This window comes from Ptychodera flava, chromosome 10 (genome assembly GCF_041260155.1).
Source record: "Ptychodera flava strain L36383 chromosome 10, AS_Pfla_20210202, whole genome shotgun sequence".
In the NCBI taxonomy this organism is placed as follows: Eukaryota; Metazoa; Hemichordata; class Enteropneusta; family Ptychoderidae; genus Ptychodera; species Ptychodera flava.
In genome coordinates this window covers 10,989,574-11,133,752 of record NC_091937.1, presented here as the reverse complement: position 1 = coordinate 11,133,752, position 144,179 = coordinate 10,989,574, and the positions used below count along the sequence as shown (strand labels likewise).

The following is a 144,179-nucleotide window of genomic DNA, read 5'->3' as shown; positions in this document are numbered from 1 at the left end:
AAATCATCGCGTTCACCCCACTCAAACATTCACAAATCACAAGATTTTAGCCAAGTCTAGTACGAACCATTCGGCTGCCTTTACAAATACTGGTGGGGGTGGATGGGAGGTAATGGTAATTATAAGGGTAGTACAGGTAGGGGACTTGAAGGTTTAGCTTTCGGTAAAAGAGGGCCTGAAAAAAAGTTTAGTTCCTTAATTTTTGAAATGTTTTCTTTAGCAGGTAATTCAATTCAAAATTAATAGCTTTTTTACATCATCTAATGGCTCTAATATTAGTATTAATTAAACAAGTCTTGAACAATTAAATCACATTTCATGACTTTGATTTCGAGAAAAATATTAAATAATATGAGTGTCGTCGTATTTATAAGAATAGAACAATGAGACCTTGTAACGGGACAGAAGCTGCAATTGTTGATACTTTTTTCACGATTTTTATGCTGTGTATCAATGCAGTTTGTTGCTATCTTCATACAGCATGCTGAAACATACAGTGTTTAGCTAATAGTTTCTCAAGTTGAAAAAGCCTGCACATGTCAACACTATTGCTGGTAATTAAATTAGAGTTAAAAACTATGGACATCTTTCAATAATACAAATGCACAGTACACATACACATCCCCGAGGATAAAAAAAACTGACCAGGGCCTAAGTATACATAAAACATGTGCAGATTGTATGCTGAAGGGTTCATAGTCGAAAAAATTGAAACCATTGTCATAGTTTGAATTGGTAAATTTTTGAAATCCAATATATTAGAACACTAAAAAAAATCAAAACAAAGATGGGGTCACAATGCTTGATTATCTACGAACCCACTATGACAAGTCATTGATATTTACGTAAATAACTGAAAGTCAAATCATGAAACCATTCATTTCAAGTTAACGCACTGAATGAAATATTCACATTCTTATTCGACAATCACACAAAATTTAAATTCTGGACAGTAAAGATTCTCAATTTGAATGAAAATACTTTTGTTACCGCTGTGTTACCATTTATTATGTAACTATCACGTGACAAGTAATTTGCATAACATTTCAAAAATCGGTTTTGCCTATGTCTCGTTTCAACACTTTGAAATATGTGGCTGAAATTTGTGTGAGTGCAAGCTGTATTAAGGATCTTCCAAAATGTGTCTCAGAATTTTTTAAAACTTTCTTAAACAAGTGTTATTACTGAAAAACTACCGGAGCGGTGAATTTAACCATAGTTAATTTCTTTAAAATTGTTCTAAAAAACTAAGCAAGATGTAAAAAATCTGATAAACTCTTTGGAAGAGCGTTGTGGCAGCTTGCATTCCAGCAAGTTTGATTTAGATATTTTGAAGTATTGAGACAAAACATAGGGAAAACCGATTTTTGAAAGGTTGTGCAAATTACCTGTTACGTGATAGTTATGCAAACAATGGTGATACTGTGGTTACCAAATTGTTTCCTTATATCTAGGCGAAGAGGTCATTTTCAAATAGGCGGTACCGCCGGATACCTCCGCAGTATACCTCTACTTCGCTTACCGCCAGGATTACCGCCGCTCAGAGACCGTGAATATTCATGAAAACTCATTACCGCGGACTGGAGGTGAAACATTAACACCTCTATTACACTAACGATCGCGGTAATACCGCAGGCACAGCGGTAAATGGCCTTAACGGCTGTACTAAACCATAGACAGTAGAGGAGGGCCTCTACTGTCTATGACTAAACACAGGTTGCAGTATGAGAGAGAGAGAGAGAGAGAGAGAGAGAGAGAGAGAGAGAGAGAGAGAGAGAGCGTACATCTTGGTCATATAAACAGAGTGAGTTGTAACTGTTGCGTACGTTCACTTCCGAATTCCGCCTGTAAAATATTGCAATCTGAAGGCCAAAATACCTAACAAAGGTGCAATTCAGAACACCCAGTCACAAAATATTAGTTCACGACAGTGTAATATTATATGTAAAGTTCAAGCACGGTCCCTTATAGGGAAACCGTGGTTCAGGTTACGACACCCAAAATTTGCTCGATTTGTGCGAGATCGGGAAGTAAAACTCGGGTCGCACATCGGCAGAGTGGGACTATTCCGTGATATCAAATATCGACATTGCCATGGGGATAGTTTGTCGTCTAATTTTCATCCGCATTTGATAGCAGCATTATTGCCCTTGTAGTTGATAAAGAAGGCAGTGAAAATACCAGCAAACTACCATCGAACTATTTCCGTTTAGTTTTAAAAAACCTAACTTTCTGAATACGGGGTTGACAAACGGCGTTCGTCGTGATGCTACGCCTGGTGGAGCACAGGGGTAATAAACAAAGTGTACGCTATGCGATTTCCTCGACCAGTTACATCTCGATTATTAGATTGTGTTGTAATTGTCATTTGCGCCGACAAATTTTAGCAAATACGGATAGTTTTGAAATAATAATTCAACTCAAAAGATTCATCGACTGATAATTGGACACTTTCGAAATAAACTGAGCTCACCTGGTGTTTGACAAACTGTTAAACACCGTTAGTTAGAGTGAATGAATGAATGAATGAATGAGTGATTGAATGAAAGTTTGATTTCGGACATACACCGCGTTAATAAGAGCAGATTGTGTGAGACGGCGCGTCTCAATCCAAATCTGTGCAAAAGGTAAAGCGTTCTTCGCTACGAATGCAATCTTCTTTCGGCAATTTTACGTATCGGAGCGCCAAAGTAAAAGACACGTCATTTCAGTTTTTGATTATAGGTATCCCCCAAATTGCAGAGGGAATATGGTCAGATGTAAAAGATGGACAATTTCACAGAGGGAGTGTACACGTAACGGATAAATGATCTAGCATTGATATGAGAGTACTCATAAATTGTTGATCTTTTTCGAGTAAAGTTTCGGCGATTTCACGACATGCCCAGATACATGACATGACATGTAATTGAAAGGCGTGGAGAAATGAAGTAAAAAGCACGACATAGGCCTATATTGGTGATTTTACAGACTCAACATCAAGTCATATATCGTTATTTCTGACAGAAATATGTGGGACGTCAAAATTGGATGCTGTTATATAAAAAATGTGGTAAAATCACAACGTTTTTTCATGGGCAATGAAAAGTTGTTGACTTTCGGAGAGTGGGACCCAGACTTAAATTATGCAAATCAAATACGTCACAGGGCCGAACTCGGCGTCGTCATTGCTGAGAATCCCACGTTCAAAAGTCGATCATCACATAGTCTCACGTTCTACGGACTGTGGGTCAACAAACAATTTGCCGGACCGTAATGGTTGCACTCTTTTTAGAACAATGTTTTTATTCAGGCAACGTCTAAATTGACCTTTCAACCCCAAGGGTCTTTTGATAACAAGTCTGATTTATGTAGCATCATTATTGAACGTGCGTGCGGGAGTGGTACGTTAGCCAAGTATAGCCAAGCTGACGGGACTTTTGTGGAGGGACCGTGCTTTAAACAAATCAAGTTCACGTTGCTAACAAGACTTGCTCCAAGTCTATGGGCATATAAATACCAAAAATAATAAACTGAAGGAGTAAACTTAAGCAGACTGTCGCATTAGTGGTAGGTTGTTGCGTAGGATCGTGGGATGAACGCATTGGCTTGCTCGGCCAGCCAGTAACTGCTGTTGCTATGCCGAGAAAAGCCAAGCGACCGGAGGCAAGTGTAGTTGCTGACACACAGCTGTTCATAATCGTATATATAAATGTTTTCGTTTGGCGATTTAAGAATCATAAAAAAATTCACTAGCAATCACACACCTACATGTAATTCACCGTGTTTATTGTCGCGTGATCAATTTTTAGTGGTTATTAACTTTTCAAAACAACGCATCCAGCTTGGTGTCTAATTGCAACAACTAACTCGATTTTTGATTATGAGTAGATTACTAGTAAGTCGGTGTGTATTTTTATTGAATTAGGTATTGGCAATGGGAGAAAGCATTCAACAGAGTTTTCATTATCAACATTCTGTACTAGAAATAGACATTCAACTTAAAAAAAATAGAAAACATACTTACATTGCCACCAACATAAAAAATTGGTGTCCAACTTTTCAACATCACGTTTCTTTCTAATGTCATTTTTATTTTAGAACTATGGCCAACTCTCGATGTTATAGTTGGCAAGTATCTTTATTCCATTTACCATCTTAAAACAACTGCTCGCATCTTGCAGATGACGGTGACACATAGGCAAATTTTATCAATACAAGGAACTAAATATATGCCGCAAGCGCAAAGTCATCGTATGTGTACAGTACGTATTGTGCTACATAGTTGCAATCTTGTATTTCGAATACAGAAAAGAACGGAGTGACATAAATGTTTACGTTTCAATTTTCTCACTATTAGAACGAGCCTATAGTGCTGTATGTGTTGTTGGATACTGACTCAAAATGTCATTCTACGGCAACAGCACTCTTGGAATTGTGATACTGACATTACAAGTCAGACACTGCCAGGTTGCCATGCATGACGCCCACTCTCTTCGTTCACTCAGTTTCCAAATGTAATGGCTCTCCGCAAAATCAAAAGACTTGAAAACAATAGTTTACTAATGACGTACTACCGTAAGTAGCGCGGTTTTCCGCGGTCTCATTATGCATGCAAGCTCATTGGCTTTCAGAAAATGTATAATTTACGGGGGTTCTGAGCTTATTAACCACCAGAGAATTGTTAGATTAAAAAGGTCATTTTCTTGTCAAGGAACCTTAAGTATGCACATAGACAGGCTGTTTGATCAAATATTTAACATATGCCATTCATCGAATTTTATCGTTAAATTCTTTGCACACGATGACAAAAAAGCTACTCCGTAATCTATAGGTTGCAAATATGCGCTTATTTACTGATAAGAGTATCCACTGTGCTAAATGACTGCTATTTATCTTTCATGTTGCTGAGTCGGGCGTTGACTGTGTTTGAGGGTCTGACGGAAAGTTAGGAAGCATGTTTGACATCGGCGTCCTCTATAGCGTTTTTGCTCTTCAATATCACCACCAGTTCCGATCCCAGCCGTACGCTGAATAGGTTGCCGTAAACTTTGGCCCAGTTGTTGAAGGTCTTTTCAGGTCTTTTGCCGAGATGAAACACATATTCAAGAAAAGGCAGACCCCATGGTCTAGGAGGAAGTCGATTTCGTGGACGTAGAAATCTGACAGTGAACGCAACAGTCAGTCACAAGACAAGAAGGGCGATTTCTATGGACAAATATGTCTGAGTCGTCCTTGATCACATTGCAAATGATAGCTTGTGGTGCCCTCGGAGAGCACTGAGGTGAACTTCGTTAGGGGTCATGAAGTCTGTACTGCTCATGAATCAATACTTAGGCAAAGTGAACTGTGCCCTCATTCTCAGGTCTGGCAACATTTAGAAATGCGCCCTTTCTAGAATAATAATGTACTAACAACAACAACAAAACCGAATAAAAAAAAACTTTTAGTAGCTTGCACATGCTGGCCAAGGGAAAGAGATATTTTTTCTGGTCGTTAAGTTTCAGCAATATACTGTCGACGGCAGCTTGTTCTGTTTTAGCATTACAGTGTGGTTTCGAAGGGGCGTGACCATTTCAGTTTCTAGCATTCACCACTCGACTGTAAGTAACAACATTTAATTAGTTCCGATGGTGTGTGCTAAAATATGCACTTGCTAAAGACACTATGTATATTAGTACTTTGGACAGAGAAGGCACGTTTTAGTAGTGTTTAGTAGCGCTGTCATACTTGGTTTTTTCCCTTTTTTTCTTCTAATCACTTTGGTAAGACATTACTGCAACCGTGATAGTCTTTTTACTGACAGCAAGGTGCTCGCTACGCATTGTTAGCTGCGTTCACAACAAGGACATTTTAACAGGACTTGAAAATACTGTGAGACTGAAATGGGGAACCTGTATAATTGGATGTCTCTTTATGAACTCATAACACACAAAGAGAAATCATCCACAAGTAATAAAAGAAGTAGTTTGTCATACCCACAAAGGTTAGCGCAAATGTCATGGAAGCCCTCCAGCCACGTTGTTTTGTCAAGAGAATATTACTTGTTAAATAAGTGAACTAAACTCTGTCGTCTCGTAAAGAATGATTGAGATGTCATGCTGACAGGAAACATAGAATAAATTGCAGTATTTTCTAGCGAAGACATAGAACCGGGTTCTGGTTCTGTTTCTGATATCAAATCGTTAGGCTCTTTGTATAGAGCCACGATGGATGACCAAGTAACTTCACGTGAGACACTTGACTGAATATTGGGCATTTGTTAAACCTTGATACCCCTGTAAACATGATATTCCAGAGTGTTCATTGTTAGTCATCCGGCAACCATACCGATCTTCCATCACTTAAATTTTGCGGGATAGTCTTCAGAGCAGTTCGGTAAGCTTAGTTATGTAAATACTTAGCTTCAATGTTTTGTCTAGAATGCAGCTGGTGTTTGCAGGCTATACAAACCTCGATATTATTGTCAGACTAAGGAGACCATTGTCCAGTATGCAGAATGGTTCTGATCAATTAATCAAAGCGCGAAGACGCCGAGGAGAGTCAAGAAGTCACCACGAGTATGGTGCTTTGATGAATCAAATGATTTGAGAGAAACAAAGAGGAGGTGGGAATATATTTGGCATTGTAACAGACCGAAGAACATCACAAGACAAACTGCCTAGAATACTAAATCGTCAGAACAGGTCAAATTAACTGTAAACGAATATTTTAAACCAGCAAGGGCTCAAGCTGCTTGAGTTGAAGATATGAGGGACAAGAAGTAGAGCAGCAGCGACAGACATATGGTCGTGAACAATTGAAATGAAATTTGAATATGTACTGCTAGGCTATACAGAGAGTAAGGGGGCAATAAAGACGCCAGGCTTGTCCGGGTTGATGCAATCTAGATATTGCATCAGGAGTATAATTTTCATAACCTGGGACTTGTATCTCTTTAACGTTGAAATTGTAACGGACTTACTAGAACAAGTAAGTTTTCTATGGTTAATAAACTGAAGTATTTGTAGTTATTATGTTATGTCTATTATATTTGCTATTCCTTAAACCATTTTGGAAAGTCTTGGACTCAGTTTATCATCACAGCTTCTTTCCTTGTAGCCGTATTCGTCACCACTTGCGAACCGAGTTGTTTTTTTCCGGTTCCAAACTATAAGAATGTGTAAAAATGAGTAAAAATGAGTAAAAGTTTCAAAAGTTTACTCAATAAGGGGAGTATATGCCTCCCACGGCACAAACATCCAAAACAGCAAGCTGTCTTGTATTTCTTTCTTTCATTATACGGAATTGACTAAAAACTCAAGAATTTAAATATCTTGAAACAGTATCTTTTTCGATAAGTCAGGGGAAGTCACGTTGTGTCACTTTTCTCCATCGATAAGTTTTTTTGAAAAGTTGACATACGTTTTGCCAATGTCATGTAGAGAATCGCAAAGTGTGTTCGCCAATACCCTTAGAAGTGCAGATATAATTACACCAGGATTGTAAAATTATAATGAATTAAAAAGGGGGTACTCGGAATCATTTAGAGGCTGTTACGGGTACTTTAAATCTGGGAATATTTCCTGGATTCATACACCTTTTCCAGCGAAACTAGGTCTATGTGATCCGAAAAATATAAAAGTTACATTTTCTGCAGAAGCACACTTGCGTTTGTCTGTCTTTATTGACTCAAAACATCTGTAATTAAGGGTACATGCTGAGTAAGATAAGCTTAACTGACAATGAATAATGTCAAAATTGACACTCGCTGTAATTATTAATACGTATCAGTATGTGAGGTTCTCAATACCCTGCAGGACTCACGAAGAACTGACAATACCAAATAAGATAGCCATTCCTGTAAGTTTAAGCTTCAAACAAAAGACTTATATATGAAAAAGTAATGTTAAGAGAAACAATCTTACAACCATGGTTATGTGAATTCTAGTCATACGATAATATGTTTACTTTCATTATGGTAGAGCACACTCCGGATTTTGTTAATTTATGACTATAGCTACTAAACTGCTTGAAATAATCTTGTAAAAATTACAGATTAGTTTCATGAATTTGACTTTGTTTGTGTACCTCTATTTATTGTCTGTTCTGTGCTGTTTTGTGTCTATGTTTACAACTATTGTCTTACAAATTTTGACCTAGTGTAATTGGATTATGGATTGGTATGATAGCGATTACTATGCAACTGATAATTCTCAATTAGTAATTTAAGGAAACGTTTGATACGAGCTTTCTGTTAATAATGAATCAGTTTCCACCATTTACATCTATGTACTCATTTGAAATGGTAATAGATAGCATCCTAACCTAAGTCAATGATAAATGTAACAGATCGTACAAAAAGATTAGAGTATAACAGGTTCACGAGGAGAAAAATACAATGCCCTCAAGAAAAGTCAATTCCATGTGCGACTGATTCAAGGGACTATCGACAGCTCCAACGATGTACATTGTCACTTGTTTTTAGCACAAAAATATGAATATAATTGTAATGATAATGATCATAAGTGATTAACGTGGTGGATAAATAAGGGTGCAGCTACTTTGCTAAAGGAAAGATAAAACAAAATAAACAAAGAAACATTTCCCATTCCCCAAAAGGAGCCATATACAACCACGTACAGAGCTAAATTGCAAGTAATAACATAAAATCAGCGTCGATAAAAATAATTTCTCGAGACTTCTGAATTACACCGTGACGGTTTTGTATCCCAACACCTTGGATATAAAAAACACGTAAGCAAGGGTGACGAGGCTGCTTAATTCACCATTGTAAGCATGATGTTTTAATATATATATATATATATATATATATATATATATATATATATACCGTACTCGTCCGAGTATAAGCCCCTGCTCGTGTATAAGCCCCCTACTGATTTTAGAGGATTTTAGAAAATGCATTACATCCGTGTATAAGCCCCTACCCTAGTGTAACTCAAATACAGAAAGGTTAGGAGAGTATATTTGGTCATTTAACTTGGTAAAATTAATTTTAGATAATAAAGAAACCATTAAAAGATGTTAAAACAATGGGAAACTGGAGTTCCCTTGACAATATCGTAAGGAAAATGACACGTTTTTCCAGTACTATCTTGATTCTTTGACCCTACTCACCCCCGTCGCCTAAATAGAATAGTCTCACTCACGTCCGCCATTGTTTATTTTCATTCACGGCCACGATGTTTTCATGCTTGAAACATGCAGTTTCTTTTGTTTGAAGCAATTATCCTTTCATTTGTGAAGACTTTTCACGGTGACTATTACAATTTTCACTGCTATGTTGTTGTTTTCACAAGATGTAGACAGTTTGATATTGGAATTGAGTTGCCTTTCCGTGTGGGCAATGCATGCCTGTTCACATTACTGTTGATCAGCAGCATACATGACGTCTTTGTTTCAAGTTTGGGTTTTTTTTTCGACGCTGAAATTTCACCAAAATGTCACTTCTTTATTCAGAGATTGTACAATCAATTTCTTTGGATGTGTAAGTCGATTTTGAAAGCGATAGAAAGATCGAGTGGTGTTGTGAAAAAAATCGTGCATAAAATTAGCATAAATTAAGCGCCCATGCCAGATAACATGGGGGTTGCTCGAGTATAAGCCCCTCCCCTAGTTTTACAGCTGTTTAGTGTTGCCGAACCGGGGGCTTATACTCGGACGAGTACGGTATATATAATATATATATATATATATATGTCACTTTGAATTGTTTGTCTTCTGAATCAAGTGTTTCGGTAACCGCCACCAAACTTTTTATTAGCGTAGTGAGGCAATGATTCTAAAGTCATCTGGTGCATTATCATACCAGGATTTCCCTCCAATGATGGACGGACATCATCTGGTAATTGGAACTTGAAAACTTGAAGAAGCCGAGTAAGAAAGAGAAAGAATTCTACCTTTGCCAACTGTGAACCAACACAATCCCTTGGTCCTGAAAGAGTACAAAACACATTATTCAAAATTCTACCTTTTGACAAAACGGGATAACAAAACGCACAAAAAAGCCTTAAATTTGGTCTCTTTCTATTCCGAATCATTTGTCTTTTAGCAATGTCTTCAAATATGAAACGTATTATTTTGTTCTTCATTTACACCCTTTTTGATTCATTCCTCAATAAAAAAGCAATCTGCATCCATGAAAGGATTGTTCAGAAATACTTTGTGGTAGCCGTTGGAACTATTTTTGCCGTTAGGTTCATGTATTCTACAGCATTTTTGTTCTGTTTTTAATTATGGTCCAACCAAACAGATACGCATTCGTCAAATTTGAACAGGACACATGTACAGTATTTAAATTTTTGTAGTTGCTTCTATATCATATGCAAGAATAAAAACAACAATAAAAGAAATGCCTACTTACATATTGGAAAGGGCAGTATCCGTTCGCTCTTCACAATTTCACCATGGCCGTCAAGAAATCGAGATGGGTCAAACTCCTCAGGTCGTTCCCAGTTCTTCTCATTCATGTGTACAGCCCAGAAATTAGACATAACAATGGTTCGCTTAGGTATAATGTATCCTCTGTTGAGACAATTTCTTTTTTGACTCCATATATCTCTACGGGTACATACTGAGTAAACTAAGTTTAACTAACAATGAATAACGTCAAAAAGATGACACTCTCTGTAATGATATAATACGTATATTGAGTTGGTCGTGTTAACACAGTATGTGAGGTTCTCAATATCCTCCAGGGCTCATGCCGAACCGACAGTACAAAAATAGAGAACTATCCGTTCAACTTTAAGCTACAAACAAACGACAAATTGAAAAAGAAAGAAGTTAAGAGAAACAATCTGATCGACATGGTGATGTGAATTCTAATCATACGAAAAAAGGGATACATTCATAATAGTAAACAACACTCCGGCTTTTGAAAATTCAAGTCTAAATCTACCTAAACGACTGAAACTAATCTTGTAAGAATAATTTGCAACTGATAATTCTCAATGAACTAAAGAAATCTTTGATATGAGTGTTTGTTAATCAAACTATTTGATATGAACGTTTGTTAATCATGAAGTCAGTTTCCATCACCTAATTTTCTATGTATTCATATTGAAATGGTTAATATATAGCATCCCTGACAAAGTTAATGATAAATGCAACAAATCGTACAAAACGTTAAAAGTTAAAAGGGTTCAATAGGAGAAAAATTGATATGCCAAGAAAGGAAGAAGTCTCTTTTGGTTTGCAACTGATTCAAGGAACTATGAAAATTCCAATTATGTGCATTGTCACTTGTTTAATCACAGAGATATTAATAAAATGGTAATAATAATTGATTATGAGTGATTCACAAGGTAGATAAATAAGGGTACAGCTAATTTTTTAATGGATAGATAAAATCAAATAAACAAAAAACAATTGCTCATTCCCACAAGGGGTGATCACAAAGTCTATTAATATACAAGGCACGTTGTTTCAATCAAACAGAACTCGCATATAAAGAAAAAATAGTGCTTAACACTGTTAACATCAAGGATATACAATCAAATAGGTCATTTGCGAGCTCCGATTATTAACAATGTCACTTGTTTTAGTAAAAAAATATTTATGTAATTGTAATTAATGATTAATTATGAGTGATTAACATTGCGGATAAATAAGCGTACAGCTAATTTGCCAACGGATATATAAAATCAAATAATAAACAAAAACAATTTCTCATTCCCCAAAAAGGGGCCATCACAAAGTATAACTGTGTGCAAGATAAGTTGTTTCAATCAAAAGAACTCGGAAAAAAGATAAATTGCGCTTAACATCGTTGATGTGCAACCATATAGCTAATTAACAAGTGAATACATAAATCAGCGACGATAAAAATAATTTCTCGAGACTTCGGTTACATTGTTACTCTACCCCAAAACATGGTTTGTAGAGGTTAACGAGGCTGTTTGGCTTAACATTGACAGGAATGATTTTTTATATGCAAACATCGTTAGGGAGCGTTCAGTTATTACGGCTGGGGGGTGGGCCGGCAAAATCCAGGGGGGGTCACCTTAACTTTGAAAACTGCAAAGGTGGGGGGTCATGTATTTTTCAAACAGCTCAGAGGGGGTCACGTAATTTTCATAAGTATCCGTCCCGTCAAAAAGCAGTTTCAGTGTTCAGAAATATTCTTAGAGATGAAAATGATTCGCTGCATGATTTCATTCTCTGAAGTCATTTAACTGTAAATCCGAACAAATGTATAATTATCTGTCACATGAACATCTTAACTAAGCAATTCTGAGGCTTGTCTTATTGTAAATCGAGCTCACTGAGGGCAATGGATAATTCCTATTACTTACATATTAGAGATATAGCAAGTTTTGTCAGGGAAATTATTTACAATTACCTGTAGACTACTAGTCAATAAAAAGCAAAATTATACTTTTAGGTGAAATTCCATTATCATAGTTGTGGTCAACACCTGAACTTTCAAATACCCTTTTTGAATCAACTACATTTGTATCAATTATAAAACACCTATAAAAGCACAAATAAATTTAGTCTAGAATTGTAAAAAAATTATTCATAGTTTTTTCATAGACTCCAATGCATAGTGAATCAACATTTTGGTGGAATTTTCAAAATCCAATTTCTTGCACACATATCAACCTTTAACCATCCTAATCTAACTAAGTACTTTAAAATGAATTATCAAATGTCCATAAATACACAGATTTAGATTGTTTTGAATTGGAAAAAAATATTCATAGTTTCCTCATAGACTACTAATTGTATGGTGATTCAACATTTCGGTGAAATTCTAATATCCAATATCTTACACACATATCCATTTGTAACCACCCTAATCTAATTAAGTACATTAATATTAATAATCGCAATCATACCAATCCATAATCCAATAACACTAGGTCAAAATTTGTAAGACAATAGTTGTAAACATAGACACAAAACAGCACAGAACAGACATTAATATTAATAATCGAGAGTACATAGATTTACCTATTTTTGTATTGAAAAAATTATTCACAGTTTCCTCATAGACTCCTTTGTATAGTGGATTGACATCTTCAGTGAAATTCCAAACTCGGATATTTTGTACACATAATACGCACCTTTAACCATCATATTCTAATCAAGTACAATTGTGTTAATTATTCAACGTCTGAATATGCACAAATATTGCAAGTTTTTGATTGGGAAAAAAATATTCACAATTTTATCATAGACTCCCAAGAATAGTGGATGAACATTTTTGGTGAAATTATGAAGTCAAATTTTTTGTCTGACCCTATTCCAATAAAGTACTTTTATGTCAATTATCAGATATCTGTAAATGTATAGATATAGAGATATAGTTTTGTATTGAAAAAGTATTACATAGTTTTCTCATAGACTGCCATGTATAGTGAATCAACATTCAACTAAATCCAAATATCATTTTTTACACGCACACTTGCGCAAAAAAGTTTGCGATCCACCTGTAATTTCTGTCCAATTCCTTTGGGGGGTAATTTCAAAATTATAGCGAGTCAGAACGGGAAATTTGAACATTCACACCTTTGTGAGTTTGTAAGGAGGGTCATTTGAAAAAATCTGAGAATCTCTTTTTGGGATTCTATCGCCCCCCTCTGGAGGTGTATGTGTGTGCAGCTTTACTCAGGCAATTTTGATGGGTTTCATAAATTTTTGGTGCAATGGGTAGGGGGAGTTCATTTATTTTGATTGATGTGCAGGAAAAATTTGCCGGCCTATCCCCTACCATAATAACTGAACGCTCCCTTAATAGTGTGTCTTCTGACTCAAATGTTTCAGTAACCGCCATTAGCCTTTCTGTTTGCGTATTGAGGCAATGACTTTAAAGTCATCTGGTGTATTTACCAGGCCAGGATTTCCATCCAACGATGGACGGACATCATCTGGTAATTGGAACTTGAAAACTTGGAGAAGCCGAGTGAGAAAGAGAAAGAACTCTATCTTAGCCAACTGTGAACCAACACAATCTCTTGGCCCTGCAAGAGTACAAAACACATTATTCAGAGTTTTATCTTTTGACAACACAGGATAACACAAAAGCACAAAGAAAAGCCATAAATTTGGTTTCTTTCTATTCTGAATCATTTGTCCATGAGCAATGTCTCCTAATATCAAATTTACTTTTCTTCTTCAATTACGCTCTTTTACGCCAAACTGATGTAGTCCTTATACAAAGCAATCTGCAGCCAGAAAAAGACTTTTCAGAAAATACTTTGTGGCCGTCAATGGAGCTATATAAGAGTTTGGTTCATGTATTCTGAAGTATTTTGCTCTGTTTTTATAAGTATTGTGCAACTCGAAAGATACGCAGGCGTGAAATTTAAACATGACACAGGTACAGCATTAAAATTTTGTTAGTTGCCTATATATAATTTACAAGAATAGAAACAATCGTAGAAATAATGCCCACTTGCCTATTGAAAATGGCAGAATCCGTTCGCTGTTCACAATTTCATCATGGCCGTCCAGAAATCGAGATGGGTCAAACTCCTCAGGTCGTTCCCAGTTCTTCTCATCCTTGTGTACTGCCCAGAGATTAGACATAACCATGGTCCCCTTAGGTATAGTGTATCCGTAGACTTCGACATCATCGGAAACAGCGTGAAGTAGACCTAGGGGAACGATGCTTGCTCTACGGTGAACTTCCATGATCACAGCCTCGATGTAAGGCAGCTTCTGTTTGTCACTATACGACGGCGCGTTTTCCAATCCGATGTTGTCTTTGATTTCGTTGAAACATCTTTCTTGAATATCTTGGTTTAAGCACAGAAACAATATGGTCCACAACAGGCCGATTGCTGTTGTATGAGTGCCAGCAGCGAATAGGTTGACAACAGTCATATGGAGATGTTCTTGATCCCCTAGGAAATGTTGCTTGATGTATTTACTTTCAGGTTTACTGTTTCGATATTCTTCCTCTCGTGTCATGTACGCATTGACAAATGATTCAGACAAGGGTTTGTTTTTACTTGCATGACGAAACTTCTTGATTATCGTCTTCACATCGTCTACAAGCTTCTTATAATGATGATGTAATTCTTTCTTGAATGGCATTGGTGCATACCATAGGATGGGGATAAATGTCAGTAGTGCAGAACCTTGAAGTTTGGTCATTACCACATGGTTTGATAGAAGCAAATCCTTAAAATCCTGGTCATCGTAATCAAACCGTCTACCAAAAACTATACTGCACATTATATTGGAAACAGCGTTCATAAGAACATGACTCACGTCAGTTGGTACACCGTTCAGCTGTCGTAGGGCATTGAGGAGATATTCACTTTCCTCGTAAATTCGTTGCTCCGTAGAGGTTCTTGAAATTCCAAGATCTTGGAGGATTTTCGTTGACAAAGTACGGACGCTTTTCCAGTCAGGCCAGGGAGCATCGATTAGACCTGTAAATAAAAAAAACCCAAAAAACAAAATTATCTTTCTTTTCTCTGAAGCTTTCCCCTTAACTTTAATGTTCAGCACATGGAGTAGTTGGGCCAAATTGCTGCTCCTTGATTGAATTTTTATATTCTATACACACATTTATCTTTTGATTTACTGATGAGAGCATTCAGCGAGCCTAAGGACTGATAATTTACCTTTCCTGTTGCTGAGTCGGGCGTTGACAGTGTTTGAAGGTCTGGCAGAAAATGTGGAGGCGTTTTTGATGTAGGCGTCCTTGATAGCCTGTTGGCTGTTCAATATCACCACCAGTTCCGTTCCAAGCCGTACGCTGAATAGGTTTCCATAAACTTTGACCCAGTCGTTGAAAGTCTTTTCAGGTCTCTTGCCGAGATGAAATAAACACCCAACAAAAGGCAGGCCCCATGGTCCTGGGGGTAGTTGATATTGTCGGTGTAGAAACCTTACAGCAAACACAATTGTCGCGCAAAAGACAAGAAATGTGATTATATGGGCAAAAACGTCTGACATGAGCGAAGTGTCCATGATGACAGTTCAAATAATACCATGTACTGGCCTTGAAGAATCATGGAATAGTGTACGCGAGAGGTCAGAATGTTAGCCTGCTCATTGATCATGTGAGTTGCATTGTTCACTCTGCATTCATTTGCAGGTCTGGTAAAGAAATAGAAAGGCGCCCTCCATCATTAAGCAAGCCAATACAACGAGAAACAACCCAAATAACAAAACTATGCTCTGTGGACTGTGACTGCGTGTCAAGGACAAAGAAGTACTGGTCTTTGCGATTCAGCAACAGATGTATGTGCCGTTTCAGCCTTAGGCTGCGTTCACAAAAAACAAACAAACAAAAGAAACCACAACAAAAAACAACAACAACATAAAACAACGTTGGGGGTAGAAGACTGGAGGAATCGCGATTGGCCCTCGAATTTGTAGATGCATGCTTAAACACTAGGAAACATACAGTCTGACAAGCTTATCACACGTTGAAGGAACAATACAGTGGTCATTTAATCAATGATATAAGAAAACATTTTGGAGTTGCAATTCAGTGCCCATAAAAACATGTTTTGCCGGGACTACAAGAGGAAAACTCTTTGGAGGGCAAATCAGGTTGTACATTTCTGAAGGAAATTGTTAAACACAGATAGGTCTTTTTTTTATCCAGCATAAATGATCCATTTTACATCTCTTTTCCTGACTATTTTGACGATTACTTTGTCCCAAGTGTTGTTTTATCTGTGGTCTATATCAAACACTCTCATTATAAATGCTGCCAAGTTGTTTTTAACATTAAATACTAGTGTCAAGTTCTCAGAGGAAGAAATACTGTACTTATTATATACAAAGCACTAGACAAGTAATCTATTTTTTCAGAAGTACTCTGTCCCATATACGGAAATTAATTAGAAAAGTTGGCCAACCGTTTGGCTGTGGCATGTACAAACTTTAAAGGTTGGGGACTACCCAATACCCAGAATATTGTCATTTTCTAGAAATCACATATATTGTAGCTTGTAAACTGAGAGTTTGCAGTCTACATTTTGAGATAATTTGCATTTAATCATCCCTAACCCAATGATTTTGAGATCCACATAATGTCATGTAGGTCATTCCCCCCTCACTCATGAGCTGAGTTTAATAAGTCGATAACATTCTCAAGGTCACCGTCCTTTACGACCTCATGCCTTGAATTCAATTAGTCATATTTGGAATGTTCTGGAAATTTAATTAGTCGTGTAAGGGAGATAATGTTAGAGTAGTAATTAGCATGTTAATAGAAGTTATAGATTGATCTTATATTTGCTTATATAACCACTTGAGTATAAATATGGAACCGGCACAGATTGCAGTCAGACATTTTGGGATCGTGTCTCTTGCTTGTTACTTCAAGACTTTGGAAACTCCAGCAGTATTAATTTCAAGACTTTTCAAGACCTTCACAGCAACACTGGATTTATACTGTGGACTTTGTGCAACCTCAAGCCTGCAAGCAAGCCAAAGGACTACATTGGTCTGCCTCACTGTCTGACTTTGGAGCTTTGCCGTCCCAGCTGAGATAAGTAGCCTGTACACTTTTACAGTTTGTATTCTATCCCTTGACTTTGCGATTAGTTTTATTTATTTTTGTAATGAATTTCGTTTTATACGGAAACTGCTGGGTTCACCTTTTTGTTCGTTTTCTCTCACGTAACGATAACTTAATTGCAAATTTGACCTGTTTAAAGAAAACAACCAATCTCGATTCTTAAGTATCCCTTACATTTTTCTGGCCATTTTTTATCCTCATCATTCCAGCTGCAACAAATGTGATCTGAAAAAAATACTATTCTTGGTGTTGGGTAGTCCCCACCGTAAAGGGATATTTGCTGTAACTTTTGGCATTTGTTCAATGTTTTATTTTTTTGTGTATCAAGAATCGTTTCTTATTCTATCCGTGCATAAAACACCCAAAGCTGTATTTAGCAACATACTAGTACATACATGCGATAATGACCATTTTTATTGTTGACAAAATCCATTTTAGTGTGGATTTGATTCAAGGTCTCTTTTCAACAATACAATAACAATGCTGAAAGTTCACTTTTTGGTCTGTGTTGACATGCTAAATACTGGACATTTCATACAGTTTGAGGGAGAAAAACAAGATATTGCAGTAGGGGAAAAAACCGCTGTGAATATTACCAAATTTTGCAGCTAAAGGAGGTTTAATATACTTGTTGAGTTTATCTGTACACTTGTGAAGATTATCTGTCATCCAGATAGCTACTATGGTTCTCTTTTTCATAGATCAGGACTTCTGGACAAATATTGAATTGATGTGATTGTTCGTTAGTCCCTCTAAAAGATTGTTTTTTTGTCAGGTCCCCCTAATTTTTATTTGAGGAAATGGGTGGTCCCCATGAAATTCTACAGGCCCCCTTAGAAGTATGCTCTGAACACTCCCTACGAAAGGTTACAATGCACAGGAAAGACTGAAGACTATTTGCCTGATTTCAATTCTAAAAGCCACAATTTTCGAAGGTGAATTTTTAACCTCTATTTTATTTATGAATCACAGTCTGCGTTGGAGCCATACAAGTTGTGAACATCTCTCTGTTCATTAATTTTATGCAATCCCGGAATTTTTTCGATCATGCTTACAAGTGTATTCAATTTGATGGACGACAGCACAAAGCCTGTCTATACTTTGAAGTTGATGTATATATTGTGCCCTTTGCACACACAAGTCACATTATTTGCATCGTCTCTCACAATCCTTGGTTAGCTGCAATGTTACTGAGCTTCTTAATGCTGTCCCGAATTATTGGGGCAGTCTTTTGACGGACTCTGTCGCAGTAAAATTAGGCCTTACAGGCCATGCCAGCTGGCTGAGCCTGGTCACACGTAGTTCAAAATTAGACTATCAGAATACCACACTGCGCAGCCAACAAGGAACTATGAAAAACTCTCATGATGTGCATAATAACTTGTGTACTCACATCAAAATAAAATATAACGGGGGATAATCAATATTACTGTAAGGACTAAATGTGGTGGGCAAATATCCGTAAAGCCTAATTCTAATGGTTACTTGAAATCAATGACAATAAAAATAATAACTCGAGGCCTCTGTGTAATCTTGAACTGAGCTAAGATTACGCAGCTATGCAACTTGTAGCTTTAATAAGGTAGGGATTAGGAATTGTCGACGTCTATTACACACTTAGTGGTTCGTCTTCCTGAATTTTATACGTTTTGAGTAACTATGCCATCTGAATTTATTAGCATCATCACAAGACAAACTGCCTAGGATACTAAAGCCTCAGAACAGGGCAACTTAACTGGAAGCGAATATTTTAAACCAGTAAGAGCTCAAGCTGCTTGAGTTGAAGATATGAGGGACAAGACGTAGAGCAGCAGCAACAGACATATAGTACTGTTGTGAAAAGTTGAAATGAAATTTGAAAAAGGTACTGCCAGACTATACTGAGGGTAAAGGGGCCAATAAAGACGCCAGGCTTGTCCGGGTTGATGCATTCTAGATATTGGATCAGGAATATCATTATCTTTACCTGAGACCTGTATCTCTTTACCGTTGAAATTTTAACGGCCTAATGTTGCTCATTGAATGGCGTCAGACACTCGACTTAGTCTCGTGTCTGACGCATCACAAATGACAATCATGCTGATAAGACACAGGATCAGGCGATATAGGGTAATAACCTCTAATTATTGACCTATACGTCTATTTTATGCATATGTATGCATGATTGCTTTTTCACTCACAGCAAGGTGCTTACTATACATTGTCAGCTGCGTTCACAAGCATCACTGCTGGAGGGGACTTGAAAAATGAGGATACATTAAAAGGACTAAAAATACTGTGAGACTAGAAGGGGAACTTGCAAAACAATAATGCTAATAATTCAATGTCCCATAGTTAACTAGTAAGAAACAAAAAGAAATTGTTCACAAGTAATAAAAGAAGTAGTTTGTCATACCAACAAAGGTTAGCACAAATCACATGAAGGCCCTCAAGCCACGTTGTTTTGTCAAGAGAACACTTTACTTGTTAAATAAATGAACTGGACTCTATCGTCTCGTGCAGAATGATTGACAGGAAACATAGAATAAAGTGCAGTACTTTCCAGCGAAGCAATAGAACCAGGTTCTGGTTCTGGTCCTATATCAAACGGTTACGCTCTTTGTATAGAGCCACGCTGGATGACAAAGTAATTTCACTTGAGAAATTGACTGAATATGGGGCATGAGTTAAACCTGGAGACCACTGTATACATGATATTCCAGAGTGTTCATTGTTAGCCATCCGGCAACCACATCGATCTGTCATCAATTAAATTATGCGGGATAGTCTTCAGAGCAGTTCGGTAGTTACGAAAATACTTAGCTTCAATGTTGTCTAGAATGCAGGTGGTGTTTGCAGGCTATACAAACCTCGATATTATTGTCAGACTAAGGAGGCCCTAGTCCAGTCTGAATGGTTTTAACCAACTAACCAGAACACGAGGACACCAAGGAGAGTCAAGAAATCACCACGAGTATGGTGCTTGGATGAATCAAATAATTTGAGAGAGACAAAGAGGAGGTGGGAATATATTTGGCATTGTAACGTACCGAAGAGCATCTTCACAAGACAAACTGCCTGGGATACTAAATCCTCAGAACAGGGCAACTTAACTGGAAGCGAATATTTTAAACCGGTAAGAGCTCAAGCTGCTTGAGTTGAAGATATGAGGGACAAGAAGTAGAGCAGCAGCAACAGACATATAGTACTGTTGTGAAAAGTTGAAATGAAATTTGAAAAAGGTATTGCCAGACTATACTTAGGGTAAAGGGGCCAATAAAGACGCCAGGCTTGTCCGGGTTGATGCATTCCAGATATTGGATCAGGAATATCATTATCTTTACCTGAGACCTGTATATCTTAACCTTTGAAATTTTAACGGCCTAACTAGAAAAGAAAGTTTTCTATGGTGAATGAACTGAAGTATTTGTAATTATTATGTTATGTCTATTAAATTTGCTATTCCTCCAACAATTTTGGGAAGTCGGGTACTCAGTTAATCATCACAGCTTGTTTCTTTGTAGCCATGTTCGTCACCAGTTGCAAACCAAGTTGTTTTTTGCCGGTCTCAAGCTATAAGAATGCGTTAAAATGATTCATTATGATATTGATCAAAAGTTTTGAAAGGTTATTCACTAAAGGCAGTATATGCAGGTGCCGCCAACAAAGGTGTTCGTGCAAAGTTTTTCAGCGGGCGGGCAAATTTCAAAACTAATCAGCGGGCGTGGAGAAATATCGATATTTACTGTGGGCGGGGAAGAAATTTCATTACTCTCAGCGAGCGGGGACAAAATTTTTGATATTGGGCACCGGAAAGTACGTACAGGGAGGGGAAAGCGGCGTGCTTAATAGAACTTGAGGAGAAATTAAGCGCCTAACTTAGAGGGGAGCAATGTTCCAAGGTATATTGCTAACTGCTCGCACGGTTTTGTGTTGATCTGGGTTGCCTTTTGGGCATCTAGTTGGCATTGGGGAATTTCAGTAGTGGAGAGAGGGGAGCGGGGAGCTAGAATTGTTGTGGGGATTTGGGAGCGAGCAGACCGTAGATGCCGGAGGGCAGTGGGCATCAAAATTCAGTGAGAGGGCACATTTTCAGTGTATACTAGTGGGAGGGCAGTTATGAACAGCTCTCACTTTCCCCTCCAAATTGTAGGTCAGGGTCAAAAATAAGAAAAATCGGTATATCGGCCTTCAACACATGTTTTGTGATGATTTTGTGAAAATTCATGAAATTTACCAGTTGACGGCACCTGTATATGCCTCGCATGGCACACTCATCCAAAACAGCAAGCTAAATGTATTTTATTCCCGTCTTTCATTTTACGGAATGGACTAAAAAACTCAAGGATTTAAATATCTTGAAGCAGTATTGTTTTCGACAAGTTAGAGGAAGTCACGTTGTGTCTGTTTTCCCCATTGATAACTTTTTTGAAAAGGTGACATACATTTTGTCAATGGCATGTACAGAATTTCAAAGTGTGTTCGCCTATACCCCTAGGGATTGAAGATATATAATTACACTATGATTGTAAAATTATAATGAATTAGAAAAGGGGTACGCGGAATCATTCTGAGGTTGTAAGGGGTACTTAAAATCTAGGACAATTCCTGGATTATTACACCCTACCAAGTAAAACAAGGTCAATGTGATCCGAAAGACATTAATATAACATTATCTGCCGAAGCACAAATATGTTTTTATGTCTTTATTGACTCAAAACATCTGTAATTAAGAGTACATACTGAGTAAGATTAGCTTAAGTGACAATGAATAACGTCAAATTATTGACAGTCGCTCTAATGAGATAATACATATAATAAATTGGTCGAGTTAACACAGTGTGTGAGGTTCTCACTATTCTACGGGACTCACGAAGAGCCGACAATACAAAATAAGATAACTATTCCTGTAAGTTTAAGCTTGAAACAAACGACGAATTGAACGTCTAGAAAAGACTTATATCTGCAAAACCAAGAAGTTAAGAGAAACAATGATCACCAAGGCGATGTGAATTCCAGTCATTAGATAATAGGAATACATTCATTATAATGAAGCACACTCCAGATTTTGTAATTTCATGACTAAATCGTCCTAAACAGCTTCAACTAATCTTGTAATAACAATATGCGACCGACAATTCGTAATGAGCAAATTAAAGAAATATTTGATACGAACCTTCTGTTAATCACAAATCAGTTTTCACCATTTACTTTTATATGTACTCATACTGAAATGGTTAATAGATAGCATCCCTGACCTAGTCAATGATATTTGTTATATATCGTACAAAAAGACTGAAGTAAAAAAGGTTCACGAGGAGAAAAAATACAGTGGCAAGAAAAGAATGATGTCTAATTCGATGTGCAACTGATTCAAGGGACTATAGAAAGCTCTAAATATGTACATTGTCGCCTGTTTTAATTAAAGCAATATTAATATAATGGTTATAATAATTGATTATGGGTGATTAACGTGATGGATAAATAAGGACACGGCTATTTTGTTAATGAATGGATAAAATCAAATAAAGAAAAACAATTTCTCCTTCCGCAAATGAAGCCATTGGAAAGTCTTATTGTATCTAAGAGACATTTTCTCAATAAAAGAAATCTCGAATATAAAAATATATAGTGTTTTAACATTGCGGATATACAATCATATTATCGACGATAAAAATAATTTTTCGAGACTTCTGGATCACACGGTTAATCTACCCCATGACCTTGAGTATAACGTAAAGGTAAGCTAAGGTGACGAGGCTGTTTGGCCTCACCTTTGTAGGGATGCTTTGATATATATATATATATATATATATATATATATATATATATATATATATATATATATATATATATATATATATATATGTAACATTAAATGTTTGTCTTCTGACTCAGTGTTTCGGTAACCGCCATAAGACTTCTTATTGGCGTAAGTAGGCAATGATTTTGAAGTCATCTGGTGCATTTACCAGGCCAGGATTTCCCTCTACCGATGGACTGTCACCATCTGGTAATTGGAACTTGAAAGCTTGAAGAAGCCGAGTGAGAAAGAGAAAGAACTCTACTTTTTCCAAGTGTGAACCAACGCAATCCCTTGGTCCTATAAAAGTTGTTAAAAAACACATTATTCAGAGTTGTACCTTTTGACAACAAGGGATAACACAAAAAAACATAAATGTGGTCTCTTTTATCCTGACTCATTTGTCTGCAGACAGTATCTCGACATATGGAATATACTATCTTTGTCTGCATTTACGCTTTTTTTTCGCCCAACTGATTCATTTCTTAATAAAATGCAATCTGCATCCATAAAAAGACTTCAGAAAATACTTTGTGGTAGCCATTGGAACTATTTTTGCCGTTAGGTTCATGTATTCTCCAGTATTTTTGTTCGGTTTTTAAGTTAAGTCCAATTCAACAGATACGCGGGCGTCAAATTAAAACGGAACACAGGTACAGTATTTAAATTTTGCTCCTTGCTTCTATATCATTTACCATAATGGAAACAACTATGAAAGTAACCCCTACTTGCCTAATGATAAAGGGCAGTATCCGTTCACTGTTCACAATTCACCATTATCGTCCAGAAATCGAGATGGTTCAAACTCCTCAGGTCGTTCCAAGTTCTTCTCATTCATGTTCACAGCCCAGAATTAGCCATAACCATGGTTCCCTTAGGTATGGTGTATCCGTAGATTTCGACATCATCGGAAACAGCGTGAAGTAGACCTAGGGGAGCTATGCTTGCTCTACGGTGAACTTCCATGATCACAGCCTCGATGTAAGGCAGCTTCCGTTTGTCACTATACGATGGTGCATTGTCCAATCCGATGTTGACTTTGATTTCGTTGAAACATCTTTCTTGAATATCTTCGTTTAGGGACAAAAAGAGTATGATCCACAACAGGCCGATTGCTGTTGTATGAGTGCCAGCACCGAATAGGTTGACAACAGTCATGGGGAGATGTTCTGGATCCCCTAGGAAATGTTGTACGTTTTTACTGTCAGACTTACTGTTTCGATATTCTTCCTCTCGTGTCATGTATGCACTAACAAATGATTCAGATAAAGGGTTGTGTTTTCTTGCATTCTTGATTGTCGTCTCCAAATACTCTACAAGCTTCTTATAATGATGATGTAATTCTTTTTTGAACGGCATTGGTATATACCATAGGATGGGAATAAATGTCAGTAGTGCAGAACCTTGAAGTTTGGTCATTACCAAATGGAGTGACAGAAGCAAGTCCTTAAAATCTTAATCATGGTAATCACACCGTCTACCAAAAACGATACTGCACATTATATTGGAAACAGCGTTCATAAGAACATGACTCACGTCAGTTGGTACACCGTTCAGCTGTCGTAAGGCATTGATGAGATATTCACTTTCCTCGTAGATTCGTTGCTCCGTGGAGATTTTTGCCATTCCAAGATCGTGGAGGATTTTCATTGACAAAGTTCATACGCTTTTCCAGTCAGGCCAGGGTGCATCGGCCAGACCTGTAAATGAAAAAAAAATTCTTTCTTTGTTCTAAAGCTTTCCCCTTAAAGCGCAGTGGTCGTCGCGCTGCGCGTGCGCGATTTTTTTGTTGACAAACATAAATGTTTGTAAACATAAGTCTTCTAAACTTAAATCGGAGTGAGATGGGAGCGGTCCCCCACTTTGTTAATGCCTTTGTAAGACTCAACATCATGCAATGGTAAAACATTAAGATAGGAAACGAACTTCAGTGGTGTATTTCTATCTATAAACTCAATCATGTAAGGCTACGAACATTGAGACACTCTGCACACTATGTCGCTGAGTTTACTGCATGCAGTCACAGTGAACAAATGGGTTTGATCGCGCGCGGTCACGCTGGTTGTACACGATGCTATGTACAGCACAGTAAAAATACATCACTAAAGTGATCAACATTGTATATATATATATATATATATATATATATATATATATATATATATATATATATATATATATATATATATATATATATATATATATATATATATATATATATATATATATATATATATATATATATATATATATATATATATATATATATATATATATGTAGACCAGCAACAAGCACAATGCCTAACACAAAAATTACACTCAAGACCATGATCGGCAAGCCAGAGCAGGAAGGGAGAAGGTCACCACGTTGACGTACACGGATATAACTAATCCGGTCCCACAACAAGCTGCACAACGTACCGGCCCCGCGACGACTTGGCCCATGACCCACTGTTGATCACCATTTTTTACTTCTTCTAGTAATACGTGGCAAGATATAGTCAAATGACAGGACACAATCGACAAAACGAGCGGGTTTTCGAGGCATTTGGCAGGAAAATTGCACGGCTACACATAGGAACGTATTGAGAGATCCTGTGCACGGTCATGGCTGAGATCCAACGGCTAGCTAGTGTAGGCCTACCGGTGCTACGCAACTTCGTTGTTGTACCTCCTGATTGCCAGGTAAGTCTGAATCCTCTTTCAAATGAGTTAACCCCCTCATAACAAGAAGACCTATGAAAGGTCCTTCGCTTGACTTGATTCCTGTACTCGGAATTCTCGTTTGCACCACCCCCCTCCCAACGGGGTAAACTTCGAAGTGGAGTTGGATTCTCCACAGCCGAGTGTAGCGCGCCATATACCCGGTTCTCTTGACACCGACGTTCATGCAGACCACGGAACAGATGCTTCTTGCTGCAGCGGGCATTGCTCTGCGAGCTGTAGATTTCTGTAGCTTGCGTTTTTGTCAATTGTACTCCTGTTGGGCCTCTTGAAGTGAAAGTTCTCGTCCTTGCTAGCGATGTCGTAGACCAGAGCCCGGTCATTGATAGTCTGTTGGCACATACACGCGTACGTGTAAGTGTTTAGCTCCATGGCTCGAGCGAGCCCATTCAACTGATTCAAGAAAATCATGATCAAATGTGATCTCAATCCAGCGTGTCATTACTGTTCAATATTCAGCAGATATAGATTAATTGACCTTTTATTGCGTGTTAGATTTGGAAAGTTGGTATGCTTGTGACAAATCAGCCGCCATATCAGCGGCAATATCGCAAACGTAATAATCAACCCGTAACCTCATGCAGCATTCTCGGATATGTTGTCAACAAGGGGGGACCCCTTAGGAGCATGCGCAGCGCGACGACCACTGCGCTTTAATGTTCAGCATATTAATGTTAAACTGGTGTGCGGGTATAAAAGGCCCCTAACTTATTGAAAATTCATAATGGTGCTTGAGTGACAACTGGCAATAGCTAGGTAGACCGCTCCGTGAAAATCAGCCTAAACGATTCTCAAACATCTATTATTGGCATACCATGAACATAGACTGTTTCATAAACACCTAGGCCATACAGGTATCTGCAAAGTTTCACAAAGTTTTTTAAAACTACGACGATTAGGGGAAAAATCGCTTTCTGAACAAAGGGAATGGCCCTCAGGAGACGGTCGTTCCATGATTCAAACAATTGTCAATCATTCGGTGACACGCAGAGGCGTAAACTGGTCAAACATTTGCTGTGCATACGAGAACAATTACGATGTAAACAAACTATATGTAAACTTAGACTTATATCAGCGGGCGAAGGATGAAAACTTTGTGTTGCCATCAACTCTTTTTGCTAGCGTTTATGGTGCAATGACATCACGAAAGTGAACCATTTTCAGACGTGACTTAGCAAGAGGACTGGTCCGTAAGCTTACCCGTAGTACGATGTTTTCTAGCAAAAAGCGCGTAAGCAGAGTCCGTAGTTTGCACTGAGAATGGCATCGAAAATAATCATCAAAACATGGCGGTAGCCTCCATGATCAATTTAATTATTGTCAGTCGAAGAGATCCACGTTTTTAACAACTTCCCCCTTCCAAATCTACGGCCGAACGTGACGGTACTGAACAGTTGTTTTGGATATATATGCTGGCCCCGAAAACGGCCGTATGTACACGTGTTTTTACACGTGGAAATGACATGTCGTGTTCGGAGGGCTGGTACTAGTAAGGTTTTGACATACCGATTATCCCAGTTACATTTGGACTTCTGTGATTCTGTGATGAGAATTTAACAAAAATTGTAAGATATTTGAACAGTTGAAACATTCAATCTTTCAGTTCAAGATGAGCAAGTAAGCGCCATCACCAAATATTGTAAACGCTTTAGTATACGCGTGTCTGAGGACAGCTCATTGATTCCGCGCTACATCGTAATAATATTTCGGCAAAAGCTGGACTTTAATTCCTTCAATAACCATGGAGGTAGAAAGAAAGACGGAGAGGAACCCAGTCTGTCATTGATTCCAGTCAAAGGTTAACAAACGTTTCGAGCAAAACTTGCAATTGCTCCGAAAATAAACATAACTCGTGATAATTTTTCGATATCACCCCGCCGCCAAGCAACCGAGCAACTGACCGCGATCGCTATTACAGATATCGTGATACACGAGATTCAAGGAAGTCTCGACCCTTCCGTGAATTTCCTTTATTTTTTGCGATCGGTCATGACGTCGCCGTTTACCTATTTCCTACCATTTTCCTGACGTGTTCCTTTTCCTTCCTAGTTTTTCTTTCTTTCTTTTTTCTTTCGAGTATTGCCATGGCATAACTGAAACGAACCGGGAAACGAAGGCTACAGTGTACGTACCCAAGCCTGAGTGTGATTTGAGAGCAAACAGATTACGCAGATAATGCGAACGATCGCAACTGTTGCCAACAGACTCATTATGCAGAGCCATGCCCCAAAACGCCCACCCAAACTTGGCACTAATCCTGATCCCGGTCCATTTCGAGCCGGGCTTTAAGCACATTGAGTAGTAAGGCCAAAACAGCAGCTTAATTGAGAACACGATGGCATATACGAAATGGCTGCTCCTTGACTAAAGTTTTATGTTCTAAATGCATTTCTATCTGTTGGTTTACTGATGAGATCATTCAGTGAGTCTAAGGGCTGATAATTAACCTTTCCTGTTGCTGACTCGGGCGTTGACAGTGTTTGAGGGCCTGGCAGAAAATTTGGAGGCGTTTTTGACATAGGCGTCTTTGATAGCCTTTTGGCTGTTTAGTACGACCACTAGTTCCGTTCCAAGCCGTACGCTGAATAAGCCGCTGTAGACGTTGGCCCAGTTCTTGAAGGTCTTTTCAGGTCTCTTGCCAAGATGAAATAAACACCCAACAAGAGGCAGGTCCCATGGTCCCGGGGGTAGTTGATATTGTCGGTGAAGAAACCTTGCAGCAAACGCAATAGTCGCGCAAAAGACAAGAAATGTGATTATATGGGCAAAAAAGTCTGACATGTCCGAAGTGTCCATGACGACAGTTTAAATAATACCACCTACTGGCCTTCAAGAATCATTGAGTAATGTACGTGAAATGTCAGAAGGTTGACACTGTTCATTGATCACCGCTGTGTCGCATTGTTCACACTATAATTATGCGCAGGTCTAGTAAACAATAGAAATACGCGTTGGGTCATAAAGGTATTCAATACAACAAGAAACAACCCGAATAACCAAACTTTGCTCTGTAGACTGCGTCTTCAGGCCAAGGAAAAAGAAATACCTGGTCTTTGGGATTCAGCAACAAATGCTTGTGCCATTTAAGCCTTACGATGTCGCTTTGAAGCAGCAAAATGCTTTGAGCGAATGCATTTGCACTCGTTTAAATCTGCTGTAGCTTTAAAAAATGGATTCGTACAGATACAAAAACATAGGCGTTACCATCGGCCTAAATTTGATACATCAGCTACCTCCAATTGCCATGACAAATTTCATGAACTGCTTCTTTTATTGCAGAAGCCTTTAGGTCTCCATCACATTCGTACTTCATTATTTGCTCTTTCCATCAAGGACTTGAGAAGGTTGCATCTCTACGCATTGGGATTGTCTTTGACAGATCCGAACAAACAACCGTACAGACTGGTCAGTATTATTGCTGACATTGCACTATACAGACTGTACAAGCCTGTTCGTGCTGAACCTATGACTGATGATCATCGTCATTTCATACATCTTCCATTTACTAACAAAGGAATTGATGCCATTAATATCAGCAATATACTTCACAACAAAAAGGTTTCATCAACTATACCTGTATACTTTAAGAACCAGTCTGTACCTATTCTGTCATATCAATACACCAAGACAATCTCCAATAAAATATTCAATTACAATAAGGCATTGCGGAACTTAAAAATTGATGAATTCCTTCAAACACCAGCATCCTGTGACTGCTCTACATCTCCCTTCAAATATACTCCAGTTGGCAATGTCATCACTGGTGATCTGAACTTGGTTGAACATCACCACCTTCGTAAGACATTATCTTGTGGATCCAAGTTCAGAGAACCTCGCAGGATCAAGTGGAACCATAATTTTAAGATCATTATGGAGTCTGTTGAATAATATGCCAGGGAATGGGCTAAAAGGGAGGATGTAGAGCTGGACACACTGTCAGAATGGGTCAAATCTGTGAGGAAAATAGTGCGTGGCCGTATTGGTCGACTAAGAGCACATGTTTGCAGAAGACCCTATTCTGTATTTAATAATAATAATAATAATATCTATTTCTTAAAAAAACACATTCCATGTAAAAAACACATCTCAAGGCGCTGTACAGTACAGTTAGTTGATAAAATGTTGCTACAATCTAAAAAATCTAAAAATAAATGTGTTTTAAGTCCAGACTTAAAAACATTAAAACTTGTCGAACTACGAAGATTTAATGGAAGCCTATTCCACAGCCGTGGTGCACAGATGGCAAAAGCTCTATCACCGTAAAACTTTGTATTACATACTGGTTGATACAAACTGAATGAATCATTCGTGGTTGACCGAAGGGTTCGACCCGGAGCACGGACACTTAAAAGTTCTTTCAAGTATAATGGGGCCGTATCATGCAGAATCTTGTATGTTAAACATAAAAGCTTGTACTCTATGCGCTTGTGAACTGGAAGCCAATGCAGGTAATGCAATACTGGTTGTATATGAATTGATTTCTTAGCTTTTGAAACAAGACGTGCTGCTGAGTTTTGAATAAGTTGTAATTTCTTAATCTGATACTTTGGAAGACCAAAAAGTAGATTATTACAGTAGTCAAGTCTGGACGTAATAAAAGCATGTACCAATTTTTCCGTAGAACTCTGGTCAAGCAGGTTGCGAATCTTACCAATTTTCATAAGGCGAATGAAGCTGATTTACATAAACTTGCCACATGGGCTGACATAGTTGCAGATGAATCTAATATAACACCAAGATCCCGAACTTCGGTTGATGCATGAATGCTGACTCCCCCTACGTTTACATCACAAGCACGGGGTTGACACTCACCACCAAACTTGGAGGAAAATCTTATCACCTCCGTCTTACCATCATTAAGTGCCAACATGTTGTCGTGCATCCACAGCCGGATCTCATCAATACAGTCTCTATTTTAGAAATGGGAGCAGTATTGCGTGAACAAGTTATGTATAACTGGGAGTCGTCAGCGTAAAACAGAGACTGTAAACCATGCTTATCTATGATGTCTTCAAGTGGGGCGGTGTACAGACTGAAAAGTACAGGACCAAGTACAGAGCCCTGGGGTACCCCACAGTCAAGCGGTTGAGCTTTTGACACCATAGATCCGACACATACACTTGTTTTCCTACCCCTCAAATATGAACGAATCCATTCTAACACGGTACCATTGATTCTAAACCTACAGCGTAGCTTATGTATTAAAATGTCATGATCGATGGTGTCGAATGCTGCAGAAAGATCCAGGAGTATTAAAACTACTTCGCACCGCCGATCAAGGGCACACAAAACATCATTCAGTACTCTAATAAGCGCAGTTTCTGTACTGTGACCCTCTCGGTAGGCAGACTGGCATTTAGCATAGAGGTTGTTATTGCATAAATACGAATTAATTTGAAGTAATGCTGCTTTTCAACCAGCTTGGAAATACATGTTAAATTAGAAACTGGCCTGTAATTTTTTAGACATTTCTATCAAGACCTGGCTTCTTAAGTAGTGGTCGGATAATTGCAGACTTACACGACTCGGGAAATTCGCCTGTCTCAAATGAAGAATTAATTATTCTAGTAATAATGGGAGCAACTTGATTCACACACTATTTTATCAATACAGTGGATATGGGATCCTGCATAGAGGATTTGCGGGTATAGCCCTAATGGGTTATATGAACACAAGCAACTGACACCGAATCAAAAGAATCCATACTGAAACTTACATCTAATACAGAGTCTGACGGTTGGACAAAGGACAAATTCTCTCGAATCTTAACAACTTTAGTATGGAAAAAGTCTGCAAAGATATCAGGAAGTGTAGCTGAGTCCATATCTGGCTTAATCGAAGAAATTGCACCCTTCGTACCTGTCATATTATCGATGATACGAAAAAGTCCCTTGGTGTCAGCTCCTTCAATACGATGACGGTAGTAAGTCGCATGGAGGTCACGCAATTTGGTGGTATACACACTTCTAGCCGATTTAAAAATCTGCTGATGAAGAACAAGTCCTGATTTCCTCCATTGCCTCTCCAATCTGCGAAGATTTTGGCGAAGGTGAATCAATTCCACCGTAAACCACGGAGCACGAGCTTTATCAACAAACTCCTTATGAACGACTGGTGCAACTTCATTAATGATGGATGTTAAGGTACTATTGTAAGCATTCACGAGGACTGTTGGAGAATAGAAAGTCTCAGAAAATGCTGATTGCAATGATGAGGCGATTTTCTCTTGAAGTACAGTTATGTTGATATTTGCAAGTTTTCTTGAAGCCCGGGTGAATTTCAAGGTCGCGGTCTCGTAAATGCAGTGGAGAAATGGAGGGAAGCATGGTCAGATGGTAGGAGCCAGTCAGTTTCGATGTTGGTAACGCATGGGTCGGCTGTCCTGGTGATGATCAAATCCAAAGTATGACCCTTACTGTGCGTTGGCCCAATCACGCGCTGGGTTAGTCCCATAGAATCAAGGAAGTCTGTCAACCTTGCAGTATCGGTATTAGCCGGATTGTCAACATGAATATTGAAATCGCCGACAATAATCAGCCTTCCATGTGTGTGGATAACATTCTCCAAAAAACTAGCAAAGTCATCGATGAAGTCATTTATAGTCCCCTATGGTGGTCGATAGACAACGACAAGACGAATCACAGAAGGTAAAATTAGCATGTTGCCGTCAATGGCTTCAAACGATCTGTAGACCCGAGTCTTATTTGGGGTGAACTTCAAATTGGATCTTGTAATTACTGCTGTACCTCCACCTCTTTGCTTTGAACGTGGCACCTGATATATCACGTAACCGTGTAGTAATGACGAAAACGTGCCGCAATGGTGTCATCAATTTCTTTAAACCAAGTTTCGGTCAAAACAAATACATCAGATCTTCTCTGTATTATAGAATCAGTAACAGATTGCAGCTTTTTATCAACCGAGCAAGATGCTGTTAAGTGTTTGAATGATATCCATGACAAATATGTTGTCGTCCCTGCTGATAAGCTACCAATAACATTGTATTTGTCTGTAAGAAGTATTATTTTGAGTGTCTTATAGACGAACTTGGTGTAACTAAGACCTCCATCAACTCCACTTACAGACAATCAATGTTCAACAAATCTGAAATTTTGGCAAACCATAAGTCATTCATGGATAATTTTAATATTACAACAAAGGATGACCATAATAAGTTGCCTAGCTTATACTGGATACCAAAGCTCCACAAAACACCTTACAAAGCTAGGTTTATCGCAGGATCTTCAAAATGTTCAACAACAGAGTTATCGAAGATACTGACTTCTGTTCTTTGTACTGTTAAACGGGGACTTCAAGCATACTGTGATGTTGTCTTTTCTCGGAGTGGTATAAATCAAATGTGGATATTAAAATATTCGAAGGAACTCTTGAAATATTTGAAATCAAGATCTGTTTCAAAAATAACATCTATTAAAATTTTCGATTTTTCCACTTTGTATATCACAATACCACATGATAAATTGAAAGAACGCTTGGAAAACATCATCAACCAAGCATTTTTCTACAAAAACGGTTCACGCTGTTACAAATATGTGGTAATGGGGTATAATTCTACATATTTTGTTAAAAATATTACTAACGCTAAAGTGTTTTATCCCGAGAAAGACATTATCAGTATGCTTGATTTCCTCATTGACAACATATTTGTTGAATTTGGAGGACACATTTTCCAACAGTGTATAGGAATTCCCATGGGCACTAACTGTGCTCCCTTACTTGCCGACTTATTTCTGTTCTCATACGAGGCAGAATTTATTCAGAACCTTATCAAGCAGAAAAAGGTCTCTGTAGCTCGTACTTTCAACCTTACATTTAGATACATAGACGATGTTATTTCATTGAATAACTCTGAATTCAGTAAATATCTCGCTATGATTTATCCTCCAGAATTGGAGATTAAAGAAACTACAGAAACGGCCTCTTCTGCTTCATATCTGGACATTTTACTTGAATTTGACTCCAATGGTCACCTTTCTACTAGGCTATATGACAATAGAGATGATTTCAACTTTAGTATAATCAATTTTCCACACCTCATCAGTAATATTCCACTCTCACCTGCTTATGGGGTATACATTTCCCAGCTTATTCGATATGCAAGAGCATGCAGTTCATATGGTGATTTTGTAGAGAGACATGGCCATCTCTCTTACAAACTGTTAAATCAAGGTTACACCAGAGCAAGACTTGTCTCTACATTCAAACGCTTTTTGGCAGGTATCGCAAGCTGGTAGATAAATACAATATCTCTCTTCGACAAATGATCACTGATGGCATCGGTGACATGGGGCCTTAGTTAGTGACCACTACCTATCTGACTTACAGATTGATATATGGCGGGTGCCACATGTGGGGCAGGATGCGCTTACTATTTTCGAAACACCTGACATCACTTCTTGGTCTTTTGGCCAGAGGTCCATATATCTTTCTTTCATGAATTTGACTTTGTTTGTGTACCGTCTATTTACTGTCTGTTCTGTGCTGTTTTGTGTCTATCTTTACAACTATTGTCTCACAAATTCTGACCTAGTGTTATTGGATTATGGATTGGTATGATTGCGATTATTTTACCTATGCTACGGTACGTCCTAGGGTACAGACATGCTACGGCACTTGCCCATCTACGTACACTTGTAGTTTAGGTTGATAAGGGAGCGTCCAGTTATTATGACAGGGGTGGGCCTGCAAAATCCAGGGGGTCACCTTAAATTTGAAAACTGCAAAGGCAGGTCTTTTTTTTCAAACAGCACAGATTGGCGTAACTTGATATTCATAAGTATCCATCCTGTCAAAGGCAGTTTCAGTGTTAAAAATATTCTGGGAAATAAAAAATGATTCGCTGCATGATTTCATTCTCTGAAGTCGTTTAACTGTAAATCTGAATAAAATTTTTATCTGTCACATTAACATGTTGCCTTGGTAACTCTTAGGCTTGTCATCTTGTTAATCGAGCGATGTTAGAGATATAGCAAGTTTTGTCAAGGGAAATATTTAATAGTTTACCTATAGACTACCATAAGTGAAATACCACTTTTTAGTGAATATTGCAATATCACAGTTGTTGTCCACATCTTCACTTTCAAACACCCTATTTCAATCAAGTACATTTGTATCAATTGTCAAACAATTATAAAATCACATATTTAGTTAGCTTGTATTGTGAAAAAATATTCATAATTAACTCATAGACTCCAATCTATAGTGAATCAACATTTTCGGTGAAATTCCAAAATCACATTTCTTGAACACATTTGCACTTATAACCGCCTTATTCTAATCAAGTACAATAATGTCAATTATCAAACGTTTATACATGCACAGATATGCTAGTTTTATATTGGAAACAATGTATTCATAGTTTTTCTCAAAGATTACCGTGCATAGTGGATCGCCATTTTCAGTGCCATTTAGAAATCAAATTTCTTTAACACATATGCACATAACCATCGTACTCTAATCATGTACAATTATGTCAATTCATCCAACATATATATATATATATATATATATATATATATATATATATATATATATATATATATATATATATATATATATGCACAAGTATAGCAAGTTTTACATTGGAAACATATACATAGTTTTGTCATAGACTCTCAAGATAGTGTGTGAACATTGTCGGTGGAATTCCAAAATCAAATATGTTGTACACACACGAGTTGTAACCACCCTATTCCAATCAAGTACAATCAACAAACGTCTATAAATATATATATATTTCCAGTTTTATATTGAAAAAGTATTATTCATAGTTTTCACATAGACTACCATGTACAGTGAATCAACGTTATCAATGAAATCTAAGTATCAGTATTTTTGTATGCACACATGCACTTTTTACCTGCCACTTCAAGCACAGTACATTTACATTAATCATCAAACATATATATCAAAGTTATTTCAATGAAGACGTAACAATTTATTTCAGTAATAATGATAACTGTATTGTATTAGTATTACACTATCAGTTAATTTTCATTTCATCGAGCTATCCTTATTCTAAAGTTGCAATATTATAGTGACATATAAGCCCATTGGGCTGATTGACCACCACGTTGATGTTGTATCATTATTGAAATATAAATATTGAGTCATGTGACATGTCATTCTAATAAATAAATCATCTACTACTACTACTACTACTACTACTACTACTACTACTACTACTACTACTACTACTTCTACTATTTAACTGTACAGATAAAGCTAGTTTTGTGAAATTTCATGACCGTGCTTGCGCAAAAACTTGTGACCTACCTGAAATTTCTGTTCAATGCCTTTTAGGGCGATTTCAAAAGTACGGCAAGTCGGAGGAGAGATTTGAACGCAATTTGAGTTTGTTAGGGGGATCATTTAAAACAATCTGAGAACTTTTTTGATTCTATCGCCCCCTCCAAAGGTGTTTGTGAATGCAGCTTTACTCAAAGAAAGGGGAAGGGATCATCAAATTTTTGTCATCTCCATAGGGGGTTTATCAAATTTTTGGTGCGTTTGGTAGGGGTTCACTTATTTTGACCAAAGGAAATTTTGATACAAAGGAAGAATTGGCCTGCCAAATTTTGACCATTATAACTGAACGCTCCCTAATTATTGTTGCAATTCCCTCAGAAGTTGTAAATGTTTTGAGTGACACCCCTCACATTCATCCGACTCGCCGGCCGTAGATAATGACGGCTCCCTAAGGTTGAAAATTAAAAAATGATAAGATAGCTAACTGAACGTTTCATTATGCATCTATCTTGAACCAAACATAACTAAAATAACGTTTAACAAAAACGTTTGCAGTTCTGTACCCATGGTACACAAATATTAAGAACAGTCACTCTACCAGACTACGACTGTTATTAGAAATACCAGAAACTGCTCCTAGATCCTTCCAATTTGCTGTATCAAGATAAAATTACTTGTTTAAGACTTGTACAAATAGACTCATCGAGATCACAGCGACGCTCTGGTCTCTTGCAGACTGTTTTTGGATTTTATGCTTGCAGTCAATACAGTCACAGAATAATCTATGTTATTGTACACCTGCCTCTGTAACGTATGTATTACATCATGCAGTACGTTTCTGTATAGAGGACGCGGAGTCCAATAATATTGATGGGGATTGCATTAACCTTGCGTACTATTGGCCGCTATTTGTCCTTAGACCCTATTAGAGTTTTGTGGAATCACGGGGAAATCATGACGGTATTCCACTATATTATTTTCAATAAATTGACATCAGGTGATAACTAATTCAGGAATTGAATAATGGTTAGTTCAGAATTCCCAGTCTTAAGCTTTGTTACTGAAAATAGCTAGACGAAGTTTGTACACTCAAGATGGAGCCGCATGTTAAAAACACAGTTTTCCTTCAAAAAATATTTTTCATCAAAGATGACAAGGAAACCCCCTCAAACTATAGTTTTTCAAGTATTGTAGCAATGGTTTACTGGAAGGATGATAGGAAGTATATTTAGGGTAAAAAGCCTCAATTTGGATGTTAATGATAAAAAAAATATTCTTAGTCAAAAGCTTGATACTATTGTCTGTAATGTAATATTTCACTTGAAACAAGAGTATATGTAGAAAAAGCGGCTATTTTATTTTGTACTATGTATCCTCATTCTAAAATGTTATAGGTTGAAAGACTGACACCCAAAAAAGTGATTACAACATGATTAGCAAAATTAAAATGCCCTCTCATTCAAAATGTAAGAACGTTATTGCCAAACAAAATGGTGGTTTTGTTATAATTTGAATATGCAGAAAATTTGACCCAGCCAGACTGGACTTAAATTCTTTGGAGATCTTGAAAATGGGAGAAAAGAGAATCAGAAACTAATGTTTTCATCTTGGGCTAACAAATTAATTAAAATTGAATAAATATTTGCAAAAATGTTATTCTATGCAAAATGTTATTCTATGAAAAATACGTCGTATCGGATGCAGAGCCACCTTTACTGCTGCTCCTTAACTAAAGAGATGAATGAAAGTTACTATACTCACACATTTAGTCGGAAATTGTAATTTGTGTTGTAATATCAAAGCTGTTCTTTCGTTTCGTAGCTCAAATTTCACAGTTTTTTATTCTACGTACAGAAAATGTGTTTATGTCGCACAGTGAGTTGCCTCACTTTCCCGAAATATGTCATTTGTGTGTCAAGTTCACTGGTCATATGGTCAGGTATAACGTTCATCAATTCGGGTGCCCATTGTACGCCAACAGTTGATTTTAGTACAAAAAAAGACCCATGAAAGTTACGGATTTTATGGGAACGAGACGGAGGGACCTAGAAAAGATTGAAGACTTATTCGATGTACTATTGATTCACCTCTGCCGAGACAATGTCTTTATTGATATATCTAATTAAGGATACATACTGATTAAGATGAGCTTAATCTGACAACGAATAACATGAAAATAATGACTCTCCCTGTAATGATATAATACGTATATTGAGTTGTCGAGTCAACACAGAATGTGAGGTTCTCAATATCCTCTAGGGCTAGAGAACTATCGCTTTGTGATTAAGCTTCAAACAAAGACTTATACATGAAAAAGTAAGAAGTTAAGAGAAACAATCGGATCGCCATGTTGATGTGAATTCAAATCATACGAAAATAGGGATACATTCATTACGGTAGAGCACACTCCGGATTTTGTAACCTCATGTCTAAATCTGCTGAAACAGCTTAAACTTATAAACTTATCAGAAAGTATGTTTATAATATTTTATGCTTAAGGATGCATGGTGGGAGTAATTGAATCCATTGTCATACTTTAGAATTAGTGAGATTTTGAATTCCAATACATGAATATAATAAAACATTCAGAACAAAGACGGGGACTCAATGCTTGATTTTTACGTAAATAACTGAAAGACAATATACAGAGCCATTCATTTCAAGTTAATGTCATGAATGAAATATTAACATTCTTATTTTATAATAGCACAAAATTTAAACTTTGAACAGTAAAGAATCTCAATTTGAATGAAAAATGAAAAAAAATGTGTGAATAATAGAATCGTTTTGCTCACCAAATTTGCAATTATTATACCAACAATTTCAGAGATTAAAGTTGTATTTGATGGAATATTTCAATCTACAAGTATCGTCAATCTGAAAAACGTTAAACTTTATAAATGGCATCAGGAATTAGTTGCTATAGAAAGTGGTGATACAATGACAGCAGTAGTAGTTTATGCAATTATACTGAAACATGGAAGCATTTTCAGTTCATATCTGGTTTATGCTTGGAATCAAAAATCCCTTAATTCGAAATGTCTGTAATCAAAGCAGTTTGATGAAGTATGAGCAAGCAAGTGGCCAGCTAGCCCTACGTCTCCTTCGGAAGTGTTTGGCCATTTGCTATGCTGTGCCCTCTCTTGAAAGGCAAGGTGGACTAAAGCCCAACAGTCTCGACGTGCTGTGGTTGTTCATACAACATGCACTTAATGTTTTTATGTCCATGCTGAAAGCAACAACAATGAAAAGATTTCGCCAAACGTGTGTATTAAATATGTAGAGGTGAGCTGATGCAATGAAGAGTTTCTTACACAGGGCTGATTGCCATAGTGCAGATGAGGGCTTTTCTCTTTCTCACGGCAATTAACCTTGACACCCGACTTCTTTTACGCGTATGCTGGCGATGATCTTAAAATCATTTGGTGAGTTTACAAGGCCAGAACATTCCTCCAAAGATGGAACGACGTCATCATCCGGTAATTGGAACTTGAAAACTTGAATAAGGCGAGTTAGAAAGAGGAAAAACTCTACCTTTGCCAACTGTGAACCAACACAATCCCTTGGTCCTATAAAAGTAACAAAAACATTATTTGTAGTGATATTAATTAATAACTTTGGACGAAACTCAAGCACAAGGCAATACTATTGACAGCTGCTCTTTTTAAACTGAATCAGGAGTACGCATATTGTGTCTCTATATGTGAAATCAACATTTCCTGTATGTTTTAGGGACTGGTCAGCTACTTCAGCCGGGGGGAGTGGGCGGTGGATCCATGGGGTCAACCTATTTTGACTTTGGTGAAGGGGGGTTACAATGTTTTTGAAATGCTCAATAGGATTATCAGATGTAATTGGAACTAAGCAAAAATTGTTTCTTTGCTCTTGTCCATTGTTTTCGGGCATAACGTTAACATATCAGAGACATTTGGATGTTTACGAATTGAAAGTGTGTTTTGCAAAGCATCATACCAGTAAAGAGTTGCATGATTCAGTTAGATTGTAGAAATTGCAGAAATAATGCTACTTGCCTATTGAAAAGGGCATTATCCGCTCGCTGTTCACAATTTTACCATTATCGTCCAGAAATCGAGATGGGTCAAATTTTTCAGGTTGTTCCCAACTCTCCTCATCCATATGCACAGCCCAGAGATTAGACATAACCATGGTTCCCTTAGGTATGGTGTATCCGTAGATTGTGACATCATCTGAAACAGCGTGGACAAGCCCTAAGGGAAGAATGCTTGCTCTACGATGTACTTCCATAGTTACAGCCTCGATGTAGGGCAGCTTCTGTCTGTCGCTATATGATGGTGCAACATCCAATCCGATGCTGTCTTTAATTTCATTGAAACATCTTTCTTGGACGTCTTTGTCTAGGCATAGAAACAGTATGGCCCACTGCAGTCCAGTTGCTGTGGTATGTGTGCCAGCAGTGAAGATGTTTAGAACAGTCAATGGGAGATGTTCGGGTTCCTCTAGGAAATGTTGTGGGTTTTGTTTACCCTTAGACGTACTGTTTCGATACTCGTCTTCTCTTGTCATGTACGCATTGACGAACGATTCACGTAAAGGTTCGTTATTCTTTGCATGTCGATATTTTTGGACAACCCTCTTCGCATAGTCTACAAGCCTCTTATAATGATGGTGTAATTCTTTCTTGAATGGCATTGGTGCATACCATAGGATGGGGATAAAGGTCAGAAGTGCAGAAGCTTGAAGTTTGGTCATTACTATATGGTTTGATTGAAGTAAATCTTTGAAATCTTGATCATCGTAATCAAACCGTCGACCAAAAACCATACTGCACGTTATATTTGCAACAGCATTCATAAGAACGTGAGTAACGTCGGTGGGCACACCGTTCGACTGTCGCAAGGCATTGAGGAGATATTCACTTTCCTCGTAGATCCGTTGCTCTGTGGAGTGTTTTGCCATTCCAAGATCTTGGAGGATTTTGATTGACAAACTACGGATGTTTTTCCAGATAGGCCAGGGGACATCGACAAGACCTATGAATGGAAAGAACAATAAGCAGACACTATTAAATATGCTACGTCCTAGACATTGTCCAGTCTAGAACAAGCTGGCTTGAACTATAAGCGAAAACTGCACTACATTACATTACATACTATCATGATCTTCGACAATATAGCCGTTGAAAGTATATCATCACATTGGTTATTCAGTTTGTCTTTTGTTAAAAGTTTGTCCAGTTTTGTTTATTTCTCTGACTTAATGTAAGTATCCATCAAATGTGAAAGTTGCCATCTTCTAATATGTTGATATTTGTGAAACAGTGACGCAGTAGTAACACTACCAAGCCGTCAATGAGATCGCTAATGTATCTGATGATCTAATTTGCGAAACATATCTCACATACAGGATTTACATACAATCCCCAACAGCCGACTTAACCTCGGGATGGCTTTATGGTAGAACGCGCATCGAGGACACATATTCAGACTCTCAAACTTTTTACAATTTATTTGTGATCCACCGCTTGTGGGGCTTATTTTATTGCTCCCGGAGTAAGAAAAATTTGTACCCTCTTAATTTTTCGAATAATCTTTATCTTTCGATGATTGTAGTTTGCTCTTTAGAGTTGACACGGGGATGGCGGCCGGTTTGAATTTCAAATATCGGTAAATCTCGGCTATTTGTTTCTCTAGTACCAAAATTTGCACGTCGACACCTGATTTCATTTGTTATTTTGAAAGAGAATAGTTGAAATATTGTTGGAGGAAAGTTTGAGCAAAAGTTTAAGTCTTTCATTTTGGAGGCACATACTTCCTTAAGGTTAACATTGATTAGAACCAGTGCTTTCTACAAAAGAGGCAAAATGTTGACGGGGCTTTAGGTAAATGTTTGACTTTTAAGAATATGCAAATTGACATGCAATTTGGTAATATTTAAAATATGCTATTCATCGATTTGTATCCTTAATTTCTGTGCACATGACAAAAATGGCTGCGCCATAATCTATATGTTGCAACTACACGCTTATTTACTGATAAGAGTATTCACTGTGCTAAATGACTGCTATTTACCTTTCCTGTTGCTGAGTCGGGCGTTGACAGTATTGGAGGGCCTGGCAGAAAATTTGGAAGCATGTTTGACATAGGCGTCTTTGATAGCCTTTTGGCTGTTCAATATCACCACCAGTTCCGTTCCCAGCCGTACGCTGAATAGGTCGCCGTAAACTTTGGCCCAGTTCTCGAAGGTCTTTTCAGGTCTCTTGCCGAGATGAAATAAACACCCAACAAAAGGCAGACCCCATGGTCCAGGAGGAAGTCGATCTCGTCGACGTAGAAATCTGACGGTGAACGCAACAGTCAGACACAAGACAAGAAGGGTGATTATATGGACAAACATGTCTGAGTCGTCCTTGATCAGATTGCGAATGAAAGCATGTGCTATCCTCGGAGAGCCCTGCGTGAAGTACGTGAGGGTTCATAAAGTCTGCACTACTCATCAATCAATACTTTGGCAGGGTGAACTGTGCCTTCATTCTCAGATCTGGCAACAATTAGAAATGCGCCCCTTTCTCGAATAATAATGTATAACAACAACAACACACCCGAATGAAAAACCTTTTAGCAGGCTGCATCTGCAGGCCAGGGAAAGGGGAGTTTCAGCATAAGGCTGTCGACGGCAGCTTCTTATCTTTTAGCATAATGGTGTTGCTTCGAAGTGGCGTGACCTGATCAGATTGCGAACGAAAGCATGGGCTGCCCTCAGAGAGCCCTGAGGTGAAGTACGTGAGGGTTCATAAAGTCTGAAATGCTCATATACATATACTCATATACTGCTCATATACATATGAACCAATACTTTGATTAGCACTGTCGGTCGCATTGTTCACAGTGTATTCATGCTCAGGTCTGGTAAAGAAATAGAAATGCGCGTTAGGTCATAAAGCAATTCATTACAACCAGAGACAACTCTAATAACCAAACTTCGTTCTGTAGTCTGCGTCTTCAGGCCAAGGAAAAAGAGATATCTGGTCTTTGGGATTCAGCAATAGATGCTTGTGCCGTTTAAGCCTTACGATGTCGCTTCGAAAGCAAGACGCTTGGGGCGAGTGGATTTGCACTCGTCCTGAGGGGTGTTTTTAATTTACGTTTGACCTAAGTAAAACTTTTAGAACACCCGAAGATGGGAGATCACGATAAGAGGGAGTGTCCCCCCTCTCGCATCGAAAATTTTGATAAGTTGATGTGTGTAATGGTGCAATCTGAGATGTGTTTCAATTTTTTTTATGACATTAAACACTGATGTTTTATTGCATTTTGACATCATAAGCGTTTGAGTCAAAATATTCAAAATCAAACAATGACAGTACATTTTGTAAAAAAACAGTTCTCAGTTTGCCAGAGATTGACGACAAAAGAATATGCAGGAATTTTGAATGGAAAAGTGCATGATGAAGGATTAACTCACAGCAGTTCATTTTAGTCTTAGATCATGTGAACAAATTGTGAAAATGATGTGTGAAATGTTGCAGTGTGGTACAATATGAGAGGTTTTTTCAATTTGTTTTATACTAGTAAAGAACATCCCAAGGGGTAGAGCGCGAGAGTTCCCCCTCTCACATCGACAATTTTGAGAAAGTGATGTGTGCGATGGTGCAATCTGAGAGGTGTTTCAATTTATTTCGCACCAAAAATTGAGTAAACCTCACTTCCTCTCCACATTTCGAGCAACCCCTTTGAATTTTTCAATTTTTAATGACCCCCTCACATTCATCCGACCCCCGGCCGTAGATAATAACGGCTCCCTAACGTTGAAAATGGGAAAAAATGATAGGATAGCTAACTGAACGTTTCATTATGCATCTACCTCATAAATATTAAGAACAGTCACTCTACCAGACCACAAATGTTTGCCAGAAATACCAAGAAGCTGCCCCTAGATCCTTCCATTTTGCTGTTTCAAGAAAACAGTACTTGTTTAAGACTTGTACAAATAGACTCACTGAGATCACAGTAACGCTCTGGTCTCTTGCAGACTGTTTTTGGATTTTATGTTGGCAGTCAATATAGTCACAGAATAATCTATGTTATTGTACACCTACGTCTATAACGTATGGGGTTTCATCGTACAGTGAGTTTCGGTATAGAGGACGCGGAGTCCAATAATATTGATGGGGATTACGTTAACCTTGCGTACTTATGGCCGCTTTATGACCTTAGACCTTATAAGAGTTTTGTGGAACCACAGGGAAATCATGACGGTATTCCACTATATTTTTTTTCAGTGAATTTACATCAAATTATCACGACTTCAAAAAGTGAATAATGGTCAGTCCAGAATTGTCAGTCTTAAGCTTTTGTTACTGGACATAGCTAGACGAGGTTTGTACACTCTACTGACAAGCTTCCTAGCTTAACAGATGAAAAAAGGATACTATACTCATTTATTGAGTCGGAAATTGTAATTTGTGCTGTAATATCAAAGCAGGTCGTTCGTTTTGTAGCACAAATTTTACAACCTTTTATTCTACAGAAAATGAGGTTGTGTCACAAAGTGAGTTGTCTAGCTTACCAGAAATAGGTCATTTTTGTGTTATGTTTACATGTTCAAGTATATTTTTCATCATTTAAGGTTTAGTTTTATGTGTAAAGTAAACAAGGTGACCGTTGTACGCCAACGGTTGATTTTATTACTAAAGACCCGTGAAAGTCAAGTATTTTATGAAAACGGGACGGAAGGGCCGAGAAAAGGTAGAATTATTCGATGCGCTATTGATTGACCTCTGTTGAGATGTCTTTATTGACTCAAAACATCTCTAATTAAGGGTACATACTGACTAAAATAAGCTTAATCTGAAAACGAATAATGTCAACATATCGACAGTACCTATAATGTTATAATACGTATAACGAATTGGTCGAGTTAACACAGTATGTGAGGTTCTCAATATCCTCCGGGACTCAGGAAGAACCAACAATACAAAATAAGATTCCTTGTAAGTTTAAGTTTCAAACAAACGACGAAAGAAACGTTCGGAAAAGACTTTTACAAGAAAAACAAATAATCTTTACGGCCCTGATACGGCTTTTGCGGCCCGAGGTCGTACGGCAGAAGGGCCCGAGCGTGCGAGGGCCCGTTCGCCGTACGACCAAGGGCAGCAAAAGCCGTATCAGGGCCGTAAAGGTTTTATCATTATACCTTATGGAATGATAAATATGTAGTTTACATAATATTCAACATTGCTTGGGAGATGAAAATGCGTGCGATATCAAAAATTCATCACCATTTGTGTCAGTTTTTCAGAAATACGATGACCGCTTCCCGTCACGGATTGACATACATAATGACGTCATTTGTTTACCTGCAGAATTCTAGATCGCGCAAAGCAACATCCGTACTGTACATGACCAACAGAGATCAAGGCTGAAAATCGAGGTGTTAGAAGGACAAAAGCGTGTTGTCAGTTTGTGGTAATTTATACTGAACAGGCACGCACTTAGTATACACAGGATTTCACTAGAATTTAGAAATAAAAGCCGATGTCACCAGCACGGCTCCACTGTCGCGACGCACAACTACGATCTGAGCGAGCAGACGTTTTCCTAATCTCGCGCTGGCTTTGTGTACGAATGGAACGTTTGCAGATAGCAACGCGCGTAGTAGCCAGAATCGAAATAGTTCAGAAATGCACGCGATATCCCATATTTGGGCACCGGGCTGGGGCGTGATACGTAAAAAAAAATGCACGGATCTGAGGGCGCTTTCTCCCATAGCTTTACACAGGCACGTGAATGTAGGTATATGATAAAAAGTTAAGAGAAACAATCTGATCGCCATGATGATGTAAATTCCAGTCATAAGAAAATAGGTTATGTTCATTACGTAGGAGCACACTAGTACTCCGGATTTTCTAAATTCATGAATAAGTCTACCTAAACAGCTTCAACTAATCTTGTAATAATAATATGCGACCGACAATTCTCAATGAGTAACTTAAAGAAATATTTGATATAAACCTTCTGTTAATCACGAATCGGTTTCCACCATTTAATTTTCTATATTCCTTTATTGAAATGGTTAACAGATAGAATCCCTGACCTACGACTTTTATATGTAACAAATCGCACAAAAAGATTAAAGTAATAAAAGGTTGAATAGAAAAATTGCAATGCCTGGAAAAAGATGATTCAAATTCGATGTGCAACTGATTCAAGGGACTATCGAAACCTCCAACTATGTGCATTGTCATTTCAAGTTGTTTTAATCACAAACGTATCAATATTATGGTGATAATAATTGAATATGAATTATGAATGATCAACATTGTGGATAAAAAAGCCTAAAGCTAATTTGCCAACGGATAGATAAAATCAAATAAAAAAAACTTCTCATTCCCCAAAAGGAGTAATTAAAAAGTCCGATTATGTGTCAGATACATTGTTCAATAAAGTAAATATCGAATATAAAAATATATAGTGCTAAACATAGCAGATATACAATCACATAACAATTTGCAACTGATAACATAAAATCACCGACGATGAAAATAATGTCGCGAGACATCTGTATTACAAGGCTACTCTACCCCACAACCTTGGGTATAACGTAGAGGTGAGCTAGGGTGACAAGGCTGTTTTGCCTCAACTTGGTGGAGATGATGTTTTGATATATATGCACTCTTAATCGTTTTTTTCTGATTCCAGTGTTTAAGGTATTGTGACAAGCTTGTGGTATATTGTAGGTCTATTTTTCCAAATTCTCTGAGAGACCTTATTGAATAGTGCTAAATCTATGTACCTAAATCCCATGGTCCTCACGAATTTTTACGAAAATTGATCTTTACGGAATCTAAACAAATGCACGTGGCGAGCACACGGCAGACGTGCACAGTTATAGACACTGAACACATCATTAACATGACTATGTGCATATTAATTATTCGTGAGTGACAGAGAGAAAGACAACACAGGCCAATTTACATAATGATTTGTTGACTGATCTAATAGTAATGGCTTGAGTAATTCCTTCCGCGTACAATGCTTTGTTATATGAAGTTCTCTAATAAACCATGTTTAGCTCCATGAATAAACTACCGTCATACCCTTCAGTAACTCACAGTCCCTCCATCCACAAAGACTGTGAGTAACTCATATCTCATCGCTAGCGCTGCACACCAACAACATAAGAACGGCCTGCTCTTAAAACCAATGTTCCATGATCAGATCATGCCAAGGAAGCGCAAAGCAAGAATTCCTTTCGATGACGAGAAAAAGTGATATAAGGAAAGTGATAAGTTAGGGCTCGTACTACAACCTACCTCCATGCAACTAACCACCCGATTGGATTGACGCACCTCCTTGCCACAGAACCGCTCATCCCATGTAGGCTTTTTAATTTGACACAAGTTTATCGATAGCAATAGCCGCCGGCACGGAAAACGTTTAAAAGCTGTGCCAAAACGGCACTAGTAAAGTCACATGTCAGTATTTTGGGTGACATACGTTGTGATGTGTTCGCTGTGTGTCACAACAGGGGACCGAAAAATACTCAAGTTTTTTATGATTACCACGAGTGCCCTTGTGTTTTTTGAAATCTCCACCTTCTCTGCTCGGTTAAATCGTTATGCAACGTAATTTATCCCCAATAAGGCTTATAGATTTAGTTTTTTCGACCGAAAAATACTGATTCAGAAGCGTTAGTGCCGGGAAATGTAAAAACCCGATTTTGAAGAGGCTATTCAAATTGACTGTCACGTGGTCCTTATGTAAACAATTGACTAATAATACAAAACGCATTATTTTCCAATATCTAGACTTTCAGAAATACACTTTAATGGGGTTACGAGCTCGGTTTTGGGCTGGGTTCATAATTGAAAATGTCCAATACTTGTCTTGGAACCTTAAGTAACCGCAAACAGACTTCTTATTGGCGTATTGAGGCAATGATTTTAAAGTCATCTGGTGCATTTACCAGGCCAGGATTTCCCTCCAACGATGGATGGACATCATCTGGTAATTGGAACTTGAAAACTTGAAGAAGCCGAGTGAGGAAGATAAAGAACTCTACCTTTGCCAACTGTGAACCAACGCAATCCCTTGGCCCTGCAGGTGTACAAAACAAATTATTCAGAGATCGACCTTTTGACAACACAGGATAGCACAAAGTCCCAAAGAAAAGCCATAAATTTTGTCACTTTCTGATCTGAATCATGTGCTTATGAGCAGCATCTCCAAATATGAAATGTACTTTCTTTTTCTTCCTTTACGCTTCTTTTACGCTGAACTGATTCATTCCTTAATAAAAAGCAATCTGCATCCATAAAAAGACTGTTAAGAAGATACTTTGTGGTAGCCATTGGAACTATTTTTTCAGGTAGGTTCGTGTATTCTCCGGTATTTTTTCGGTCTTTAAGTATGGTGCAGCCCCAACAGATTTTTACAACTTGCCTCTATATCATTTACAAGAATGGAAACAACTATAGAAGTAATCCCACTTGCCTATTGAAAAGGGCATTATCCGCTCGCTGTTCACAATTTCACCATTATCGTCAAGAAATCGAGATGGGTTAAACTCCTCAGGTCGCTCCCAGTTCTTCTCATCCATGTGTACAGCCCAGAGATTTGACATAACCATGGTTCCCTTAGGTATAGTATAGCCGTAGATTTCGACATCATCGGAAACAGCGTGAAGTAGACCTAGGGGAACGATGCTTACTCTACGGTAAACTTCCATAATCACAGCTTCGATGTAAGGTAGCTTCTGTTTGTCACTATACGATGGTGCATTGTCCAATCCGATATTGTCTTTGATTTCGTTGAAACATCTTTCTTGAATATCTTGGTTTAGGCATAGAAACAGTATGGCCCACAACAGGCCGATTGCTGTGGTATGTGTGCCCGCAGCGAATAAGCCGACAACAGTCATCGGGAGATGTTCTGCATCCCCTAGGAAATGTTGTATGATGTCTTTATTCCCGGGCTCACTGTTTCTATATTCTTCCTCTCGTGTCATGTATGCGCCGACAAATGATTCTGATAAAGGTTTGTGTTTCCTTTCGTCACGAATCTTCTCGAGTATCGTCTTCACATAGTCTACAACATTCTGATAATGATGATGTAATTCTTTCTTGAACGTCATTGGTGCGTACCATAGGATAGGGATAAATGTCAGTAGTGCAGAACCTTGAAGTTTGGTCATTGCCATATGGATTGACAGTAGCAAATCCTTAAAGTCTTGATCATCGTAATCAAACCGTCGACCAAAAACCATACTGCACATTATATTGGAAACAGCGTTCATAAGAACATAACTCACGTCAGTTGGTACACCGTCGAGCTGTCGCATTGTGTTGAGGAGATATTCACTTTCCTCATAGATTCGTTGCTCTGTAGGGGTTCTTGCAAATCCAAGATCTTGAAGGATTTTCTTTGACAAAGTACGGATTCTTTTCCAGTCAGGCCAGGGAGCATTGATCAGACCTGTAAATGAAAAAAAAATATTGTTTCCTTTTTTAAAGTTTTACGGTATGATGTTCAGCACATGGAGTAGTAAGGTCAAAATCAAAAGCTTAATGGAGAAAATGATGACATATACAAAATGGCTGCTCATCGACTGGGGTTTCATATTTTAAACTCGTTTCACTGTTTTGATTTACTGATGAGAGTATTCAGTTAGTCCAAGGACCGGTAATTTACCTTTCCTGTTGCAAAGCCTGGCTCCAACATTGTTTGAGGGTCTGGCGGAAAATTTAGAGGCGTTTTTGACGTAGGCGTCCTTAATAGCCTGTTGGCTGTTTAGTATAACCACCAGTTCCGACCCCAGCCGTACGCTGAATAAGTCTCCATAAAGTTTGGCCCAGTCGTTGAAAGTCTTCTCAGGTCTCTTGCCGAGATGAAATAAACACCCAACAAAAGGCAGGCCCCATGGTCCTGGGGGAAGTCGATATTGTCGGTGTAGAAATCTGACAGCAAACGCAACAGTCGCGCAGAAGACAAGAAATGTGATTATATGGGCAAAAACGTCTGACATGTCCGACGTATCCATGATTACATTTCAAAAACTACCATGTACTGGCCTTGAAAAATCATTCAGTAATGTACGTGAGAGGTCAGAAAGTTAGCGCTGTTCATTAATCACCACTGAGTCGCATTATTCAGTGTTCATTCATGCGCAGGTCTGGTAAAGAAATAGCAATGCGCGTTATATCATAAAGTAATTCAATACTGTAACAACAAGAAACAACCCGAATAACCAAACTATGATCTGTAGACTGCGTCTGCAGGTCAAGGACAAAGAAGTATCTGGTCTTTGAGTTTCAGCAACAGATACATGTGCCGTTTTAGCCTTACAATGTCGCATCGTAGCAGCGTGATACTTTGGCCGAGTGGATTTGGTACTCGACCTCGATTCTGCTGTGATTGTAAACATTGAATTCGTACCTATACAACGGAATTTGCGCATGACACTACAAACATGAATAGTCTGGGCAGAAAGGTCATTTGGACTGTTGACGGTCTTATTTGGTAAAATGAAAGCGCTAATGTTATTCTTTTTTTCTTTGCTTTTCTTTCTTTTTCATCTAATTTAACGCTGTAATTTCGGAGTAATATCACTAATTACAAAGTTCATTAAATATGCAAATGAACCCATAATTAACTTAACAAAACTAAATGCTCTACACCACCATAAGATATCTGTCGGATCAGTATCTGCAGCAGATATCATCACGTTTGGTGCAGTTATTTTGGAGTTATATCACTAATTAAAAAACTTCATAAAATATGCAAATAACCTATTTTTTAACTTCACACAGCCAAATGGTTCTCAGTACAATTAGATATTTATCAAAACAGTATCTGTACCCAATTTCACTGACTTGGGTGCCGTAATTTCAGAGTTATATACCTAATTACAAAGTTCATTAAATATGCAAATGAACCCTTAATTAATTTCACACTACTAAATGCTTTACACTACAGTTAGATATCTGTCGGATCAGTATCTGCAGCAGGTTTCATCACATTTGGTGAAGTTATATCGGAGTGATATGACGAATTACAAAACTTCATAAAATATGCAAATGAGCTATTAATTAACTTTACACTACCCAATGCTTCTAAGTATAATAAGATATATATCACATCAATATTTGTTGCAAGTATCATCAAGTTTGGTGCAGGAATTTCAGAGTTATCTCACTAATAACAAAAGTTCATTAAATATGCAAATGAGAAGATCATTGACATGACACTCACAGTATCATCATAATGGTCTGAGATTGTCATCTGTGAAAAGTTTCATGAAATTTTGTGCAGTATTTCTTGATATATGTCTACACTGTCATTACCGTCTCCATAGGGAAACCATTGTATGGGAAAAAACGATATTGCACAACTTCATTAATATGCAAGCCACACTAATCAAAATCTAATCAGTTCTTGCAAGTAGCATATGGTACCTATGTACCAAATCTGACTTCAATCTGTTCAGGGTTTTTGAGTTATCGTGTAAACAGACAGACAGACAGACAGACACACACACACACGGACAGACAGACAGACATCGCTATGACATTAGCCCATGTGTTTACACACGTGAGCTAAAAATGATCCTCAGACGATTCGAACTTGTTGTCTGAAATAAAGAGCGACTCAAAAGAACCGACACGCCGCTTTTCTGCCATAGAAAGTCGTATGAATAATATCGAAGACACTTTGCATGCTATTCGTGAGACCACTATTTCGAATGCGCATCGAATTGACGAATTGACTAATAAAAAAGCATACAGAAAAACTGACAGAAATGAAGAAAGAAGTGAAAGTAATACGAAAGCAGGCTGATGACAACGATAACAGAAGTCGAAGATGCAACTAATTATTTCGAGGCATTGCACAAGAAATCCCTCATGAAGACTGGGATACGACTGAGAACATTGTGAAAGATGAAATTTGATCAATGAAAAGCTAGGTATCGCAAGGACATATTATTTGAACAAGTACATATAATCACTGGCACTTCAATCCGTGGATTTCCTCTGATTGTTTCAATGTTTTCATTCTTCAAAGACAAGGACCTTGTGCTAAGAAATGCTTACAAGTTGAAAGGCATATCAATCAGTATTGACGAAGATTTTTCACCAATAATGCGAGCAATCCGGAACAAGCTAGTGACCAAAGGACGAGAGATCCTTAATCTTAACAGCTCAGCGAAAGTGAGATTGAAATATGATGAACTTGTTGTCACGCCAGAACGTGGCATCTGAGACGACGACCGTCACTCGTGCAAGGAAGTATCTGATGAAAGCCGCCAGGCACCTAGCTAGGTACCTGGCCGGGCCCAGCAAGACAATGAACCACTAGCTATCCTTGCATGGAACGTTCAAGGTTTACGTAAACATCTGAAAATTTTGATTTCATAGACTTGATAAGAAAATACCATGTACAACTTAATGCAAAGTCCGAAGTTGAATTTGATAACGCTGCCAGTGGATATAAATGTTTCTCTTCATACAATGAAAAGCAAAGTCGTTTTGGGAGACATTCGGGAGGTGTTTCTATTTTTGTTATTAATCATTTAGCTCCATACGTGAAAAGAGTTCTTAAACACTCACAAAATGTTGTTCTGATCACCATTGATAAAACAATCCTCAGGTTGAATTAACATTTTCTGTTATCTTCTGTATATATACCGCCTGAGCGCTCACCAATGTATTTATATGATTCTTATGATGGTATTTAGAATTTAGGGCATATTATCCTCGATTCATATGGTCAGCTCAATGATTTTTATTTGATTATAGCTGGCGACTTTAATGCCCATACAGGTGGATTGCTTAATTACATAGTATCCATCCTGTCAAAAGTTGGTTTCAGTGTTAAAAATATTCTAGGAAACAAAAAATGATTCGCTGTGTGATTTCATTCTCTGAAGTCGTTTAACTGCAAATCTGAATAAGATATTTATCTGTCACATCAACAGGTTGCCTTAGTAACTCTTAGGCATGTTATATTGTAAATCGAGCGATATTAGCGATATGGCAAGTTTTTTCAGGGGAAATATTTAATGGTTTACCTGTAGACTACCATAAGTGAAATACCACTTTTTTAGTTAATATTGCAATATCACAGTTGTTGTCCACATCTTCACTTTCAAAAAACCTATTTCAATCATGTACATTTGTATCAATTGTCAAACGGTTTGTAACCGTCTATTTACTGTCCGTTCTGTGCTGTTTTATGTTTATGTTTACAACTATTGTCTTAAGAATTCTGACCTATTGTCATGGGATTATGGATTGGTATGATTGCGATTATTCATAGTTGACTGCCTGCCTCCAATCTATAGTGAATCTTACACTTGTAACCGCCTAATCAAGTACTATTATGTCAATTATCAAACGTCTATAAATGCATCGATATTGCTAGTTTTATATTGGAAACAATGTATTCATAGTTTTCTAAAAGATTATCGTGCATAATGAATCGCCATTTTCAGTGCGATTCCAAAATCAAATTTCTTTAACACATATGCACGTAACCGTCCTATTCTAATCAAGTACAAATACGTCACTTCATCTCCAACGTCTATATATGCACAAGTATCGCAAGTTTTACTTTGGAAAAAAATATTCACAGTTTTGTCATAGACTCTCATGTATAGTATGGAACAACTTCTGTGAAATTCCAAAATCAAATATTTTATACACACACAAGTTGTAACCACCCTGTTTCAGTCAAGTAAATTTATGTCAATCATCAAACGTCTATATATGCATAGATATTTCCAGTTTTATTTTGAAAAAGTATTATTCATAGTTTTCTCATAGACTACCATGTATACTGACTCAACGTTATCAATGAAATCGAAGTATCATGTTTTTTGGAATACACATGTGCACTTTAAAAACCTGCCAATTCAAGCAAAGTATATTTACATGAATTATCAAACATATTTAAATGTACAGATACAGCTTATTGTTAAGAGAAAAACGTTAACAGGTTATTTCTGATTCATGTGTAATACTGTAAACTTTCTTTTACTTAATTATGTACTTCTTGCACTTCGGCACTGTAGTATTTTTAAAAACTCGTGCGTCTTCAGCCCGATCGGCCATTGTTGTTTACGAAGCGACTTCCTGTTTCAACTGAAAATTTCCTACCCTGTCATATTTCTCTGCTGAAATGATAATGCATGTCCATGATAGTAAACGTTTCAACGTTAAGTATTTCGTCAACTGACTAGTATTTTGCGGGGCAAATCATGTTTACATTGTAAAACTTGTACCAAATTCACCAAATTTGTACCAAATTCACGTGCAGGCATCTCCAGCTCGATCGGCCATTGCTGTTGATGGACGATCTTTTTGTGCGTTTCAACTAAGTAATTTTTTGCCCTCTTAATAATGCATGACAGTGCTAATGTACGTTTCTACGTGTCTTATTTCGTGAATTGAACTAGTATTTTTATGAGGAAGTCATGCGTACATTTGTAAAAGTAGGACTAAATTCACGCGTCTCCGACTCAATCGGCCATTGTTAATTACAACACGACATTTTGTGAGTTTTCTCTGAGTAAATTTTCTTACCCTCTCATGTTTCTCTGCTGTAATAACAGTGCATGACAGTGCTAATGTACGTTTCTACGTGTCTTATACTGTGGATTGAACTAGTATTTTTGGGAGGAAGTCATACGTACATTTGTAAAACTAGGACTAAATTCACGCGTCTCCGACTCAATCGGCCATTGTTGTTTACAACACGACATTTTGTGCATTTCCTCTGAGTAATTTTTCTTACCCTCTCATGTTTCTCTGTTGTAATAATAATGCATGATTATGGGATTATGGATTGGTATGATTGCGATTATTCATAGTTGACTGCCTGCCTCCAATCTATAGTGAATCAACATTTTCGGTGAAATTCCAAATCAAATTTCTTGAACACATTTACACTTATAACCGCCTAATCAAGTACTATTATGTCAATTATCAAACGTCTATAAATGCATCGATATTGCTAGTTTTATATTGGAAACAATGTATTCATAGTTTTCTAAAAGATTATCGTGCATAATGAATCGCCATTTTCAGTCCTATACTAATCAAGTACAAATACGTCACTTCATCTCCAACGTCTATATATGCACAAGTATCGCAAGTTTTACTTTGGAAAAAAATATTCACAGTTTTGTCATAGACTCTCATGTATAGTATGTGAACAATTTCTGTGAAATTCCAAAATCAAATATTTTATACACACACAAGTTGTAACCACCCTGTTTCAGTCAAGTAAATTTATGTCAATCATCAAACGTCTATATATGCATAGATATTTCCAGTTTTATTTTGAAAAAGTATTATTCATAGTTTTCTCATAGACTACCATGTATACTGACTCAACGTTATCAATGAAATCGAAGTATCATGTTTTTTGGAATACACATGTGCACTTTAAAAACCTGCCAATTCAAGCAAAGTATATTTACATGAATTATCAAACATATTTAAATGTACAGATACAGCTTATTGTTAAGAGAAAAACGTTAACAGTTTGCCCAGTACACTCCAATGTTTTCTGATTTGATATTTTGGGATGAAGAACTATATCAGGAAGATTTTGCCTCCTGATAGTTGAGCAAAAAGTGATGATCCTCCCCAAAAGGCTTATCTGAAATTTGTACGACCCTGCATGAATTATCAATCATATCTAAATGTACAGCTATAGCTTGTTTTGTGGGGAAAATATTAACACTTTACCCAATAGACTCCCATGTATTATGATTTGATATTGTAGGATCAAGAACTATATCGGGCAAATTTTACCTCTTAATTGTTGCGCAAAGAATGTTTATCCTCCCGAAAAGACTTGTGTGAAATTTCATGGCCCTGCTTGTGCAAAAAAGCAACCCACCTGAAATATCTGTCAAATGCTTTTTGAGGGGGATTTAAATATTATAGAAAGTCAGATGGAATTGGACACATAGTGAGTTTGTAAGGGGGTCATTTGTAAAGATATGAGACCTTTTTCAGATTCTATCACTCCCCTCTAGAGGTGTTGGTGAATGCAGCTTTATTCAAGCCACGAGGGAAGGGGAAGGGAGGGGGGGTCATAAAATTTTTGTCACAATAGGGGGATTATCAAATTTTAAGTGCATTTGGTATGTTCACTTATTTTGACGTATGCAAAGGAAGAATTTTCGGGTCCAACCCCGGCCATAATATTAGGGTTTTGTAGAATAATGGGGAAAGGATGACGGTTTTCCAGTATATTGTTTTAAATAAATTTACATCAAATGATCACTAATTTAAAGAATTAATAATGGTCAGTCCAGAATTCTCAGTTTAAGCTTTTGTTACTGGAAATAGCAAGACGAAATTTGTACACTTTACTGACAAGCTTCCTAAATAAACTAATGGAAGAAGGATATCATACCAATTTATTGAGTCGAAAACTGTAATTTGTGGTGTAATATCAAAGCTGATTCTTCGTTTCGTAGCATAAATTTTATAATAATTAATTCTACTGAAAATGTGGTTTTGTCGCAAAGTGGGTTGTCTCCCTTGCCGGAAATGGGTTATTTTTGTGTTATGTTCACAGGTCACATGTTCAAGTATATCGTTCATCAGTTAAGGTTTAGTTTTAAGTGTAAAGTAAACGAGGTGACCATTATATGCCAACGGTTGATTTTATCACAAAAGATCCTTGAAAGTTAGGATTTTATACGAATGGAACGAGGGTCCCAGAAAAGGTTGAAGAATTATTCGAAGCAGCATTGACTCACCTCTGTTGAGATAATATCTTTATTGACTCAAAACATCTCCAATTCTAAGAATACATACTGACTATAACAATCTTCACTGACAATGAATAATGTCAAAATATCGACTCTCCCTATAATGATATAATACATATAATGAATTGGTCGAGTTAACAAAATATATGATGTTCTCAACATCCTCCAGGACTAACAAAGAACCGACATTACAAAATAAGATAACTATCCTTGTAAGTTTAATGCTTAAATCGAACGACGAATGGAACTTTCGGAAAAGACTTGTACAAGAAAAAGTAAGAAGTTAAGAGAACAATCTGACCGTCATGATGATGTGAATTCGAGTCAAAGGAAAATAGGTATACAGTTATTATATTAGAACACACTCAGATTTTGTTAATTCATGACTAAATCTACTTAAACAGCTTCTACTTATCCTCTAAGAATAATTTTCAACTGAGAATTCTCAATGAGTAACTTAAAGAAATATTTGATGTGAACGTTCTATCAATCATGAAATCAGTTTCCAGCTTTTACTTTTATATGTACTGATACTGAAATGGTTAATAGATAGCATACCTGACCTAAGTCAATGATACATGTAACAAATCGTACAAAAAATTAAAGTAATAAAAGGTTGATTAGAAAAAATTGCGATGCTATAAAAGGAGAATTCAAATTCGATATGCGACTGATTCAAGCGACTATCAGTCGATTCCTCCAAATACGTGCATTGTCACTTCAAGTGGTTTTATTCAAAATCGTATCAATATTATGGTAATAGCAATTGACTATGACTATGACTAAATGGTGGATAAATAAGCGTACAGCGAATTTGCCAGCGGATGGATGAAAAAAAAAAAAAAAACAATTTACCACTTGCCAGAAGGATCCATTAAAAACTCTTATTATCTGCAAGATACAGTGTTAAATAAAAAATCTCGAATATAAAGATATATAGTTCTTGACATCGCGGATATACAATCATATAGCAAATTTGCAAGTGATACCATAAAATCACCGACGATGAAAACAATTTTGCGAAACTTCTGTATTACAAGCTTACTCTACCCCACAACTTTGGGTATAACGTAGAGGTGATATAAGGTGACGAGACTCCTTGGCCCCACCCCAGTAGGGATGGTGTTTTGATACACATGCACCCTTAATTGTTTGTCTTCTGACTCGGTTGATTGAGGTATTGTGACAAGTTTGTGGCAAATTTTGGTGTATTTTTCAAAAATCTCTGAGAGGCCTTATTGAGTAGTGCTAAATCTATGTACGTAATCAGGAATACCACGGTCCTCCCGGTTTTGTACGAAAATTGAGCTTTACTGAATCAAACGAAATGCACGTGGTGATCATTATTCAGACCTGCGCATGAATATAACAGTGAACACATATTTACATGACTATTTGCATAGTAATTATTCTTGAATGACAGAAAGAAAGACAACACAGGCCAATTTACATAATCATTTGTTGACTGATCTGATAGTAATGGCTTGGGTAATTCCTTCCAAATACAATGCTTTGTTATGTGACGTCCTCTTAAAAACCATGATTAGCTTCATGAATAAACTACCGCCATACTCTTCAGTAACTCACAGTCCTCCGTCCGCAAGGACCGTAAGTTACCCAAATCATCGCTAGCGCTGCACACCCACAACATAAAGACGGCCTGATCCATAATCAGATATTGCCAAGGGAGCGCAAAGCAAAAGTTCCTTACGATGACGAGAAAAAAAAAGGTTGAAGGAAAGTAACAAAGGTTCGTACTACAACCTACCTCAATGTAACAAACAAACCGATTGGATTGACTCTCATCCTTGCCACAGAACCACTCATCCCATGTAGGCTTTTCTGACACAAATTTATCGATAGCAATAGCCGCCGACACGGAAAAAGTTTAAAAACTGTGTCGAAACGATACTAGCAAAGTCACATAAAATGCACATAAAAATACAGGTGAAAACGCAGACTGACTAGTAATGCAGCTACTAATTATTTGAAAAAAAATAAAGCAAATTAAACAGAGATGCCTTAGGGACTTGGGTCGCTGTGCACAAACGACTTGGGCTGCAAATTGAGAGGCTGAAACGACTTGGTGACGAAACGACCACTTAATTACCGATTTTTTTTATCTCAGCTTTCATTCCTTCGGCATGGTGGCAATCATTGTGATTTTGTTTGACGTTTTAACTTTCTTGATGATTAAATATTGTATTGCGACATTAACACATTCATTGAACTCGCTGAGAATAGGGGACTACTGCGTATCAGAGAACACTTCATCAATTAAATGACAAAAGCAGTATTGTTCGCTGTCATTTTGAAGGTATGGGTTTTGATCAAGTGTGAAACACCACGATGAGTTTATCGGATAAGGTCCAGGTCACAAGCCTGTCGCAACTCTAAATATGATGTATCCTCCTGCAACAAAAAGGAAACTTTTAACATTGCTCAATCAATCGAATAGAACGCAAACAGTTTTACTGTACGATAACAAACCGACGCGTAGACAATTGAGAGATTTCGTGGCGGACTTTGTCGACCATGCAAAATATCTACCAAGACCATCTTTGCAGCCTTGACTGATAGGCCTTGAGGTATATTTCATGACCATTTTGACTGGAAGAAAATTCAATTGTATGCTATCTTAACGCTTTCGAACTTCACTCGAATGGTACGTTTGAAGTAAATATTAATTTACTAGACTTCCCTCCCTTCTTTCAAAGTTTGTACAAAATGCGATGGCAGTGAATTAATTTCGAACATTTTGAGTAAACAAAAATTGTGTGAATTTTTCAGCTCAACTGACATCGTGCCACATACTCCATGTAGTACAGATGTCTACGTGATGTCTGCCTGCGTGTTTCAGATACGGAATGTACGGAAACGTACCCATCCAATGTGATCGAACAACAGAACTGTTAGCATATCGCAAACATCAGATTGGGATGACGAAATGAGTACTGTACTTAGTTTCTAGTCAATATAAGATACCAGTGCAATGTTGTTCAAACTGTTGACATTTACTTCAAATCACAGCAATTCAGCGGTCGGTACTCGATGTCTGCGCGCAGGGGCGAATTTTATTAACATAAGAACAGTATAAATGAACCAGCTAGTACCATGCAGCAAAAGCATTACGCCCTTTTGATACGGAGGTACAACTTTTTGTTTCATTGACGATCTGAAATAATCATAGTCCGAAATATTCTGACAAGGGTAGCACGATATCAATGAATACGGAAGTACGCCGACTCGATCCACAGACTCAAAATATACGAATGCTCGATCAGACGAGCGCCTCCTATGTTGACGACATCATGTCACAATACCCTGAAAATTCTCGCGAAATTTACTTTATGGAGGTCAATTCAAACAAGTTTCTGACCCTGACCGTCAGTAAAGATATTGTTCTTGTTAGCAGCAATGCACCACGAACATTATAGCAGTCTACCCCTGGCTTAATGTCGACGACATGATGGCCGCCATGCCACTGCACTCAGTAATCTGTAGCTATGTAGGCAAATTGCGCGTAGTCCGATCCAAAAACTCTTTTTGCAGCTCCATGACCAGTCATGGTGTGCATACGGTATGTTGTATATGTGAGATATTTCATTTCAATTTTATGCATTACTGTACGTATTACAAACAGGATCACCTGACATATAAGGCTACTTTAGCATGACGTCTCATGTAGTATGCAGGACATCGCGAGGACAGACAAAGTTGTGACGCCATGGTGCAGTTTTTGATTCTCTAGTTTGGCTAATTTATGCAACAATCTTTTCGCTAAACGCTACTTTTTCGCGCATCTGAAATTTGGCGAGCGGGCAGCGAAAACTGTGCCATAACGAGTGCCACAAGTCTTGCCGCTGCTCTCGGAAGGGTTTCTTTGCCCAAGTATTCTAATCGTTCGCGTTCTCTCCTTCTACTTGGTCACTTCTCCACACTTCTTTCCCGCTGACACATGAGTGTTCCGCTTAACCATCTTTTCAAATAACAGTCAGTTACTAGTAAGAGGAACGGTAGATTACTAGGCTTAGCTTGATAACAAAATGTCTGTAATGTTTGTTGGAGAGCGCTCCAGTCGGGATATTTACATAATAATGTAAGCCACGCTTGACACAAAGATCGTCCATGACGTCAGTGTATTTGGTAACATACGTTGTGCTCTGTTCGCTGTATGTCCAAACAGAGGGCCGAAGAATACTCCAGTTTTTTACGATTTACAACGATTGCCCTCGTGATTAAGGTAGAACGCAACTCGGGGACAGATATTCGGGCCTTCAACTTTTATCAATTTTCTTCTGACCAACCACTTGTGGTGCTCATTTTGAAGCTCTTGGCGAAAGAAAAGTTTTCACCGTCTTAGTTTTTCGAAAATCGAAAATTTTATTTTTTCCCATAGAGTTAACACAGGGACGGCGGCCATTTTTAATTTCAAATATCGAAAAATCGCAAGTTATTTGTCTCTCTAGTGCCAAAGTTTGCACGGTGACCCCTGATTTTTATTCTTGCTTCGGTAAGAGAATGGTTGAAAGTTTCACTGACGAGGAAAGTTTGAGCAAAAGCTTAAGTCTTTCACTTTCGAGGTGCATATTACCTTAATTGAAATTCCAACCTCCTCTGCTAGCTTATAGCGTTATGCAACGTAATCTATCCAAAAAGGGCTTATGGATTTCGTTTTCTTCTCATCAGCGCTAAAAGTGTCCCGAAAACTTTTTTTTTGCGTTTTTCTCAGTTTAAAAGTGTGAACAGGTTTCTTGTCTTGGAAACAGCGTGAATTGACGTGCGTTCACAGGAAGTCTTTCAAGTTTGCACGAGCGATTGACAACATAATAAACTTAAAATTATTGTTTGGGATTTTTTAAATATGTCCTACTTTTATGTTAAATACTTTGAAAGGTATTATACCAGGGATCATATACCGGCCAGAAAATCATCGCGTCATAAAAAAAACGATCTACAGCCTAAAACAAAAATCGCAGACACACTTTTGAAGATTGACACTACACCTTTTGATCATGCTAATTTCGACAGGAAATACTGCAGTGTTAGTGCAGGGAAACCTCGAAACCGATTTTATAGAGGTTATTCAACTTGACTGTCACGTGTTCCTTATGTAAACCATTGACAAATAATACAAAGTAGTATTTGCCAATATCTAGGCTTTCAGAAAATATACTTTAATGGGGTTACGATATCAATTTTCTGCTGAGTTCATTAATTGGAAATGTCCAATACTTGTTTTGGAACTTTAAGTAACCGCAAACAGACTTCTTATTGGCGTATTGAGGCAATGATTTTAAATTCATCTGGTGCATTTACCAGGCCAGGATTTCCTTCCAACGATGGACGGACATCATCTGGTAATTGGAACTTGAAAACTTGAAGAAGCCGAGTGAGAAAGAGAAAGAACTCTACCTTTGCCAAATGTGAACCAACACAATCCCTTGGTCCTGCAAGATACAAAACAAATTATTCAGGGTTCTATCATTTGAGAACACGGGATAGCACAAAGTCCCAAAGAAAAGTCACATATTTTGTCACTTTCTAATCTGAATCATTTGTTTATGAGCAGCATCTCCAAATATGAAATGTACTATCTTTTTCTTTATTTTACGCCCTTTTACGCTGAACCGATTCACTCCTTAATAAAAAGCAATCTGCATTCATAAAAATACATTGTTGAGAAAATACTTTGTGGTAGCCATTGGAACTATTTTTCCGGTAGGTTCATGTATTCTCCAGTATTTCATTTTTCGGTCTCTGAGTACAGAGCAACCCAAACAGATATTTGTTACTTGCCTGTATGTCATTTATAAAAATGGAAACAACTATAGAAGTAATGCCCACTTGCCTATTGAAAAGGGCATTATCCGTTAGCTGTTCACAATTTCACCATTGTCGTCCAGAAATCGAGATGGGTTAAACTCCTCAGGTCGTTCCCAGTTCTCCTTATCCATGTGTACAGCCCATAGATTAGACATAACCATGGTTCCCTTAGGTATAGTGTATCCGTAGAATATGATATCATCAGAAACAGCGTGAAGTAGACCTAGGGGAACGATGTTTGCTCTACGGTGTACTTCCATGATCACAGCCTCGATGTAAGGCAGCTTCTGTTTGTCATTATACGATGGTGCATTGTCCAATCCGATGTTGTCTTTGATTTCGTTGAAACATCTTTCTTGAACATCTTGGTTAAGGCACAGAAACAGTATGGTCCATAACAGGCCGGTTGCTGTTGTATGAGTGCCAGCAGCGAAAATGCCGGCAACAGTCATCAGGAGATGTTCTGGATCCCGTAGGAAATGTTGCATGGTGTGTTTATTCCCGGGCTCACTGTTTCTATATTCTTCCTCTCGTGTCATGTACGCACTGACAAATGATTCAAATGAAGGTATGTTTATCCTTTCGTGACCAATCTTCTTGATTGTCGTATCCACATAGTCTAAAAGCTTCTTATAATGATGATGTAATTCTTTCTTGACAGTCAAGGGTGCATACCATAGGATTGGGATAAATGTCAGTAGAGCAGAACCTTGAACTTTGGTCATTATCATATGGTTTGACAGAAGCAAATTCTTAAATTCTTGATCATCGTAATCGAACCGTCTACCGAAAAGCATACTGCACAATATATTGGAAACAGCGTTCATAAGAACATGACTCACGTCAGTTGGTACACCGTCCAGCTGTCGCATGGCATTGAGTAGATATTCACTTTCCTCATAGATTCGTTGCTCTGTAGAGGTTCTTGCAAATCCAAGATCTTGAAGGATTTTCATTGATAAAGTACGGATTCTTTTCCAGTCAGGCCAGGGAGCACTGATCAGACCTAGAAAAGAAAAAATACTAAAGTCTTTCCTTTTTTCATAGTTTTACCCTATAATTTTCAGCACATGAAGTAGTGAGGTCCAAAACAACAACTTAAGGTAGCGACTCAGGTTGATTGACACGTATTTTCAAGCCGCGTTTTCACATAGAAGAAGTGGTCACACACCCGACATGTGGTACGTTTTTATCTGCTCGGTCATCACCGAAGAGTTCAGAAAACGTAAATGTCGCGTGTTGTCGGGTGCGGTGTTGCTCAAGGTTTCCGTAATCGGCAGACACGAAAAGGCTGCACGAAAGAAAGATGAAACTTCGAGGTTAAAAATATAAAAGAACACGATATTAACACCAAGCATATACAGACAGAGAGATAAAATTATCGCAACTACGAGAAGTTTCATTTCGCTCAGGCTAATTACAGGACTCGGGTATGTAATCACCGTAGCTAATATCACAGACAAACATAGACAGACTCACAACGGTTATTGTTTAAGGCGTGAAGCGGTTATGTAGCCCATCCATGTTTGCCTCGCCTCAGGTTGCTCTCGCCTCTCTTTTCCGAAGAGTGCCGACCATGCATCCTTCGGTAATTTTCGGATTTTCGCCAATTGTTAAGCGAAAGTATGTTCGTTAAAAATCCTCTCATATTTTTATGAATATATAATGAGTGTGTTTGAACCAAATTTGAAAGTCTTTTATCGATACTATCTGGTTTTACTCAATGGTTTACGGTCAGTCATACTGTCTTTTACACGTGCGTCAAGGAAGGACATGTTTATGAAACTGCTGGCGTGTTATGTTTTGATTGGCGTGAAGCGGTGTTTCTGCCCTGAGAGCTCACAAAGTAACTCTGGTTGCTACGCGACTGGTAGTACGATGCCATCTCGTCGTATTTTTCGCATAATCTCGTGCAATTATCTACCACAAACAAAGCCTCTAAAAAGTTTAACACCTTTAAAGCTCATTTTAATATGAAAAGCCAATAGTCTACCGAGGCGACCATGGAACAAAAGGCATACCGCATTTCCAGTCTGTCCATATTAGTCTGTGCTGATATGTTCGAAAAATAGCGTGTCAAGTACTTTTGTTGTTGTTGAACTGAGCACGTCTCCGTTAACGACTGCGTCCTCGGCCAAATCTGATTCTTCAGTATCAGCCAAAGTCGGACTGTTTTATATTTAAATCGACCTTTCCGCACGTTGCCGTCTTTTTCAGGTTCGCTTTAGTGGCCCTCGCTTGCTTTTTCGACGGTACTGAGTGCAAGCGCCGGCTTTGGTCTGCTGGACGTGTTTGCGGTACCGATACCTGCAGAGTTGAGAACGCTGAGCATAGCGTTGAAGAGAGCGCATGCGCACTATACCGCCAAGCCCATACATAATCTCTGCATGTTTATCAAAGATATTGTGGTCGATAATCCGCGACCGTTAAGACAAAAGGGAAATAATGGCACGCAGTGTAGCTGATAGTTTACCAATTTAGTAATATTTTAGGAATTTCCCGGTACGATGTGACCAAACACTTTTCGCCGAAAGAAAGGCAACGTATCACGAGTTCGAAATTTGAAATAAAATTTAAAAAAAATTGCTAAAATTGACCTTTGAATATAAGTCGCAGTGTTAATGGAGAAAACAATGACATATACAAAATGGCTGCCACATTACAGAAGTTTATTCTAAACAGGTTTCAGTCTTTTGACTTACTGACGGGAGCATTCAGAGAGTCTAACGACTGATTATTTACCTTTCCTGTTGCTAACCCTGGCATTGACACTGTATGAGGGTCTGGCTGAAAATTTGGAGGCGTTTTTGACGTAGGCGTCTTTGATAGCCTGTTGGCTGTTTAGTATCACCACCAGTTCCGACCCCAGCCGTACGCTGAATAAGTCTCCATAAAGTTTGGCCCAGTCGTTGAAGGTCTTCTCAGGTCTCTTGCCGAGATGAAATAAACACCCAACAAAAGGCAGGCCCAATGGTCCCGGAGGTAGTCGATATTGTCGGTGTAGAAATCTGACAGCAAACGCAATAGTCGCGCAAAACACAAGAAATGTGATAGTATGGGCTAAAACGTCTGACATGTCTGAAGTGTCCATGATTACATTTCAAATACTTACATGTACTGGCCTTGAAGAATCATTCAGTTATTTACGTGAGAGGTCAGAAAGTTATCGCTGTTCATTGATCACCACTGAAAGCGCAGGTCTCGTAAAGAAATAGAAATGCGCTTTACATCATAAAGTAATTCAATACAACAAGAAACAACCCGAATAACCAAACTATGATCTGTAGACTGCATCTGCACGTCAAAGACAATCGCATCGTAGCAGCGTGATATTTTTTTGCGAGTGGATTTGGTATTCGTCCTCCAGTCTACTGTGGCTATAAACATTGAATCCGTACCTATGATACGGCATTTGCGCATGACACTACCTACATAAATAGTCTAGACAGAGAAGTCATGTTGGACTGTTGACAGGGTTATTCGGTAAAATGAAAGCGCATATGTTATTCCTTCTTTTCTTTACTTTCCTAACCACCTTGGTACCAAATTGTTACATGGTACCGTTACTATCCTTTCAGTGACAGCAAAGTGCTTGCTATGTCTTTTAGCATTTTTGGTTATATTCACAAACACCACTGGATAGGACATGAAAACATCGAGTGTGCATTTTAGGAGACTTTTGAAAATAATTTGAGACTAAAAGGGGAAAATCAAAAAAACTTATATGATAGCCGATTGGACGTTTCATTATGCATCAACCTTGAAGCAAACCTAAATTAAAGCAAACGTAACCCATCAATAACGTTTTACGAAAACGTTCGCAGTTGTATACTCACTGTACACAGGCATTAAAAAGGACACGTTATCAGAACACTAAAGTTGGACACAAATATCATGAAACTGCTCCATCCGATTTGCATCCAAAGTGTTTTACGAAACTAATTAATTGATGGATCAAAATTGGAGCAGAAAAAATGTATAATAATAAATATGATATTACACTGGTCCAATAATCATTTCCATTCAAGGTAATATATTACCAGGTCAATGGGACAATCGCTATTTACAAATTTAAGTAGGACCATCCTGAACCACTGATAATTAGTGGTGGTACCAGGTGTCCGGAATGGGTAAGCGTACCCTGCTAGCATGCTACACCCGTCAGGATTGGTCCCAAAATTGTCTAAATACTGTATGAAAAGATACAGGGTATGAATCACTGTAATAAGTCAAAGCCGGGAATGCTGTCGTTAATCATTTGAGTGACCGATGTGTCATATTTGGCCACAATGTCGTCATATCGACCGTAGAACTTTTTGAAAGTCGTAATGAGTCTTTTTGTTGTGTAGCCTTGTCTCAGTAATTTTGATGCCAATGAAAGTATTTTTATTAAAAAAATACCAGGGTTTTTGTTATCGTGCATCGTAAGATTTGGTACTTTCCAGACTGTATGCATCTCGAGTTATACGCCCTCTGCATGATGTACTCCGAAATAACTCCTACTATTTTTTGAATATTAAACCGCATAGTATTCTCCAGCAGAGAATTGATTAGCACTTGTTGGTTTTGAGAGACCATATGGGCCCTATTTCTGTACATCCAAACATGTTGACAGAGAAACTTCAAGTGAATTCAAGCTCAAGTTATATGTTGACTTGTTAGGGATATGAGGCAGTAGAGGAATATGAGGCATTAATTAAACCTGTAGCCGCGTTTGGCCTGAGTCATCAAATTAATGCTTTTGCAATGCCTCAAGAAATAGGTGATTTTTTTGTGAAACTTACAGTGACAGACCAATACGTTATAGCCATTATTGCATCGAGATGCAACTAGTAAAATTATGCAGTCATGGAATACCACAGTGTTCATTTGTAGCCCAGCAGCCAACTTGAGTGACTGTCAATCAAATGTTGCTGGCCACTTTCAGAGCTGTTCCGTAGTATTTTGATTAATTAGCTTTAATGTAGTCTAGAATGTAGCTGATGTTTTCGGGTTGTACAAACCCCTACACATCTGTCAGATCGAACATAGACTCTAGAAAAATGAAGTTCTATATGTTTATGACATGAAGGATATGTAATATGTATGTCACCTATATTTGCTATTATTTCAACCATTTTGTAAATACTGAAAATCGTCTGGTGAATTTACTGGGCATCCAACATAAAGCAACTTAACATCTGTGACAGCGTAGCGGCATGGTTCCAGAACAAGACATCAGGCCTTTATTACTGACAACTGCAATAAACTTTACAGAAACACATGAACGTTTTCAGTTTATATCTGGTCTTATACACAATGGACTACTTGAAATCCTTGTATTTAAATATTATGCTTTGCATACGTTTTTTGTGAGAGGAAGTCACTTTCGTCAATTTTCTCATTGACGATTTTTTTGCTATTTTGACGAGAAAAATGTTTTTTTTTTTATGTGCAACTCTGTCTAGTCAATATCATATTCATTAAACATATCTCTAATTAAAGGTACATTATGAGAAAAATAAGCACATTTGACAATGAATGTCGTTAAAATGATGACACTCCCTGTAATAATATAATATAATACATACAATGAGTTGGTCAAGTTGACATAATATGTGAAGTTCTCATTATCATTCAGGCGCATAAAGAACCGACAACACAAACTAAGATTACCATCGATTCCCTTAAGATTTCAGCTACAAAGCAAACGACAAATGGAAATGCCGGAAAAGCGTATATATGAAAACGAACTCGGGAACAGCAATCTGGTCGTCATGGTGATGTTAATTTCGATCTTACCAAAATAGGGATACATTCGAGTACATCCGGACTTTGTAACTTCATGACTAATTAGTGTAAAATCCCAAACTAATCTTGTGCGAATTATATATGACCGAAAGGTTTCAGTGATAACTTATAGAAATCTCTGTTATGAAAGTTTTGTTAATCATGACATCAATTTTTCTAGTCATTAAATTTATAACTACTGCAACTGAAATAGTAAGAAAAATAACCATAACCATAGGCATCCAGAATCAAACAATATTTCAAAATTTGTTAATACATAGCCAATTGTTAAAAGACAGACACAAAACAGCGCAAAACAGACAGCATAGTACCGGTACAAAAAGAGATAGTATCTCTAATTTGAGGTGACGTTTCGTATAATAAAACATTATGCAAAAGAGTAAATCAATTTCAATCACCTGTTATCCGAAGAAATTAAAGCCTCAAGCAGCGTTACCGGATCCAACATGATGGTGATTTTCAACAAAAGCAGTTTGTTAGCTTAGTATGTTTGATCCTCACTGTTCAATATGAAACAAAACTAATTGTCTTGACCTATTTGTCAGCCTAAAATTGGGAATCACATAATTAATGAGGTTTGCCTCTTGTGAAAGTGATTATTGTCCCTGTTATTCATGCAGTTGCCGAGATACGGATTGAGAAATTCGAAATGATATGATTTTTTTCTGAGATTAGGACCAACCAAAACTTACGGAACAATAATTAAAGAAGAAGAAGAAGAAGAAGAAGAAGAAGAAGAAGAAAAAGAAGAAGAAACATTCAAAGGGAACCAAAATGTCGTAGGTTTAGCAAACAATTGTAAATTTATGCAAATAATAAAATTTCTCGTTTTCCTTTACCCCCGTTTTCAGCATTGCAAAACCTCCAAGCGCTTGTCTGGTTGGGTCAAATTAAGTGAACTCTTCACATTTTGTTCTTTAAAGACAGTATAAGAAAAGACGGGTTAATTGTTTTGTAAAGACGTTCCTACATTTGGAATAAGACCATTCTAATGTTGTTTACCTTTATGTTGTTACCATGATGTTAATGACATTTTTAATGTATCAGTCTTTCAACCCCTGCCATTCAATATTGACAATAGATGATGCAAAATATTTTTTCCAATTATACTCTAGTGTTAAATAATATATTAACTTTTATTATCAAGTTATCGACCTTTTTATAATCAATACCAAAATTGAGATTTCTAACCAAAATATGTCCCTTACTCCTTAGAGTTAAGCTTTGCTGCCAAACTACATTTAAGAAACATTCTATATAGTATGGGCGGGGATTTCATGTCATCTTTTGATACGAAATATTGCTATAAAAGTGTTTGGTTAAGTGTGCTACTTAAGTCAGTACAACAGTGATATATAACTAACATATCGTAGAAATATACTAAAGGTTCAACGTACGAACGATTACAATGCACAGAAAAGACTGAAGACTATTTTAATGTCCAACCAAGTAAAATTTTTATCGATCGATGTTATGTAAATTCTCGCTTTTTAATTAAGTTTTGATAGAAGAGCATCTTGGTACATCCTGTAAACGGTCAGTATCTATAAGTCGTGACAATATATATAAATTGCAAAAACGTTCAACGTACGAACGATACAATGCACAGAAAGACTGAAGACTATTGTAATGTGCTAAGACCTAAAATTTCTATCGATCGATGTTAAGTAAATTCTCGCTTTTTAATTAAGTTTTGATAGGAGATCATCTTGGTACATCCTGTAAATGGTTAGTATCTATAAGTCGTGACAATTTATTAAATTGCAAAAAAAAATGTCATGCAGCTTCAGTCGTAAAAGATAGCATGTTCCACTGTCTGATTTCAATTCTACAGGACATACATTGGAAGGAGATTTTGGATATTGTAAAGGGCATTATCCGCTTGCTGTTCATCAGCATTATCGTCCAGAAATCGAGATGATTCAAATTTTCAGGTCGTTCCCAATTCAACTCATCCATGTGTACAACCCATGAGATTAGACAGAACCATGTGAGTGTGGCATCATCTGATTCAACGTGAACTAGACCTAGGGGCACAAAACTCGCTCAATGGTACGGTGAATTTCCATTGTCGCGGCCTCAATGTAAGGCAGCTTCTGTCCGTCGCTATGTGAGGGTGGATCATTTAACCTGATGTTGTTTTTTATTTCAATGCAACATCTCGCTTGGAAATCTTGGTTGAGACACAAACAAATAAGTGTGCACAACAAAATGCTTGCTGCGGTATGTGTGACAACATGTGAGACTGTTACAAGGCATAATTTCAAAAAGACACCATCCATTTGGGAAAACAATATGGACGAGAATAACATTATAACAAAATATCTACACCCGCAATCTCAAAAAAACAAGCAGATTCAAAGTAAACATAAGCACGATAAAACTTCAATATCGCTAATTCACCAAAAATAGTCACGTTCTCAGGCCATTCAGACATACAAGACCAATGTAGACAATCTGATTACCAACTCTGGCATAGTCATCTTGGGAGAGAAAAACGACCATAACTTATTTATTGGTACCACATTATTTAAAACTGACAAATATAGAAAATATAACAAGACAAAAGAAACACCCAAAACTGTCAATAAACAGTTCCTATAACACAGACATTCAAAATTTTTCGGTGTATTGAGTTTTCGAGCTGGCAAGGACGACAATCTTCATCGGAATAACAAAAAGAAAGAAAGACTGGATGGCGAAGTGATCAACTGATTTCAAATATTCAAAGGCTCCATTTCTATTTGAATACTCCGTATCACGTGAAGAACTCCAGTGACTTTGTGGATCAAACAGGAGATGTCAGTCTTAACAATGATGAGATGTTTGTATCGTATGATTTGCCTGCTTTATTTACAAGTGTGTCGGGTGATAAAGCATTAAAAGTAATTAAACGAAAACCGATACTGATAACATCTTGAGTGAAAAAACTGATAACACCTTGAGTGAAAAAACTGCTCTGAGTGTGGAGTTATCTGGACGTTAGTGGATGTTGTGTAAAACACCACATATTTCGTGCATGATGGTCAATTCTATAGACAAACACATGGTGAAGCAATTGGAAGATAATCGCAATCATACCATCCATAATCCAATAACACTAGGTCAAAATTTGTAAGACAATAGTTGTAAACATAGACACAAAACAGCACAGAACAGACAGTAAATAGACGGTACACAAACAAAGTCAAATTCATGAAAGAAAGATATATAGACCTCTGGCCAAAGACCAAGAAGTGATGTCAGGTGTTTCGAAAATAGTAAGCGCATCCTGCCCCACATGTGGCACCCGCCATATATCAATCTGTAAGTCAGATAGGTATCCAAGAAGTATTCAATGGAAGTCCATTTTCGCCTATCATGGTCAAATTGTGTATGGAGTTCTTTGAGGAACAACCATTTATGCAACAACAACGATTGAAAGCGGATTTAGAAACGATATTAGGATGACACTTTCATGAGAAGGGATAATGTTGCGGCCTTCGCAGATCATTGCAATGCACAAGACGAATGCATCAAGTTCGACAGCGAGATTGAAGATATTTACTTTGCAGTTGACCTGCCTATATGGGATGCGTTCATTCCATATAAAGTACATTCGTTTCACGTGACGTGCATCATGCATCTCCACTTCAATCAATCAATCAATCGAAGGCATGCATTGATATCGAAATCCATTTCGAGGCAGTATCCTAAAGCGATTAACAAGAACAAAAAGATCAAACACTCTTTTAGAGACTTCAAGGTTTTTGAAGATTTTCAAGATGGGCGACTAGCAAAGGTCCAAGGTAAGATTGTTCCAAAAATCAGCATCTTGTGAAGGAGCGTTTCCAATATATTTTCCTTGGTACTGGGGTGGCAACCCGCAGACTTGAATGAATCAGGAAGTTCTCTGTTTGTAAGAGAAAAGTTAATGATAACTTTCATTATTGGCAAAAGATGTTTGTGGCAGGGTTTAAGCAATGAAGTTTCAAAGGGATCAAGTGAACATGATTTTGATAGTGAATTGGTGATAATCCTGAATATGTCCTTCTCTCTCATCGACCTCAAATCCGAAAGTGATGAGGAAGTGACAGTTTCTAAGAAGCCGACGTTTGTTGATGTATAGGCAGTGTCTAGGCTTGAACGCATGTCCCTAATTTTTTTTACAGAGTAATGGCTGAATTGTTCCACAAGCTCACGGACTGAGGTGTAGTTTGGCATAAAGTTATGTTCTGAATTACAATTTACGGTAGCAAAAATTTGGAATAGACCCTTCTGATCATCGTAGTTTTAGTAGTACATGGTTATTGCTATAGGATCGTTTCGCTTTCCAAATAAGTCTGCTGAAATTTTCACATTCCTCACCGAAAGCCTGTCTGTTAGTTTCTAATTTTGTGTCTTGCCATTGGTTTTTCTGCTGCTTTACGTTTCTTTTTCGCATCATCGATATAATGTGTATACTACTTAGTAGCTGGTCTGACAGTAACTATGCGCTGTTTTAAAGGTGCATGTATATTAAAGTATTCAGAAAGATAGGAATTTGCTGGCATGGCACTGTAACTCAGATGCTGGATTACTTAGATCCACTGAGACTGTCGATGATATATATTATAAAGTCTTCAGTTGAAATAGCGGAGATGTGTATGCAGACGATATTTTTTATTAGTGATGGTTTCACTGGTGCGAGATTTACACGCACGGGACTATGATCTGATAGCGCCTTGAGTGGGACGGCTATTTAACGTATTGTTCGACGTTGAAGGAATCCAATATGTACTTGAATTTCTAAATCGCTGTAAGTCATCCATAAGTATGTTAAAATGACCGTCAATGCAGCAATGGTCAGTGTTAGTCACAAATTCTTCCATTATTGAACAAAATTCTTCAAGAAATCGGGATGCGTTTAATACGTTTTTGACTGTGGGAAGGGGACAGTGTTAATTATGATTTTTTTCGTTGACACCTTGATATGAGTGTAGCTTCAAACGATTTCAAAGATTTTAACCGAATTCATGCCTTGAGGTTCAATGAAGATGATCGTCCTTAAGGTAAAGGGCGACGAATTCGGACGCGCACACGCTTTAGAACGTTTCTGCGCAGATTTAACTCCAGCCTGCCGCAAATGGGTTATTTTGTAGCGCATATATTTAACATCACCTGTCATTGTTGAAATTGCGCTTTTACCTAATTTTTTGACCCAGTGTCTTAGAAATACATGTGACCTACAACCTTGTCATATTTTGACCCCCTAGGAAGCTGATTTTTATTCAATATGAGCGAAAAATTAACATTTCTCTCCCATTTATATGGCGCAAATTACCCATTCACCTGGAGATATTGTAAAAAGTAGCGTGGTGACACCCTTTTATTAAAAGTGTAAACTAAATGGTATTATTTCAGGAGTTTATTCGCCAAGTTTGGTCAAAATGACACCATTCAAAGCGACAGGAAGAAAATTCGAAAATTATGTAGTGATATAATTTCGATATCGTCATTTTGTAATCGATACTTATGTTAAAATTTCTTCACAAACATCATGAAAACTATAGATTCGATAGATATGGATCTTAAGTCTTGGTATTTATTAAAATTAACTCGTTTGCTAAGCGTTTTATAATTGCTTTCTTTAGTTTAAGTGAATTATATCATTTTTATTTATTTCTAACGACGCCATTTTAACGTCCGTTTCCATGGAAACGAGCGTGGTGACCCCCATTTTTTATTTCATTTTTGCACTTGCACAACTTCCAAGAATATTTGTGCAAAGTTTAAAGAAAATGGCACCACAACTTAATTTTGACGTAATTCGTAGTACTTCACCTTAAAATCAAGACCGATTCCTTCTCCAGTTGAAGAGAGACAAGAGATATGCTTAAATATGTATCCAGAAGGAGTAATTCACTGAAGATGTGTTCACGTCCGGTCTTTTAACCAGGTTTCGGAGAACAAGAATGTCAACATCCTTCTCTCGAATAAAGTCCTCAGCTTTGGAAGTTTTATTGTAGGTGAATCTGACATTCCATGTAGTGAACAATAATTTACATTTTCAGTTGATTGCACCAAATTGCTGAATATCAGAACATGTTGGAATTTGCACAAGCTTCTTGAAGTTTACACTATTTGACTGTAGATGTCTGTGACTTGTTGCAGATGTTCTCCTGAAGTAACGGTTTTGATGACCGTTCTCTTCTCGAAAACAAACCCTGGTACCTGTCTGTCGTGCATCTTGGGTTCAATCTCAATGATACTGAATTCGACTCTGTAGAGTTGCCTGAAGAATAAATGAAGTGAAGAAATGTGCTGCTGTAGTGCATAGTAGATAAGTCGTAAATTAGCATACATGGGTTGTACATAAACGTTTCCAATTTTTTGCAGAAGCGTTGGCAACCTTTCTCGATAGCGGTTTACGTGCATTGGAGAACTGCAACATGCTTGGGTGATGCCACTGTGGCCACAAACGCTTCACGATGAAGATGTCACTTTTTGTAAAGGTGAAATCGCAGGTTTAACGCGAGACTAAGCAAAGTAGGAGAGCAAAATCCGGAGGTTTCCAACACGAGGGCGCACTTTCTTAGCTGTGAAAGACGCTGAAAGATGCCGGGTAAAGGTCAGCTGGCTGAAATCCAAGGTGTAGCTCTCGCCTACCTTTACCAGCGTCCTCGTTAGATCACGGCAAAGAACAATTTTTCCCTGTGTAACATATCAATAGATAATTTGTACAATAATTTTCTTGATCAATTATATATATTTTTCAGTATTGTATAGATCTGAGTAATTTTACTCGATTGACCTTTAAGCCTGTTCATTGTGTTTGCTGTGACGTCATATGACTAAATACCTTCATCCAGTTCATCCATGACCACTCCATAAAAGTTGAGTAACAAGGGTTCATTTTACCTCATAGCAAGGTGAACTCGATTGGCTTCTAACTATGTTTGAGTTTCTCCGTGTTGTCTTCGTTCTCATCATCATATTAACCACAGCTCTGTGGTATCGTTACAATCGACGCAACCTACCACCCGGTCCCTCGGGTCTGCCTTTAATTGGATGCCTGTTACGCCTTGGCGAAAGACCTCAAAAAAAATTCAAGGAGTGGGCTAAAGTCTATGGAAACGTCTTCAGTGTGCGACTTGGCACGGAGCTTGTGGTGGTTCTGAACAGCAATCCAGCGATCAAAGAAGCTTTCATCAAAAAGTCTTCTATGTTCTCTTCGAGGATACAAGAAGGAATTTTACCTCAGCTGCACTACAACAAAGGTATGAGCATGAAGAACAGCAATTTCTTATGGAGGCATCAATTAGAAAAAAATCGTTTTTTTCGAAAGTCATTTGCGAACGGCTGAGGCGGCCATTCTCCTGAGGCTGTGTGAGAAGAGGCTTGTTATATATGCTCCTTGTTATCTTATTTCAATATGGCGCATGTGCTCGATGTTAAGTGCAGTGCCTATATCCTCGCCTGGAGCAGGTCACCTCGATCCCTGTCCGTTTCGACCCTAGTAGTTTACATCCTCATGTCTCTTACTCGTGGCAACCTCGTCACTTCGACCTCGTCACACCTTTCCTTTTATGAAAACATTTCGATGTCTCATGCCATTTGCCTTGGAGAATTGACTGTGTTTTTGTGATCTCAGAAAGTCTGCTTGTTTCAAAACAATAATTTAGCCACTTTGATATGCAAAAATACGTGACAATCGGCCGTGTACAACAATAGTAATGTATTGGCAATCAAACATCATATCGTCTACTGACAAATATCCGCCATTTTAACCGAATACGTTATCCTAGATGTTATCGACACTCTGGATCTTTGTAATCCAGTTTTTCATTTACACAGTCAGCAAATGCTTATCTCTCTAAATGTTTGTATAGGGGAAGTCGAGGTGACTTGGGTTGATGGGTCGAGGTGACGTGGGCTGATGGGGTCGAAACGATTGGAGGTCGTGGTGACCTGAATCCAATTTCGCCATCTTGGCGTCCTTCCCATCTTATTTATTGTCCCTTCTCCAATACAGGAAACTATGTTAAATCTCAGCCTCATCTTTACACACTTGTATGCATCAGCAATACCTTAGTGACCAAGGTGTCCCTTTAGTATATACCTTTCCAAACTCGCACATGCAGTCCAAGTCAGTCAATAACCCTTTCATACGTCCCTTCTGCAAGAATAATTTTATGAAAGAATTTTAGTTTGAAAGTAAAGTCATGAAACTAATGCACAAAAAATACCTTTTCGTAATTGTTTTCAGATAGCTGTTGTGAACGTAATCTCATAAATATGTGCTTTTAGTAGACTCTAGAAATTATGTCGACGCTCTTTTATCAGTTTTCCTTTTGGTGAGAGTTAAGATATGTCAATGAGAGTGAAAATGTGTTTATTGCCGATGACTCTTTCTGTATATTTCAAAAGGCAATTTTCTCCTCTTATGATAGGGAAAGAACAAAACTGTGTCGAAACCACTACTTTTCATTCATATATGTTTGGCCGATTGGCTCTTGGAAAACTGTAAAGTACCAAGGAAAAAAGTTAAACGATAAACGATAATTAGAATTCCAAATGGCCTTGATCCCTATGCTATCTCTGGGAAAAAATTAATTTTCGATTTTCACAAAATAAGTCGGAAAAATTTTTGTTATTCCAAAGGTTTCACAAAGAGCCCGCGCATTGTAAAGTGATGAATCAGAAAACTTTTTCAAAATCATTAGAATCCGAAGAAGGATACTACCTTTAAGTGTTTTCTAGAACCTTCTTTCTTTTCTCGTATCCAGGCATCCTTTTTGCGCCATGGCCTACTTGGAAAGATCTCCGTAAATGCTGCTCGAATATCTTCCATGAGCTAGGAATGGCAAAAAACTCGACCGAACTAAGAATTCAAGAGGAAAGCCTGCATCTCGCGAAGACACTGGGAGAATTGAACGGTGCGCCTACAGATTTGAGTCAGATTCTTATGAGTGCCGTTTCCAACATCACCTGCAACTTGCTGTTAGGGAAGCGATTCGATTATGACGACGAGGTGTTCAAGGGACTTCTGGAGATCAGTCGTCAGATAGCTGTGAATACCCAGCGGTCTTCAATCCTCACTTTTATTCCGTTGTTGTGCCGTTTGCCATTGCCATTAAAAACCATGCTTGAAGAACAGCACAACCGACTGGATATGTTCATGGAAAAGGCAGTAGCCGAACATTCAGAGATGATTTCACAGTGTGAACCTGTTCAAGAGTCGTTTATCGGAGGGTACATAAATCAGATGCAAAACTACAAAAGAAATCCATCAAACAAGTACAACTCAAGCACCTTCTCAGAAGATCCAGACCACCTCAAATATTCTTTATCTGTCCTTTTCAGCGCCGGAACTGATACCACTGCAACTACTTTGCTATGGGCCTTACTCTACCTTTGCCTAAACCAGGATATCCAAGAGAATTGTTCCAGCGAAATTAAAAATGCCATTGGTCTTGAAAATACTCCATCTTATGCCGACAAAGCCAAACTCCCTTACGTAGAAGCGGTGCTCCTTGAAGTTCAGCGAATAGCAAGCATTGTTCCCTTGGGTATTCCACGGTTGATGATGGATGATGCGGAGTTTTATGGTTACAACATTCCCAAGGGAGCCATAATAATGCCAAACTTCTGGGCTGTGCACATGAACGAGGAAATATGGGAGCATCCAGAGAAGTTTGATCCTACAAGGTTTCTGGATGACTCGGGGAGACTTGTGAACAGTGAACGGCTTATGCCATTTTCCGTCGGTAAGTAATGATGTTCAACACTGAACGGTGGTGTTTCAATCGAAGGAAACGCTCTAGAGTAAAGAACAAGTTTACTTCTGTCTAATAAGATATTCCCAAACTTTAAGAGACATTTCTTTGAAATGTAAAGATATTTGCGTTGTTTGATGCTCCTAACACAATAAACTAAAACGGTACAAACGATACTCATCACAAGTTTAAACATACAGTAAATCATTCTGGGGTGTTTAATAAAATCACATGCACTGTACAACTGTGACTATGCATGACCATATATACTTTGTTACATACAGTATTGACCTCATGTAAACTTTTGTTCGAAATCTTGCCAGATGGTGCACTTCATGCAGATAATGGTATACAGGAGCTTTCACCTATTACATTGTGGCAATGTTGTCATTAGAAACACGTATGGAATGGAAGTAGTTCAGTTTTTCACGGGGCCACAAACAAACTTATCTATTTGCATTTAACAACAAGCTACTTAATATTCATATACTTGTTAAGTTTTGCATGAATATTGTTTTGTACAGCATGTGACTTATGTAAATATTATTTACCAATGAACATTAAAAAAAACTAAAATATTTTAACTTTTGTTCGGCTACAGGTCCTCGTGACTGCCTCGGTTCTCAGCTTGCAAAGATGGAAATGTTTCTCTTTCTGACACGACTCATCCAGCAATTCCAATTTAAGTTACCAGACGATGACATCATTCCGTCTACTGAAGGTCATTTTGGCTTTGTCGTCGCTCCAGAAAATTTCAAAATAATTGCAGTCGGAAGAGCGGCAGACGACCAGTAAAGAACTTCGGAAAATAACAGAGTGCGTTTAATTTAGTATAGAATTAGTGAAAGCGTTGTAATGTCATGTAGAACATTTAGGAACCTTTAAGTCTGTCCTTTTCCAAACAAACCCTAGTTTTGCAACATTATAAGACACTTGACAGAAATTACAGGGGTACAGTCGATAATGTCTTGTTTTGCATATTATGGTACAGATATATCTTTGCAAGTCAAAAGCTGCCTGCTTGCCTGCCTGTCCGCCCGCCTGCAAACATGCATACTCAGTGATACAACCTTGCTTATCAGCCCAGTTTGACCAGTCTCTTGTTGAGGATTGAAGTAAAAACTTTGCTTAAACAGTTCACCTCTAAAGTTGTTAGGATCCTATAAACTGCATGCCCTTTTTATAGAGTGGTGAGATTATCCCTTTAATCAACACGCTCGGAAAAACATCAGAGTCAAAATTACACTAAACATGAAATCTAGTACTGTGATTAGACTTGGATTTGCGTTTCGATAAAATTCATTCGGGATACCATCCGGGCCCGGGATGTACCAGCTTTTAACTTATCTAATGCACAAACAATTTCTGTACTTGTATATCTCCCATTCAGTATCTCTTCAATATGGCTATCTAGTTGGTTGGGGGCCGATATGGCTATCTAGTTGGTTGGGGGCCGATGTTTTCTAAAAAGTCTTCCACAATAATACCAAACCTAGTTATGTGCCATTCTTGATAGTGGAGGGTCTTAAAATGCTTTATCCAGTCACTGGAAGAAAAGTTTGAGAAAAGCTTAACGTCCCCCTAAAATGCTTAACGTGTTGCAAATATTGGTCTGTCCCTGTAACCAAATTTTACTACTGATGGAATTTTTAAATCTTTCGTTATTCACTCTAGATCTGCACTTTGGTTGAAAATTTGATTGCCGATCTTTTTCCATTCTAAGACTATATCATTTGACGTTTTGAAATTTCTAAGTGTTTTATACATTTCTTCGTTTGCATTTTCAGTCTTTATTAAACCATTTTGGCTGCGTCCAACTGGCTTTATCACTTTTCAATTGTCATCTTCAGGTAATCGGTGGCAGCACCATATAATAACAATTCATAAACTCCCCTAATCAGTTACAATAGTTTTGAATATCTGCATCAGTTACCCTTCATTATTGCAATTTTTTCTATGACAAAACCTTCTCAAAGGAAAATCATCAGAATCACTCTTATCTTCAACATTGAACTCAGATATGTCATTAAAAAGTGTGCTTGAAGCAATGAAATAATCTACCACACTTTTTCCCTCTATTTTTCATACAAGTAAATTCACCTTCTAGGTCACTTCCCCATCTTCCATTTAGAAAGCGAAACCAGTGATTCCGAGACAATTCCAATAGCCTTCTACCAAAAGGATTATCATTGAATCTTTCGAGTTGCATTGTATGTCAAAAAATCCACCTCATAATTATCTGCACTAAGTGGTATATGTGTTATTGAATCATTCAAAACAAAGTCACTCTAATGCAATTCTGGCAGTAAAATCACCCATAAGTATAAAATTAAAAACTGGATATTTAGCTTTGAAATTTACAATTTGTTGGTCTGGCAACTCAATTGCACTTTTTCTCGGATACATATCGTTTTGAACCCTCTATCTCTATCGTTTTCCTCTGCTGTAATGTAAACATATCCTACAATCATATTAGCTGGAAAGCCAAATGTATGACAATCTAACATAAGAAATACAGAATCAGATAAATTGGAATACAATCGGTTATGCCAGCACAGCGCCAATTTTTGACAAAAACAGAGACTCCACTGCCAACTTTACCCTTTCTGCCTGTTTTTATGCTACACCGTTGCAGAATGTGTAACCAAGTCTCAAGTAAACAGAAAATATCAAAATTTGCAAGATAGTCGAAAAAAGATGTAGGAATTTTACAAAATTAGTGTGATGACTTTCAGGCTCACCAGAAAGGGGCTATATTTCCATGAAATACAGGAGTAAACTTTGCTCTAGATATATCCCTTTTCAGATGATTGATGATGATGTTTCAGATGATTGACTTTGACTGCAGCGGAACAAGGTCAAACTGGCGACGTGAATATTATTACACATGCGCAAGCAAACTTCCGATGAAATTGAGGAAATCAAGGATGTACACAATAATCGTCACATTATAAGTTGTCGGACAAAGGTCAACTCGCTGTAATAAAAATGTAGCCCTCATCTTTGCAGGATAAAGGTTAAATGTAACTTTTTCCTTCATACTTTATGATCAATGGATAATTTGTACAAATATTTTCTTGATAAATTATATATATTTTTCACTATTGTATAAATCTAAATGACGTGACGTAGATGACCTTTCAACCCATCATGGTGTTGACTGTGACGTCATTTGACAAAATACGTTCACATTCATTTATGACCACTCCATAAAGATTGAAGTGGCAGTGGTTCATCTTACCTCAATCAAACTGAACGCGATTGGCTTCTCACTATGTTCGAGTTTCTCCATGTTTTTCTTCGTTCTCATCATCATATTAACCACAGCTCTGTGGTATCGTTACAATCGACGCAACCTATCACCTGGTCTCTCGGGTCTGCCTCTAATTGGATGCCTGTTACGTCTTGGCGAAAGACCTCACAAAAAATTCAAGGAGTGGGCTAAAGTCTATGGAGACGTCTTCAGTGTGCGACTTGGTACGGAGCTAAGGGTGGTTCTGAACAGCAATCCAGCGATCAAAGAAGCTTTCATCAAAAAGTCTTCTATGTTCTCTTCGAGGATACAAGAAGGAATTTTCCTCAGCTGCATAATAACAAAGGTATGAGCAGCAATGACCTTTGTTTTGTTATTCGAAAGTCATTTGCGGATACCTTAGGCGAAAAGAAAAGAAACTTGTTATGTGCCCTCTTGTCATCTTTCTCAAATGGCGCATGTGCTCGGTGTTCAGTGTAGTGCCTATATACCCGCCCGAAGCAGGTCACCTCGACCACTGTCTGTTTCAACCCCATTTCGCATTCACATGTCGCTGATTGTGGTAGCCTTGTCCACGGTACCCTTGTCACTTCGACCTCAAGACACCTTTCCTGTTATTAAATCATTTCGATGTATCATGCGAATTGCCTGGAAGAACTGATGGTGCTTCAGTGTGAAATTTTGATTGCTCCCTACAATAATATAGCCGCTGTATACACAAAATGCGTGGCAATTTGCCGTGTACAATAATAATATTATATTATCAACGTGACATGGTTAATCAAACGCGATATTTTCTACCGACGACTCTCATTTCAATTTCTCATTCTAAAGGAATATTTTATCACAATATCATCGAAACTCCGGATTTTTGTATTCCAGCTTCTGATTTACACAGTGCCGTGTAAGGGGATCAGGGGTCGAGTAAATTCCTTTCTTCTTTAAAGAGGCACTCCCACTAGGTAACATTCTTAAAACACAATTTTTTAATGCCAACGGTCGATATTTGACATGGCGACTGCGCGAGGATAGCGAGATATCGATAAAACATGTCCTCAAAAAGTTAAAGTTTGAATTCCAGTGGCCCACCTGATTCAGCTTCCGAACATAGAATGTTCGGCACTGGGGCCATTGTCAACTAAGCTATGGAGTACGAGTCTACGCTGACGCTGCTGTACGCCACAGCAGTACCACTCGCGTCGGTGAGCGGTCATGTCCCATGGGAGAAAGCCGAGTCCTACTGACTCGGCAAAAAAAACGAAAACAAAGTTTGCTGATTCCACCAGAATTCGCATAGGTCACTAGCACAGATAGGTGCGGTTGATACATAGTATGCATAGTGGCCGCCGCGTGGTATACGCGCATACCACACGCGGCGGCCGCTATGTATCGAACCACGCGTAACTGTGTGGCAGACGACAAAATGTAGTCATCATAGGCAATTAATATTTACACGTAAAAACTGATATCTATGTGGTATTGTTTAAAAATTTAATACAACTGATTGAGAATAATGAACACGACAAAATCTAAGGATAAGTTTTAAAAAAGAATTACCAGAGGTAAAGGCATTGATAATGATGTATATAAAGTCATTGCAATTGGAGGTAAATTAATTGCGTCATTCGAACGTTTTTGGACCCCTTAGAATATCGTCAATTAGCACAACAGCACACTTTCGGGGATTTGGGGTCATAACCAGAAACGATCGTAAAACTTTGAGATGTGAAAAATACGCACGGGAAATGACATGTTTTTATCGATATTTCGCGATCCACGCGGAGTCGCACGTCAAATATCGACCGTGGCATTAAAAATTTGTGTTTTAAAAATGCTACCAAGTGGGAGTGCCTCTTTAATATTGGTACTCAGAAATCAATACAATAAGTACACAGCTACTGAATCAATAAATCTTATACTATGGAAGCTTGAGATTCAGAATGGCACACAGTCCAATTTGGGAAAGTAGACGGTGTGATGGCGTCGTCGTCGGGGCTGCACGCGAGAAAAGAGCTCTCCAGGACTTTTTGAGTATGCACCCATTCTAAGTGACTAAACATTTCTCTGAGTATGTATGATGAAATGCAACGACTGCGACAAGACCAGGGGTGTACGTCTGTGCCAAGGGGATCTCCTCCTTTGCAGATCTTGTGAAGCTGAAAGATTTCCACGCACCACCAACAGTAGAAAGACGAACAAAGGCAAGATGGCGGACAATGGAGCTCCAACCCAAATGTCAAGTATTGAAAGCAGGCTTGAGACATTATGCAAGAAAGTTGACAGCCTTTCGTCGATGTCCAGTACACTGCAAGAACTACAACAATCGGTAAATTTTATGAACTCTTTCTTTGACGACTACAAAACACAAATGCAAGAACTTATTACAGTGAACACGGCATTGCGTAAGAAGTTGGAAGTAACTGAAAGCAAAATTAAAGCAGCGGAGGAAGAAATCGATGATTTACAACAGTATACCAGGCGAAACAATCTAGAAATTCACGGTATACGGAAACGCAAGATGAGGACACCGACAAAATTGTAACGAAAAAGTGGCAAATGCAGTTGGTGTATCCGTGGCAGAGAGTGACATTGACATTAGTCACCGCTTGCCTAAAAGGCAAGGACAACATACCTCTACCATCATTGTTCGATTTACTAGAAGAAGCGTGCGAAATAATCTATACAAATCCAAGAAACATCTACGTAACAAGAATGCGTCAGACATTGGACTACGTTCTCCGGTACAACAGAACTCGCGTATCTACATTAATGAACAGCTCACCACCAAGAACAAGAAATTGTTTCACGAAGTCAACAATAAAAGGAAAACAGCGAGATGGAAGTACATTTGGACACAAAACGGACACATATATCTCAGGAAAGAAGACAGCTCCCCTGTTGTGAAGATGAAATCATATGAAGATCTTCATCACATCAAATAATGTGGACGTCAGTATGTTTGTTTTATTATTCAGCTTATGTCTGAAGACTTTATTGTAAAACGCAATTGTACATCACTAAGCGTAGACAATTTAACGCCAGTGGAGTTTTGTCCAAGACTTCATGTTCTTTTTTACACCTGAATATCCGATCCCTGGCTAAGCATTTTGATGACCTCGTTGCATTCTTGAATATTTTAGACCAGAAGTTTTTATTTGTGGCTCTCACAGAAACTTGGTTGCATCCCAATTCAAATCACAGTCTTTATAATTTACCCTCATATAATCTAGTTACTTGTAATCGTGAGGGATCTCATGGTGGTGGAGTGGCACTCTACATACACGAGTCTTTGTCTTTCAACCGCATAAAGTCATGTAAAATTCAGCATTGTGAGTCACTCTTTATTGAAACGATCATTGACAACAAAAAAGTTGTTGTAGGTGTAAATTACCGTAAGCCAAATACTCCGTGTAGTGAATTCATTGACAGTTTTGAAGAATGCCTCGACCAGATGTCAACCAAAGCGAGAGATTGTATTATTCTTGGCGATGTAAACATTGACACATCTGTTGAGTCTCCATCTGCTGCTCAATACGTCACACTTTTGAATATGTACAATTTTATGCAAGTAATTGACACCCCTACTAGAGTCACGAACACTTCAAGTACTGTCATTGATCATCTGATAACAAATATGACGGATTGTTTCATTGATTGTGGCGTTGTTCTCTCTGATATTTCTGATCACTACCCTATCTTTGGTATTTTTAAACACCTCAATCATGTATTTAGGCCGCATCATAGAACTAAGAAATATGATTTTAAGAACTACGATAAAAATCTTTTCTTGGCTGATTTGAGTGATGTATCCTGGCAATCTGTATACGAATGCGAGGATCCAACTGATGCATATGCAAATTTCCATAGCATCTTTTATGACGTTATGCAGAGACACCTCAAGGTGATTTCAGTTCGTAACAGGCAACAATGTATCAAAAAACCTTGGCTTTCTAGGGGTTTGCTTAAGTCCATCAACACGAAACATAAATTGTTTAGTAAAATGAAAAATAATCCTTACGATGAAAATGTTAAAAATAAGTACACATTGTACAGAAATCTACTGACGAAGCTACTTAAATCAGCAAAGAAAAAATATTATACTAATCTGGTAATTAATGCAAATGGGAACACCAATAAGACATGGAAAGTTTTACATGAAATTTTGAACAATTCCTGTACAAAATGTACCCCAGACAAATTGCATACAAATAGACCCGACCAGCCTTGTCTGTCGGATAGTGTTGATATTGCTGAAGAGTTTAATGAGTATTTTACCAGTGTAGGGCCTAATCTTGCTGAGAAAATTCGTATCAACGGGGATTTTCGTCAATATCTAAAAGGCGACCATCTTAATTCTTTTTTCTTTCGCCCGGTCTCTGAAAATGATGTGTTCAATGAAATTAGGAAGATTGACCCCAATAAATCCATCGGGCAAGATATGATTCACCCTAGGCTTGTAACCATGCAGCACACATTATTTCTTATCCATTGGCACATGTAATAAATTGTTCTTTAAGCCAAGGCATCTTTCCACACGACTTAAAAGTTGCCAAAGTCATACCAGTCTATAAAAAGGGCTCTGTTACGAATGTTGGAAATTATCGCCTATCTCTGTTTTACCAGTCTTCAGTAAAATAGTTGAATCTGTTGTTAAAAACCAACTCATCACTTACCTGGAGAAGTATGATATTCTCCTCAAGACTCAATTTGGTTTTCGCAAAAAACATAGTACAAAACTTGCCTTGGCCGATTTGATCTCTGATATAATGGAAAAACTTGACGATGGTTTCACAACTTTTGGGATTTTTATAGACCTTAGAAAGGCTTTTGATACAATTAATCATGACATTATGTTACAAAAATTAGACTATTATGGTATAAGGGGGTTGCCTTTACACTGGTTCAAAAGCTATCTTTCAGAACGTAAACAAACCGTCAATATAAGCAATGTATTTTCGTCATATAGGTCAATTGAATGTGGGGTTCCACAAGGGTCTATTCTTGGTCCTATTTTATTTTTGTTATATATAAATGATATTGTAAACTCTACTGATATTTTCGATTTTCGTCTATTTGCTGACGATACAAATATGTTCAAATTTATTAAAAACACAAGTGTCATCAACCTTGACCAGATAAATGTTGACTTTCAGAAGGCCTGTGACTGGTGCAGTGCAAACAAGCTCACTGTTAATGTAGAAAAAACAAATTTTATGTTAATTAAAACACCCCAGAGGCTGGTAAATACAGAGGGCAGCTTGAGTGTGGATGGAAATATGGTCGCGAATGTCTCGTCAACAAATTATCTGGGGGTAATTTTAGACCAGCACTTGACTTGGAAGGCTCACATTGATAAAGTTAGAAAATTAATCGCCCCGATGGTTGGAATTATTTCTAAAATTCGTCATATCGTCCCCAAAGAAATTTTGCTTTTGCTTTATAACTCCATGATTTTACCCCATATTTGTTACTGTATTGAGATCTGGGGGAATACATTCAGTTCTTTACTCCAACCTATCCTAATTTTACAGAAAAAGGTTGTCCGCCTTATCACATTCTCTGCTGCGCGAGCTCATACCGCCCCTCTATTTCAGCAACTGGGAATTCTCAATGTCCATAAGCAATGTGAATTTAATACTTGTACTTTTATCTTTGACCTTAAAAATAGTCATTTCTCACATTCGGTATATCGTTACCTCGATCCAGTGCCTCATAGTTATTCAACACGTCTTAAAACTGGTGAAAACTTCTATATTCCTAAGGTTAATCTTACTTTGAGCCAACATAATTTGAAATATGCTGCAACTATGCTATGGAACAAACTACCAGATTCTATAAAAAAGTTAAGTGTAAGAAACATTTCAAACGTCATTTAAAAGACTGGCTACTTGCCTGTTGATACTATTTTCCCCAAAAGATGTGGGGTTTTCTGGTCACGTTGTCTTGTTGTTTTATGATCTGTCTCATATCATTTGTTTCTCGTAATATATTTTTTGATCTGTACCTGATATGAAATATAGTTTGTAATCATTGCTATAGATTTTTCTGTCCATATCCGCAGATGTACACCTTATGTTATCTATATAGTATAAACATAAGGGGCCACAACTCGACTAGTTCAGAAGAACTATATTGTGGTCCCAGCTAGGAATACCTGCTAAATTATAGAACATAAATTTAGCATTTGTACCAATTTCTCTATCTTTATTTTTATTTTTTCTCAGCGCTGGAACTGATTCCATTCCAATCCAATTCCAATCTGCCTTAAACTGGATGTGGCCTCAAGTTCTAAATATATTACGAAAAAACGTTACAAATCCTTCATTGTAACGAATTCGAAAACCTTCCTAGAAGTTCATAACCCATGCAAAAGACCAAGCACGTCCTCTTGGTTACTAGGGAGAAGCCATCCTCACCAATCTTGGCGGCCTTGCCCTTTTATTTATAGTATCCCTTCTCCCACGTTAACCAATCATCGAACTTCAAAATGGCCTCGATCCCGATGCTATCTCTGAGAGAAAAAATAATTTTCGGTTTCAAGAAAAAGTCGGTGAAAGTCTTAGTCATTCCAAAGGTTCCACAATAAGCCGACACATTGTCAAGTGATAGATCAGAAAACTACTTTAGCATTTGAGAATCCGAAGGTGTATTCTACCTTACCTGTTCAAAAGAACTATCTGGTTACTCTTCTCGTGTGCAGACATCCTTTTTGCGCCATGGCCAATTCGAATGCTGCTCGAATATCTTCCATTAGCAAGGAATGGCATGCAAAACTCGACGGAGCTAGGAATTCAAGAAGAAAGCCAATATCTCTTAAAGACTCTGTGAGAATTAAACGGTGCGCCTACAGATTTGCTGGGGTTATTATAAGTGCTTTTTCAATATAACCTGTTCACAACGCGTTCAGAAAGCGATTCCATTATGACGACGAGGTGTGGGACTTCTGGAGATCAGTCGTCAGATAGCAGTGAATTCCAAACGGTCTTCTATCCTCACTTTTATTCCGTTGCTGTGTCGTTTGCCTTTGCCATTGAAAACCATGCTTGTAGCACAGCACAACCGGCTGGTTATGTTCATGGAAAAATCAATAGCTGAACATATTTAGATGATTTCACAGTGTGAACCTGTTCAAGAGTTCATCGGAGGTACATACGTCAAGTGCAAAACTACAAAAGAAATCCATCAAACAAGTACAACTCAAGCAACTTCTCAGAAGATCCAGACCACCTCAAATATTCTTAACTGTCCTTCTCAGCGCTGGAACTGATTCCATTGCAACTACTTTGCTATGGGCCTTACTCTACTTTTGCCTAAACCAAGATATCCAAGAGAATTGTTTTAGTGAAATAAAAACGCCATTGGTTTTGAAAATACTCCATCCTATGCTGACAAAGCCAAACTCTCTTACGTAGAAGCGGTGCTGTTGGACGTTCAGCGTTAGCAAGCATTGTTCCCTTAGGTATTCCACGGTCGATGATGGAGGATTCTGAGTTGTTTGGTTACAACATTCCAAAGGTATCCATAATAATACCAAACTTCTGGGCTAAGCTTATGAACAAGGAACTGTGGGAGCATCCAGAGAAGTTTGATCCTGCTAAGTTTCTGGATGACTCGGGGAGACTTGTGAACAGTGAACGGCTAATGCCATTTTCAGTGGGTAAGTAATGATGTTTAACACAGAACGGCAGTGTTTCAATCGAAGGAAATGCTCTAGAGCAAATAACAAATTGCGTTCGTCTTATAAGACATTCACAAACTTTAAGGGACAAAATAGATCATTTGTAGATTAAATCGACATTACTTCACCATCCAATCACCCCAAATTAGTTCCAATATTGTTTATTGCAGCTTTTTTCGGCTACAGGTCCTCTTTAGTGCCTCGGTTCTCAGCTAGCAAACATGAAAATGTTTCTCTTTCTGACACGACTCATACAGCAATTCCACTTTAAGTTACCAGACGATGAAATCATTCCGTCAACTGAAGGTCATTTTGGCTTTGTCGTCGCTCCAGAAAATTTCAAAATTATTGTAGTCGGAAGAGCAGCAGACGACCAGTAAAGAACTTTGAAATAACAGAGTGCGTTTAAACTACTTGAAATACAATTTTCTGTTCAAAATCATCAACAGGAACAAAAGCTGTAAAAGTTTACCTTTATTTATTGTTTGGCTTGTTATTATACTGAGAATAGTATCATTGGTCGCCACTAAACTTAATATAGCACAACCTAAAAGTAAATTTACAAATACTTACACAGATATAGCAAGTTTTGTCACACAAAATATATAATAGTTTACCTATAGACTACTATAGACTTTGAGTGGCCAATTAATATTTGCATTGAAATTTAATATCATATTTTGTCTTCACATCTTTACTTTCAAACACCCTATTCTTTTCTACTAAATTACTACATTTGGCCAAACGCTGATAAAAGCAGATTTAGCTTGTTCGGTATAATAAAAAACAATTCATAGTTTTCTCATAGATTACCATGTATAATGAATCTTTTTGGTGAAATTTCAAATTGACGTTCTTGTACACATATGCACTAACCATCATATTCTAAATTCAATTTGTATGAATTGTTAAACGCTGTCAGTGATGTAGAGCTTATCTAATAGATGGATGTGTGGCGTCGTCTATCGTCTGGCATTCGGCATCCGTCATCTGCCGTTCGTCGTCCGGTGCAAGTCAACTTTGTACATTTCAGCTTCTTCTCCGAACCAGCTAGTGTCATTCCTTTAATATTTAGAGTACAGATCTCCAGCGATACCCTTAATCAGCTATGTGATGAAATATGCAAATTCGTAATTTTGAGGCTAATTTTGCTATTTCGGCTGGTCCGACAGCTTTATAATAATTTGTATACCAGTCCCTATGGATGACCTTATTCAGATTTGTACAAATTGTGTTGAAACGTTTGCACATTACAAATATTTAGTTTTATGTAGGAAAAAGTGTTCATAGTTTTCTTGTAGACAACCATGTATAGCGGATGCACATTTTCGGTGAAATATAAATATCAAATTTCTTGTACATCCATGCACGTTTTACCTGGAATGTGAAGTAAAGTGTACATTAATATCAATATACAGGTATAGCTTGTTCAATAAAGGAAAATTGTTATTAATTTGCCCATTAGACTCCCATGTATTATGATTCGATATTTTTGGATGAGGCACAATATCGGTCACATCTTGCCTTCTAATAATTGCACAAAAAATTGTGACCCTCCCAAAAGTCAAGCATGAAATTTCATAATCCTTCTAAACTCCTTGCGTGAAAAATAACACTGGCCTCCAACTGTTACTTTTGTCCAGTCCCTACCTCCACGGACCATTCCGGATGTCCAGTGACTGATCTGATTACACTCCACCCGAAAATACAATTTTACGACTTTACAATTCGGCATTTTATTATGTGTGCATCAAAGGTAATATGCACCTAAATCGCAAAATACTCGAATTTCCTTAATGAACTTTAAACGATTTACTGAGCATTTAAAAATCACGAATAAAACATTAGGGATCACCGTGCAAAGTCTGGTTCTACAGACACAAATACCAACGTCTCTGATATTTGAAGTGCAAGATGCCCGCCATCTCTGTGTTAAGGGAAAGCACATGTTTCAATTTTAGAAAAAACTAAGAATGTCAAAATTTTTCTTACTCATGGGGCTTTAAAAATGAGCCCTCACAAACAGTAAACAAGATAATATATTAAAAAGTAAAAGTCTGAAGTTGTGTCCCCGGGCCGCATTCCACCTTAATCAATAAACTTACATCCAAAATTACCGGTCAAGCAACATATATTTCCTCAAACGGTGAACAGATTATTTTTAAACTAATAGAAATTCTGTACTTTCGTCATGCCTTTTATAAATGCTTGAAATACAAAACTCTGATCACATATCCTTGCCCAAAAGTATTATGAGAGACGCATAGAGAACTTGAAGTTGTTACGTGTCATCAGCTCATTGGGTCAATAAATAAAAACAAACATATATATATATATATATAATATATATATATATATATATATATATATATCATTGTCAAGGTCGCGTCTGAACTAAACGGTAATTCGGTACTAGCGCAATAAATTTTATTTTATATGACAAATACGTTTTATTGTATCCACGGTTGTCAAAGTGGCTGACTTTGAACATTATTTTTCAATGTCTTTATTTTACTGTTGTCAGTTGATAAGCAGGTGTATTTTACCCAAAAAACCATGGAAGAAACTTCTTAAGTCTCGGTCACAGACAAATAAAATTAAAGAAAGTAACTGCATAATTTCTGTCTACCTAAATTGTACACGCTTTGGTAACAACTTCAAGAAACTACAAAACTTTACGAGCAGGATTGATTACATCACAAACTATGCACATTTGACGACAAAATGACTCACACTCAAACATCTCCTCGTTTTCAAACAATGGTTTTCGACCTTTTGCAATGGTCCTTTTTTCTTAGAGACTCGTGTACATTTTCATTTTATCACCTATTTATTTCTACTTACTACATTCTACAATAAAACAGCCAAGTATTCCTGACTCAGCAGCATCAACGATGCAAAAGCTGAACGCAAGTTCACCAGCGAGACTGAAAACTAACCATGCCATTGCTTTTGTTTGTCTTAGAAATGCAAATGGTTAGCTGACAATTTAAAGCTGTGTACAAAAGCAACCCATACTATTCAGTATCTTAATTGCCCTTCTCACCATCCCCTTTACCAAAAACGTGGAGTGCTCCGAATACTAAAATACTGACGTGAAACCCCTGGTACAAGAGAAGAAGATAAGTTGTCGACCTGCTGAGTCACTGGCCGCTTGCAGTTATCCGGAATGGGCACAGAAACAACATAAGAATACGATCCCTTTGTCCTCCCATACCAGAGATAGTCATAAAATCAATAAACAAACGAAAAGGCATGGCCACATTGCCTCATACACAAGGCACAAGCCATCTCTGAGAAACTATGCAGAATTACGCGAAATACAGCATATCTGTTGTTTTCAAACCCAATCAAACTCTGCGGCACCTTCTTGTTTCTCCAAAGGCCAAAGCAACCAAGAACAATGGTGTGTGCAATATAACGGAGGGACAGGCTACGAGGAAATTCCTCAAATCATTACGAACGGAGACAAAGGAGTAACATATTGCACTCTAATTCAAGGAGATTTCACGAAATTTTAGTAACCCATAGAGAAAGAGTGATGTTATTTTTTATACATATCATGTGGTTGCCGGGCTTATTGATTAGTAAAAATTCTCCACGCCGTTTTGCGAGGGATTAGTCATTATATTTTGTGGTCGGCCAGACCATTGCTCGAAATCGTTTCGCAGGAGGTCTCTAGATATAAAAACGAATAAAGCCGGGAGGTTCGAAATTTGAATTTGGCAGTAGAAATAGAAGTGCCTGTGAACGGCAAGGGAAGAGAAATGGAGAAATTGTCGTCAGAGAAGCCGCAATTATAGTCGGTCATGAGTTCTTGTCAGATATTCAGGAATTAGATAGTTTTTAAATTCCCAAGTCAAATTATTATTCACTAAAATTGGCTGACGCACCGTCAGATACCCGTTAAGGGAGTTATTATTACACGTGTAACAATTACAGGTAAGAAAGCATTAATGTCAATTTATTCAGTTAAAAATCTTTGACGAAATTTGATAATTGGACTTGATTTTCTGACATGTCAAGGTATATGGCTCGCAAGAAATTAAAAATTCGGTCTTCTCTAGTTGTCAAGGCTGCCTAGGGGCTCACCATTCCATCATTCTGAAAGTAAAATTTCAGGTGAGCTTAATTGTAGTGTGTCCGATGGAATTCTCGGACATACAGAAACCACTAAAACTTTACACCGGCACAAGTTGTAGCTATAACGGAGGTGGGCGAAATTACAATAGACTGGTGAATTAGATTGACAGGGACATAAATATTATAAAAGGGACAAAATTTGGGGCTTTCTGTCCGCTTAAAGGGGGATCCATTGGCTCACGTGTGTAAACACGTGGGCTAATGTCATAGTGATGTCTGTCTGTCTGTCTGTCTGTCCGTGTGTGTGTGTTAGTGTGTGTGTGTGTGTGTCTGTCTGTCTTTCTGTTTACACGATAACTCAAAAACGCCTAAACGGATTCAAGTCAGATTTGTTACACAGGTACCATATGCTACTTGCAAGAACTGATTAGATTTTGGTTAGTGTGGCTTGCATATTAATGAAGTTATGCAATATCATTTTTTTCCGTACAATGGTTTCCCTATGGAGACGGTAATGACAGTGTAGACATATATCAAGAAATACTGCACAAAATTTCATGAAACTTTTCACAGATGACAATCTAAGAACATTATGATGATACTGTGAGTGTCATGTCAATTATCTGCTCATTTGCATATTTAATGAACTTTTGTTATTAGTGAGATAACTCTAAAATTCCTGCACCAAACTTGATGATACTTGCAACAAATATTGATCTGATATATATCTAATTATACTAAGAAGCATTGGGCAGTGTCAAGTTAATAAATAGCTCATTTGCATATTTTATGAAGTTTGTAATTAGTCATATAACTCCGATACAACTTCACCAAATGTGATGAAATCTGCTGCAGATACTGATCCGACTGATATCTAACTGTAGTGTAAAGCATTTAGTAGTGTGAAGTTAATTAAGGGTTCATTTGCATATTTAATGAACTTTGTAATTAGGTATATAACTCTGAAATTACGGCACCCAAGTCAGTGAAATCGGGTACAGATATTATTTTGATAAATATCTAATTGTACTGAGAAGCATTTGGCAGTGTCAAGTTAACAAATAGGTCATTTGCATATTTTATGAAGTTTTGTAATTAGTGATATAACTCCAAAATAACTGCACCAGATGTGATGAAATCTGCTGCAGATACTGATCCGACAGATATCTAATTGTGGTGTAGAGCATTTAGTTGTGTGAAGTTAATTAAGGGTTCATTTGCATATTTAATGAACTTTGTAATTGATATTACTCCAAAATTACAGCGTTAAATTTGATGAACCTTGCTACAGATGTTGATCTGATAAATATCCAATTGTACTGAGAAGCATTTAGCAATGTCAAGATAACAAGGAGGTCATTTGCATATTTTATGAAGTTTTGTAATTAGTGATATAACTCCAAAATAACTGCACCAGATGTGATGAAATCTGCTGCACATACTGTTACGACAGATATCTAACTGTGTTGTAAAGCATTTAGTAGTGTAGAGTTAATTAAGGGTTCATTTGCATATTTAATAAACTTTGTAATTAGGTATATAACTCTGAAATTTCAGCACCAAAATTTTGTGAAACGTGCTACAGATATTGATTTGATAAATATTTAACTGTGCTATGAATCATTGAACCATGTCAAGTTAATTTAAGGTTTATTTGCATATTTAATGAACTTTGTAATTAGTGACATTACTATAAAATTACAGCATAAAATTAAATAAAACGTGCTACAAATGTTGATCTGATGGATATCTAATTGTCCCATAAAGCATTGAGCAGTGCCAAATTAATTAACAGCTCATTTGCATATTAAATAAAGTTTTGTAATTAGTGATTAAACTCTGAGAGGACTGTGCGAAGTTGAAAAAACCTGCTACATATCGTGATAACATATATCTCATTGTTCTGTGAAGCGTACTACTATTAATGAATCTGTTGTAAAACACGTGAGCATATTCAGTTCATATCTGGTTTTGATATAGAACATTTGATGAACTCTGGTTTCGTTGTCTTAGTGCTGAAAGGCACCACGGGTAATCGTAAAACTCTCAGTGACTGAAGCAGGCACCAAGTTGTCACTTGTAATGTGCTCTTCAGATCTTTATTACAAATGACAAATGAAGAATAACTTTAGGTCTGTACCCAGACTACAATAACGGGTTGTACAGAATGCTGGAGAAACTCTCGTCTAGGTACAGTCCTAGCTCTCCTTTAGTCTCTGGATTTTTCTCGTTTATACATGTCTCAGCTATGTCATAGCATGCTCCAAAAATTAATATTGACCTAGCAGTTGATCTAGTAATGTGTGATGCGTCCATTCCATATGAACCATGTGACGTAACTTCATCCCACGTGAGGTGTATCACGCACTCTTCGCGTGCTAAACGCTATAAGATGTCGGTTTAAGGTCAACTAGCTATGTAACCCTCTCCGACCTTTGTGTTACCAGCGTCCTTGTTGGATCACTTCAAAGCCAAAAATATATTTCCTGCATAAATGTATTATCAATTAATAATTCCTACAATAATTTTCTTGATCAATTATGAGTATTTTTCACTTCTGTATAGATCTGAATAACATTACGCAGATGACCTTAGACCTGTTTTATTGTGTTAACTGTGACGTCATATGAAAAAGCCCGCTCATCCATGACCACCCTTTAAAATGTGGAATACCAGTAGCTCATCTCACCTCATATCAAGGTGAACTCGATTGGCTTCTAACTATGTTCGAGTTTCTCCGTGTTGTCCTCGTTCTCATCATCATATTAACCACAGCTCTGTGGCATCGTTACCCTCGACGCAACCTACCACCTGGTCCTTCGGGTCTGCCTTTAATTGGATGCCTGTTACGTCTTGGCGAAAGACCTCACAAAAAATTCAAGGAATGGGCTAAAGTCTATGGAGACGTCTTCAGTGTGCGACTTGGTACGGAGCTGGTGGTGGTTCTGAACAGCAGTCGAGCGATCAAAGAAGCTTTTATCAAAAAGTCTTCTATGTTCTCTTCGAGGATACAAGAAGGACTTTTCCGTCAGTTGTTTAATGGCAAAGGTATGAGCTCAAAGAAAAGCAATTTCTTATGGAGGCGTCAATTACAAGTGACCTTTGATTGGTTCAGTGTGACCAGGGCCTTTATCCTCGCAGCTCTTGGCGGCTGTGTCCTCTCATTTGTAGTCCTTTCTCCACTGCCCACCATATCTCCGATTCGCATGCAGTGTTTACTGATTATTTTAAACGTTTCAGCCAAGCGAGCGGGATCACTAATATGGGGCTTAGTTCGGGGCTGAAAAACTACCCTTGATTTTACGTAAACGCCGGCGATAATGAGTTACAACTATCAGCTATCAGAAAGTCTATCCCGTTCAAAGTAGCTCATTGGCTACGCCATAAGGAACGTCTGTGCATAGTGTTGAGCACAAACCATTGTTGTACCTTCAAGGTCAGACTTCAAACTACTGCACAAGCATCGATGCCTAAGATTACTTGACCTCAATTTTTTGGACTTTGAAACTTGACTGTTCCAAACAAAGACAGCTTTTTACCTTCAATGAAATCAAACAGCTTGTTTTTATCTTCTGCGCAGAAAAATACTTAAGAATAGTTTCTTACAGGAACTACAATTAAAAGGACAAGTCGCTGTCATTTTTGGCTCTCATTTGGCACACACACACACACACATTGCAGAGTATGTACGTATGTACGCATGCAAGCACACACGCACGCATGTACGTCCGCATGCATGCATGCATGCATGCATCGAAATGTATGTATGTATGTATGTATGTATGTATGTATGTATGTATGTATGTATGTATGTATGTATGTATGTATGTATGTATGTATGTATGTATGTATGTATGTATGTATGTATGTATGTATGTATGTATGTATGTATGTATGTATGTATGTATGTATGTATGTATGTATGCAATGTATTTATGTATGCATGCATGCATGCATGCATGCAACGCCATTTATGTATTAGTCCAGTCAAAATAGGGTTAGACCCACCACAAATTGCAACAGAATTTTTTTCTTCGGAATGCATTTCAGAGAGGTACCCAGAACAACATATTAAAAGTTTACTCGAATCCACCTTGGGGAAATATGTCTAATTTGCATAAATCAAATATGGCGGCCAACCATCCAACAAAATAACATAATTGGCTATATATCACATGTTAAACAAGCTATTTTAGTGATTTCAAAGTCTGACACTAGTAATTTGGCCCAGGGAATTATTTTGGAGGTATAATGTTCCTTATAAGTACTTTATTAATTTGCATAGTTCCAATATGGCGGCCAACATTCCTACAAAAGACATTTTCGGTCATATACCACGTATTAAACTAACTATTTCAGTGATTTTAAAGTTAAAAGTATATTTCTTTGGCATGGACAAACGATTTTCGAGATGCTATGATTTGCATAGGTAATTTGTTAATTTGCATAAATCCAATATGGTGGCCAACATTCCTACAAAGGACATTGTCTGTCATACATCACGCATTAAACAAGCTATTTCTTTGATTTTAAAGTTTTAATATTTTTCTTGGGTATGAAGAAACACTTTTAGTGGCTCAGTTTTTACAAAGGCCCTTTGATAATTTGCATAAATTAAATATGGCTGCCATATTAATGCCCCATGGCTTAATAGCTTCTAATATAAATAACGGTTTTGGTATAGTTTTTAGCACTAGGAAACTATCAAGAAGAAACTGTTTAGTCCTTGGACATTCAGTTTTAAAAATTTTTTATTTTTCTGTATATGACGACTGTTAATGTTAATGAATGTTAGTCTTCTGAATGATATAGTCTCTTTTTAAATATAACATTGAATTCATCTGTGTGTGGCATTTTCGTAATTTGTAAGGGTGTTTAGCACTCTACAGTGTCAAAGCATGTAATCTGTAATGTTTACCGTTACAAAATGGGGTGTTCAAAATCTTTAGTTTTTAATTTAGACTGAACCCCCTTCTTATGGATGGGTGCATCTTTATAAGATCCCTTAGATGATAGGCAAGAAGTCATCACACATACCAGCAAAATACAATAAACACAACAAAGCTAAAAAAAACAGAAAAAATGATATGGCCGAAATAAAAAGTGTCGTAATACACACAAATTGAAACTTAGCACTATTGCAAACAATTGCAGATTCATAAAAACTTTCTGGACACACAAACTCAAAAAATCTGAAAACTGCATGCTTTAGCAAAGACTTACAATTAATCCAAACACAGAATCCAACTATTACACAATACAAAGAAGTACATCTTGAGCCATTTTTTCAAGTGTCATTTTTCCAGATGTACATGTTTGTATGGTGTAACAGTTGGATTCTGTTGGGCTAATGAGTTGTTGGAATTAATTTTAAGTCTTTGCTAACCATGCAATTTTCAATTTTTGTGAGTTTGTGTGTTGATCAAGTTTTTAAGAGTCTGACATTGTTTGCATCAGCGCTAAGTTTTAATTTGTCTGTATTGTGGCATGTGTTATTTTTGGTCACATTATTTTATTTTTTTGCGTTGTTATTATCTTTGTTGTGTTTATTGTATTTTTGCTGTTATATGTGATGACTTCTTGCCTATCATCTAGGGGGATGTACCAAAGATGCACTCGTCCATAAGGAAGGGGTTCAGTCTAAATTAGAAACTAAAGATTTTGTCCACGACTTTTTTAAAACAGTAAACATTAAAGATTACATGTTTTAACACTGTAGAGTATAAAGCACCTATAAAAATCACAAATAATGCCGTACACAGATGAATCCAATGTTATATTCAGAAAGAGATTATTATTAGATGACTAACAATCATTAACGGTTGTCATATTTAGAAAAATCACAAATAATTAAAATTGCATGACTTTCTTACAACTCAATAGTAAACGCACATCAACATATACGTATTTTAATCCGTTCGGAAGTCATATATGTAAGTCTACCAAATTTGCTTTAACATTCTTTTCAAAATACAATATATTTATGGGGTATTTTAACGAATTCAGGTATCACAGACACCTATTAAAATAAACTTTTATTCGTAAATGGATCGTTATTGTATGTAAATTTATTGTATATTTTCTATATTTTTTAAAATAATTGTTCAAGGACTTAATGTGGAGCTGCACGTTGCCAACACAGTTTTTTTTCGAAGGAATATTTCTCATCTAAGATGACAAGGAAACCCTCACAAACTATTTTGTGAAATGTAATATTTCACTTGAAACAAAAGTATATCCTCATTCTAAAACGGCATGGGCTGAACGACTGACACTCAAAAAAAGTGCTTAAAATCATGGTTAGCAAAATAAAAATGCCTCTAATTCAAAATGTAAGAATTTTATTGCAAAACAAAATAGTTGCTTTGTTATATAGCATTTAAAAACATATTGTGAAAATTTCAGAAAATATGACCCAGCTAAAACAGTTATATTCTTTGGAAATCTTGAAATTCGGATAAAAGGGAAGCAGGAATTCGGCTGATTTGCATACATTTGCATACATTAACTCTTCTATATCATGCAGCTTACGACTGCTTGCCAAGCTAAAAGGTGAACCTAACCAATTTTGAATCTTGGGTTAACAAATTAATAAAAATTGGAAGAATATTTGCAAATACAGTGCGTTGGGTGCAGTGCCCTCTTGACAGTTTTTTCTTGATATTCCTATTCCTAAAAACTCTACCATAACCTTATTTATATTAGAAGCTATTTGGGCATTAATTTGGCAGCCATATTTAATTTCTGAAAATCATCAAAGTGTCTTTTAAAAACATTGAACCACAAAAGGTGTTTCTTCATGCTCAAGAAATATAATTAAACTTCAAAATGGCTGAAATAGATTGTTCAATACATTTTATTACAGAAAATTTCTTTTGTATTGGATTTATGCAAATTAACGAAGTGCCAACGCAAATCATTGCACCTCAAACATCATTTGACCATGCCAAAGAAATACACTTTTAACTTTGAAATCACAGAAATAGCTTGTTTAACCCTTTGACTGCTGTAATTTTTTACACCAAAATTTTAATGCGATATTTATCAGTTTCTGTGAACATTTCTGTGCGTTTTTTTCATAATTTTTGACCAAATGGATATCATTTTTCAGCAGCTACAGATTTTAATCAACATTTTGGCAAAAAGCAGAAAAATTGACTGTGGTACATTTTATAAAGTTGACAAAAATAGACTTTGGCACCAAAAAGGGTTAATACATGGTATATGACAGAAAATGTCTTTTGTAGGTATGTTGACAACCCTATTGGAGTTATGCAAATTAACGAAGTACCTAAGCAAATCGTTGCATCTCGAAAATTGTTTGTCCATGCCAAAGATATGCACTTTTAACTTCGAAATCACAGAAATGGCTTGTTTACCCATTGACTGCTGTAATTTTTACACCAAAATTTTAATGCAATATTTTACCAATTTCTGTGAACTTTTCTGTACGGTTTTTTCATAAAATGTGGACCAAATGGATATCATTTTTCAGCAGCTACATATTTTATCAAAATTTTGGCCAAAAGCAGAAAAATTGACTGTGGTACATTTTATAAAGTTGACAAAATAGACTTTGGCGCCAAAAGGGTTAATACGTGGTATATGACAGAAAATGTTTTTTGTAGGTATGTTGGCCACCATATTGGAATTATGCAAATTAAAAATTACCTCTGCAAATCATAGCATCTCGAAAATCGTTTGTCCATGCCTAAGAAATATACTTTTAACTTTAAAATCACTGAAATAGCTTGTTTAGTACGTGGCATATGACCGAAAATGTCTTTTGTAGGAATGTAGGCCGCCATATTGGAATTATGCAAATTAAAGAGGTGCCTATATGAAACATTATACCTCCAAAATGATTCCCTGAGCCAAATTACTAGTGTCAGACTGAGAAATATCTGAAATAGCTTGTTTAATATGTGATATATAGCCAATTATGTTATTTTGTTGGATGGTTGGCCGCCATATTTGATTTATGCAAATTAGACATATTTCCCCAAGGTGGATTCGAGTAAACTTTTAATATGTTGTTCTGGGTACCTCATTAAAATGCATTCTGAAGAAAAAAATTCTGTTGCAATTTGTGGTGGGTTAGGTGCCAAAATCTCGTAGATTGACTGGACTATATGCATGCAATGTGAGTAAAGTGTCACTGACAATTTTTAGCTCACGTGTTCACACACATGAGCTAATGTCATAGCGATGTCTGTCTTTCTGTCCGTGCGTGTGTGTGTGCGCGTTTGTGTGTGAGTGTGTGTCTGTCTGTCTGTTTACGCGATAACTCAAAAAACGCCTGAACAGACTCAAGTCAGATTTGGTAGACAGGTACCATATGCTACTTGCGAGAGCTGATTAGATTTTGGTTAGTATGGCTTGCATATTAATGAAGTTATCAAATATAATATTTTTCATATAATGGTTTCCCTATGGAGACTGTAATGACAGTGTAGACATAGATCAAGAAATACTGCACAAAATTTCATGAAACTTTTCACAGATGACAACCTCAGAACATTATGATGATACTGTGAGTGTCATGTCAATTACCTGCTCATTTGCATATTTAATGAACTTTTGTAATTAGTGACATAACTCTGAAATTCCTGCACCAAATTTGATGATAAATGCAACAAATATTGATCTGATATATATCTAATTGTACTGAGAAGCATCGGACAGTGTCAAGTTGATAAATAGCTCATTTGCATATTTTATGAAGTTTTGTAATTAGTCATATAACTCCGATATGGCTGCACCAAATTTGATGAAATCTACTGCAGATACTGATCCGACAGATATCTAAGTGTGATGAAAAGCATTTAATAGTGTGAAGTTAAATAAGGATTTATTTACATATTTAATGAACTTCGAATTTAGGTATATAACTCCGAAATTACAGCACCCGATTCAGTGAAACCTGCCACAGATATTGATCTGATAAATATCTAATTGTACTGAGAAGTTTTGGGCAGTGTCAAGTTAATATATAGCTCATTAGCATATTTTATGAAGTTTTGTAATTAGTCATACAACTCCGACATAACTGCACCAAATTTTGATGAAATCTGCTGCATATACTGGTCCGACAGATATCTGACTGTGTTATAAAGCATTCAGTATTGTGAAGTTAATTAAGGATTTATTTACATATTTAATGAACTTTGTATTTAGGTTCATGACTTTGAAATTACGGCACCAAATTCGGTGAAACCTGCTACAGATATCGGTCTGATAAATATCTAATTGTGCTATGAAACATGGAACAGTGTCAAGTTAATTAAGGGTTCATTTGCTTATTTACTGAACTTTATAATTAGTTTTATTACTCCAAAATTACAGCATTAAATTTGATGAAACGTGCTACATATGTTGATCTAGTAGATATCTAATTGTCCCATGAAGCATTGGGCAGTGTCAATTAATGAAAAGCTCATTTGCATATTAAATAAAATTTTCTATTAGTGATTTAACTCTGAGAGTACTGTGCGAAATTTGATGAAAGCTGCTACATATAATGATCTGACAGATATCTGATTGTTTTGTGAAGCGTACTACTATAAATGAACCTGTTGTAAAACACGTGAGCGCATTCAGTTCACATCTGGTTGTTAATGTAATGGTGTCGAGTTTGGCCGGTTGGCTTGAGGAAAAACTGCATAAATCGAAATAAAAAATCAGGGGTCACCGTACAATATATGGCGGTACCAGACAACTTAATTACAGTAGATCTGTTTCAACCAGTATTTGATCCTGATGTTCTCGATTTTCGATTTTCACAAAATAAGTGGGTGAAAAATTTATTTATTTCAGGAATTTCACGATGAGGCAACACATTGTTAAGTCATAGATAAGAAAAGTATTCAAAGAATTGAGAATCAGAAGGGATATTCTATCTTTAATGTATTCTAAAAACATCTTACTGTTCTCGTACTGCAGGCATCCTTTTTGCGCCATGGCCAACTTGGAAAGACCTTCGTAAATGCTGCTCGAATGTCTTCCATGAGCTAGGAATGGCAAAAAACTCGACCGAACTAAGAATTCAAGAGGAAAGCAAGCATCTCGTAAAGTCTCTGCGAGAATTAAACGGTGCGCCTACAGATTTGAGTCAAGTTCTTATGAGTGCCGTTTCCAACATAACCTGCAACTTGCTGTTCGGGAAGCGATTCGATTATGACGACGAGGTGTTCAAAGGACTTCTAGAGATCACTCGTCAGATAGCAGTGAATTCCCAGCGGTCTTCAATCCTCACTTTTATTCCATTGTTGTGTCGTTTGCCTTTGCCATTAAAAACCATGCTTGTGGCAGAGACCAACCGATTGGTTATGTTCATGGAAAAGGCAGTAGCCGAACATGCAGAGATGATTTCACAAAATAAACCTATTCAAGAGTCGTTTATCGGAGGGTACATAAGTCAAGTGCAAAACTACAAAAGAAATCCATTTAACATGCACAACTCAAGCACCTTCTCAGAAGACCCAGACCACCTCAAATATTCTTTAACTGCCCTTTTCGGTGCCGGAACTGATACCACTGCAACTACTTTGCTTTGGGCTTTACTCTACCTTTGCCTTAACCAGGATATCCAAGAGAATTGTTTTAGCGAAATTAAAAACGCCATTGGTCTTGAAAATGCTCCATGCTATGCTGACAAAGCCAAACTCCCTTACGTAGAAGCGGCGCTCTTTGAAGTTCAGCGAATAGCAAGCATTGTTCCGTTAGGTATTCCACGGTCGATGATAGAGGATTCTGAGTTGTTTGGTTACAACATTCCGAAGGAATCCCTTATAATGCCAAACTTCTGGGCTGTGCAGATGAACGAGGAACAGTGGGAGCATCCGGAGAAATTTGATCCTGCTAGGTTTCTGGATGATTCGGGGAGACTTGTGAACAGTGAACGGCTTATGCTATTTTCAGTCGGTAAGTAATGATGTTCAACACAGAACAGTAGTCTTTCAATCGAAGGAAACGCTCTACAGAAAAGAACAAGATAACGTCTGTCTAATAAAATATTCCCAAAGTTTAAGGGACAAAGTCGCTCTTTTTGCGCTTTTATTTTCTTTGAGATGAAAAGTTATTCACGCTGTTTGGCTACTCGAAACACACTAAACTACAACAGTACAAACAATACTCTACACAAGTTTAAACATACAGTGCATAATTCTAGGGTCTTTGCTAAAATCAGATGCAGTGTACAACTCTGACTGTGCATGACCATACATACTTTGTTACATATAGTTTGGACATCAAACTCGTTCGGCGGTGCACTTCATACAGATAAAGATATATAGGAGCTTCCACTTATTACATTGTGGCAGTGTTGTCATACGAAACACGCATAAGTAACCACGTTCGAATTAGAGTAGTTCGGTTGGCAGGGGTCTGCAAACAAGCTCATCTATTTGCATTTAGCAAAAGGTACTTATTGATATAATGGTTAGGTTTTGCATCAACATTGTTTTGTACAGAGTGTGACTTATGTAAATATTATTATCAATGCACATTTTAAAAAACTAAAATATTGTAACTTTTGTTCGGCTACAGGTCCACGTGACTGCCTCGGTTCTCAGCTGGCAAAGATGGAAATGTTTCTCTTTCTGACACGACTCATCCAGCAATTCCAATTTAAGTTACCAGATGATGACATCATTCCATCTACTGAAGGTCATTTTGGCTTTGTCGTCGCTCCAGAAAATTTCAAAATTATTGCAGTCGAAAGAGCAGCAGACGACAAGTAAAGAATTTCGGAAAATAACAGAGTGAGTTTAATTCAGTACAGAATTAGTGAAAGCGCTGTAACGTCATGTAGAACAATTAGGAATTTACTATCTTGCGACTCCTTCTCCAACCAAAAAACCCTAGTTTTGCAACATTATAAGGGACTTCACAGAAATTACAGGGGTACAGCTGGTTTTTGACAAAATGATGCTGCACAAGAAATAGTGACCTTTCAAAAGTGTTTTCAGAAAAACAAGTAACCCTCCCAAATTTCCATGTGCAAAGAACAGTGACCCTTCCCCTGCCTGTCATAGTCAATGTCAATGATATCTTCTTTGACATATACTTTTTCATTCGACAACCATCATTTCTGGACTTCAGAGACTTGAACAAATGAGGAAAGTTAAAGGAACTTAAAAAAACTGTGGAACTGAAAGGGAAAACTTGCAAAACAATAATGCTCCTGGTTGAAAGTGTCTTTATGAACTGGTTACAAACAAAGAATAAAGAGTATCCTGAAATTAAGATAACATATTCACAGCTGTGCACTAATTGTGCGCGAGCATTACCAGTAAAGGCAACACAATAACATGAAACTCCTCAGCCACTTTGCTTTGTCAAGAGAGCATCATTACTATAAGAAGAGCACAAGTAAAGTCATGTATATAGTAGTACCTCTCGCCTCATGCGAGGGATGTTACTCATGTTACTTACAGTCAATTGTGTTTTCAAGCAAAGTCATGAAACCAACTTCTGGTTCTGACATACCATATGGGACATTCCTTTTATACAGCCATATACTATGCCTAGTATTAGTATTAGTACTATGCCTATGTATGCCTAGTAATGTCAAGTGACAAAGTGACTGGCTACGGGCATTGACCTTTGGCCGGAGTCGGCAAACTAATTCTCTGATATGGTCTTAAGAAGTACACTAATTTTTGAAATTAACACTGCCATGTCAAAGGGTAATAAAACACTACATTGTTACATCCAGATATAATCTGTAAATATATTTCAACATGATATTCCAGAGTGTTCATTGTTAGCCATCCGGCAACAAGATCGATCTGCCATCAATTAAATTTTGTGCGCTAGTCTTCAGAGCAGTTTCATAGTTTCGTAAATTACTTAGTTTTAATTTCTTGTCAAGAATTTAGCTGGTGATTGCAGGTTCTATAAACCACCCATATTACTGTCATTCTAAACACAAACCCTTGAAAACGAAATTTTCTATTGTTTTTGAACAGACGTAGACGTAATGTTAATGTAATGTTTACTATATTGCTATTCCTTCACAGCTTGTAGCTTTTTAGCCATGTTTGTCACCACATGAAAACCAAGTTGTCTTTTTCCAGATTCAAGCTACAAGAAGGCATACAATTGCGTCAATACGCCACAGCACCACAACATATTCACAGTTAGCCGCATGTGTGCTGTTGCTGGCCAAGCCATGATTTGCCAAAATATTTGTTAAAATACAAAAAAAATGGGTGAAGGAGAATATCTTTCACTCAATCCAAAGTTCGGTACAGGTTCTGAAAATTATCAGTTATCACCAGTTACAGTATGACTGGTGTTTTTTTAAATTCAGAGCCACAAGAAGCCTAGCTGTTCGTCCGTAAAGCACCGGTTCGTGTTGCCATGGCCGAGCTGTCATGATAAATACCAGTAGTAGACCAACTTTGTTTGGATTTTTTTACTTTTATCGTCCAAAATCTTTCATACGTGGAGTTCTGACCGATCAGTAACGGTGTTTTTAAACCAGCACGACATTTTCTTTGCAAGTCGTGGTGCTAGCGAGACGGGAACGGACGGGTGAAATTTGTTCTTGTATTTTACGAATGGGCATTCAAAAATTACCCCTGGTTTATAGCTGGATTAATACCTAGTCGGGTCCCAAACCCCATTTCTACAACTGGTTCACGAAAACGGGGTTTGTTGTGGAATGTAGTATGGGCCGCCATTTTAGTCAGAATTTTGACTGCATATTACTAGCGAGCACGGTCACCTTACAAAATCACAAGATGGGCACATATGTATAGCGTGTACATATAGCCAGCACGTATAGCCAGCCTGGAAATAAGACGACGAAACATCGAACGTTATTCAGTATTTATGTAAATGATTTACCAGGTGTTTGTATAGAATCACAACGTCTCTTATATGCAGACGATGATAAAATCTTTAGACCTATTAAAACTATTTCAGATTGTTTAAACTTCAAGAAGATCTTGATAGAGTCGCCATCTGGTGTCGATCTTGGAAACTCGATTTAAATGTCAAAAAGTGTTCTGTGATCTCTTTTACCAACAAGAGGGTTTTAATTGATTTTGACTATTGTATTTTAGAAACCATTCTTAATAGATAGCAAAATGTTGAAGATTTGGGAGGTCTTTTAACCTCAAACTTAAGTTTTTGAGATCATATTTCTTTTCCTGTAAATAAATCTTTTAGAATGTTGGGTTTTATAAAAGGAAACTCTCAAAATTTTACTCAAGTTCAAACTTTTAAATCTCTTTATACTTCTCTTGTAAGGAGCTGTCACGAGTATGGTTCTGTTGTCTCGAACTCTTGGCAAAAATCAGATATGGAATTACTTGAAAACGTTCAACGTAAATTCATAAAATATTTGTGTTTCAAAACTCATATTTCTGGTCATGCTGACCAGTATGAAGCTCTCTGTACTATGCTTAACTTACCAACTTTGGAGCAACGTCGCTCGTATATTGAAATGATGTTTTTACATAAGTGTGCAACTGTGTTTCATAATTTACTGGATGTTTTATCAAAGCTATGTATTAATGCACCTGGCAAACTTTTGCGCGCCTGTCCTACGTTCAGACCACCTCGTAGCCGTATCGATGTTTTCAAATTTTCTCCACTCAACAGATGTATGAGCAATTTTAATGAATTGGTTCGTAATAATCATAATATTGATATTTTTAGTGTGCATTTAAGTCTGACATTAGACATGTTATATTTTAATGGCTGTTCTTGTTGATTTGTTTGCTTTGTTTTTATTGTCTTTGTGTATCCTACACCTGATTTTAGTTTTGTAAATACTTCTTGTTTTGTGCTGGCTTGTTCAGTGTTTTTATAACCGTTTTCTTTTGGGCTTTTGAGGAACCTGTAAATGGGACTTGATTCCGTAGGATTTCCGAATAAATAAATAAATAAATAAATAAATAAATAAATAAATAAATAAATAAACGTTGAAGTTATTTGGACGGCTTCACTTTTACGTCTTTGACATTGTTTTACTATGAGGACATTTTGTGTTGGAATGACTATCATCATTCGTGGTTCGGTGTCAGACGTGAGCGACGACTCTCTCTTCGCATGTACGGCAGTAATTAAAAAAATGAGTGATTTACCGTTTTCCGTTCACTGTCGACAAAGCATGCATGGTTGACACACCGTAGAGGCAAATAATTACCTCCATGGGCATACGAAATCTAAGTTCGAAGGTAGCTACATTTAAATTAAATGCATTCACAGCACTCCACTCGTTACTATTGACCGATGATAGCCATGTTGCAAGCTCACACGTGACCATATATTCGTGAGCAGCGCTGCCGCCGGCAGAAATTGGGCAGGGGCCAGCCTCTGTTCCCGGGCAGAGTTGATTGTAAAGGCCTGTAAAATAGAAAGGAATGGGGTTCAGACAATTGATGAAGATAGCCAAAACGTCTGTACGTTTCACAGGTTATATAAAGACTAATAGTAACTGATGACAAAGAAAGGAAACAGCTGTCAAATGTCATTGGGAACTGTCAATGAGTCATTGTGTCGACGGCGAGGGTCCAGCTCCGGCCATGCTAACGGCTTTTGTGCATTTGGTCGTGCCAGAATACGCTGTCATAGCATCAGGTGTGCCATGCGGCCATTAAACTAATGCAGAAACAATGTAAATCACACGATCGTCCACTTCAATTTTGTCAAAAATTAGAAACAATTTTACGAGCTATACGACAGAAACTTTACGATATTAGTGTGATAACTTTCACGCTCACCAAAAATTGGCTATTTTTCCATGAAATGGTAAAAATCGCCCGGAAATACCAAAGCTTACCCTGTATAGAAACTCGACGAACGTTCCAGAGGATTGACTTTGACTGCAGCGGAACTATGTCAAACACGTGCATATAATTACGCATGCGGAAGCAAACTCACACTTTCACAATTGTATAGATTTTAACAATGGCCTTAATTTCAACCTGTACAGGGTGTTGACAGTGACGCCATTTGACATAATACGTTCACATTCGTCCATGACCACGCCATCAAAAATTGAAGTGGCAGTGGTTCGTTTTACCTCATATCAAGGTGAACGCGGTTAACTTCTAACTATGTTCGAGTTTCTCCGTGTTGTCTTCGTTCTCATCGTCGTATTAGCCACAGCTGTGTGGTATCGTGACAAGCGACGCAACCTACCATCTGGGCCCATGGGTCTTCCTTTAATTGGATGTCTGTTACGTCTTGGCGAAAGACCTCACAAAAAATTCAAGGAGTGGTCTAAAGTCTATGGAGACGTCTTCAGTGTGCGACTTGGTACGGAGCTAGTGGTGGTTCTGAACAGCAGTCGAGCGATCAAAGAAGCTTTCATCAAAAAGTCTTCTATGTTCTCTTCGAGGATACAAGAAGGAATTTTTCCTCAGCTGCATAATAACAAAGGTATGAGCTCGATGAAGAACAATTTCTTATGAAGGCGTTAATTATAAATGACCTTTTTTTGTTCGAAAGTCATTTTCGGACAGGCTGCCATTCTTCTTGGGCTAAGCACAGACTAATAGATAGACAGACTAAGAGCTTACGTAAGCTTGCCCTCCATGTTCGCCTCGCCTTAGGTAGCTTTCGTCTCTCTTTTCCAAAGAGTTGCGACCATGCACCCTTCGGTAGTTTCCAGATTTTCGCCAATTTCTAAGCGAAAGTATGCACGGCAAAGTTTGCGTATTTGTTGTCGTGTGGCGCTGAGCGGCATATGCGTGTAATGAGTGTATAATATTATCAATGTGACATCGTTTATCCAACGCCATATTGTCTACCGACAAATCGCCGTCATTTTAACTGAATATTTTAAATCATAGATATCATCGTCACTCCAGCTCTTTGTAATCAAGCTTCTGATTTACATATTGCCGTGTCAGGGGACCAGGAGTCGAGTGAATTCCTTTCTTGTTTAACTATTGATATTTAAAAATCAAAACAATAAGTACTCAGCTACTGAATAAATCAATCTAAGGGACTGGTCAGTTTCTTCGGCCTGGGGGCCGGTGCATTCATGGTGGGGGTCACCCTGTTTTTGACTTTGGTGATGGGGGTGGTGTCACCATGTTTTTGAAATGCCCAATAGGGGAGAGTCAGTGTTTTTGAATTTCGACACAGGCTCATCATTGCCTAAAATGCATCGTGTCAGCCACAGATTTCATCCAGTTGCATTTTTCGGCGCGCTCTTCGGGCGCGTGACTTTAATAATCAGACATATTTTTCAGCACGCCCAACTTTAACATATCAGGCATACATATATCAGAGATATATGTATGTTCAATATTTTTCAGCGTGCTCTTCAAGCGCATTACTTTAATATATCAGACATTTTTCAGCACTCCCTTCCTGTGCATTACTTTAATATACAAGACATATATCAGAGATATCAGGATGTTTCATATTTTTCGGCGCGCCCTTCGGGCGCAAATACATCAGAGATATATGCCAGAGATAACTTGATGTTTGCTAAGTGAAAGTGTACTATTATGAAATCTGCATTTCATATGAAAAGCATGACAAATTCCTGATACCTTTCTGTTCTCTCTATGAGAATTCAGTATGAGAAAGCAACATGCACAAATATCAATGTTACAAGACAAGGTCATCTCAGACCCTGCACACATCAGATTTGGCTAAAATGCCTCTCTATGGTTCCTCAGGAGATTTAATTTGATGGCTGGCAAGTCTTAACACAATCAAAGTTTTTGATTTACTGCTTTTTCCTGTTTGATATTAATGATTGACATCCATTTCTGTACATCAGTTCAGGACATCTAGTTAAGCATAGAAAGTGTGAAATACATTCACAGCTCATTCAAAATGTACTGTATTCAAACTTTAAGATTGACACTTTGAAATTCCTATCTTACAACTGACATGCCTACAATTTCATCAAAACACAGAATGACTTAAAATATAAATGTATGTATATATATATATATATATATATATATATATATATATATATATATATATATATATATATATATATATGACAGTATTATATTATTACATATTACAGTTGTCGTGCGCGGGGGGGTCACCCTGTTTTCAAAATTTGGAATAGGGGGGTCACCCTGTTTTCAAAATTTGGAATAGGGGTCAGCCACTTTTTGATGTCGGCAAAAAATAATCCACCCCCCACCCCCCAGGCCGAAGAAACTGACCAGTCCCTAATATTATGGAAGCTTGAGGTTCACAGTCCAATTTGGGAAAGAACATGGTCATTTCAATCTGCCTCACAATGGATGTGGCCTCGATTTCAAAAATATATTATGAAAAAACTTACAAATCATTCATTGTAACAAGTGTGAAAACCTACCTAGAAGTTCATAACCCATACAAAAGACCAAGCACATCCTCTTGGTTACTGAAAAGAAGCCATCCTCGCCAATCTTGGCGGCCTTGTCCTCTTGACCCTTCTTCCACTTTGACCAATCATCGAACTTCAAAATAGCCTTGATCCCGATGCTATCTCTGAGAGAAAATTAATTTTCGGTTTTCAAGAAGTAAATCTGTGAAAATTTGAGTCATTCCAAAGGCTCGACAATGAACCCACACATTGTCAAGTGATAGATCAGAAAACTATTTTAAAAACATTAGAATCCGAAAGTGTATTCTACCTTAAGTTTTTAATAGAACTGCCTTACCTTTCTCGTGTGCAGGCCTCCTTTGTGCACCATGGCCAATTTGGAAAGACCTCCGTAAATGCTGCTCGAATATCTTCCATGAGCTAGGAATGGCAAAAAACTCGACCGAACTAAGAATTCAAGAGGAAAGCCAGCATCTCGTAAAGACTCTGCGAGAGTTAACCGGTGCGCCTACAGATTTGAGTCAGGTTCTCATGAGTGCCGTTTCCAACATAACCTGCAACTTGCTGTTCGGGAAGCGATTCGATTATGACGACGAGGTGTTCAAAGGACTTCTGGAGATCACTCGTCAGATAGCAGTGAATTCCCAGCGGTCTTCAATCCTCACTTTTATTCCATTGCTGTGTCGTTTGCCTTTGCCATTAAAAACCAAGCTTGTAGCACAGCACAACCGACTGGTTATGTTCATGGAAAAGGCAGTAGCCGAACATGCAGAGATGATTTCACAAAATAAACCTATTGAAGAGTCGTTCATCGGAGGGTACATAAGTCACGTACAAAACTACAAAAGAAATATTTCACACAAGTACAGCTCAAGTACCTTCTCGGAAGATCCAGACCACCTCAATATTTCTCTAACTGTCATTTTCGGCGCTGGAACTGATACCACTGCAACTACTTTGCTATGGGCCTTACTCTACCTTTGCCTAAACCAGGATATCCAAGAGAATTGTTTTAGCGAAATTCAAAATGCCATTGGTCTTGAAAATACTCCATCCTATGCTGACAAAGCCAAACTACCTTACGTAGAAGCGGTGCTCCTTGAAGTTCAGCGAATAGCAAGCATTGTTCCCTTGGGTATTCCACGGTCGATGATGGAAGATGCAGAGCTGTATGGTTACAACATTCCCAAGGGAGCCATAATAATGCCAAACTTCTGGGCTGTGCACATGAACGAGGAACAGTGGGAGCATCCGGAGAAGTTTGATCCTACTAGGTTTCTGGATGACTCGGGGAGACTTGTGAACAGTGAGCGGCTTATGCCGTTTTCACTCGGTAAGTAATGATGTTCAACACTGAACGGCAGCCTTTCAATCGAAGGAAACGCTCTAGAGAATAAAACAAAGTTACATCTGTCTAATAAAACGTTCCCAACATTAAGGGACAAAGTTGCTCTTTTCGCGCTTTTATTTTCTTTGAGATGAAAATTTATTTGCGCTATTTGTTAAACTGAAACACGCTAAAATACAACTGTACAAGACAACTACTCTGCTTGCAGCCTCACAAGTTTAACATACAGGGAACTATTCTAGGGTATTTATAGTAATATCACGTGCAGTGTATACACTGTTACATAAAGTTTAAACCTCATGCAAGCTTTCGTTATGAAATCTTGGTTTGCGTTGCGTTTCATACAGAAAAGGATGTACAGTAGCTTTCACTTATTACATTGTAACAATATTTATTGTCATAAGAAAAAAAACGCATAAGAAACCAAGTTGGAATGGGAGTAGTTCGGTTTGTTAGGTCACAAACAAACTCACCTATTTGCATATAGCAAAAAGGTAGTGGCTGACCTTTTGAAGTTATGCATTAACATCGTTTTGCAAAGTGGGTTACTCTATGTAATGTTATATAATGTTCACCAATTTATATTTTAATGAACCTAAATTTTGTAACTTTGTTCGGCTACAGGTCCACGTGACTGCCTCGGTTCTCAGCTTGCAAAGATGGAAATGTTTCTCTTTCTGACACGACTCATCCAGCAATTCCAATTTAAGTTACCAGACGATGACATCATTCCGTCTACTGAAGGTCATTTTGGCTTTGTCGTCGCTCCAGATAGTTTCAAAATTATTGCAGTTGGAAGAGCAACAGACGACCAGTAAAATAGTGTGGGGGACAAAGAGCGTGTAATTAAAGACAGGATTAGTTAAAACGTTGCAATGCAAGGTACGAATTGACTATCCGTAAGACTCTAGATAACTAACTCTTCACAACTTTGTAAGGGATTTGACAGAAATTACAGGGCGGGGGAGGCCAGGTGTTTTTTGAAATGAAGCTGTGGGAAAAATAGTCACCCTTCTTAAGTGTTTTCGGAAAACAAGTTACCCTCCCCAATTTCCATGTGAAGAAAGTGATTCTCCCTGCAAGATGTGGTCGACAAGTGCCTTGTCCATAATTATCAAATCACAAAACATGGGAGTCTATTTGGCCAACTACCTATAATTTTCATCGGAAAAACCCGCTACATCAGTTTATTTCTGTATGTCCGACAATTTATGTAAATGTACTTTGCTTAATGGGAGGTAAAAGTGCATGTGTTGGTCAAAAATGTAATTTTTGGAATTAATCAAAAAACGTTTATTCACTCTACGTGGCAGTCCATGAGATAACTATGAACAACATTGTTCAAATATAAAACTAGCAATATCTGTGTATCCAGATGTTTGTTATTTGATATAAATGTACTTGATTAGACAAGGATGGCTACCATGGCATATGTGGAGAAGAAATTGATTTTGGAATTTCACCAAAAATGTGGATCCACTATTTTTCTATGAGAAAACTATGAATAATATTTTTCCAACATAAAACTAGCAAGATCTGTGCTTTTATATATGTTTAATACGTGATATAAAAATTTTGATGTAATTATTAGAATAGAATTAGTACAAGAAATGTGATTTTTAGATTTCACCGAAGATGTTGATTCACTATACATAGCAGTCTATGAGAAAACTATGAATATTTTTTACGACAATGAAATTACTAAATCTGTGATATCATAAGTGTTACACAATAAATACAAATGGACTTGATTCAACTAGGCTATTTGAAAGTGAAGATGTGGTCAACAAATGTGGTATTGGAATTTCACCCAAAATATTATTCACTTCTTATTGAAGTCTATGGATAAACTTCTCATTTAACTTTGTGGATAAACTCTTAAATATTTTCCCTTACAAAACTTGCTACATCTGTGTATTTATATGTAAATGTAGTTAAATTTTGACTTTTAGGCTGGAGTTGTAAATTTCTTGATAAAAACGAAGTGCTCTCTGTACAATTATAAACCAAACTGTAAATGAAAGTAAACATTACAGTTAGGCCGGAAAGAAAAAAAATGTTCTTCGGGAATCGCCGCTTCTACTTTGCTCGATTTGGAATTTTTTTTGATTTCGACAAACCCGCTGCATTGTAAATACTTTAGTACCGCCGCTGGCGGCGCCCTACATTTCGTTGGGTTTTCGCGGGCATTTGGGATTCTGAATGAGACTTCCGAAGTGTCTGTACTGAGCTCTATGAAAACGTTGTTGCGAGGTCTCAATTTTGCAAATCACTACACAATTTGGGTCAGTTTTTGACTGAAATTTTAAAAGGTTAGTACACCATGACTATTAATTTGATTGCCAGTACTCTACGTGATGGCCAACAGTTCGTTCCAAAGATGCTGTTTAGTGTTTGTCCTGATAAAACGTTTGGCGATCTGTTTACCGAAATCGTGACAGCAGACGATGGGAGCGCATCCGATTGAATGTAAATTGCATAGAAAGTAATAATTTATGACAATCAAAAAACGCATGCTTGCGTTGATGTTAAGCTCGATCTCAGTTGTCAGTATGCAGCGACGTCTCAGATGCTAGGTTCTATAGCTACCCAGGTGGATATTGAAGGACAATACTGAATTGTTGGATTTCAGTGATTTACTGTGCACATCAGTTTTATTCTGAGAGCATGTTGAAATAATCAGAATATGTTGTGCACACATCGACTGTATATGTAATTCCCTATGTTATTGTTGAGAAATATAGTGTTGAATACCATCTTGTTGAGATATTTCTGGTTAGCCTAAAAGGGGAAACGATTATTTTGCCTTGTCTGCGTCACGGCTAAAAAATTGCGAGGGATTGCGGTTGACTTTGGCCCCCAAAAAGTAAAATATCGCTCGCCGCTCCTGAAATTGGTCCAAAAAATCCGATGAACAAGATTTTTTCTGGCCGTATTGTCCCTTTTGCGCTCACATAAAAAAGGTTTGTACAAATTGAGGATTACTTCCTCCGCCTGTCAGAAAAAATGAACGTAGCATAATTGTATAAAACACGATTGGAACTAATTTGGGATAATTTGATAGTGTTAGTGAAGTAATGTTTGTTTAATCTGCATATGTAAGCTCATTTGCTTTCTTTGTACCTTATCTTATACACTGGTTTTATGAGTAATTTAATTGCACAACATTCAGCTATAGGGCATCTAACACTTTTGAGAAATTTGAACAATATGAAGATCCAATTCTCCCAAATTAGTTCCGATCGCATTAAAAAGGAACATTAGCTGTACCTTTTGGCCAATCGTATGTTTTGTTCTGTGAATCAATTGCAGTTTCTTCTTCTGCCCCCACAGCTTGCTAGAATTAGGGACCGAGCACAATTAACGGCAGGGGGGGGCCGGAAGAGAAAATGGGGGGGCCACGAAAAAAAATGAGTGTTGTTGGGGTGGGCCATGAAAATTCCAAGGAAGGTAAGGGTGGGCCACCAAAATTTTTTACACCATGACAGACAGAGAATATTTTTCAGCATTTTTGTTCCTTGTTGAAGCTGGAGTTCCTTGTTAAACTTCTTGTAGCGTGATGAAATACCAAGTCTTGAACCTCACAATGCAGTTGTTCTGTGTAAAATCAGCAATATTATGATTAAAATAGCACAACACAATACTGACAAGTATATTCCCTTACAAAACTGAACTGCCTATTAGCCAGTCCACATAACTGTGTGGAACAGGTGGCATGGCTATTTGAGGGAAAATAGGCAGTCCATAGCAGCCCAACCTGCCACATGCCAGTATTGGAAATACGACATGTTAAAATTTGAACATTCATCACAAGCTATGCATGTGAAATCAGGCTCAGCCATGTGAAGTAACCATTCATTAGCAGTCCTATTGAATTCATGACAGAAGGGAAGATTGTCAATGGATTGAATGGTAGCTTACACATGTGGCAGTAAAAATTTAGACATGCATTAATAAACTCCAAGGACTGACTTGTTTGTCAATTCTCATGTTTTCATATCCCTATTGTCTATTTAATTTAAATAAATTAGGCAGCACTCATGTGTAGAGTTGTTTTTACTTGAGTTAAGTTTTTCAGGTGAAATTACTCATGTTTGCACAATAGAAATGTCACATGGGTCACATGCACTGGTTACCAGTTAAATTGTTCTCAGACTTAAATATTAGGGATACAGAAGCAACGGTTTGCCATTTTAAAGTGACATTGTAAAGCTGTAAGTTTTTGATTTTGTTAATATTTTTGTTATGTATTACTTTATTGGTTCACAAATTTAAGTTGAATTAGCTCGTTGATATTATCAATACAACCAACATACACTTTGTGTGCATGTATATTATAAAAGTCCACGTGTTATTGTGTTCAATTAAAGTTTAGTCCAGACCAAAATGTGTTTACCAACAATAACAATGCTGACTTTACATAATACAGGTTGTGAACACTGGACATTTGAACGTGTTTTAGAAAATAGAATAACATTTGCAATACTGGCTAACATGATTTTGAAAAGAGAGAAAAACCTGTAGTCGATGTACGAAGAACAAAATTTCTGCCAAAATTATGAAGTTACAGACTATCCCTTAAATATAGTTAGAATTAATTTAATTCATCTCCATTCAAAAAAAAGAGACCAGGATTTTCAGCATAAACCAATGAATATGACAAGAGGGGAGTAATGCAGATGGCTGCGAACGTCTGTGAGTAGTAAATTAAATCAGATAAATCAGCACAGATCAAATTTTAAACATCGTTTATTTTTATTTTCAAAATGTGAAATAATTAACACATGTTCACCGCTAAATATTCAATATGATCGGAACCTGCATTCTATTGAAAGGTACTCACATGGTTGGATCTGTCAATAAATTTTGTCAGATCATCACACAACGACGAACACACTTGCGACGGTTCTGCATCTGCCATTGTAAAACTTTCGCGATCACAACTTACATAAAACTTAATGGAAACGCAGTACAGGTACTGTTCATCCCCAAACCGTTCAAAATCGAGCCGGATCGACTAACGGTTCTGACGATGTATGATGTCGTGACTTTGGAAAGAGTTGCGTTTCCGAGAGTGGACGCCACGCAACAGGGTATGAACGTAAGGGTCCCGTAAATGAGTATGCTGGAATTTAACAAGGCTGATCAGTATTGCAACGGGGTTCACTTAGTGTGCTGGCTTAGTGTGCTGGACTTCCGTATTTTAACTGATCTCTTCATATAAAGTCATTTTTGCTTATTAGAAAAATCTAAAAGAACAGTTTACGCGTACTTGAAATGTCAAAATTTTGCGACGGTCACGACCCTTGACCTTTCGAATTTGACCAATGCTTTGTGTTCCCACGCGATCGTTATCGGACACATTATACGTTGCATCTCTCAAATGAGATAACGCATAGTTTTTTCAAGTATTAACGGCTGTTCAAATCTCCAGCTGAATCTTACGAATTATGGCTGATTTCTCAGTCATTTCTTCCCCCAGTGACGACACATTTTTAGTCAAAACAGCAAGTGAGTTAGGTCTATGTATGTTTCGGTGGACATTTCCCCGCGACATTGTTGGATGCAGTGACCGAGATAGCAAGTCGCCGTGGACGATAATTTTCCATTGATCCGGTAAGTATTTGAAATGCATATTTATAAAGGGAAATTACGAAATTAGTATGCCTTATAGAGAGGCTTTTCTCTGCACATTGATGTTTTCCTGGGAAGCTTGCTTTTGTATATGGCCCGACATTTTTAACCTGAGCTTGAGGGCCAGTGGCAACAACTAGTCAAGTCAATACAACTTACACAAGCCCAATACATTTCTAGATATGTTACACTTTTAATGTGTTAATTTTGCACTCGCAAAGATGCATGTAAAAATTCCTCTATGTGTATGTAACAAATCACACACATGTTCTGAAACTATATTGTAAATTTGTTGTCTTAATAAATGTTGCTAAGTTCATTCTCTTCTTTCTGTTTCATTTCAGTGTGCATATCAGCCAAGGCCCAAGAAAAATTCGGCAAGAATAATCATGACCTACCTAAAGAAGTCTTCAATATCAAATTTCAAAACAAAATAGGACATGAAAGACGAGACTTGGCCAGAGCTAAATGAACTCTTTTAAAAACTAATCTTGACTAAATCACTTTTCACTGTGTCTATGAAATTTGTTGAAGCCAAAAATTTATTAAATTGGTCATCAGACTTACAGATATATTTTGTGCTTTTTATTTTGAACGTTTGGAAAGGTGAGTCTGCTTGTGTTTGCTGTGATCAGGTGAGTCTGAGTTGCTTTTAACTCTGTTTGGCCTGTCTTAGTTTTAGGCCAAATATGGTTAAATTACATCTCTAACCAATTGTATCATATAATACATGTACACTAAAAGAGCCTGTGTAAAAGTACTTGATTTCACTGGAATTTGATTTCACTTATTTGATATTTGCTTACACCTTGCAAACATGCAAATGTAACAATGTTTACCAAATTCGTAACAGCAACATCAATAAAAGTAAAATCTGGTGTCAAATCAGTACTTTTCATGGTGCTCTTTTTCTGCCAGGATGACCCTGTCATTCATATGTGCATTCAAAATAACCGTTCGTTCACATACATGTGAACAGTTCAAAATAACCATTCGTTATTCAAAATAACCATTCGTTCACATTTATGTGAATGGCTAGCTGAAATGAATGTGTACTGCCTAACTGCCTATTCCCTATGCACATACAGTTAGCCATGCCAACTAGCCATGTGAATGCTAATTTCACATGGTACTGACAGGCATTCCTGTTCTATAAGCTAGCTGTAGGTGTTACAAGTAGTAAAGCTTGAACATATGTTATTTTGTTTATTATTTATATATTTATTTGTTTATTATTTATTTCAAGAATGCAAGAATGTTGTTTTCACTAAAGCATATATTAAAAGTTATAAGGATTATATATATGTGTACAACTTTGTACCCATGTAATCTTTCTTTTTTTTCGGGGGGGGGGGGCCACAAAAATTTTGTTGCCGGTGATGGGGGGGCCACTAAAATTTTTGCTGGTGTTAGGGGGGGGCCTGTAAAAAATTTTTGCACCACATATTTTCTCTTCCAGCCCCCCCCCCCCCCGCCGTTAATTGTGCTCGTTCCCTTACAATATTCTGTTTGGCAAATATTCTGTATATGTGTAAAGACCGAAATCACTGTAATTGATGATTCTAGTCAGGACTTGAAATCAACTCAAAACAATGCTGACTGTACACATAAGTTTAAGATAAGTTTAAAATAGTACTCGACTTGTCTTCACACCTCTGGGACTAGAACACGAAACTGCTGTAAATACACAGAACACAACCAGACAAAATTTAGCTGAAAGTTACAGCTATAAATTGACAATTCAACACATATTTTATATCAATCAGAGGCAGTTTTGTCCTCAGATCTTTTCAAATGACCCAGAACATACCCATGATATTTTTAAGTCCCCGTCAAATATATATTCCGCGTATGGAGATGTTTGTGAATGCAACCTCGGAACACAAATATCGGATCTCGTCATATAGTCGTAATTGCTTTCATTACTGAATGATTAAATTATTACAGACGCAGGCGTACAATCAGAGCTACGTACAGTATGCTTAAAAATAATTTATGAAACACTACGAAGAAATATCAAACATGCAGTGTCCTTCCGACAGAGTAGACCAAGGCAAAGCGATGAGCGCCACCATTTACTGTCGACGGGAAAGGTTCTCACATGCTTTGCTTTTGTTGACACATGAAATCCACTCTGGAGTCAACTTCATTGGTCAACAGGAACATCAGCCGTTAAAGACTGCGGCGACAAACTCACCACCGGACAGGTCAATATTCTTTTGAAATAGAAGAAAAAGTTTTATGTAGCTTTAGGGAGCCGTCATTATTTACGGCCTGGGCGTCGGAGGGAATTAATCGGAAACTCTGAAATTTCGAGTACCCCCCCCCCCCGCTAACCATAATGAATTAGTAACCCCCTCTTTAAATAGAAAAATTTGACTGACCCCCTCCCTTAGAAAAGTTAATACCGATAAATGTATTTGTAAAATTTACATAAATACAGCAATAGTGAAGACCTCTCAAATCTTGACGTACCCTGCTAGATTATCATCGGTTATCTCATGACGGTTGAAAAAGGGGAAACAAAAAAGATGAAATTCAAAGTGAAACAAAATACAGATATAAAAGCTCACGCTATAACCAGTATCCAACAATATACTACTGTTTAACTTGGATGGGTATCATTACAGGGTTTCACTAGGATATTTGACCGGGCAGAATTTGAAAGTACAGGGGAGAACACAGGAGGGGCTGAGGGGGAAGTGTCAGAGGGGACTGTCCCCTATGTTGCATGGATAATTTTGAGAAATTGATGTGTGCAATGGTATAGTCTCGTGCAATCTGAGAAATATTTTTTATTTTTTTTATTAAGTAAAACTGTAGGACATCCCAGGGGGGAAACACATGAGGGGTCGCCCTCTCGTATCGACAATTTCGAGAAATTGATGTGTGTAAAGTTGCAATCTGCTGAGAGGTGTTTCAATTTATTTTGCGCTCAGTAAATTGTTTGAAAATTACATTGAACACTGATATTTTTATTACATTTTTGCATAATCATGATCATATTGAATTTAAGTCAATGAAAATATGTTTTATGATAATAAAGGATGAATTTACAACAGTTCAGTTTTGTCCTAGATCGTGTGAAAACATTTGAGAAATCGATGTATGCAATGGTGCAGTCTGGTGCAATCTGAGATGTGTTTTCAATTTGTCTTTTACAAGTAAACTGGTAGAATACCCCAAAGGGGAGAGCACGAGAAGAGGTGCCCCCTCTGGCATCGAAAATTTTGAGAAAATGTGTGGAATGGTGCAATCTGAGAGGTGTTTCAATTAGTTTCGCACGAAAAAATTGAGTAATCCCCCTTCTTCCCCTCCACATTTTGAGCAACCCCCTTTAAGTTTTCAATTTTGTGAGGGATCCCCCGTACATTCCTCCGACCCCCCGGCTGTAAATAATGATGGCTCCCTCAAAACGAATACATAAAGAATACTGTAAAATACATCAGTGGGCAGTACTATGTACGACGGTACAATATCCTTTTATACGTAGCCTTCGAGCTCTGAGTGACCTAGAAACGCCAGTGTCATAGGTCAGTGGCCCATATTTGTTTTTTTTTCTATTCAATTTTAAGTTAACAACTGAAATTAACGTTAGGGAGCCGGCATTATTTATGGCCTGGGGGTCGGAGGAATCTGAGGGGGGTTCACTAAAAAAATCGAAAGCTACAAGGGGGGTTGCTCAAAAGTGGAGAACAAGAGGGGGATACTCAGTTTTGTTGATATGTACCGAAGCATTTAGTGAAGTTATGAATTAATACAACAATAATAGTAAAGAACAGCAATATGTATGCTTGAGATATGTATGTTCATACCCGGTATATGCACACACACACACACACACACACACACACACACACACACACACACAATATATATATATATATATATATATATATATATATATATATATATATATATATATATATATATATATATATCATAATACAGGTGGTTTCAAGTACAAACTAAAATTTCATTACACTATGTGTTTCACGTTATTGTGATCTTCAGACGAGAATGATCAGCTATTCGACGTGGCAAGCCTTATGTTAGAGGCTAGTACTGAGTACATTTTTCAGTATTTCCTGATTAAAGATTGATATACTTGCCTGATCATTCATGAGAAACGTCTGCTTTCTATATTCTACATTGTATAGGTTACCGATAGGGGAAAATGTATAAAGCAAGCTAATTCTGATTCTATAAAGTTTAAAACCTGTGGAATGCCTTGACAACAAACCCATCTTTTATTGCAGGAAAATAATAATAAATAATAAATTTTGTGAATAAATGTATGTCTGTCTCTATTTTTTCGTTTTCAAAAATTTTAATCTTCATTGAAACCAGTGAACTGGAATATAAGTTTTGGAATACTGTCTCAGATTTCTGTTCCTTTGAGTTTTTTATACGAAAAAAATCTGAAAAAAATACTCCCAAGTGCCACCAAATAACATCATTTTAATCTCTATTTTTCAAAAGCTTTAACGGCAGGACCTCCCCTCCCACGACCGCTTGCGCGGTCGCTTGTGGTGCTTTCGCGCCACATCTTCGCCCTCTTGTAAAAAACCTACGGAGAACACTGCATGTCATCAGAGCACTGGATACAGACCTGTACATCAGCCCCTGTCACAGCAATGGAACCTCTTTCCAACACAGACCTGTACCACAGGGTTTAATCAGGGTCTGTACAGGGCCTGTCGCAGCAGCAATCCATTTTACTGTATAGATATTTAACTTTCCAAATTTCTTTGGGGGGGTCACTCAAAATTTCTGTAGCAGAGAGGGGGAATACTCAAACACGTCATGGTTGGCAGGGGGGTTACTCGAAATTTAGGAGTTTTTAAAGCAATTCCTCCGACCCCCCAGGCCGTAAATAATGACGGCTCCCTTACCAACAACCTGTTCTGACTCGAGTTTACCAGATGCAAATTGGTTACATGCAGTCCCTGTACCTCGTTTGGGAACTTCGACCATACCGTGTTAATATCTGATTTGGTCGCTGGGTGATCTTGTACATGTGTGATGACCTTCCCGGTCATGCAGCCTAGATTGAAGTTTATCGGCCTACGCTTTTGATAGCGCTATTTTAAGATCTATTCTTATTGACACAAACGGTGAGTCACATTTAAAAGGAAACTCATGGTTTCTTTAACGTCCAACATGTGGACGGATTGTCAATGTGACGTCATTTCCGGTGACCATCTCTTCAGACGTAGTATGGAGTGCATTGTGAACGCCCAGCGCTCGTCGATTTTCATACAGCAGTTTATTAACGTGTTCGTTTAACTCCTCTGAAGGTATAATAGCACGTAGCACGTATAGTGTGCAGTCTCCAGTGTGTAGACAATCACATATGTGCGTCATCAAGAGACGTGTAGGCCTATATCATGAAAATGACTTAGGGTGGCAGGACGGGGAAGTCCCTCCAGAGAAGTTGACGGGATACACGAGGTTAGAGTACGTTGTTGATAAACTTCCAACGACCAGCGTAGTGTAAACACAGAAGTCTACGTCGCTCTCAGCCTTAGTAGTAAGTTGCTCACGGTCCAGCTGAAAGAGTATATCGGAACAGCGTGTCTGTACGTACGGCGACCGATGTATTGATGTAGGAAAACATATGTGGCTGACGTCCAAACTTATGTAAGTAAAGTGAATATTGTATCTCCAGAGATTTCTTGACAGGGTCATCGAATTATTGTTATGCTCGACAAGAAGGCGAGCGATCGGCATTCGATTAGGGGATCGAGTTCGGGGCATGGCATAGCTTCATTGGAGAGGGTCGGAACGTGACGTTATGACATAAATATAGTATTATTGTATCATATTGTTGGCCATTCAAAGCCAAAGTTGCCAAAAGAGGCTTGCGAAGAACAGGTAATCACTGCTAATATCTTTCGTGTCTGCACAACAAACACTTCCCAAAAGCAATTTGAAATTTTGATACGGATGTCGGTTCATGGTCACCCAGCTAAAGAACTGATATCCTCGATTGAAAATTGAGCGCAAATGACGACAAAATGACCCACTCAAACACCACCTCGTATTCCAGCAATGGTTTTCGATCTTTTGCAAATGTCCTTTTTCAGAGAGGCTCGTGAACGTTTTCATTTTACACCGAGTTCTTTCATTATTCCAAATAAAACAGACAATATTTTTGTAAAAAAGTTATCATCAAGTATTCCTGATTTGGCAACATTGGCAATGCGAAAACTGTAACCGATGGTTCATTGTTTGTTTTAAAAAGCCGTGTTTCAATTTGGTACCATAACTCATTGTGTGAGACAGATACATTGTAAAATATAAACGATTAGCTTGGGGTAAACACCTCTAATGTCAAAGTCACCGACTCATTCATTAGTTACAGTAACCTAGAATGGGAAAAGTCTGTCTGGACCGATAGCTGAAAAGTTTATTGTCCTTGATACAAGTTAGCTGTTTTAATAATTAGAAGTTGTTTCCTCATCTAAAACTGTATTGGCACTGAATTGAAACCCACTGTACGTCGTGGACAATGAAGTAGATAGTCACTTAATATCAACTTACACGTGCTGTGAGTAAGACCTTCCTGCTTCGTTCACAATCATTTCCTGTCTTTCAACTTTTTTGAATTTTTGCCACTTCCTTTAAATAGTCATGATCATGATTTCGCGGACCTACTTAGTTCTCGCAGCTATTCGAAATACTTTACCAAACGCCGAGGGTAGCTGGCAAATCCAGCCTATACTACGAGAGAGAGAGAGAGAGAGAGAGAGAGAGAGAGAGAGAGAGAGAATTTTGTCCATACAGTTAGAATTCAGAAGTTTACTTACAAATGACGTCAAAAAGACTGAAAATAAATATGATAAGATTAATGCCTTCAATCACTTACTTCCTGTTGCTTCTTCAAAATATTTGTTATTCCGCTTATGTCATTGATGATAATGCTACTGACGGTCGAATGCTAATGATGGACACATTTTTAATTTACCTCATAGTTTGTTTTTTATCGTTTGTTAGCCCAATAGTGTATATTTGAGTCAGATTGCGATGATCTTTTGGATATTGACTTTTATCCTTCGAAAATAGATCGCTAAATCTAAATAGCTCCGAGGTTGACATTGTTTATAATTTAAACCTTTTACCTTAGCACTCGAGATAATCGTTGCGTAACTAGATGTAACTGGCAATTCACTTCATATGCGACGGGTGATTATGACATATGACTGTATCTATGGTATATGCGCGAGCACAATATTGGTGTCAATGTCCTCTTGCATATTTCACCGTATTTTTTCGCTGAGATCCAATCAAACAAATCTTAGTGCATTCATGCATGGCCAGGCTTTTTACAGCATACCATGCAGTGCATCCTGTATTCTGATTTATCTGTCTTGAATGGAGATAGCATGAGTCTATCTATCTTGTAGTTACGCAACGATTATCTCGAGTGCAAAGGGAAAAGGTATTTGTGTGCGTTAAAGAATATCTCTCCATTCAACCTCAAGGTTTTTTTACTGTGTGTCTAAGAACATATACTTTTTCATCAACGTGTGCTGATCATATACTGGTTGACAATCTACGCGGTCATTTTGCCTCCTCTAGGGTTTCAATATAGAGCGACAAATTGAGCTGGTAGTTTAGAGTGATTTGCAAAATAAACCAGCAAGTAAAAGTGCACCGTTATGACGGATGATTTGCAGTCGATTCAACGTAAAGCAATCCACAGACCCGGAAGATATCGTCTCACGCTGGGTTCTTTAGAAAGGGTCGGTCTCCGGGGGTTGGTCTGGCGTTATTTGTGGCAACTTTGGTTTTTCCCCAGTCACGAGGCCTCTATGTGTAAGCACGACACCTCAGCTCCCATAATAGGGCAAAAACGTAAACGTATTCAAGCATAACAATCAGTACCACTTTTCAGTATATTGTAATCCATTCAGTCTGAGACTATTTAAGTAATGCGGGACCATTATACGTATATATCCTTCTTTGCAAGAACTGCCCCTTCATATATATTTTAAGGTAGTATGCGCCTCTAAAGTGAAAGATTTAAACTTTTGCTCAAACTTTCCTCAGTGAAACCTTCAACCTTCCTTTTACCTAATCGAGAATATAAATCAGGCGTCACCGTGCAAAGTTTGGAACTAGGGAAACAAATTATCCAACATTTTCTGATATTTAAAATTCAAAATCGCCGCCATTCCTGTGTTAACTCTGTGGGAAAAATTTAATTTGGGATTTTCGAAAAGCTAAGACGGTGAAAAGTTTTTCTCCAAGAGCTGTAAAATGAGCCCCGATAAGTGATAGATTAGCAACTAATTGTAGAAATTTGAGAGTCCGAATATCTGTCCTGAGCTTTTAGTTTGGTGGTACGAAAATTTTCATCCTTGTTCCTACTGAGCGTTAATACACTACATGGACAAATTTTTATATCAAAATATAAGAACATAAAAGTACAACATACACTCAGCTCATCTGTCTGCCGGATTGTTGAAAACGAGCCTGTTTCTTGTAATGATCAGCATCACTAATCTGGATACAACTTCTATTCTGTGAACTCAAAACAAGATGAATCCTTTGCAATATGTTTTCATATTTACATTTCAAATTTCAGATAAATATGTTCCGAATCCGCATATGGACTGTCAAACAATCAGTTGTGCTGTTATAGCCTTTTGACATCGTTAATTTACTTATGAGGTGGCGCGGCATTGGGAACGAGTGCTGGCACATCTATTTTCAGCGCCCCGAGCTCATGCCTTCGGCTTTCAACTGTACGAATATCCACTGCAATAGACGATGTTCACACAAAATGAAATCTAAGGCGCGGCGATGACGGGGCGAATTCCATAGGCAGGAGTGTGCGCAGTTGTTGAATGCGGTCAGCGTTGATTCAAAGGCTTTCTAGACAACTACGTTACGCTTTCTCTATGAACACACGAATTAGATAATGAATAACTGAAACTGTAAATTGTAAAGAAAATCCATAACACTCAGTCAATATTCAACTTTAGCGTCACACCCCTGTAGGAAAATATTGGTAGTAAATAGGGAGCTGCTCGGGATGATCGCCGCATCTGACTTTGAATTTTTGTAAACATCATGTTCATGACTTTTTCTTCTGTTTCCACTTTTTGGTCTCGTTTGGGAGGACAGTAAACTTGAGTTTGAAAGCTTTATCGACAGAATGCGTTTAAACTGTCGTTCGTGTTGTGGATTAACTGCACGCTATACCTGCAGCTGCTGGTGCGCATGGCAAAAGCCATTAACGGCCTCATTTTGGCATGTCAAGGTCGATGGCATATTTTGATAGATTCGGGAAGGTGATTATATCCAGGTGGTAGGTGCATTACAACGCATCTCAAACGACTACAACAGTTGTTTTGTGCCCTCTTATTTCTCTGCATTGGAACTCAAAGCAATATTGATTTCCTCAAAAGGGCACAACAAAATCTGTTCACTGACGTGATTTGTTTGAGAAGGTTCTTCAATTTCCGATTCTTCCCAAAGTAGACAACAATATAATTCTGATCATTTTGTTTGAGCACACGGCCGTTTGAATAAAATCGCGGGGGGTCATGTGTGGATATTGCAATGCTATTTCATACACCTTTGGGGTATTCAATGTGGCAGAGCATCGAGTACGAGATCGATCTGGCAGTCAACCCCGCCAACGAGGGCCTATACTGCAGACACTTGATAAACAGCCGTTTGCGCAACCACCTGGAAAAAATCACAACAGTGCATTAAGGAGAGCCCGAGTTTTCTGTGCACAGGTCGTCTGCCCGGGTATTCTGTAGCTGGCAATGGAAACTCATGGAAGGTGTTAGGTCTAATGTATGTAGTTTCAATCTATCTGAAAATGAAATAGACGCTAACTTCCTGTGACAAGAGGATTATTTGCCGTCACTGCGTACCTGTGCCCGCTCAAACATCTCTAGTCATTCATCAATATTGTTCACCTTGCTAGGTGATTCTGTGTTAGCACACATTATTAAAAGCCTTTAACTCACAACGGCTACAGGAAACGAGGCCCCGTCGTGTGACAGATGTGTGAAAGGTAAACAGTCATTGGCCTCGCTTCAACAAACGCCCCGTCGAGTAAAACCATTGTCCAGAATCTCTCCATGAATTTTTGCTATAGTATTCCAAATATTTGAGTGAATTCCAGGCCAGCGCCAAACCGTGACTGCGGAGAGATTTATGACAACTTAAAATACTGGCATGTAAAGGGTAAGTTTTACACTGCTAATACAAGGTATAAATATTTTAGCCAATCACACTCGCGAAATACATGTATACGATCGAGAAAAAGTGACCCAACACATACCATTATACGGTGGGTCCTTTTTGTCGCCCCAAATATTTCATATTTCCTCAAGTTGTGACTAGTTTTCTCATGTACATACTACATACTTGTATATATATATATATATATATATATATATATATATATATATATATATATATATATATATATATATATATATATCGCGTTATAGATGTGTGTACAATACAACGTTACACATACAATGTAAAGCTTGCAAGAAGACCGATGGAAAGACAGATAAACACAGATATTACAACGCGCAACAGTGTGCAGCTGGAAAACATGAAACAAGTGACCTTTGTTTTGACGGTCAGTTAATATTAGACTGGCCCCCAGTCGCTTTGCTTTTCTGGGCAGCAGTTACTGGCTGTGGGCCACTGTGTTCGGCCGGCTGTTCACCCCACGATCTGTGCAACAACCTATCACATAGCACGACAGTCTGCTGAAGTTTATTCCTTCAATTTATTCTGTTATATGCTCACAAGATTTGGGGCAAGTCTATTAAAGTTAATATAAACTCGACCCCCTTGTGTGGTATAACAGACTATGATGTATAATCATACACCATGCCATTGCATATTGAGTGTGCGATTTTTCATGTTTGCCTTGTAACGCGATACGCCCTCGCACTGTACTGGCCTGTAGTATTAAACGGACACCTGTTTACCAAAGACTGTCAACCAGTACGTTTCACTAAGTCCACGAAGCGTCAGATAGGTACACAGGTACCATGGACGATAGCGACAAGTCTCCGTTCATTACAATGACCATTATTATCTGCATTAAATCTTGAAAACATATCATAATAGAGTATGAAACTCTCAAGGCAAACTATTTTACTTCTCTCGACCAAGTACAAAAATCTGATCTATGGGACATCGTAACAATATATATGTGTATTCTACTTATGTGGTGCATGGCAGCAAGTCATCATGATCAGTCTTGATGTTCGCCAGAGCTTTTTGAAAAAAATCCTGCAATGTTGACACAGAAATGGACGCCAGTAACATAATAGATTATAGTGGACGCTATGAGGTAACATAATGGTAAAAATCAGCGAACATTTCCCGCCATTCACTAATAAGCACGCGTCGTGACTTTCTTTCCTTGTTGGAATTCATCGCACCTCAGAGGGACAGTCACTAAAGACGTCACAGGCTTCATCGGTATCGTCATATTGTGTGAGGTCACAAGGTCAATGACGTCATGTTTAGAAAGATAAAAAAATATCTAACGGTCTTTCTGTAGAAACTCAGTGTTTGGTAGTCCCTCGTGCAAGACTTTCCGCAAATCTTTTAGCTTGTTAATATCTTGACAGATGATTGGAATAAACTCCAGCAAGTTTTGTCGCCTTGATCGTGCTGGTAAAACGAAATCCAGCCGAAAATATACAAATACAAGCCTTCTCAGGCGCCGGATTCACAGACAAATAGTAGTCGACTAATTGGCATGTCGTCTCTTATATGTAAAGCACGGCTCACGTGGAAAATTACTTCCAAGAGTTACTAAGAACACTCATGGAGGAAAGTTTTATTTCAAGTAATTGACAAGGGATTTCTTTTGAATTTCCTTAAACTTATATCTTGAAATATGTCAAAACATTGGGTTTTCCAGCGCGTAAGTCAAATGTCACTGTCAAGTATTGTCAAGTAAACACAACTTGACGTATGATGTGGCATTTACTGTATGTCAACATGGCGATAAGGAGTTAATGACTTAAACTCAGTGGTTTGAAAAAGAAATCTAAGCCTAAAAGTGTACCGGTAGGTTGCCTCCCGGGGAAACACCGCACAAGAAGTACAATTGCCGTACGCAGGGCGCCTTAGAAAAGGTATTCATCATGTTCTCCTTAGAGCAGAATCACTGCAACACAAAAACATCGCAAGAATTGTAGAGGAAAGAGCATCAAGACAAAAGTTCTGAAGACGTCACCATCGCCACTATTGATAGACGTACAGACAACGACCTACATTCACGCCTTCAGTCTGTGTGTACATTTCATATGGACCTAGCATGCGCCTCGGAGACAGATATTTACCACCTCAAACTTTTACAATGCAGTTTTGGCCTACCACTTGTCGGGGTTCTTTTTTAGCTCATGGAATAACTACAGTTTTCAATGGCTTGTCTCGTGAAAATCGACAGTTCAATTTCCCGTAGAGGTCACACAGGGGTGGCGGCCATGATTTTCAGTAGGGAAATATTGGGTAACATGTTTCTCTGGTACGACATTTTGCACTTTAACCATTGTTTATTCTAAGACTCGATTTCGAAGGGACTGATTTAAAGTTTCCTTATAAGAAAGCTTTTTTGAAAATTTGTTTTGTTTTGTTTTTATTTCGAGGTACGTACTGGTTTAACTAATTTGACTAATGCCATCATAATTGTTCTGCAAATCTCACCTCTTGTCTACATACACATTTGTACCCAATGACTTTCAAAACTGAGAAGAAAGCTCTTCTTTGGCAAACTTGCTTTTGTCAAAATAAATCGGGTTTATATTTTTGGGAGAAAGGCAAACCACGGTGAAACAAGGTGAAGATCGTATTTCTTTTTAGTACATATTTAAATGCTTGACCGACACTGCTTTATGAAACGGTGTCCCGTGACAGCAACTTACGTTCTTATTGAAGGCTGTTTTTCGTAACTTTAACTTTACCCATTTCGTCGCTTTTTTCGGTCCATGTAAATACGTATGTTTATTGTGTTTGTTTTTCAGAGTAAACATGGCGTGACTAAGAAAAACCAGATTATCGCTGCAGACGACGGGAAGTGCTTCGGAAGATGTCCGAAGAAAGCCGAGCAATTTACGAGATGGGCCTGACGCCCGGCACTGGTTATGTTGCAGGACCCGAGGGACGGAAAGCTCAGAATATCGCCATAGAAACCGGAAAGGAGCAGTGCCATAGAAGTATTATCAACATCGTTGGGAAAGAACGACAGGGAAAGACTAGTCTGCGCAAAGCCTTGAGTCGACAGGCCTTTGACCCTAACGAGGTCAGCACAGTTGGTATCGACCACGACTTCGTTGATGCCAGCCACGTGAACGATGCTTGGCAAGTCATCGACAACAGCAGCAGCAACGAGTTTGAGGAAGCGGTCGGCGAACACACACTCCGGATTCTGAAACCAAAGGGACTCTCTAAGACACACAAGAAGGCGTTCCATTATGCTAAGACTATGATAAAAATATTTCTCATCACTTCAACAAAGATGTTACTTTATTACGTCGGGATGAGGTGTGGTTTGCCGGACCTTTTACCGTGGTTTGCCTTTCTCTTAATCGGCACTTTCGGAATATCAGCCGTCGGATTCGGTGTCCGCGACGGCTTCGGAATTGCGATAGGCATCTATGCTCTTGCCGTCCTATCCGATGCCATCATCCGGTTTCGTCTCCACGAATCCTTGTTCCTCCTCTCAGACAACTACGGCGCCCTCACAGCCCTTGTGGCCAGTTTTCTCATCGGGGCTTCAGTTGACAGTTTTATAGGACTGTCCTTCGGCGCCTCACTCGGCACAGGGATGGCTATCTCTCTCTGCGTAATGGTTCCACCGTCGCTCAGCGAAACCGAATTCACGTTCTTTGGCAACGAAGGTATTTATCATGTGTTTCTATTTATGATTGGTACGCTAGTGGGCCTTGGAAGTCACAAAGAGACCGGATTCCATTCGTACATTATCGTCCCTATAATTTCAGTCGCGCACGAGATGAATTCGTCAAGCAGAGTCTGGCTGTACAGTTTTATTCTAGGACTGGGCGTCGGCATCACCCATGGCAACGGACTCTTCCTTGGTAGGCAGTTGTATGTCAGTTTGTTTGGTGAGATCAAAGCAAAGTTCGGCAAACAGGGTTGGAGATTTTTCACCTACGTCGCAGGAATTCCATCGGGTATCTTGCTGGCGTTAATCTGTGGATGGCAATGGCCAAGCGGTTACTCTCTCCAGTACGTCTTTGCTACACTCTTCGTGGTCATGGTGGAACTGCTACACATTTCTTACGGCTCCCGCGGCGAGAGAAAAACGGCCGAAAAGGGGACAGAGACCTCGAGTTCTGGCTCCGTCAAATCCAGTCACGTGATAAAAGCTCTGGTGATGCCCAGAAAACGAACAAAGCTCACCATCCGGGACTTCGCGGGACATCCTCTGTACCATTTTGCTCACCACATTTTTATGTACAGCCAGTCTATATATATCGTTGTTTTTAATTTGCTAGAGGCCAAGGCGGACATTGATGCTGCTTTCCAAACTATTCTTTATTGGCTGAATTCCATCGACACCCATACCGAACACCCGAACGCCTCAATTTTCATCGTCGGGACGCACAGGGACTCGGTGAGCCCGGGCGAGCGGGCAAACATCGCTAACTCTTTAACAAAACGTCTCCCACGCAAGTACCGCAACATCGTTGTCTGGAACGACAACGACAACTCGCCGCTGTTCCAAATCGAAAATTCCGTCGACAGGACAAGCGCCGACGAAGATCTCAATAAACTTCGTCGGGAAGTGTGGCACCGGGCGAAAAATGCGGACTACATGAAGAGAGAATGGCCCATAAAATACTGGGCCTTCCTTAACGAAATCAGAGCCCAACGAGAAAAGGGCGTGTTTGTTGGAGATTATAGTCACTTTCTGCAAATCGTCCTCCAGGATCCTCTTTACAAAATGAATTCTGAGACCGAATTTCAAGAAATGTTGAACTTTTACCAAAAGATCGGGGAGATAATTTACCAGTGCAATGATGACGAGCTTAAACAGGTGATCATCTTTGAACCAAAGTTTCTGATCGATGTCATGGCGGCGATCGTCAACATTCCTCCGGTGGCGAAACAAGAGTACGGTTACAAAGACCAGTGGCACGAACTGGAGGAGACCGGTATATGCCGAGAGGGACTCCTCCGCCACGTCATCGAGCGTGCCGTACAGTCGCCGAGCAGAACTGTTGAATGCGGTGCTACCGATCGAGTCGTGGATTCGGTGCTGTGGATGCTGCAGTCCAATGACTTACTGTGTAAAATCGCTTCACCCGAATCCTGCATCGGACAAACTAGCGAAAAATTGACGGAGGACGGGAGTCCCGATGAGGTAAAAACAGACTCGGAAACTCTGTACGCAGTGCCGAAACTCTTACCAGCGCACAATCCCGATATGCACCTATGCGATTGGGAGTCCAGACCGGAGGACATCGTTCTCTACGTCGACTTCGGTTTGTTTCATCCACAGGCTGTCTTTCTCCGGCTCATATGCCAGTGCCTGCGACGGGACCACGACGTCAGAACCGAACACGGCGATTTGAACGCCAGTATGTTCAACGACTTCGGGAGTTTCCAGTTCAGTGACGACATCATTTACAAACTTCGACTCAGGAGCGAGCAAAACGCCATTGAGGTGGTGGTGCGTTCAGCGCCTCGTTCCAAACCAGTGGAGGTGGTCCTTCGCCTGCAGGAGAGGCTGCAGAAGATCATTAAGCGGGACTTTGAGAAGTGTAACTACACCATGGGACCGATTTGCCCATGCCCCTCACCTCACGATATTCCCAAGACGTCTCGAGGAACGGTATGTGTATTGATCTCTTGTCTCGAGACGATTTTGTGGCTTTAAAAGTTGACTTGCACGATCGCATGAATGGCTGATTGACTGACTGACTGACTGACTTACTAAGCTAATTTACACGGAAATCTTAACCAATCCACTGAGCATCTTAACCACGGACACTGCTGTAGCTAATTTACACGGAAATCTTAACCAATCCACTGAGCATCTTAACCACGGACACTGCTGTTTAGTGACAAACTGACCAAGTGGTTGGGTGCATATAGTACATGTCCTGAGTACGGTACTGTCAGGGGACATAAGTAAAATGTTATGCGTATCACAATATGAAATGCCCAATACAAATTCATGTGACGGTGAAACAATATGCATGAAAGTGTATGAAACATTATGAGCAATCGAATTAATTAATTAATCACTTAAGTAATCAATTAACTGTACAAATGTGATTGATTAGGAAGTAGAAGTTACAGTGATCATGTTCCATTCTGCAGAAATCCATCCATATTCTTAAGATGTTCGATGCCAGTACGAAAGCTGATGAAAATATGCTAAGTTCGATGACCTTTTGGTGCAACGGCAGGCGAGTACAGGTCCGAGATGGAAAGGTAATTGAATATTTCAGTCGCGATATCACGTGACCGATGGGCGTCATTTATTTCAATCCGAACCGCCAATCGAATCAGAAATCACTCCCATGATTGGTTCATAAGTAAGACGAAAATACGAAATATTTCCTGTGACGAGTTTTGAAATTTATTTAGTTCTTGCAATTAGTCGAATTCCTGGAGTGGTTGTAGCTTTTTGCTGGCCTTGACTAAAAGGGAATAGAAGGGAAACGTCACAGCAACGAGTTACATTTTGAAAATACAGAAGTGTTTTATGTCAGCGATGTAAAAACAGTGTAACTCCTGATGTCAGGATAACGAAAACACAGTCCTTTTTCTGAGAACAGTCGGCCCAAGTTCGCATATATTACACGAGATACATTTCACCATGCATGTTTTTCAGGCACTCAACGGTTTGAAATGTGTATTTTGTGTAATGGCTACGCGTTCAGTCTATTATATAAAGCGTACTTGTACAATTTTCCACATAGAAAATGAAAGTACAGACGGCAATGTTGAAAGTGTGGAACCAGTGTGGCCAAATAAACCATTGTTTGAAATCTAAAACGAACATATTTTCTTTTATTACACAAGACTAAATTTAGAAGGAGCGATTGTTCATTATGATAAAAATGACAATGTGAAAACCAAGTTTCTTTGTATATCACACAAATGCCAAACAGCAAAATGCCCGTACAAAGACGTAGATTTATTTGCGGGTTTAAGGTTCCAAGATAATTCAATCTAACAATTATCTGGGGGTTAATAAGCTCAGAATCCCCGTAAATTATACATTTTTCGAAAGCCTAGATACAGGGAACATTTTGGTAACAACAGTGTCACAATTGTTTACATAACTATCACGTGACAGGCAATTTGAATAACCTTTCAAAAATCGGTGTTCCCCATGTTTTGTCTCAATTCTTCAAAATATCTGACTCAAACTTTCTGGAATGCAAGCTGTCACAACGCTCTTCAAAAGTGTGTGTCAGATTTTTTATATCTTGCTTGGTTTTTTTGAAGCACAATTTTTAAGAAATGAACTAGGATGAAATTGGCCGCTCTTGAAGTTTTTCTGACATAAAAGGCTTTCCGAACATATATAATTTACGGGGTTCTTAGCTTATTAATTACTAGAGAATTGTTAGCTTAAAAAAGGACAATTTCTTGTCTTGGAACCTTAAAGTATAGTAGAGAATATTTGTATTGTGCTAATTTTTATCACTACTCTCCATCTTGCTATGTCAGGCTTATCAAGAGAAACCACCGGAGAACGGGCGTCACAGGACTCCCCAACGCTTTGTCAGGAGAGATACCCACGTAAAGAACCTACCGCACGATTTGTACCGCTACATCTGCAACGCCCTCAACATCAGGCAGACGCTAGGTTCCGATTGGACGGGGCTTGCCGGTAGGTGGCGTTGAAATAATTTACTGACTGCCAGGTGTACGGAGAAACTATATTGCCACAAAGATGATTCTACAAAGAAGATTGCATAACATCTTGGGTTAATTCACATTTCAAATAAGAACAACCATTAGAGGTTTTGAATGGAGCTTTGGATGAAACGAGACAAAATAATACTAATTTTCGCAGGAAAAAGTAACCAATATCTTCAACTTCACGCCATTGCCAACAAACCGATCGTTTAGCAGATAAAATGAGCAAAAGAAGGAATACAAAACAACAAACGAAAATGTCACAGAAGCTACAGAAATAAGTAAACTTTTGTCCCATCCTTAGGAAAAGTAAGGCGTAGGTGTATATTGCTCCGTGGGTTCTAGTGGTATTTATTGGTTTGTTTAGTTTTGATAATTTATTTTTCAGTTTTTTCTCCCGATAATTAACAGTACTGAGTTAACGGCAAACTTTCACCCAAGTAAGCAAAAAGTAGTGGTATGACAACCTAAAAATGCAAAAGTTCCTGATAACAATCATTCATTTATTCTTTCAGCTGTCATTGGCAAGACAGCGGATGAAGTTCACCTGTTGGCGATGGAAAGCAACCCTTGCGACGCCCTCTTGAGAGACTGGGGCAACAGCGGCCCCGGCGCCAACATCAGCCACCTCATAGAACTGCTAGACGACCCTGAATTTAACCGAAATGACCTCATCACACACATAGAGGGCAGGCTGCTGTGAAGTTGGTCTTCATGGAGTGAAGCGCGATGACTGACAAATCGAGAGATTGAAAAAAAAACCGCCTATGATGTGTAACGTATTGTTAACCGAATTGTTTGACACAACTCAGGGGATAGGGTTCTTTGGTATAACAATTCATAGCAGTGCTGACACTGATTGGCGGGCTTTCAAATCTCTCTGTACTTTGAAAATTAACAAAAGTGTGAGAAATTGAAAGCCTTGCTTGTGAAGAGCAGCATACAGCTAAACGAATTGTTTCACTGAGGACGCACCTCTTTGGCACGACAATTGGTGGCAGTACCGACACTGATTGGCGGGCTCAGAGTCTCTGTACTTTTGTCATCGTCTTCGCAGACAGATAGGAAGAATAGATGGAACGAACAGAGGAATGTCAAAGCTGTATCGCGAGGAGCAAAATTCCGCGATAAATACCTTAAAACTTGTTTAATTTTAGTTCATACTTGCACGAAATGTAACGTGGACACATGAATGGCAGTAGCTATGGTAAAAGGATTTGAGTAGACATCTTTGTTGTGAATGAAGTTAGGAGATCAGAGCATTTCACGGTCGTACATAGTTTTTGTATGAAAATATTATCTCGGCAAGAATTATTGCTTACTACACAAGCTGGCCTCAGGAGCTGTATAAAGAGTACAAAGGCAAGAAATTTTAGTAATAGAAATATGTTCAATTTTTAAAGTGTGAGAAGTTGAAAGACCTGCTTGTGACGAATGGCGTACTGCTGACCGAATTGTTTAACGGACGAAGGCGCACGTCTTCGAGATGACAATTAATTGCGGTACCAAAATCTGATTGGCGGGCTTTCAAGACCCTCTGTTCTTTTTCTCGATGAAAGTGTTCACTTCGAAAGAATTAACGTTTACTACACAAACTGGCCTCGGGAGCTGTATAAGGTACAAAGACAAGAAATTTCTGTTAGAGTAATATACACTGTTTTGATTGTAAACGTTTGAGGAATTGCAAGACCTGCTCAGGACGAATGGCGTACTGCTAACCGAATTGTTTTACGGACAAAGGCGACAATTGCAGTACCAAAATCTGATTGGCGGGCTTTCATACTTCTCTGTGTTTTTTAACCGATGAAATGGAATCGAAATCGAACAACTGTATAAATATTGCAATGACAAGATGTTTCGTAATTCTTGGAGACGAAAATTCACAGCAGTGCCAAAAACTAATCGGCGGGCTTTTACCTAAATCCTGTGTTTTTTTACCGATGAAATGGAATCCATTCGCAGGCGAATAGGAAGAAAAAAACAACACACAAGAAGGGGGAGTACAATTCGCGAGGAAGAGGCTTCCGCGCTAAATACCAGAATAATTGCAGTGCAATATATAATTTATTTTCATATTGCATCGGGACGGTGTATCACTAGGAAACCTGACGAACAGTTTTATAGAACGAAATTTTATGTACCCACAGGTTTGATAAAGTTTGCGGATTAACACACGTCATGGTCTGGTAGATATGTTTTTGTGTGAAAATGTCAGGTTCTATTTTCATTTAGCGTACTATGTGAACAGTAAAGGTGTACATTCAATAGAAAGAGATAATCACAGTAGTGTACAAACCATTAAGAACGAAGGTCAAGTGTAAGAAATTGAAAACTCTGCCCATGACGCGTAGCGTGTTGCTAACCGAACAGTTTCTCAGAGAGCATCCCTTTGACGTTACAATTTTTAGCAGTACCTACTCTGACTGGCGAGCAATCATAAATCTTTGCGTTTCTACCGTTAAAAGTGAAGATATGCATTATCAGACAGAAACAAAAAGAGAATGCAACAAGGGAAAAAAAATTACACTGGCTGTAGTACTCATTTTACAATATTTGAATATTTTATTCATTTTCATATTGCATGAACCGAATTATCTGCACCCAGGCGTCTGCTTGTACTTTGTAGGCACCCGTCTTTGTTTGAATGAAGTTTAAAGATCACGGTCTAATAGATCGTTCTTTCAATTTAATAGTTTTTGTACGAATGTCTTTACACTGAAAAAATCAACGTATAACGTAAACATGAAGTGGAAAGGTGTAGTACAAAAAATAGCAATAATTGTAATTTGTAGCATTTATATTCGTCGCTTGTGATCTATTTACAGTTAGACATATAAAATAAAAATATTTCCTCCCAAACATTGTATAGACTGATTTTGATTTCTAAGTGCCGTTTACACGTGCACACTAGAAATGGCAACTTAACGATTCCGATTGGGTACAATCATTCGGAACTGACCATGTTCAGAAATTTGACGTGAAGTTCAACTTAGGTCAGTCTTTCGGGTATATAAAAAAAACTTTCGTACGAAGTTTATTGGCTCATAGTAATCAGAGTATGAGGGAATGTTCTACAATTTCGTAAAGTACTTTCCTGTGGCCCTAAATTAGTGAATATTTACAAACTTATGATTTGTTCTATGAGGGCGTATATTTGTGATCATTCCTCACAACATGGTCATCCTCCGCCGTGATTCGCCTAAACCTATCACGTGACAAGAGAAGATCAGTTTTTTAGCCATTATAGACTATAGTCTATAGAAGCTATTGGGATGGGTATCCGTCCGGCGTCCGTCGTCAGTATGTATGTATGTATGTATGTATGTATGTATGTATGTATGTATGTATGTATGTATGTATGTATGTATGTATGTATGTATGTATGTATGTATGTATGTATGTATGTATGTATGTATGTATGTATGTATGTATGTGTGTGTGTGTGTGTGTGTGTGTGTGTGTGTGTGTGTGTGTGTGTGTGTGTGTGTGTGTGTGTGTGTGTGTGTGTGTGTGGTGTGTGTGTGTGTGTGTGTGTGTGTGTGTGTGTGTGTGTGTGTGTGTATGTATGTATGTATATATGTATGTATGTATGTCCGTTTGTGAGGCGTCCGTCCACTCAAATATCTTGAGAACAGCAGTACTTACTGATTTGATATTTCTTGTGTAGATGAAAAATATGATTTTGATTTTTTGATATTGTTGAAAATAGGCAAATTAATGCCAAAAAAGGTGTTTTTGGTAAAAAATCTTCTTCTTCATAACCGCTGGTCAGACAGCTTTGTTATTTGGTATACAGGTCCCTAAGGATAACCCAACTTAGATTTGTTCAAATTGTGATGAAATATGCAAATGTGTATTTTTAAGAATTTTTTTTGTCATTTTTGGTTAAAGTTTGACTTACATTGTATGTAATTCTTGTACTGTATAAACCCTATCAATTCACCCAGAAAAAAATAATTAATATGTTTTTAAATAATTGAATTAATTAGGAAATCGTCAAAGCCAAAATAATTTTAGTGTGGAATTATCAGAAAGTTCAACTTTTTTTGACAGTTCATAGTGAATTGAGGATTAAAACATGTAAAGGCAACTTTCCTGAATCCCAACTTTGATATATTCTGAACCACCATTTATGTTATCTAAAAGAAATTGTTCATAATAGTTTGTCATGATAGGGTGGTCAAATAAATAGAGATAGAGAAAGTTCTAATTTCCATTTATGGTTGACTTGGTAAGGATAAAATAAGATTACTTTTTGGGGGAAAAAATAGAGTGGTCAATTAAAAGAGTGGTCAAAGTGATAGGGTTTTTATGGTAAAGCTGGGCTGTAAGATTCCTCATGTGCTATTTATAGCAATTATGCAATCTGTGTAAACAGTGCAATGAAAGTGTAACATGATTCCTTATGATGCTTTTGATGACCTTGAACTTCTTAAGTTTCAAACATTTGTCTCTTCAGTGTGCTTTCTCTGAGTACGTAGTCTCAACTTATTCAACAGAACTTACTTACAATGTTAATTTGAAAGTTAAAATGTGCTTGGTTAATAGAATGAAAATACTGATATTAAAAGATAACCAGCTCAAGATTCTTTATAACCTGACAGATATGCTGTTTTTTATGACGTAAATCTTGATTTAAGCAAGTCTTGTTTACTTTAATTAGAATGTAATTAACTCTCGTTTATTTGCTATTATAGACTAATATACCGGTAGTCTGTTGAAATATGCAAATCTGTATTTTTACGGAATTTTTTTCCATTTTTGGTCAGGTCATCCTGAAATGAGCTATCAAAGATATCTACCTTCTTCATCAATACATGTGTCACAAAAGGTTATTCTCTACATAACACAGCAGAGCTCTGTCAACTGTTGAGTCGCTTGTTTTTTCAAAACCGCTGGTCAGACAGCTTTAATATTTGGTTTACATGTCCCTAGGATGACCTTAGTGAGATAATTTCATAGAGTCAGGAAATACTTAATTTTGTATCCATGTCTATAGTAGCTTCAGAGACTTTGGCCCTATGTTTTGTTCTCTCGAAGTTGCACACTAAGGGAGCGTTCAGTTATTACGACCAGGTGTGGGCCGGCAAATTCTTCCTGCGCATCAGTCAAAATAAGTATATCCCCCTACCCATTGCACCAAAAAATTGATGACTCCCTTTTAGAGGGGAAGTTCATCAAGGATGATTTTTACATTTGTGCTAAATTTGTTGTCATTTACCCCGGAAAAGCTATTTTCGCCATTTATAACTCGCGCGATTTTTTACAAAAACTGATAAAAATAGTACAGGAAGTTGCCCATGTAATTTGCATCATGAAGGAAAAGCTCCAGGCTTGGAGCTTGCATCATGTGATATGGAAGGGACCATCTTCGGACGGGTATGCCCCCCACCCCCACCCCATTGTCCATTCACATCAACACAGTAGTAAACAGCAACACAAAATCTGACAATGTATAGCTTAGTGATTCATCGTTTATGCAAGGATACTCAGTATTCACAAAAGTTATGTAAATACGCACAGCCTGGTTTGAGCGTGGGTGAGCGGACAATGCCATATCCATTGGTAGATGATCCCGCTCCAAATTGACTTTCTAAAGTTTGACCCCCCCCCCATTAATCAATCGTAAAATGTGACCCCTTAAATTTTCATCTGATTTGATTGATTAACCTTTTGCACCATAAGACCCTTGGGTGGAGTTCACATTTGGAAGTGCCATGTACCATGACTTCTGACTTCTGGAATAATTGAAGACTGTCCCACCTAAGGGACTGGACAGAAATTCCAGGGGGGGGGTTCCAGTGTTTTTCAAAATGACGCTGCGCAAAAAAAAGGGGAACCATCAAAAGTGTTTGCAAGAAAAATATTGACCCTCTACTATATTTTCAAAGATTGGAGCTATTTTCCCCAAGTATTCAAAGTTTTATAAAAGTTCTATCGTGGACATGACATGACACTTATTTCTCTCGGTCAACTTATATGAACAATATTTTAAAAGTGCTCTTTTCTGCTTGTTATCACCTGCTCAGACAGTTGGGGCCTATGGAAGTTTGATTTGATAATTGTTGTAAAGTAAGGTTGCAATGGACTGCCATATTCTCCAAACGTCAAAACAATGTACCGAGGCCATCACACAAAGTTGAGGGATCTGTTAGTTCACAGCACCTTAAAAGTTCAATGAAAGAAGTTGGGTTTATTAAGTTTAAATCGCTTGAGGGGTGTGTAACGTTTGTAATCATAGCAGAAACACGCAAAACTTTCACAGTACAACTGCCAACGCTATTTATTCTATCAGAAACAAGATTACTTGTACAAATGACATACATTTTCTAATATCTTGCAGACGCTGTCAAAAAGGTATATTGTGAAGACCTCATTTACGCCCTGGTTTAATAACAAACTTTCCTCGCTGTAGCATTACACTTTAATCACTATCACACATCATCATATCAAGGAGGGGAGAGTTGGGCATCTTAAAACAATTTATTTTATTTTTTAATTTTTGACTGTGATATGACAAATAAGGAATCGACTCCACACACCGTTTGACTACTTTCTGTGTCATCAACATCTCTACTTCAACCTGTGTACTCACAACTTCAATTGCTCTGCTAACATAATTGACAACTGTCTAATCGGCTGTCCGTATCAGCGGATCAATTGGTTTAGTCAACACCACAGCTGTTCAACTACGTTTTATCGGTATTTATCCTAAACACCGAATTTTCCTTACTACTACCACTAATATTTATATATATATATATATATATATATATATATATATATATATATATATATATATATATATATATATATGTTTGTGTGTGTGTGAGTGTGTGTATGTGTGTATACACACACTATAGTAAACTTGAGTTGGTAATAGCGGATAAATGAATTGTGACCCAGCCACGTCTACTGATCTGGTTTGCAAATGTTCTGTTTCTGGGGTGATAATGTTGACACAACGTTTTGTCCTAAAAATAGGACTTCATCAGGTGAAAAGGTGTCACCTGATGTAGTCATACTTTTAGAACGAGACATCGTGTCAACATTACCGACGCAATAAAGAGAAAATTTTCGAAGTGGCTAATTACATTCCATTCGCGATAATATATTTTATATATATATATATTATATATATATATATATATATACATAAATAAAATATATATATATATATATATATACATATATATATATATATATGTGTGTGTGTGTGTGTGTGTGTGTGTGTGTGTGTGTGTGTGTGTGTGTGTGTGTGTGTGTGTGTGTGTACACACACTAGTAAACTTGAGTTCTACTGATAGCTCTCCGTTTTGTTCGTAGCGTGGCTTGGTAATAGCGGATAAATTAATTTACCCAGCCACGTCTACTGATCTGGTGAAAAGGTGTCACCTGATGTAGTCATACTTTTAGAACGAAACATTGTATCAACATTACTGACGTAATAAACAGAAACTTTTCTTTTTGAGTTTCAACAGGTTTTTATTGGATTATACCGATCTTTCAGTGAAGGGCGCTTCATTACACCAACGGAATGTTCTGTTTAAGAGAAATTCTAATTCTTGGTCATAAGGTTTAAAGAATTCACGCAATTTTAAT

The 144,179-nt window shown here is 37.8% G+C and overlaps 9 protein-coding genes, 1 long non-coding RNA gene and 1 pseudogene across 10 annotated transcripts in view; 5 read left to right on the top strand and 6 right to left on the bottom strand.

Moving 5' to 3' along the window:
- Positions 1-13,614: 13,614 nt before the first annotated feature.
- LOC139141979 (cytochrome P450 2U1-like) lies at positions 13,615-16,019 on the bottom strand. The gene is made up of 3 exons (XM_070711762.1): positions 15,564-16,019; positions 14,388-15,368; positions 13,615-13,949 (listed from the first exon to the last, which is right to left on the bottom strand). The coding sequence occupies exons 1-3, from the start codon at positions 15,910-15,912 to the stop codon at positions 13,762-13,764; spliced, it is 1,518 nt and encodes a 505-aa protein (XP_070567863.1). The 5' UTR covers positions 15,913-16,019; the 3' UTR covers positions 13,615-13,761.
- An 8,079-nt stretch (positions 16,020-24,098) lies between these two features.
- On the bottom strand, positions 24,099-24,500 carry LOC139142998 (cytochrome P450 2U1 pseudogene; annotated as a pseudogene).
- An 11,422-nt stretch (positions 24,501-35,922) lies between these two features.
- On the bottom strand, positions 35,923-42,927 carry LOC139141976 (cytochrome P450 2U1-like). The gene is made up of 3 exons (XM_070711758.1): positions 42,302-42,927; positions 40,283-41,263; positions 35,923-39,820 (listed from the first exon to the last, which is right to left on the bottom strand). Exons 1-3 carry the CDS (start codon positions 42,624-42,626, stop codon positions 39,618-39,620), a joined length of 1,509 nt encoding a protein of 502 aa, XP_070567859.1. The 5' UTR covers positions 42,627-42,927; the 3' UTR covers positions 35,923-39,617.
- A 3,134-nt stretch (positions 42,928-46,061) lies between these two features.
- On the bottom strand, positions 46,062-50,304 carry LOC139141978 (cytochrome P450 2U1-like). The gene is made up of 3 exons (XM_070711761.1): positions 49,922-50,304; positions 48,725-49,705; positions 46,062-48,328 (listed from the first exon to the last, which is right to left on the bottom strand). The coding sequence occupies exons 1-3, from the start codon at positions 50,268-50,270 to the stop codon at positions 48,150-48,152; spliced, it is 1,509 nt and encodes a 502-aa protein (XP_070567862.1). The 5' UTR covers positions 50,271-50,304; the 3' UTR covers positions 46,062-48,149.
- Positions 50,305-56,996: 6,692 nt separating this feature from the next.
- LOC139141977 (cytochrome P450 2U1-like) lies at positions 56,997-65,950 on the bottom strand. The gene is made up of 3 exons (XM_070711760.1): positions 65,586-65,950; positions 62,869-63,849; positions 56,997-62,467 (listed from the first exon to the last, which is right to left on the bottom strand). The coding sequence occupies exons 1-2, from the start codon at positions 65,932-65,934 to the stop codon at positions 62,891-62,893; spliced, it is 1,308 nt and encodes a 435-aa protein (XP_070567861.1). The 5' UTR covers positions 65,935-65,950; the 3' UTR covers positions 56,997-62,467; positions 62,869-62,890.
- Positions 65,951-75,456: 9,506 nt separating this feature from the next.
- Positions 75,457-80,114, top strand: LOC139141975 (cytochrome P450 2U1-like). The gene is made up of 3 exons (XM_070711757.1): positions 75,457-75,871; positions 77,381-78,361; positions 78,972-80,114. Exons 1-3 carry the CDS (start codon positions 75,547-75,549, stop codon positions 79,163-79,165), a joined length of 1,500 nt encoding a protein of 499 aa, XP_070567858.1. The 5' UTR covers positions 75,457-75,546; the 3' UTR covers positions 79,166-80,114.
- A 15,883-nt stretch (positions 80,115-95,997) lies between these two features.
- LOC139141974 (cytochrome P450 2U1-like) lies at positions 95,998-105,146 on the top strand. The gene is made up of 3 exons (XM_070711756.1): positions 95,998-96,432; positions 103,327-104,307; positions 104,932-105,146. Exons 1-3 carry the CDS (start codon positions 96,108-96,110, stop codon positions 105,123-105,125), a joined length of 1,500 nt encoding a protein of 499 aa, XP_070567857.1. The 5' UTR covers positions 95,998-96,107; the 3' UTR covers positions 105,126-105,146.
- Positions 105,147-109,311: 4,165 nt separating this feature from the next.
- LOC139141973 (cytochrome P450 2U1-like) lies at positions 109,312-115,790 on the top strand. Its single transcript, XM_070711755.1, has 3 exons — positions 109,312-109,782; positions 112,041-113,021; positions 113,661-115,790. Exons 1-3 carry the CDS (start codon positions 109,458-109,460, stop codon positions 113,852-113,854), a joined length of 1,500 nt encoding a protein of 499 aa, XP_070567856.1. The 5' UTR covers positions 109,312-109,457; the 3' UTR covers positions 113,855-115,790.
- A 2,251-nt stretch (positions 115,791-118,041) lies between these two features.
- Positions 118,042-119,240, top strand: LOC139141972 (uncharacterized). Its single transcript, XR_011554275.1, has 2 exons — positions 118,042-118,652; positions 119,015-119,240. It is a non-coding gene; the product is annotated as an uncharacterized lncRNA (long non-coding RNA).
- A 4,334-nt stretch (positions 119,241-123,574) lies between these two features.
- On the top strand, positions 123,575-139,436 carry LOC139141971 (uncharacterized). Its single transcript, XM_070711754.1, has 5 exons — positions 123,575-124,313; positions 131,699-134,532; positions 135,024-135,137; positions 136,386-136,548; positions 137,093-139,436. The coding sequence occupies exons 2-5, from the start codon at positions 131,764-131,766 to the stop codon at positions 137,278-137,280; spliced, it is 3,234 nt and encodes a 1,077-aa protein (XP_070567855.1). The 5' UTR covers positions 123,575-124,313; positions 131,699-131,763; the 3' UTR covers positions 137,281-139,436.
- Positions 139,437-144,070: 4,634 nt separating this feature from the next.
- LOC139142997 (heparan sulfate glucosamine 3-O-sulfotransferase 1-like) overlaps positions 144,071-144,179 on the bottom strand; it is a 1,266-nt gene continuing 1,157 nt past the window's right edge. The window contains exon 1 of the mRNA XM_070713190.1: positions 144,071-144,179. This exon is cut by the window's right edge and continues 1,157 nt beyond it. Coding sequence (XP_070569291.1) covers positions 144,071-144,179 — 109 coding nt within the window.

Bases quoted from the DNA above. Each gene is read 5' to 3' on its own strand.
- LOC139141979 (XM_070711762.1), bottom strand. From the start codon at position 15,912: ATGGACACTTCGCTCATGTCAGACGTTTTTGCCCATATAATCACATTT. The intron at 15,369-15,563 runs GTAAATTATCAG...TTTTATTTACAG, and splicing joins CCGACTCAGCAACAGGAAAG to GTCTAATCGATGCTCCCTGG. The intron at 13,950-14,387 runs GCAAGTGGGCAT...GTACTCTTGCAG, and splicing joins GATTCTGCCATTTTCAATAG to GGCCAAGAGATTGTGTTGGT.
- LOC139141976 (XM_070711758.1), bottom strand. From the start codon at position 42,626: ATGTTTGTCCATATAATCACCCTTCTTGTCTTGTGTCTGACTGTTGCG. The intron at 41,264-42,301 runs GTAAATAGCAGT...TTCCATTCATAG, and splicing joins CCGACTCAGCAACAGGAAAG to GTCTTGTCGATGTCCCCTGG. The intron at 39,821-40,282 runs GCAAGTAGCATT...TTACTTTTATAG, and splicing joins GATAATGCCCTTTTCAATAG to GACCAAGGGATTGTGTTGGT.
- LOC139141978 (XM_070711761.1), bottom strand. From the start codon at position 50,270: ATGGATACGTCGGACATGTCAGACGTTTTTGCCCATATAATCACATTT. The intron at 49,706-49,921 runs GTAAATTACCGG...TTTCATTTACAG, and splicing joins CAGGCTTTGCAACAGGAAAG to GTCTGATCAATGCTCCCTGG. The intron at 48,329-48,724 runs GCAAGTGGGATT...GTACACCTGCAG, and splicing joins GATAATGCCCTTTTCAATAG to GGCCAAGGGATTGCGTTGGT.
- LOC139141977 (XM_070711760.1), bottom strand. From the start codon at position 65,934: ATGGACACTTCAGACATGTCAGACGTTTTAGCCCATACTATCACATTT. The intron at 63,850-65,585 runs GTAAATAATCAG...TTTCTTTTCTAG, and splicing joins CAGGGTTAGCAACAGGAAAG to GTCTGATCAGTGCTCCCTGG.
- LOC139141975 (XM_070711757.1), top strand. From the start codon at position 75,547: ATGTTTGAGTTTCTCCGTGTTGTCTTCGTTCTCATCATCATATTAACC. The intron at 75,872-77,380 runs GTATGAGCATGA...TCTCGTATCCAG, and splicing joins TCAGCTGCACTACAACAAAG to GCATCCTTTTTGCGCCATGG. The intron at 78,362-78,971 runs GTAAGTAATGAT...GTTCGGCTACAG, and splicing joins GCTTATGCCATTTTCCGTCG to GTCCTCGTGACTGCCTCGGT.
- LOC139141974 (XM_070711756.1), top strand. From the start codon at position 96,108: ATGTTCGAGTTTCTCCGTGTTGTCCTCGTTCTCATCATCATATTAACC. The intron at 96,433-103,326 runs GTATGAGCTCAA...CTCGTACTGCAG, and splicing joins TCAGTTGTTTAATGGCAAAG to GCATCCTTTTTGCGCCATGG. The intron at 104,308-104,931 runs GTAAGTAATGAT...GTTCGGCTACAG, and splicing joins GCTTATGCTATTTTCAGTCG to GTCCACGTGACTGCCTCGGT.
- LOC139141973 (XM_070711755.1), top strand. From the start codon at position 109,458: ATGTTCGAGTTTCTCCGTGTTGTCTTCGTTCTCATCGTCGTATTAGCC. The intron at 109,783-112,040 runs GTATGAGCTCGA...TCTCGTGTGCAG, and splicing joins TCAGCTGCATAATAACAAAG to GCCTCCTTTGTGCACCATGG. The intron at 113,022-113,660 runs GTAAGTAATGAT...GTTCGGCTACAG, and splicing joins GCTTATGCCGTTTTCACTCG to GTCCACGTGACTGCCTCGGT.
- LOC139141971 (XM_070711754.1), top strand. From the start codon at position 131,764: ATGTCCGAAGAAAGCCGAGCAATTTACGAGATGGGCCTGACGCCCGGC. The intron at 134,533-135,023 runs GTATGTGTATTG...TCCATTCTGCAG, and splicing joins CCAAGACGTCTCGAGGAACG to AAATCCATCCATATTCTTAA. The intron at 135,138-136,385 runs GTAATTGAATAT...TTGCTATGTCAG, and splicing joins TACAGGTCCGAGATGGAAAG to GCTTATCAAGAGAAACCACC.